Below are 144179 nucleotides of genomic sequence, written 5' to 3'. Positions count from 1 at the left end.
TGTTTTCTGATTTACCTTTTGAGTCTCAAGGGAATTCTAAGCACTGACTAGCCTGCAGATACAGGCTATTATTATAGTTGCCTGGGCTCCATGGTTTGAATAGATCCCCCAGAGACTCCCTCCACCCCCACACCCCTCTGATTATTCAAGGGATCACAGAGCAAGGACCTCAGAAGTGTTTGAGAGAACCCTAAGGCCATTAGAGTCTGTCTATAAAGCCTGAGAATTTTGGCCTTATAAATCCAGTAGAGGAATGCCTCCAGGGGTTTTCTAGAGCAGAAGGAAAGCCTCACAATTACAGTGGGCCCTTCTTTTCACATAAGTTTCATCTAAGGAGCTGCCAGAGGTTAGTTTTTCTGCTGCATGTTGCCACATCTCTTGTAAATCAGACTTGAACAAGGACGGCCGGCTCTGCCTGGGGTGGGTTCACACACAGGACCAGTCTCCACAGACTTGTACCCAAGGGCCGCCAATGGCCTGGTGGAGCTCCCTGATCATTTTCCCAGAGCACCATTGCCCAGTCTCGGTCCCCTGTGGGAATCAAGGCTTGGCCCTGCTATCAAAACACCCATTCCTCTTTGAGAAGTAACACGACCAGAGCACTTCCTCTTTTCAAATTGCACAGCCCCTGGATTTCCCAGAGCCCTTGCTGATTCCTGGAAAGATGGCAACAGGAAGCTGTCAAGCTGAGCAAGAGAGCGCTGGGAGGCCGGCAGTGTCCCAGGGCCAGCTGGCTGCCCCAGCTCAGTTACCGACACTACTCAGCAGACAGCGTCAACATGAGGATGACTTTTTTCACTTGAGTGACTTCCAGAAGTTGTTAGGGGGCAGCAAGTAGAGACTAGATGCAGCCTGCTATAAAAAGAATGTGTAGTGATTACGAAAAAATCCATATTCCTTCATGAATGTGGATCACTCAAGGCCATTTTTGATCCGGGTATGAAGCCACAGTGCCCGAATTGGGAAGAGCGTAAGCTTTAGAGCCATATAGACTTAAGTTCACGAACTCCATCACTTCTTAGTATGTAGCCTTGGGCAAACCATTTACTCTCTCCAGCCTCAGAGAGCCTGCTTTCTTGTCTGTGAAATAGGGACGGCAAATACCCACTTTCAGGGAAGATTACTGTAACCAGACTGAAAGAAAGGTGGAAAACTCAGCTAGCACAATGTCTGGCACACTGTAAGCCAATAAATGAAAGTTACAGCTGCTTTGCCATTTTTATTTGTTTAAAAAAAATTTTAATGTTTATTTATTTTTGAGAGTGAGAGACAGAAAGACAGAGAGGAAGAAAGGTAGGGCAGAGAAAGAAAGGGAGACACAGAATCCAAAACAGACTCTGAGCCACCCAGGGCCCCTGCTATTGCCATTTTTAATACAAGCAATTACATTAAAGGTAATTTTAAAAACTGAATGATTTTGGGGCACCTGGGTGGCTCAGCCGGGTAAGCGTCTGGCTTTAGCTCAGGTCATGATCTCACAGTTTGTGGGTTCAAGCCCCGTGTTGGGCTTTGTGCTGACAGCTAGCTCAGAACCTGGAGCCTGTCTTCCAATTCTGTGTCTCCCTTTCTCTCTGACCCTCCCCTGCTCACACTGTCTCTCTCTGTCTCTCAAAAATAAATTTTAAAAAATGTAAAAAAGTTTTTAAAAAACTGAATGATTTTGAGAGTTGTATTAGAAGACTCCTTCCCTGGGAGCCCGGCTGGCTTACTCAGTAGAGCACGTGAATCTTGACCTTGGGTTGTGAGTTCAAGCCACATGTTAGGTGTAGCATTTATTTAAATTACAAACAACAACCACAACAAAAAAACCCACTCTTTCCCTAATGCCAGAGAAGTTAATGGAATGGGAATATGAATATACAAAATATGGCAGCTGGCATGGCTGGCCATTCCTAACCCTCTTTCTTCCTTGTTCCTTTACTGTGGAGGCCAGGAAACCTCCCTGGCAACAAAAGATTTCCATAAGACACAGTCCTGGCCAATAAGATGTAAGCAATGACGTTTTGTTTTGTTTTGTTTTCCCCTATAAAGATATGGTTAGCACCACTCTTCCTTTCCTTTCTCCTGCCCTGAATGTGAATGTGATGCTTGGAGCAGAGGCAGCCATATTGTAGCCATGAAGCAACAAGCCACATGGTAATGATGTCTGAAGAGAATAAGAAAAACATTTTTGGTTCTCACTGACAGTATTTAACTGCTGCACCAGTCTTGGGTTACCGACTTACAGACTTCTTTTGTAAGAAAAACACCCTATTTGTTTAAGTGACTCAGATGGGTTTTCTGTTGTTTACTGCTGAAAATATTCTTATCTGATAAAGAGTTTGTGATAAGCTTCTGAAATACCTTGCTGATGTAGCAGAAAGATCCACGATCACTTTGACTTCCTAATCAACTTTTCAGAAGCATAAGCTTTATATTCATTAAAAAATTCTAAATATTTTAATGAAAATGAACATATTTCTATGAATGTATGCCACATTTATTTATATAGTAGCTAATGAAATCTGAGAGGTTTGCTTTAGATGCAGTTCTTGACTTTGAGAGTACACATGTACATCATAATCATGGTGGATCTCTTTAAACATGCCCATGCCTGGAGACAGGCCCTCAGATGAGGTCAGAACATCACAAAGTTTTAAGGCTGCACAGATATCTGTGAGGGAGAGGACTAAGTGAGAACTGTGCCAGAACCTTCTTTAGCAGAGACTGAGCAAATCCTGTCTCCTAGTTTCTAACACCCCCAAGAGTCATCCTGCAAAGATAAAGTAGCCTTTTGAGCAGCATGGCACAGCTCTAGTATTTAATTCAATAGAATTATTATACATACATTAAAAAAAAAGTCAGACTCCATTAAACACAGGATTTATATGCGATCCCCAACTGTAAGTTACACAGCTTCCTCTTTAGTTTTGTATAATGTTTGGTCTGGATAAGCCAGCATTCAACCAGCACAGGCACCAGAAATACCAGAGCTGCGGCATTATGACCTTATTTAAATAACTTGGATGACCATGATAGAAACTCGATAAAACAGGATGGAGTTCACCAGCAAAGTCCCACGTGTGCACATGTGGACAGACAAGAGCTCCTCTGATAAGAGCACAGCCAGCCAGTTCCACATCTTTGGAAATGTTGCTATGATTATATAATTATAATGATACTGATAGCAAGTGCCCACAGGGTATGAGCAGAGTCACTCACATTGCTGACCCAACATGCTTACTTTGAATTTGTAATTTTTTCGAATTATATGTAGCTTTTGTCAGTATTACATATTTGCTTAGATTTCCTGTATAGATTTTTAAATGACATATTTATATGCATAAATAAATATTCATAAGGTCTTGAGTTTTTTTGTTTTTGTTTTAGCCAGCAGCAAAATGTTTATCAGCCAAATCTGTTAGCTTATCAAGTAAGCTTCTAGTCTAGTATTTGCTGGTAGTTATTGTTAAATAATCTTAGGTTCATATATAGAGTACTGCGTTAATTCCTTAATCAACCACCTTTGAGAACTAATGACTGGAGTTCACATTATGTACCTGCTGATACAGTTTTACAGCAGCTGATCCTCACACTGCATTTTTAGTTCTCACTAGTTATAATCATGGTATAACTTCAATGAGCCCTAACAGTACATGTGCTGTATTCTTTATGGAAATAATTTTATTTAATCCTTGCTGCAACCCAATGAGCGAGAGTAACATTATCATGACCATTCTAGAGATGAGTAAAGTGAGTAAACTCAAACTACTTTGAAGTCACAAAGCCTGAGGCTGGTAGAGCCAAGCTTTGAACTTTGTAATTTTTTAAAGCCTGTTATGGGGTGCCTGGGTGAGTCAGTTGTTTGAGTGTCCAACTCTTGATTTCGGCTCAGGTCATGATCTCGAAGTTGTGAGATCCAGCCCTGCATTGGGCTCTGTACTGAACGTGAAGCCTTCTTGGGATTCTCTCTGTTTCTCTCTCTGTTTCTCTCTCTCTCTCTTCAAAAATTTTTGTTATAAACCTAGGTAATTTTTTATACCAAAGTCCACCCTCTTACTCATCATGCTGTGTTAGGAACTTTTATCATTCACACTTATCAACCTTATTTTTCTTTGGGGGATATTGTAAGAATTTTTAACAATTCTTCTTTTATAAATCACCTTCAACAAACCCTTAAGCCATATCCTGCTGCAGCCTCAACTTTAAAAATCTTTTCCAAGTAGGTAAGGCATGGGTCTGTTGTCATATTTCATTCCATGATCACACTAGCTGTGAAGTCACTTCTGCAGATGCTGGTGTGAGGCAGGGAACATAAGTTTTAGAGTCAGATGCTTTGCTTCTGCGACCCAGGCTGGACATTTAATCTCTTTAAGCTACACCAGGCACATCTCTAAAGGGGAGGTGTTCACACTGCCTTCTTGTCCCCCAGAGTTACGCTGATGGCTACTCAAGTCAGTGCAGGTAGGAAGCACTGTGAGAACTACAGGGATACATTGTATTTTGCAGCTTTCTTTCAACACAAGTTTCACTCTAATTCATGGTCACAAGTCTCCAGGGCCCTTCAGCACCCCCTGGGAGCTCTGCCACACTCTCCGAGGGTTTGCTCTCCCATTTTTCTAAGTGACTGTTGCACATCTTCTCTCTTTACACCGTCCCCACCCCAGGGTTATCTGGTGACCTAGACTCACGCTTCCTTAAGAAAACCGAAGTGACCAGAAAGCCCTCCCTCATCATGTGACCACACAAACTCCTGCCCTAAATCCTCAATGGCTTCCTTCCAATCACCAAGGATCAGGTGTCCCACTCTCTTCAAACCAACTGCCTCGGCTCCCATCCTCCCTCACCCATCTCAGGGACTTTGTTCCTCCAATTTTTCCTTCCCTCCAGCCTCACCCATTTTGCTTTCTCTATCAGAGTACGATTTTGTACTTCCCATGTTAAAAATATAGTTAGAAAAAAATCCTCTCTTGGCCCCATTTTCCCGCACAGCCACAACCCCATTTCTCCACTCTCCTTAACAGCAATACTTCCTGAGGTAGTTTCTTAAGGTCACTGCCTCCACTTCATTATCCCACACTTCCTCCTCAGCCTACTTCTGCTGGCTTCCTGCTCAACTGTCTTCATGTTGTAGAAGCCAGTGTGCATCCCCTGCTTCATTACACTCAGCCTCTCAGCAGAAGTCAACAGGGTTCACCACTCCCTCCTTTTAGAATACTTCCTTCTGACTCTCTCCAGGTTCTGCTTCCTACTTGTCAGTTGCCTCTTGTTCAGCTCTTTCACTAAATTTGCTTCATTTTTCTGACCTGTAAGTGTCAGAGCGGCCTAGGGTTGGTGCAAGGACCCAGTCTCTTCCAGGTCTGCACTCACTTTCTAAATGGTCTCATCCAGTATTAAGGCTTTAAATGTCATCCATACATCTGCCACATGAAAGCTAAAGCAAATCTCTCAAACTTATGGCCAATGACAGTTCTTTATTTTCCCTTCCAATTCTCCACCAGTCTTTTCTCTCTTAGTAAATGGTACTATAATGGTATCACCAATTGATATCATTAAAAGGTACCACTTGCTGATGAAAAAAATCTGGAAATTACCCTTGATGGCTTCCTTTGCATCATCCCCACATCCAAACGATCAGCAGAACTTCTTAAGTCCACCTGTAAAACATAGCCTAAATCTATCCATTTCTCCCAATCCCTCTGCTGACGTTTTGTAACCAAGCCGTCCTTACCTCTCTTGTGGAATACATCAATAGCCTCGTAACTGTTCTCCTTGCTTTGCTCAAATCCTTTCCGTGGTTTAGAGAGCGCTACATGATCTGGCCTCCTGCCTGCCTCTCAGATCTCACATCCTATTACTTTTTCTCACTCACCCTGCTCAAACCCAGGCCAGGGTCTTTCTGTCCCTGACACATACCAAGCTCATGGTCAGCTTATAGTCTGGAGGCTGGTTCTCTACCTGGAATGCTCTTCCCTTCAACTTGGCATACGTGGCTTTTCCTTGACATTCCGTCATTGGCTTCAAGGTCACCTCCTCAAGGAAGCTTTCCCTCACCACCCCATTCTCTTCCTCTATCCTACCCAGTAGTAATTATTTTTTTTAAGTTCATTTATTTGTTTTTAGAGAGTGAGAGAGAGCACACAAGTGGGGCAGAAGCAGAGAGAGAGGGAGAGAGCGAATCCAAGTAGGCTTCACACTGTCAGCACAGAGCCCAACATGGGACTCAAATCCATGAGAGATCAAGACCAGAAGTGAAATCAAGGGCCAGATGCTTAGCCAACTGAGCCACCCAGACACCCCTCACCCAGTAGTAATTCTATGCAGACCACTTACCTCTCCATGCTTTTCTTATTTATCTTATGCCCCCACTGAACTGTTAGCCTGAGAACAGGTATTTTGTCATAGTCACAGCTGTAACCTTTATGCTTAGAAAGTACTGGCTCAATAAATAGTTGCTGAACAAAGCAGAGTGTTTGTTATATATTTTGAAAATTATGTATACTACTTCCATATTGAAATAAGTCTCCTAGCAATAGAGACTCTTCCTCTGACCAATTGTGAGTACTCTTTCCTATATAACTCCAGAGTTTTCTGTCTTAGGGATCATTCTGGTTATATTCTGAACAATAGATATTTTGTTTCAGTTCCTTCTTTCTAGTGAGCCAAAGCTCATTAAGCCCCTTCCCCATTAGGACCCTTGGGGACTGAGGCAATTACTAAGAGGACAATGGGTATTATGTGCTCCTACACTTCCCAGAAACGATGCCTGCATCTCATAAATGGCAGGGCCTCAGTATGCAGTGATTATTTTTATCCTCATTGTTTTGACACCACTGATGAAATATCTTCCTATGCCTATTCCTAAAAGCCACGCAATAGCAATAGTTGTCATAAGTTAGGGACCAGAAGAGAAGTTTGATCCTGCTGTCTCCTGCCAACTCTGAGTGGGGTCTCTGATTTGCCATTTGAGTTCTCTGTGGCAGCTGCTCCTCTTTGAATTTAGAGTGGCTCTTTCAACTTTGTGAATGAAGCACAGGGCCTGCAGAATCAGAAACTGGGGCCTCTGTCCCGCTGGTAACCAATCTTCACAATTTCCTGCATTAGTCACATTCATGAGCTGCGGTGAAACTCTAAGGACAATGTGTTGTAAAAGAGACATGATCTGATCCACAAAATTCATACCTGTCGTCATCTTTCATCCACTCCAGTAGGCCTGTCAATAGGACTGCCCTTCAAAATTGTCCCCAAATGCTTAGGAATATTGTATCTCCCTGTTAAGCCACATAAAGGGAGCTGGTTCCACCAGGGAGGATGGGAGAGATGTGTGCTGACACAAAAACCAAGTGTCTCCCAGTGTCTGTGATCCCCGAAAGGTCGCACCGCTTGCTGCAGATTGGCGGGAGCAGATGTGTGCGGTGAGGGTTGCTGCTCGGAGGCACCGCTGGGCAGATGGATTCATTACACCCCCTAATGAAAAGCAGTGATTCGCTGTGGCCTGAGGGAAGGCAGGTTAGAGTCATAAAGATGATATAGGGACTTGGACATGTGTGCACGCAGAGATGTGCAGATGGGAAAATGACAAGGATGGTCCAGGTAACTAGATGCTCTGCTTCTCTCAGAACTGCCAAGAGAACTCCACCTGCATCAGGTTCACGTCCACACTCGCTGCTGCATGGAAGCCAGTGTGACTAGCAGCCTTGAGGTGCCATGACCATCAGTAATCACTAGCAATTAAACAAACCCAAATTGAAACAATGGGTGGAAATAGGCACTAGATTTAGAAGGCTACAGTGTGGTGGTATCTTGTTTCCTATTAATTACCAGCTGGTGACCTTGGGCATTCTTTTTTTTTAACATATATTTATTATTGAGAAACAGAGAGAGACAGAGCATGAGCAGGGGAGGGGCGGAGAGAAGGGGAGACAGAATCTGAAGCAGTCTCCAGGCTCTGAGCTGTTAGCACAGAACCTGACGCGGGGCTCAAACACACAAACTGCGAGATCATGACCTGAGCTGAAGGCGGACACTTAACTGACTGAGCCAGATGCCCTTTGGGCATTCTAACTAATCTCTTGATCCTCAACTTACTCATCTATAAAATGAAGGTAATAATAGTACCTTCTCATAGTATCTCATATGGTTTACATGAGAGTTAAATGTTAACATATACAAAACCCCTTAACACCATGCCTGGTACGGGGTAAGCCTTCAGTAAATGGTCGGTATCATCGATATTTTTATTTAATCATTAGGCACCTAAATAATCTCCGTTGTATCACTGCTGATTTAATTACATTGAAATCCTTTCTGAAGCTTACAATAGCCTTTTGTGAAACGGCCCCTGTTTGTCTCAGATCTCGCCCCACATCACTGTTTCTTGACTACCCTCTTTGAACCACATTAGAAGTCTTTTTGTCCCTGAAGCACACCAAACTCACTCTCACCTTAACATCTTTCTATAGATTAGAAAAATAGGCCTATATGCCATGTTTATTTGCTCAGCAAGGAATGTGATACAAAGACTGAATTCCAAGTACAGGGTCCAAGAGAATATGTTGACGGAAGGAAGTAAACATTCTTAATATAGCGCGCCTTGGATTTCAGTGCCTACAAACAGGAAATCAGTTCTGTAAAGTTGAGATAACCGGTTGGTTAGCCCTATTGTGCCAATGAGAAAATTGAGTTTTAGAGAGGGTAACCTTGCCAGAAACAACTTGGACTTGGTGGAGCTGGATCTGGAACCCACACCTGACTTCAGGAGTTCTTCTCTTTAACTAACATCTTCTATTGGCATAGAGATTTTCAACATAGGTTCTCTCATTATTTTGGGGGGACATCAGGTCCTATTCCACCTATGGAAAGAGCTTTCTAACCAGGAGGGGACATTTAGAAAATTAACATTGATTCACTATACTTATCCTGAAACACTGGTCTAATACAACTTGCCTCCCCAGAAAAAGGGCTTAAAGAACCAACTTGACCTACCTCTGCCCTACAGGTCCCTGGGCTCTCCTGGCACTGGATCTGCCTCCTGAAAACCGAGTTCCCCTGACCCTTAGCAGCCTCAAGGCCTACGATCCAACTTTCCATTCAGAGTCTCTTCTTGTCTTTCCTCTCCTCACCTCTTGGCACACACTCTTTATTCCTTTACCAAAGATCTCCTAGTAGCCATTATATCCCTTGCTACTTAAAGTAGAATTTGTGGCATCCCCCAGAGGATTGTTAGAAATGCAGAATCTCAAGTCCTCTACCTCGTGAATCTGAATCTGAATTTTAAAAAGATCTTCAGATGATCCAGAGCCCATTATAGCTTGACAAACACTGATCTTGCCTATTTCTGGATGAAGCCTCCACCAATTCCAAAGGTAATAAATTAACCGCATTGGATCTGTCACTCTGATTTCCCAGCCCCTGTATAATCTGAACATCTGTCCCCAAAAGCCCAAATCACCATTTTACAGTTTCACCTGGCTTCTCTGCTGCTTCTTCCATAAGTTCAATGTTTCAACCCAGAGGCAGTTAATTGGATTTTCTGAACAAGAGCGAAAGAGAGATGAGAGACCATTCCTAATAGTACTTAGGGGTGTTACTCAAATGTCAATTGATAGGAGCCTCAGTCATTATTGTTGAGTAATATGTCAGAGATTGATATGAATTCAGTACCCTGTCCTGTGCCAGGGGAGTATAGTGATTTCCATTTAGGAAATAGACACAATAAGCAGGAAGGTGGATCATAAGCTTTTCCTGCCTAGTTCTGATGTTTTCTTGCTAATAATGCATAATTTTGTCCAGCCTTTTAAGTTCAACAGCTCGTACAGTAATCTATTTTATTTTATTATTATTTTTAATGTTTATTTATTTTGAGAGAGACAAAGAGAGCAAGAGCAAGCACAAGTGGGGGAAGGGCACAGAGAGAGGAAGAGAGAATCCCAATCATGCTCTGTGCAGTCAGTACAGAGCCCCGACGCAGGACTTGATCTCATGAACTGTGATATCAGGGTTGGATGCTTAACTGACTGAGCCACCCAGATGCTCCAAAACAATCTATTTTAAAACTAAATTAAAAGTATTTGTATTTGCTATATTTGTTGCATAAAGATATTTCCAGGAAGGTCAAATGTATTATTTCAGACTGCAATTAGAGTTCATAAGTTTATTTTTTTTCTTAAGTAGGCTTTACACCCACTGTGGAGGCTAATGTGGGGCTTTACCTCATGACCATGAGATCAAGAGCCAGATGCTTGGGGGCGCCTGGGTGGCTCAGGCGGTTAAGTCTCCAACTTCGGCTCAGGTCATGATCTCGTGGTTCGTGGGTTCGAGCCCCACATCAGGCTCTGTGCTGACAGCTCAGAGCCTGGAGCCTGTTTCAGATTCTCCGTCTCCCTCCCTCCCTGCCCCTCCCCCACTCCTGCTCTGTCTCTCTGCATCTCAAAAATAAATACCCTGTTAAAAATTTTTTTAAAAAGAGGTGCTTAACTGACTGAGCCACCCAGGCACCCCAGAGTTCATAAGTTTCTTAATCTTGAACATGTACATGGTCTAGAAGTAATAGCAGTTTATAATAACAATAGCGATTACATTGATCAAGGTCACCATTTATTCACAAATACTATTGCCAGATATTAAGAGTTAGGTATTATTCATATTTTCACCTTCCAGAAAACCAAGGCCTGCAAAGAGATGGCAGTCATGATTGAACCTCAGTAATAGTTCAACAACCAGTCAAACCATGTTCTGCTTATTCCCCAGTACATACACAGGCAGTAATAGTAAATGTGGGTTCACTGCTAGATGGGCTAAAAATAAAATAACTTCGGTTAAATGCAACCACATCAGAGATTTCACACCGAAAAAGTCACTTTTAGAAAAGGAATGTGCTGAAAGGTCAGATGGAAGTTTCCTCTTTCCCACACCCAAGAGCTCAAAGAGTGAATAAATATGTCCCTCTGCTATGGGGGCTAGGCACTTCAAGAAGGTGGCTGTGGGCAGGAGTGATCACTCCTCTGATCTACAGAAACTGTTTTAAGAAGAAACGTGAAAGTAAGTGCAAGGATTTGGGGAGGTGGGAGTTAGGTGATTTTCCACCAGCTGAGGTCAAGTGCAGAGGACCTCCTTTATTTCCTATATAAATCTCAGGTCAATTTTCTAAAATAGAAAAAAAGGCGGTGAGCGGGTTGCTTGAACTGTTCAGGCCTGCTGGATTTTTCTGTTCTCTTTGTTTGCATTATCTGTCCAAGTTAACTTCTCATCACCCAGCACAGGGATGAGAAAAATTAGACAACATTTCTAACACAGCCACCAATTATCAGAAAGTCTGCATTTTTCTAAAGTTCATTCACTTTTCCTCAGAAACTCTGACTTTGTTAATAAATATTAGACAATAAAATTATACTTTGAGGTAAATATTAAACTAGATCAACCCACTGGTGGGCAGCCATTTCTTTCCAGGAAATGAAATGAGTAATTAGAAAAATGTAGAAACATTTTCCACAGTCCTTGCTTCCTGCTCTACCTTTTTTTTCTTGTTTAATTTCCTCATACAAAGTAGTTCTTATGATGCTAGTTCTTAATGAGGAGCCTTATCTCTTGCTCTGAAATAATTGACCAGGTGAAAGGCATTCTCTGTTTTAATTCTGCTTCTTGAAACATTGCTTTTGTCTTTTTCCCTTTTTCTATTCTCTCTTTTAAAGGAGTTGACTGAACATCTCAAATTTGTTATGCTAATGTAGAGTAATAAAAATATGTGTTCAAATTGTTTCATTCTGCCATCTTGAATGTTTCCAAATGGCCATTTATCTATAATTTAATATTAAAAGCTTTAAATATAAGATTAACTTACATGAGTTCTATGGGGAGTTCAGCTAACTTACTGAGAGGAGTCTATTCTATTTTTTATTCCAGCTGAACATTCACTGCCTTCCCCTCTTTTTTGTCTCAATATTTCCTCTCCACAGGATGAATATTAACAGTTTGAGGAAACAGACTTAGGTATTTTATTTTTGTAGCTTTACATTAACCGAACAATGCAATTTATAGCATTTACAAGGAGACTTCCATGTTCTAATCAATTGTAGCTCTTCTGCTCTGAGTTCCAGCACATGACATATTTCCCATGAGCCTTTGATTAACACAACACCAATGCTCCAAACAGAAACTGAAAAAGCAGCAAAGTCATAAAGCTTACTTTTTCTAGCACTGACATCATGCTGGTCTAGCAGTAAGGAACAGAAAGAAATTGCACAGAGAAGTTAGCTATCAACACATGGCTGGTTCTTTGAGACGGATCTGAGTTTTCCACTTGAGGGCTTTTAAGCACTCAGAATGGAATGCCATATCTCAAAACATTCCACTCAATGGACTGTGCCCTGAAAGAAGACTGGCCTGGAAGAGCTTTACCTTTCAAATTAAGCTGGAGTTGGAAGTCTGTGAGGGTCCATCTCTGTGCTCTGAAAGAAACTTGTCCAAGGTATGTCAAGAAAGAAACTTGAAATGGTCTGCAAATATCAAGATTCACTCTTGGTGGGGGCTTCTAGGTAGCTCAGTCAGTTAAACGTCCAACTTTAGCCCAGGTCATGATCTCAAGGTTTGTGGGCTTGACAGCTGACAGCTCAGATCCTGGAGCAGCTTCTGATTCTGTATCTCCCTCTCTCTCACTGGCCCTGCCTCACTTGTGCTTGCTCTCTCTCCCTCTCTCTCTCAAACAATAAAAATAAACATTAAAAATAAAAATAAACATTAAAATTTTTTTGAAAAGATTCAATCTTGTTGTTTCATAATGAAAAATGTTAAAAACTTCAACATCACACAATTGGGAGGCTAGAAAAGTTATGACTGTAGAAACCAACACATTTACAAGATAATCTGACCATTCAAAAGAAACTTTTCGTGAATTTAGACTTGGGCACTGCTTTTTCCATAATTCAACTCAAAATTATTTTTTCACTTGATTCCACTTTCAAAGAAGAGTAGGGGACTTTAAAATTTTTATCTTCAAGCTCTGCATTAAAACAAAGTTATATATTTTACTAAACAACATATAATCAAGATTATATACAAAGCTCAAGTGTCATACCCAGGTTATTTGCTTATCTACACGTTTCTGATCCAAGCATTTAGTGCCTATTACCAAAACAGGTGGAGAATAGGTATGCTCTCCTTTGTGCTGGGAGGGTAGGGTCCTTGGACATAAGGGCGGGGATCGAGACCAGTGAAACATAAGACATGAAAAAAATGGAAACTGGGAAAGACAGATGTCCAATTTTAAAGCATATGGCCATCCTCAATGTACAGAGCTTATTTTTAGGATAGGGCTTTGAAAGAATAATGAAACTGGTATTACTGCAAGTCAATAGCCACAATCCTTCCATCCATACGAAACCAGATCAATTATCTTCATGAACTCATCACCATTGATTGTTGGTTTTCTCTATTACATGCTCTCCCACCTCTCTCCAGTCTTCCTACTTCTTCCTTTGCTTCATCCTTTTTTCCTATTCTAAGGCCAGTACTTATAACCACACTAACCCTGTACCATTGTACTATTGCCCTAGTTTGTCTGCCTGTTTCTATCCTTTTATCTTATCCAATCAATCCTACATCCCATCATTGAGCTATTTTCCTAAAACTCCATTTTTTCATCATGTTAGCTCCATGGATAACAACCAGCAATGGCTTCCTATTGTCCACTGGGGAGCTAACTCCCCTCCATCTCGCTCTGTCTTGAATTCCCTACCACTCCCTCTGAGGGAACAGTCATCCCCCGATTGTCCATAAAGAAAATTTTCTATTGTAAGCCTGTCATGTTAAGGATCTGAGTGATCACTTCTGATAGGCAAGAGGGGAAGAAGACAATGAGTCAAAGGGTCAAGCTGGTACCTAGAGCTGGGAAAAAGCAGCCATTCCTTGAACTTAGACCCATCAGACATTAGGGTGCTGGGTGGCTCAGTCAGTTAAGCATCTGACTCTTAATTTTGGCTCAGGTCATGATCTCACAGTGGTGAGTTGGAGCCCCAACTCATGCTCCATGCTGAGTATGGAGTCTGCTTGGGATTCTCTCCTTCCCTCTCTCTCTCTCTGCCCCTCCCCTACTCACTTACATTTTCTCTCACTCTCGCTCTCTCCTTCAAAATAAGTAAACATTTTTTTAAAGATCCATCAGATGTCTTTGCTCTGCAAAGATTGAGAGTAGGAGATCCCTACCTCCCAGACTGGAAACAGGAATTCAGCGGGGTGTTCTGTTTGGGGGGAGATTAAAAGCTAAGCCTTCTGTTGGCTAGGGCATGGATAGGCTTAGGGCACACCCTCCACAACCCACAGGCTCCAGGAAAGTGAAGTATGATCTTAGCTCAGCTGCCAACCCAGAATCACAGGGACAGAAGCTGGGCATCACCTTAGGCCATAATTGAATATCCATCAGGTAAACTTCAGATGGACCTCAGATGCCAAGACCTTTGGGAACCATCCTCTGACCTTATGTCCCATCCGTAAGACCTCCACCAAGCTCCCTCAGCATCCCCCATGATCTAAATCTTCCCTCACAGAAGACGATTATCTGTTTCCCTCCCTGTTTCCTCCATGAGAGAGCTCCGTGAGAGCTCACCGCACAATGCCTGGTACATGAAGCAGTTCAGTGAATGAAACCAAGCAGTTCTGAAAGGAGAAGCCAGGGGAAGAGTGGGTGGATTGGAAGCTTTTCATGTGAGGAAGACTTTGTCTTACACATCTTCCCTCTGCAGAGCCCAGCTCTGGACGGCACACAAGAGCAGCACTTGCTCAGTGAGTCAGTGACTGAAAGGCTAATGCTGTTTTTCATATTCCAGTGTTCTTTTCATTTCTTTCTCAGATGACACGTGAATGTCCAACACTATTACTACTAGAACTCTAAGAGCTGTATTTTCAAAATTAATCATTACAAATTTTCACATGTGCAGCCTTAGTGCACCTATCATATTGTACAAGCATATTTTAACATCCTGTATCATAGTACATGTGATTTTGGAGTCTTTGCCAAGTTGTCTGTGACTTGATTTCTGGATGAGGCTACAGCAGCACCGCACAGCTCCCCTAATTGCATGCACTGCTGGCGAGAGAGAGGGGGTTGCCTTTTTGTATACACAGTTTATCTCTGATGCACACATACTCCAATTCAGAGCACGGCTTCGGCTGCTGGTTGGGGAAATCTGGCCCACAGGTCTGACTTCAAAAACTGAAAAAAAAGACCTCCCAATTCGGGTTTCCACTTTGGCCTTAACTAGCTCCTATTGTGCTCCATATGGCAGGACATATGTTTCTCACCGCACAAATTTAAAACATCTGAAAATAATATTTTCCCGGTTGTACAGCCATTAGGGATGAGGTAGCATTTTCTGAGCAAAAGCTCGAGTCAGTGGTGAACCTAAGAGGTGGTGTCAAAGGGACAATAGCCACCACTCAGTATGGCTTTCCTCAAATCCGAGAACAACATCCAAGTCCATGGGATGGGGAGGGTCGCGGAGCAAGGTCAGCTCCACCCCCAGTCTCCCCACAGGCCAGCAAACACATTTTCCTGCCCTATCAGCTTCAAAACAAAAATGAAAAAACCACATATATTTTTTTAAATTAAAAAAAAAACACCCACCAGTGTTGCTATATACATATTTCACTAGACTAATCTTTGTGATCTTCTCTTTATATTTCATAAAGGATTTTTTTGGCCCTGGAGAGTTTCACATACAGTCTAGAGGAACAGGCAGAATATCCTTCCTATAAATTATCCTGGATTGGGCTTTTAAAAACAAGACAACAGGCCCCAAATGGAGTTGCTTATGCTCAGCTCCATGTCACCAAACAGATTTAACTTAATTACAGCTTCATCTGTGCCAGAATCTTAAACCGGCCAATCAGGAACTGCCCAATCAGCACCAGTTAGGTAATCTGCGGGGTATGCCCCTGCCATCCCCTCAAAGAAAGTAACCTTGCAATAATCAGTCTGCCTTTTTGCCAGTATAACTTCCTTGTTTCTGCCCGCTTCTGCCTATAAAAGTCTTTCATTTTGTACAGCAATTAGAGTCCTTTTCTCTCCACTAGATTGGATACTGCTCTGTTCAAATTGTTTTTTGCTCAAATAAATTAAAAAAAAAAAACTTTAATATGCTTCAGTTTATCTTTTAAGAGGCTGCCCCAGGCCTGGCTGCAGCCAGGGGAAACAGCTCAGATGAGAAGGTTGTACAGTTTTGTGATGGTGCGATCGCGTAATTCCTTGCGATTCAGGAAATGGAGACGGTTGGCAAGGAGACTGAAGGCCTCAGGTGGGAGACATTTGAAGACTTGGGGTTATGAAGGGGTAAGATGCAGAGAGAACACTGCTGAATCCCAAGAGCGCCCAGTTAATAATGGATGCTGAGCTGGCAGCTGAATAAAGCATCCTATAACAGGCCTGGGATGAAGGGTACCTTCTCTCGGAATTCCCAGTCTAGGGAGCTCTGCAGAGTCAGCACACAGCCACCCCTGAAAGACAGCTTCAGGTAAGCCAAGAGAGCTGCCCAGAATCCAAATTGGAAGACAGAAAGGGAATGAAAGAGAGAAGGGAGGAGAGAAGGAAGGAAAGAGAAAGGGGGGAAAGGAAAGTGGAAGGAAAGGAGGAAGGGAGAGAGGGAGGGGGGAGATATGGTGAAGGCCTAAAAGGTCAAATTCCAAACCTCCTTCAAGTACACAACAAGTGCACTGTGTCCTTTCTCACCTAAAGGACCACCCGACACTTCAGATCCCTCTCTTCTACTTCAGTTTTCTGAAAATACCACATATTTCTCTATGTCCCTTGTTTTCTTCCTCCTCGACTAAAACATTAACTCCGTGAAGGTAGAGAATAGTATGCATTTCGATCACTGTGCTGTATTATCTAAGGTGTCAGAAAAGTTGCTCTCATTCCAGGCTGACTCTCCTGCCCTTGAGCTGATGATGAAGGTACAGTCAGGTGTAGGAGAGGTGGCAAAAGAGGGGAAAAGGAGACTTCTGGAAGCCTGGACTTGTGAGGAGGCTCCTCCCCCCAAAGAAGGCAGTGGCACAGGGCTCCCACAGCGGCCCTGAGCCTTGGGGCTCCCGGCCAACCTCAGACTAAACACTGCTCCACATGCTGCCATTCAGTTCTCACAGCAGCTTTACGAAGCAAGCCTATTTTCAACTTTATATTTCATGTACAATAACTGAGGAGCAGAGAGCTGAAGAATTAGGTTAAGCCATATGAAATTGTCATTTTAGTACATATAAATTATCAAATATCATCATTATCATATGGTTTAACCTAACTGTGTGCCCAAGATAATAAATTTCTTAAGCAGCAGAAATGCAGATTGCAAGTGCACGGCTGTCTGACTCAGGAGTCCAAGTTCAAGGGCAAAGCCATTCCAGGTGGAAGGACACCATGGGGGAAGCCATGTCATTAGATCTCATTAGAATATTCATACAATGAGGCCTAGGAGAGAGAAGAGGATTGGAAATCGCCTGTGAGAGCTATAGCCATATGGTCTTCCCAAAATACCACCATTTTAAAATGAAAGCTCCTTATTCAGTCTTAAAAAGAAATGAAATTCTGACACATGCTACAACAGGGATGAACCTTGAAGACATTATGCTAAGGAAAACAAGCTAGACATACAAGGGCAGACAATGTATGATTCCACTTATATGAGGTACCCAGACCAGTCAACTTCATATAGACAGAAAGTGGAATGGTGGTTGCCAGGAGCTGGGGGGAGAAGGGGAAGATAGGGAATTAGTGTTTAATGGGGACAGAGTTTCAGTTCGCGAAGATAAAAATGTTCTGGAGATGGACTGTGGTGGTGGTTGCCCAACAGTGTGAATGTAGTTAATGACAATGAATTGTTCACTTAAAAATGGTTCCAGTGGGGGTGTCTGGCTGGCTCAGTCAGTGGAGCTTACAACTCTTGATCTTGGGGCTGTTGCATTCGAGCCCCACGTTGGGTGTAGAGACTACTTAAAAATAAAATCTTTTAAAAAATAGTTAAAATGTACTTTTTATATTGTATATATTTCACCACAATGGGGAAAAAAAAAAAGAAGGCGAAGGCTCTTGCTTCAGTTTGGACCTGCCCAATCATAAATATTCTTGGATACGTGGATGCTGAAAGACAAAGACTATGTTTGCAAGTCGATGATTTTACAACAGAACGTGCAAACGTGTATATAAATCTATCTGCCCGTACTGTATGTAAATACTACTACTAATAATAATAATAAAATCAGCTAGTATTTACTGAGCACTTACCTCATGCCAGACTCTGGTTAGATGTTGTACGTGTATTAATGCAATCGAAATCCACCAGAGCCCCACAAGGCAGGTGTTTGATGATCTCCGTTTTGTTTCCAAAGCTCTCTGCTATGGCACATATACATGTTAGAGAGCAGTCACCTCTTTTCCAACTATGTGGGGATTTCCTGGAGAGCTCCAAGAACAAAAGACTATAGTGAAAACCGATTCAAAGCAGACGCTTGGAACATCCCCTGATTCAGGTCCTCAATAAATTTTGTCAAGTGAACAACCACAGGGACTCCAGAAGAGTTCCCCAGGTTTTCTGGTTATATTCCTTAATGTTTGTGTCACCAGAGCTTTAAATATGGGAAAGTAAAAGGAAAAAAAAAAACATATCACGATGACAATTTCTGCCAAATTGCATTCTGATATTTTTTACAAGGTAAGAACATGACTAAGTATAGCCTACAAAAGCTGGCTATATTTAGAAATGCCCTTTTTTGTTTGTTTGTTTCACCAAAGTGCAGTATCATAAAAAAGGTCGCAGGCTCTCAGATGAAGGAAATTTCATGTGATGGTTTTGTGTCATTGGGCTGTTGTTTCTGTGGGTGACATGACCGCCCCCTGGCTACCCTCAGCCCAAGCTCGTTAGAAGCAGGACTCACTATAGTTTGACCACAGGGTATTTTTAGTTCCTTCTGACAGGATTGGAACCGGGTATGGGAGAGTCAGCTCACAGTTCTCTCTAATTGTCGCACCTACTGCACGGAAACGGGGGAGAAAAATGATTGAAGCTCCAGTCACAATCCTCCTGGAAAAGGTGGGATGTCTGTCAGCTCTTCAAGAGTGAAGCAGCCTATCTTGCACTTTCAAAGCCCGTTGTTTTGCAAGAAGTCTTAGGTGAAAACAATGAGACAAAAGCATGCTTTGTGAAAGACAATGACATCCATTCAAATGCCTCTCATTATACTCTCCTATTTTGCAGAGCCTTGTATCCAGAATTATCCTGTTCTATTAACTAGTCTGGTATAGTCTCAAAGAAAAAAAGCTTTTTTTTTTTTTCTTAAATGTGGAGTTGGGGGTGGCAAAAAATTAAAGCAAAAAGGCATCTCGTTCAGTTCATTCAGTCGCAGTCACTAGTTGGAAAGGTTCTCGTCAGAGTCTCCTCCAGCTCTTGTTGGGAGGAGCTCGAATCTTCCCAGAAACAGATTACCAAGTGCACGCTTCAGGTTACAATTACATCTCTACAAACGAAGTAGCCCCATAATAGGACACAAAGGGAAACGTTCTTCTCTGTCTTTTTCTTTTTTTGTACTTGTGCATAATTACATGATTTGTTGCAAAAATCATGCAACCTGGGGAAGAACATAGCTCCTTAGGTCTCTGTTCCGCTGTTTTCTGACTCCTTCAGTATGTTCCTCAGCAATTAATTCCATCAGATCTCAAATATGGTGAAGGAAGTCATGCTGGCCACTTCCCAAGTTGCTGAGCCTACAATTTAAAAGATTTTGTTGGTCAGGAGATTTAGACTCTTCATCTGTGGTTCAAGCTTATTGCAGTTCAAGTTCACAGGGCTCAGGGTGTCAGGGAAATGGATGGCAGGAAGGTGATCTCTCAGGGCAAAGCTAATGCGAGAGGAAACAATGGTGGAGGAACTGGCAAATCTCTGAGCAGGGGTCCTGGGCTTGGTAGAGAGGAGTGATGTTCCAAGGCATCCTGGGTCAGGGGGCAACCATTGAGATGCACCTGCAAGTACATGTCCCATCAGACTGAGGAGCTCAGAATGCAAGGCCTTTTAAAACTTCATTGGCAGGGGCACCTGTCTGGCTCACTTGGTAGAGCATGCAACTCTTTATTTATTTATTTATTTATTTTGAGAGAGACAGAGAGAAAGCAGGGGAGGGGCAGAGAGAAAGAGAGACAGAGGCACTGAAGTGGTCTCTGGGCTGACAGCCCAGAGCCAGATGCAGGGCTAGAACTTACAAAATGCAAGATTATGACTTGAGCCAAAGTCAGACACTTAACCAACTGAGTCACCCAGGCACCCTGGGCATGCAGCTCTTGATTCGGCGTTGTGAGTTCAAGCCCACATCAGGCATAGAGATTACTTTTTTAAAAATTGCATTGGCAGGACTAAACATAACTACTCAACTACAAGAAAACTACTATCCACCATGAAAAAAGGTCCAAGTTGATGAGGATACCTTGGTCCTGTCCATCATGGGCAATAATTTTCTTTCACAGTTGCATCTTTTCACTTAAACAGTAAAAGGCTTATATTTATCAATGTAATCACTGTGCCCCTGGCTCCACCAGCCCACAAAAACAAAAGAGGTCATATTTATAATTAGGCCTAAATAATAAGGGCTTCAATCTCCTGTTTTTTTCTAGGAATAATTACAGTCTTTTCCAGAGAAGCTGTCTCTATTTCAGAACTTCTCCAGAGCTCCTTACATGTATCTATGAACTAATCTTCATTATTACCCCCTTGTAGCTACAGTAATGTAGACAAAGCCTCCGTGCCTGCTGCCATAATCACTGGCCTGCTCTGGCAGCCTGCCAGCATTCCGTGGACATGAATCGAGAAGCCCAACATTGCTGAGCTCCAAGCTGAAAATCCTAGTAGTCCAAATATAAGGCTTGACCAAGCCATATGTCCACTGACCCTCATGCCTGGATATCATCACCAACACATACACAGAACCATCCACCTTCACCCACCCCGGGGCAGACCCTTTGACAATTAGCCCAGTGTGGTTCTTGGTGGCGAGAGGGTAGGCAGATGCTCCGTCCTGTTATTCTCTCCAAAGATGACCCACAGCAAGGTTGCCTGGGCCCCAGATACCACAGCATTCTGATTAATAGCACAGCTCTTTCATTTGCCATGTTTGCAGCCATTTTCTTCAAAGCTCTCCCACACCAGAGTTGTTAGAATCTTTCTCCAGATCAGCACTTTCCAGTGAAAATGTAGACCCTGAATCTGAGTTCCACTCACCTCTTCCTTATGAGTTTCTTACCAGAGGTCTATTGTCCTCTTCCTCAAACTTTGATCGGGGACACTTCAGACTCCTAGTCATGGTTTTATGTCTTCATTTCTCCTTTTGGAGCCAAGGAGTAGGCCCCTCAATTCCCAAGTAAATTTATGGAAGAACAGGGCTACATAAAGCCTCAAATACAAATAGCTATGTTGAGGAAGAGGTAATGCTTTTAGCATCTGAACCCCAGACACTAAGTTAGGCCATATTATCCTGGAATGAAAACAGACTGAATCAGGTACTCTTTGTGTCCACTCAGACTATGGTTATTAAATGTCTATGTCATTCATTAATCCACTTATTTATCCAACATTTATCAAACACCTACTATGTGCCTGGCATGGTACTAGGCTTTGGAAACACAAAGATAAATAAAACAAGGTGCAGTCTATGGAAATAGACAGATACATAAGTTATTGACAATCTAATGTTGTGATATTGTATGTAATAGGGCTATTCCATTATATTAATAGCAGAAAAGGAAAAGATTCCTTTGGTAGAATCAGAAATTTCAGAGTCAGCTCCTCAGAGTAGAAGATATTTAGGCTGGGTGTTGAAGGATGACTAGGAGTACATTAGGAAGGGAAGTGTAAGGGATTCCAGAGAGAATTGATAATAAGCATTGGCCCAGAGGCATGGAATTTCATTGCTTACTTGAGAAAGCATTAAAATTAGGTATGTTGGGGCACGTGAGCAAAAGAAAGACTGGAATAGCAGGAAATGTAGCTAGTCAGATACATTAGAGTCACTTATGGAGAGCTTAGTATGCCCTTTTAAGAACCTGTAATTTTGTTCAATTCAGAAATATTCCTTAAGCACCTACTAGATATTTGAGCACTGGGAGTAGAAAGATGACCCCTACCCTTTAGGAGGTTAAATCACTTGGGGAGACGAACTTACAGAGACCACTGTGATATAACGTGATGACAGGGACAAACATAGGGTGCTCTGGGGTGCACAGACTGGAGGGAGAACAGTCTGGGGCATGTCTGAGATAGGCTTCCTAGAAGCATTACTGCTGAACTGATCTTTTAAAAAAGTAGTCTCTATGCCCAACATGAGATTCAAACCTCCCACCCTCAGATCAAGAGTCACATGCTTCACTGACTGAGCCAGCCAGGTACCCCCACTGCTGAATTAATCTTGAAGGATGAGTGAATATAATATAAGCTAGAAAAGAAAAGGGAAGAAAAGCATTCCAGGCAGATGGAGCAAACACAGTGAGCAAAGGCAAAGGGACACCAAATAGCATCATTTATTGGTTTTATTTATTTTGGAGGAAGAGATGGTAGGAAGCAGCTCAGTACAACTGAAATATGAAGGAAGAGACTAGGACTTGGAGGAAGTAAAGATGGGAAGATAGAGAAGAGCTAGGAGACTATGAACCTGATATACCAGTTAGGGCCTTTAAACTTTCTCTTGTAAGTAATAGGGAACTATGGAAAAGTCTAGTGCAGGAGAGTGATAATGGTCAATTTTGCATTTTAGGTCATTTCAGTGCTGGTGTGAGTCAGGACACATCTGGAGGCAAGGAGACAAGGCTACTGAAATAGCCAGGCAAGAGATGCTAACTTTCTGAAGGAAGAGGACAAAGGGAGAGATGACTTGAATGTTTGCACAGATATCTTCTATTGAGCTAAGTGACATTATTATGCTAAGTGTGACATTTTAGGTTCATATCTGTTGTTAGACCCTATCCCCTGGACAGAAAGAAAATTATGGCTTTTGGGTGGCTCAGTCGGTTAAGCGTTAGACTTTGGGTCAGGTCATGATCAAATGGTTGGTGGATTCTAGCCCTGCATTGGGCTCTATAGGTCAGCTCAGAGCCTGGAGCTTGCTTTGAATTCTGTATCTTGGGGCGCCTGGGTGGCTCAGTCGGTTAAGTGTCCTACTTAGCTCAGGTCATGATCTCACAGTTCATGGGTTCGAGCCCCATGTCAGGCTCTGTGCTGACAGCTAGCTTGAAGCCTGGAGCCCATCTTCAGATTCTGTGTCTTCCTCTCTCTCTGACCCTCCCCTGCTCACGCTGCCTCTCTCGCTCTCAAAAAAATAATAATAAATTTTTAAAAAATTTTAAAAAAAGAATCAGTCTAGAACCATGTTCATAACAGCATTATTCACAATAGCCACCAAAGATAAGAATGACCTAAGTGACCACCAACAGATGCATAGATAAACATAAAGTGGTTTATACACACACTGAAATATTATTCAGCCATAACAAGGAAGGAAATTTGGACACATGCTACAACAGGAATGAACCTTGAAGACATTATGCTAATTGAGAAAACCAGACATAAAAGGTGTATGATTCCACTTATTTGAAGTATATAGAGCAGTCAACTTCATAAAGACAGAAAATAAAATGGTGGTTGCCAGGGGCTGGGAGAGAGGGGAGAATGGGAAGGTAAGTTTCTAGCAGGGATAGACTTTCAGAAGAGGAAGATGACAATTTTCTGGAGTGGATGGTGGTAATGGCTGCACAAGATGTGTGAGCATTCTTAATGCCACTGCACCTTACACTTAAAAATGGTTAAAATAATAAGTTCTTCATTATGTATATTTTACCACAATTTCAAAAAATAACACTGAAAGAAGATAAGGCTATGTAAGATTTATGGTAGGTATTGATGTTAAATAGTACATCTGTAATAAATAGATTCATAGAAATGAAGAAAGGTAAGTAGTAGAATCATATATAATTGAGTAGTCCAAATCCATGGCAAAACTTTTTTGAAACCAAGATTGATCTCTGTAATACACCTTGAATTGTGAGATTTACTGACCGTAAAATGTAAATCTCACACCAATTCTTTAAAAAAAAATAAGGTGTAAAACAGCCAGCCACCTGTTGTGGTAAATAAAGTTTTATTGACACCCCTCCACACCCACTTGTGTTATGTTTTGCCTGTGGCTTCTTCTGCTCCACCACAGCACAACTGAGTACTTGCCACAGAGACTGACCTGTAAAAACAAAAATATTTACTACCTGGCCCTTTATAGAAAAAGTTCGCTGAGCCCTGTTCTAAACTTTTGAACATGGAGTGTATATTAGCTAACAGCATGTATCATGTTCAATTTGTGGTTATTGGTGAGAATGTTCCTGTTCTTAGGACAGGAGTGCTGAAGATTTATGGGGGAATGTTCAAACAGTGGGCAATAGATAAACAGATCAACAGATCGAATATGGCTAAAAGGTAACACTTAGTGAATCTCGCTGAAGGGTAGAAAGGTGTTCAGTGTATTATTCTTGCAACTCTTCTAAAGTTTGACGTTTCTCAAAAAAAAATAAAAGGAAAGAAAGAACAAATGTACCCTTAGGGCTCAGCTTCTTGGATACTGGTGATTTTCTGACTTTATATGATTGCAGGTTAGAATAAAGTGTCCAATTCAAGGATAAGACCATGCCCTCCCTGGTTTGCAAAGGGAGCATGCCAACCAGTTACAACCCATTAGTGCCTAGATTCTCCTTGGTGTTAATTTTTCCCCCTTTGGATAATTGTATTTTGGACTCTCCACATGCTGTGCAAGCAATGCCAGCAAATCCTCTTGTGGATGAAGCTGTAAAAATAGCAAATAAGCAGCCAATTTCTCTACTCATATGTCTATAGTCACACAGAAATGGAATAATTCTTCCTGTGTTCTACTTGCCACTTTGAGTCTCTACTTATCCAGTGTTGAACCTGATTTCTCTATTTTTTTGTTTCAAGATCTAAGAGTTGAGCCATAGCTCACAAGTTAATTAGGGATATACAACATGTACCTTGAAAGAGATACATGAGAACAATTATCCAGGAAAATACAGTTTCATATTCTGACTCAACAATTCCACACCTTGAAATATATTCTAAAGAAATCCTCAACACACATTTTAAACTGATATGCGCAGGGATACATTTCTTTGCAGTTGGTGGTGGTGGGGAACAGAAGGTAACCTGAAAATCAATGGGGGAGTGAATATGTAAAATGTGATAAATGCCCACCAAGGAGTGCTTTCCACCCTTAAGAAGCACACAGTAGATACATGCACAGCAAAGAACTATGCTTGGTAAAACAAATGTGGGAAACAGAGTAATAGTAATATAATCACATATATGGAACTTAGAAGTACATGCTCACAAGACATTAACACACATTTTATAAAAACACTTAAAGCTTCACATTAAATACTTTAGAATGGTTGCTGGTGGAAAAGGTGGAAAAGGGGACTGGGATGGAAGGAAATATATGAGTAAATTAAACATTTATATATTCTTAAAAAGAGAGAAGGATATTGCAGTACTGATGTTGATGTTCAAGAAAAAGAAAAAATAACTTAGAAGAACAAAGTAGCAATACACAATATATACATAAAGAGTTCATGAAACCAAGAAGTAATCAGAGGGGGTGGTTTATCAGGACATTCCTGGAAAAGGTGACTTTTAGGTACAATGCTTCATCCCTACCCAATACCACCTTCCAGTGAGATTTCTAGTAATCCCGCCAAATAGCTAGCACCATCATATAAACTAATACTTAATGATAACATTCACTATATTTTGTTTTGTTTTGTTTTGTTTTTTATAAATAGACTTCACGCCCAGCGTGGAGTCCAAGGTCGAGCTTGAACACACGACCCTAATTTCATGACCTAAGCTGAAATAAAAAATTAGACTCAACTGACTGAGACTACCCATGAGCCCCTATTTCTATTTTGGATATTCAAAATACAACAGTGCCAAAATCCAACTCTAAATAATTCAGAGGAATTATTTAATTTAACCTCCACAGGACTCTTCTGAGGTAAAAAATGGAAGATATTATCATTCTATTTCACAGATGGAGAAACTGAAACTTAGAGAGATTAATTAGTTTGTCCAAGGTTACATAGCTATGATGTGGCAAAACAAGATTGATACCCATTTTTTATGCCTCTCTGTTTGACTCCAAAGGCTGTGTTCTTAGCATCTTTTCAGGTGATGACACACAGCAGACACACAAAAAATGCCATGATACATGGCAAACACACACCAAAAATTGTTTGCTTAATGACAAGCCAAGGAACTCTTTTAGAGTTTCTTTCCAAATTTGAAGCCATGCAAGCAGCAAAAAAAATTCCTGTTAATTGACATGCTTGTTACAATAGTTAGTCATCCCAGCCCTGGATCTGTTTTGGGTCACTTATTCATTCAACAAATTTCCATTTGACGGAGAATCCACAATGTGCTAGGCACTGTCCTAAGTGCTGAGGATACAGCAATGAACAGTTCAGACATTTCTGCTTTTTTTGCTGTTACATTGTACTGGAGAGATACTGAAAATTGGCATGAAAATGAACAAGAAAAGTTTCTGAAAACTGCTCAGAAATGAACAATTAGTCATAAAGTCCTATGAGGAGAATAAAGCAGGGTAATGTGTTGGAACATGTCCAGGGGTTGCTTAAATTGGGTGGTCAGGGAAAAACTCTCTGAGTAGGTGACGTTCAAGCTGAGATTTGAATGACAATAATCAATGAGACAATGAGGACAAAAGTATATGAGGTAAGGTAGGAGACGATGCCAAGTCCTAAGGCAGGAAGCAGCTTGGTGTGGTGAAGGGTGGAAAGGGGAAGGGGAATGGCAAAATAAGACTGGAGAAAAAGGCAGAGTGTAGATCATGGTGGACTTGTAAGCTAGAGTAAGGAGCTGTGATTTCATTCCAATTGTGATGAGAAGCTATTGAAAAGTGTTGGCAAGGGAGTGTTATGATCTGACTTTAATTTTCATAAGACCACTTGGTTCTGGGTGGAGAACAGATTGTCAGGGCAAGAGTGGGAACAGAATAGCAGTTTGAGGGCTTGTTAAGAAGCCCGAGCAGGCTTCTGTTCCGGCTATGAAAACGTAGCTAGTATTACACTTCTCTTCCTACCAGAAACAGCTATAAACCCAAAGCAAATATACAGAACAACTCTTTACAGGCATTGGACAGCAACTGATGCAGAGACACACACAAGATGCACCTGACATTCTCCACGGTTTTCTCCCTAAGGGCGTTTTCCAAACTGGCACACAGAGATAGAGCCCAAGTAACAGAGTGGTGATCTCACTGAAAAAAAGAAAACAAAGATGGAAATTTGAGGTTTCTAAATTGGCCAGCATTTGAGAAGTAGGGTACTCTCACACACAAAAAAAGAGCCTTCAAAATTTGGGTAACAATATTTCATATTCTTGGTTACCTCTTGTGATGGTTAATTTTATGTGTCAACTTGGCTGAGCCATGGTACCCAGATATTTGGTCAAACACCAGTGTAGATACAGATTTGAAGATTTGGGGTGGGGGAGGATTAGATCTACTGGGATTCAGACTTTGAGTAAAGCACATTACTCTCCATAATGTGGGTGGGCATCAGCCAATCAGTTGAAGGACTTAAAAGGAAACAGACTCTGATCCCCTAAGGAAGAGGGAGTTCTGCCTTCAGACTACCTTCAGAGTTGAATTTCAACATCATCTCCTCCCTGGGTCTCCAGCTGGCTGGCTGGCCTGCTCTATAGAGTTTGGACTTGCCAGCCCTCAAAATTGCATGAGCAAATTCTTCAAAATCTCTCCCTCAGGGTGCCTGAGTGGCTCAGTCAGTTAAGCGTCTGACTCTTGATTTCAGCTCAGGTCATGATCTTACAGTTTGTGGGTTTGAGCTCCACACCCAATCAAGTTCCATGCTGGCAGTGTGGAGCCTGCTTGGGATTCTCTTTCTCTCCCACTCTCTGCCCCTCCCCTGCTCATTCTCTCTCTTTTGGTCTCTCTCAAAAATAAATAAATAAACTTAAAAAATAAATAAAAATGTAAAATCTATCCTTCTCCCTTTCCCTCTCCCTCTTTCTCTCCCTCTCTTCCTCTCTCTCCCCTCTCTTTCCTCCGTCTCTCAGACACACACACACACACTCACACCCTATTCGTTCTGTTTCTCTGGAAAGCACTGATTAATACACCCCTCAAGCTGTCTACGCACAGGGTGACAGGTACATAATAAGTCTAGAGAGCAACTAGTTCAGTTGGAACAGAGAGATGGAAGGAAGTATTAAAGATTTTTCAGGTAAAGAATGGAAATAAAAGATTATTCAAATGGTTTAACCATATGGAATCTGTAGGGAGTTTTAGGGAAACTAATCCATAAAGTGCAAAGAAAATGAAGCAAATGAAAAATTGAAGAATTATTAAATCTAAATAAAAGAATGAAACTTTCTGATCAACAGTTGCATAGTCACAAAATGGAAACACTAAATATGGATTTAACTAACAATTGCAATTCAAACATGTAGGGGGATAGGAGAGGTTAAATGGGCTCCATGAAAACTAAAATTCATCTACATAGTAAATCAAAAGATAATTAAAACTATCAAGAGATAGCAATATATATATATATAAAGGGAAATATATAGGGAAAAATCAAAAGAAATAGCTGAAGTATTTAATAAAGTTGCCTCTGTAGAGTGCAGGTGGCAGTATTTTGTTATAATTTCTTAGTATTGACTTTAAAAAAATGTTTATTTATTTTGAGAGAAAAAAGAGACAGAGAGAGAGTGTGTGTATGCAACGTGGGGAGGGGCATAAAGAGAAGGAAGAGAGGGGAGCTTGGGTGGCTCAGTTGGTTAAGCGTCCAGCTTCAGCTCAGGTCATGATCTAGCAGTTTGTGGGTTTGAGCCCCGAATCAGGCTCTGTGCTGACAGCTAGCTCAGAGCCTGGAGGCTGTCTTCGGATTCTGTGTTTCCTTCTCTCTTTGACCCTCCCCTGCTCACTCTCTCTCTCTCTCTCAAAAATAAAACATATAAAAAATTTTATTAATAAAAAATTTTTAAAACATAGAAAGAGGGAAGAGAGAGAATCCTAAGCAGGCTCTACACTATCAACACAGAGCTGGATGCAGGGCTCAGTCTCATGAACTGTGAGATCATGACCTGAGCCAAAATCAAGAGTCTGATGCTTAACCAACTGAGCCACTCAGATGCCCCAGTATCATTTGACTTTTTAAACTATACACATGTATTACTTTGTTAAAACAAAACAAAACACACACCAAAGCTAGTATTCACCCAGCCACAAAGGATCTTGAAAGGTAGAGGAAGATACAATAAATGAGTCATGCTTTTAAAAACTTATTCACAGTCTTGAAGGCATCATAGAAACTCCTTCTTCCTCCTAATTGTATGTCCCCAAATTTCAGAGGATTTATTGTTCATTCGGTGGAAAATAAAAGGGCTTGAGGCCAAAAGTCCTAATTTTAAGAAAAGTTGGGGAAATGTGTAGAACATGTTTGCTTGCTATTTGGATATTTACCAAAAAGAAAGTAGTGTAATCACAAGAACCCACGCTTAGAGAATTCTTAATTAGTTCAAGCCACTACCAACAGCGTTAAATTTAGTGTTGACAGATGAAGCTTAGAGAACGTAGGTAGGAAGAAATGATACCCACATAAAATACAGAAATGACAGTATATTAAGAATGACAGGTGAAAATCTTGGATTACTTTATAAATGAAAAGCAGATTGACGAAACTAAAAGGTCAGCTTCACCTTTTTAAAAGAAGCATATACAAAGAATATAACATGATGGAGGAAATGGCCCATGGTTTATACAAGAATTATGTGAAGCCCACTAGGCCTGGTCCATGTCATACATGCATCGCCTGCCTTGAACTGTGTCTTAGCCAAAACCAGGGGAAGAACTACAAACTTCCCTATTTTTATTGACAATATTTACTACTATTCTCCTAATTCTTATGTCCCTAACACCACTGCTATTATTTTCACCAGTAATACTTAATTACATGCCTTGATTTAAGGAGATTCTAGAAAATCTGAAGAAAGACGACAAGATTCTAACAGTTTGGTAAATAATTTATAAGAGGAAAATGAAAAGAGTTTGATCTATTAAGTCAGAACTAAGATAAGAGAACATTTTTTTTTCTTCCATGTATACCTGGACCAGCCAAAGAACACAGATGCATGATCAGTGGACATAAAACTAGAGGTCATTCATTTTTAATGAATTAACTTTTGCTGCTTTGTCCCTGTACTAATTTCCCAGGCTAGGTTCCCAATGACTTCCTAATAAATTAGTCCTAATGAAATCAAACAAATTCTGAAAGGAACCAGTGTTTCCTCTCTTAGGATTATCCCTAGGTCTCTAAAGACAGTTGACAGAACAAAATAATAAGGTTACTTTCAAGATTTAATCTGTACCAACCAACTCAAATATTATTAGTTTTCAAGTATTACATTTTTCTGAATAAATAATGTGTACTTTCTCATCAGTGACCTGCAACTAAAACCCATCTTCAAACTGAGCTACACAGGCATGATTTAAAGCTAGATAGGCAATGTTCATATTTCCCTCATCTTCACTTTTATAAAATCCCTCAATTTTCTTCAATAATACTTAAAAAGTCCAGACTCAGTCTCTAAGAAATGAAAGAGTATTGTAGTTTTGTGGAAATTTAAATTTAACGTTTTCTGTAATATACGCACCATTAATAAAAACTATATATGAACTATAGAACTTAAATTAGACATAAGCCTTTATCAAAGAAGTTGGAAGAGAGAAAGGAATACGCAGAAGAAACAAACAGGCTAGGGCACGATGACTTGGATTAGGATCTTAGCAGTAGAAATGAAAACTGAAAGCATTCAGTTTATGTCTTGGAACCAAATGAGTAATAATGGGTAGGGTAGGAGATAATACCAATTGAGGCAGGATGGTTCTTACATTCTTAGCTCAATGACTGTAGAGATGAGATGCCATTTACTGCGATGTGCGGACCAGGGTCAAGGTTGAGGATGGGACCATTCTAAATTTGTGGGCATTTAAATTTTGAGCTGCCTTGTGGAATTCCTAAAGAAGATGTCAGGTAGGATGTTAGATACATGGCTTTGACATTTCTGGGCAAGGTCATGGTCCAGATGCAGATTGGGAATCATGAGCACATAGATAGTATTTAAAGTCAAAAGCCCCAGTCAAAATCCCTAGAGACAGAGAGTAAATGTGGGAGAACTGGGCCCATGAAACTAACCCTCAAACATGTCACAGTTTAGGGGCTTTACAAAGAAGAGGCAGCAAATGAAACTAAAAAGGTGTGATAGAGAGGAGGAACACCAAGACTAAAAGGATGTCACAGAAACTGAAAAACGAAACTAACACAAGATGCAAAAAGATGGGGTAAATGAGAAAAGAAAATGATCTCCTGGTTGGCGATGTGAAGGTCAGGAGGTCGTGGGTGACCTTGACTAGAACCTTGACATAAGTCCATGGATTACTGGGAATCAGACGCCTGAATGGACAGTGAGGAAGTGAAAAGTGAGTCCCAAGTCAAATCTTTCAGGAAGTTTTGCTGGGAGAAGAAGCCCAGTAGTCTGGTGGTGAAAGGTTAGCTCAAGAGGCTGCTTTGTTGATGCTGTTATTTTTACTATTCACTATGGAAACTTTCATACTTAACATATGCAAAACCAGAGGATAATATTCTGTACCTTTATGAAGTCACCACTCAACTTTTAAAAGTATCCTTGTTTTTTGCTTGCTTTTTATTGCTTATTTCTTTTATTGCCCCCTTTCTCATTCTTTAAGGTTAAGATGTAACTGATATTTAGTATAATTCACCCTTTTGGGTATGTAGTTCTATGAGTTTGTATAAATGCATACCTCCATACAACCACTCCCAAAATCAAGATATAGAATTGTTCTACCACCTACAAATTGTCCCATGTCTATTCCTTCTACCCACCGCCCCTGGCAACCTAATCTGTTTCCTGTCACTATAGTCTGCCTTTCCAGAGCATCATTTAAATGAAACCCTAGAGGATGCAGCTCGTATGGCTTCGTTCACCAGGCACAATGCACATAAGTTTTATGTATGTTGTCGCGTATATTAGTAAATTCTTATATTTTAGTGCTGACTAGTATTCCACTGTATGAATGTACCACAGTTTGTTTACCATTCAACAGTTGAAGGACATTTAGTTTATTGCTAGTTTTAGGCTATGATTAATAAAGCCTCCATAAACACTCATGTACAGGTTTTGATGTGAACATAAATTTTCATTTCTCTTGATCAATATGTAGGAGGAGGATTTCTGGCTTATGGTAAGTATATTCTTATATTTATAAGAACACGCCAAACTATTTCCCAAAATGTTTACAATTTTGTAATCCTAACCGTAATGAATGAGAATTTAGGTGCTCATCAGTCTCTCCAGCTGTAAGTGATGTCATTAAACAAACAAACAATAGTGCCCAACTTAATACCTATGCATGCAGTGGTATCACACTGTAGTCTAATTTGCATTTCCTTAATACTTAATGATGTTGATCATCTTTTCAAGAGCTTTTGGGGCTTTTTTTTTTGGGGGGTTATCTATATGTGTTTTTTGGTGAGGTATCAGTTTAAATCTTTTACCCATCACTCATTTGGTTTGTTGCTTTCTTATTATCAAGTTCTGTGATTTTTAAAAACTATACTCTGGATACAAGTTCTTTGACTGATATATGTCATGCAAATAATTTCTCCTGATATGTGGTTTATATTTTCATTATCTTCACAGTGTCTTTCATAGAGAAGAAGTTTTCAATTTTAGCAAAATCCAGTTTACCAAATTATCTTTTACAAATCATGCTTTTGATGTCATATCAAAAAATATTTGCCAGGATACCTGGGTGGCTCAGTCAGTTGAGTGTCTGACTCTTGATTTCAGCTCGGGTCATGTTATCAGGGTCGGGGGCTTCACTCTGAATGTGGAGTCTGCGTAAGATTCTCCCTCTATCTTTCTCTGCCCCTCTCCCCAACTTGCGCTCTCTTTCAAAAAAAAAAACTTGATAAACTCAAGTCACAAAGATTTCTTTCTATGTTTTCTAAGTATTACATTTATATCTACAACCCATTTTCAGTAAATTTTTGCATAAGGTGTGTGGTGTGGGTCAAGGATTTTGTTTTTGTTTTTTTCTAGATGAGGTTCAGTTGTTCCAGCAGCATTTGTTGAGAAGACTGTACTTCCTCCATTAAATTTCCTTTGCATGTTTGCAAAAACAATCCATTGACCATAGATGCGTATGTCTATTTCCGTTCTCCCCATACCACTCCCTTGATCATCTATCTAGCCTTCCACCAGTTTGATACTCTCTTAATTACTGCAGCTTTCTACCAAGTTTTGAAATAAGGAAGTATGGATACTCTGTTCTTTTTTTAAAAAGTATTTTAGCAACTCTAGTTCTTTGGGCCTTCCATATGGATTTTAGAATCAGCTTGTCAATTAAAAACAGAAAAAGCCTACAGATTTTGATGGCGATTGAACCAAATCTCTAGCAGCCCTATGACCTACACTTGAGAACTGTTCCTGAGTCCTAAGGATGGTGACCCAATGAGCCAGAGCTTTTCTGTGATGCTTTGGAGACAGTGTTGTGTCCTGTATGCTGCCAGGGTGCTAGAAGGCATGAAGGACATAAGTGTTTTGGTAGCTGAGTTCACATACAGAAGGTAATGATCCTGGAAAATTATACTGTGGGGGCTTTCTTTATACTGTCTGGTGTTGCCCTGGACCACAATTTTGAAAAAGGAACAATGGAAATCACTCCTTCATGGGAAGGCAATGCTTTCTGAATGGGAACAAAGTAGGTAAATTGCCCAAAAAGAAGAGGAATGGATGAAGACATGGGGAAAGTAAGAATTTAGGACTGAAGGAAATAGAAATACATAGGGGAACTTAAATAGGAAATAAAATGAAAGAAAAAAGGTCAAACCATTGAAACAAACTAAATAGGTTTGATAAAAGGAAAGTGCAGTAAAGGTAGTGGGAAAAGAAAAATAGTACAGATAATGTGTTGTATGTTTTTTTTATTGCTCTGCTTTATATGGAGACTTCCTACCAAAATATTAAATCATGAACCCAGATTCACAGAGAATCATGAGTTGTATGCTGTATATAAAAATAAATAAAATATACACAGCCTTCAAATAAATGGTCACTGTATTTTATTTATAACCAATTTTGTTCCATGATTGAGGCATATGGAATATGGTACTTAAACACTTTTTGAATGCAAGAGACAACAAATGTTCTTTGGCATACGTAGAAGAGATACTAGTGTATTACTCATATAAGTATATGACTTTAACTCTCCACTTTATTTTAATTCTGAGACATTAGTACTGTCCTTAATGTACTCGTACATGACAGTGGGGAAATACAAGCTGTTGGAGAATTAATGATAAGAAATTGGAGGGAGTGGGTTATATGGAGTGGTGCCGATTTTTAGCTTCTCAACCCTGAAACTACACATCTGATATTTAAAAATAAATATCAAATACAATTCTCTTGGATGCTTGCCTCAGCTGCTGTCTCACATGTGATCATTTTGGCCACAGCTCTGCTCCCAGCATGTCTTCACATGACAGTTTTTTTCTTCTTGTTTTCAAGCATCACCTACTTCCCCAGGCTCTCTAGACCCCTCTAGGCATATTGGGGTCCAGCCCTTACCTCACAGCCCTATAATTATGTTGTGTACAAAAAGCAGGATAGAAAGGTTGCAACTGTAAACACATCTGCCAGCAGATGAGTGAAAATGTGCCTTCACTTGCCTTATGCACTGGGAATATCACTGATGGAAAATAATAAATGAATAAATGAATGAATAAATAAACAAATTAATTAATTAATACACACCACGACCTTGTCCCATTGTGATCTGTTACATAGGTGTCAGCGCCCCCACTTTCTAGTGCCTGAAGACAGGTTTAACTTCAGCACTCAAATGCAACTAGACGTCATCTCTCTGAAATCTAAATGAAATGCATCTATTTTTCCTTCTATCTCCATTTATCAAGCCTATCTGGAAATTTCCAACTGTTTCTATTTATATATCTTTGTCCTGTACTTTGTCATTTTGAAGTTTCCCGTAATCACCAGGCAACAGCTCAACATAATGTTGCTGCAGCTTGAACAGTCCCTGCTAGCAAGATGATGTTGTCACATCAATGATCCTATGACCTTTAGGACTAAGGAATATACAAACACCAACTGTTTCCCTTAGAAACAGTGTTTCCTTCCACCATAAAGAAAAATCTAACATTCACATATTGAGTGGAAAGTAATGGAAACTCCATTCTAATCTTAGAGAGAAAAACTACCCTGCATTTGTGTTGATAATGTCTGAAGTTCTCCCTTGAATTTGTCCATAAAACCCTGTCTGACTGCAGCTGATGCACCAGCATGCTTTCTGAAAATAAATTGGTATAATTTCCAGTAAATATAGTATATTTTGCTGACAAGTTCAGGCCACCTTCCTGATAAAAACACCTAAAAGTGCTGGATGAAATATAGCAAAAATGATTTAGTTAAAGTACAGTTGAGTTCAAACTAAAGAAAGGACGATTTCCAGGGACTGAGAAAGACGCAGGCACCAAACCTACAGTGGCAAGAACCGGAGTGTAGAGGACCACGTAGCCAGCAGACCCAGGTGTGGGCCTTCAAGACTCGAGGCTAATGTTTTAATATCTTTACAGGAACACAGGAATCAAGCCACAGACCAACAGCAGGCAAAGTGGGAGAACAGAGCACCACTTTTCTACAAGTCACGTGTGCAGTAGGACCCTATTCTGTTCCACCTGCAAATCTGAAGAAGCACTTCTAGGTGCTAGGTGAAGAGAATCACCTGTGAGTAGTCAGAAGCCTAAGCTGTGGTATCTGAATTTGCAATACCAGCATGGTATAGGAGTTGCAAAAACTGGTCCAGGACAGACAAGAATCCCAAGATCTCTGGAAGATCCCAGGATCTTGTCTCCCAGGAAGACAAGAAGACAGCCCAGCACAGATGAGAATTCCACAGAAAAGAACGTGATAGCAGCTTGTTCATAGTAAAATATTACACTCATGGAAGGAAACAAAGTGTCATAAAGAAGAGCCAGGCATTGCAGAACCAGGAACCTAAGGTAATACAACAATGGGGAAAGACCTATAAATAAATATGCAGGCACCTGGGTAGCTCAATCAGTTAAGTGTCTGACTCTTGATTTAGGCTCAAGTCATGATCTCATAGTTTCGTGAGTTCAAGTCATGCACTGGGCTCTGTTAGTGCAGAGCCTGCTTAGGATTTTCTCTCTGCCTCTCCCCTGCTGATGCTTGCTTGCTCTTTCTCTCTCTCTCAAAATAAATAAACATTTAAAATAAATAAATATGATTGAAATATTTAAATCAGTCTGTGGGTGATATAGAAAGAAAGCAGCAATCACCTGTGATGAACTAAGAAGGGATGGATATGGATGGAAGGGGATGCACCAGCTGGAGCAGTGTCCCAGACATTTGAGAAATATGAAGGATGTAATTATATGGGCTGTTGCTAAGTACCACTGATTCACTGAAAAGTGAAAATGACAGGCTGAGATTTATTAATCAACAGCTTAAGGCAAAATGTGAGGGTTAGGGGTCTCCTTAATAGCCTTTAAAAATACTCTTATCCCCTGCATCAAGAGAGCAAATGAAACCCCCAAAAAAGGGCACAGGGCTTAAGAGTGGCAGGACTTCAGAGAAGGCTGAACTCTCTGCCTAGCCCAATCTCCTATGCCAACATCAGGGTCCAATGGGGAATGAGAAGGATCCTGACAGTTGGGACGAGATATCCGTGCAGCTTCCGTTGGAAACCTTGAACCTCTAAGTTCTCCTAAACCCTCTGGAATCATAGAAAAATATAGATGCCCCCCCTTCTGCTTTCCTAAAAACTATTCAGAAGTCCTCAAATAAAACAGGAGATTTACAAGACAAAGCTTGCCCTCAGGGATCCTCTCCCACCTCTTTTCTTGGTTACTGGGTCTCTAGATAGGGTTAAATCTCGGGGTAACTGAACTGGGAACAAGGGCTTGCTGAGGGAGAAGAGAGGATGAGCCAAAGCCGCTGCAGGGCTGGTTCACGAGAATGGCAGGAACTGGGGGCAGATGCCAGGAGAGGGTCCTCAGGGTGGAGGATCAAGATAGATGAAACATAAATATGGGAGAGTTTATTAACATGGGGACATTCTGCCATGACACATATATAACTTAATACCCTGCGTAGGGCCCCGAGTGACATTTCTAGCACTTAGATGCCTCTGAGATCTTAGAAAGAGTGATGACACACATTAAATGAACTGGAGATGCCAGTAGTATAGTGGCAAACTGTGGAGAAAGGGGCCGAAGTGTCAGAGATGCAGGCATCTAGAATGGGTCTGACTTCATCAGCTGACCACTGTGTGGTCAGTCTGACCTGGAGGGCATTCCATTTGCCAAGGTGAAAAAGAGTACACTGGTGGGGGGATGCCAGCATCATTGAGAAACTCAAGATGAGACTTCCCTTTGTGGGCAGCATGGACATAGAAAATGCCATTGCACATCTTGGCCCCCTGACAGCAATGGAAATGATAGGACCCCAGAATAGCAGAGGCCAAATGGCAACTTCTCTCAAAAGCAAGATGGGCATAATTTCCCTAACAGATAGCAAGAATGGAACTATGGCCAGGGAGCCTCATCTATGGGGATCTATGAAGATGGCTCAAAGAATATGGTATTCCCAGGGGCAACAGAGATGGGCGACCAACAGGGGCATATTCAAAAGAGATCAAGAATAGATAAGCAGGGGGCACCTGGGAGGCTCAGTAGGTTGAGCATCCAACCTTTGGTTTTGGCTCAGCTCATCTCACAGCTCATGAATTCAAGCCCCACATCTGGCTCTACACTGTCAGTGTGAGATCCATTCTCTCTGCCCCTCCCCCACGTGTGTGTGTGTGTGTGTGTGTGTGTGTGTGTGCATGCACTCACTCGTGCTCTCTTTCTCTCTCTCAAAAATAATAAATAAAGTTAAAAAACAAAGAATAGATAAACAGAAAACTAGGGTCAGCCAGCCCAGTAGAGAAACACAATCTCCTTCCCAGTGCCAGACCAGAACCAGTTCTATAACCCAGCACCCACTGAATAAAGAGCCAGGTTTTCATAAGGGAGGGCCTGACACCACCATGGAAAGTACATACTTTAGTGATTCCTCTGTCTTCTCCCATAATATCTATGTTCACTTGAGAAGGTGAACATATATTAGAGAAAGGGGAATACTCAAAGGGTCATATTGGCCCTCCTGTTAGGTAGAAGCAAATTGGGGTCAGGCAATAAATGAGGTCCTTGCCCAGCTTTCACAGTGGATTCAGTAGGTACACAGAGACATCTAATGGTCTTTTCCTTGGTTCTCAAATATTTATCAGAATGGACTTCCTTAGAAAATGGCAGAAATCTCACATTTGTACTTTGATGCTGAAATTAAGCACTATTAAGGCACAAAAACCCAAGTAGAAACCCTGAAACTGTCCATTGGCCAAGATAGTAAACCCAAACAGTATCAGCACTGGAAGGGATAAGAGATATTGCTGTCACCCTCAAAAGTGAGGAGGAATCAGGGGTATTGACCCTTGTTATATGACTGCATCTAATTCACCAGTCTGTCCCTGCAAAAACTGATTGGACAAAGGCACCTGACAGTGAACTACTACAACTTAAAAAGGCAATTCCCCGATTGCAGCTTCTGTACCAAATGCAGTATTGTTGCTATAGCAGACTAACACAGCCTTAGGTGCATGGAATGAAGTCATTGGGTTGGTATAAAGCGGGGGCAGAAAGAGTTTGCACTTGCATGGGATAGACAAGAGTATATATTTATGGCCTTATCCCAGGACTGAGTTAACTATTCTGATCTCTGTCATAATATAGTCTAAAGGTGCTATGTTAGGTGATGTGGAAGCCGCCAGCTTTGAAAGCAAGAAAGGGCTCAGCAGCAGGTCCAAGCTTCAGGACAATCATGCATGCACCTGGGCCACATGACCTAAACCATCATTCATTGTTTAGAGGTATCTGTGGTAGAGAAAGACAATGTGTGGACCTCTGGGAAGTGCTAACAGGAGACACCCAGGGTTCTGTTGCAAGGCCATGCAGTCCACAGCAGAGAATCAAGCACTATTTGAAAAGGAGCTCCTGACATGCTATCAACATAGCATAGCAACTGGTGCCTAACCATGCAGCTGGAAGCTGGGTAATATCAGGCATAATAAGGATTAAGCAATCAATTGCAACATAGAAATGGTATATCTGGGATAATTTTCAAGAGGATCCAGGGGTACTGAGTGGCTCAGTTAGCTGATCATCCAACTGTTGATTTTGGCTCAGGTCATAATCCCAGGGTCATGGGATTGAACCCCATGTTGGGCTCTGTGCTGAGCGTGGGGCTTGCTTAAGATCCTCTCTCTCTCTCCCGTACTTCTCTCCCACTTGCACATGTTCTCTCTCTCCCTCAAGAAAAGAAAATTAAAAAGAGGATCCAGAGGTCACAAGTATGCTGCATGGGCAGGTGACCCAGGTCCCTATGACGCTTCCCTCTATCACATTTCTACCTCATGGTATCCTTTGGGGAAGGGGTCACCTATGCACAGTTTATAGAGAAAGAACATCCTGAGCTTGAGTCATGGTGGATTGGTTTGGTATGTTGATACAAGCTGAAGATGGAATGCTTCTGCACTGCAGCTCAGCTCAGGGTGTCTCAGAAGAACAGTGATGAGGGGAATCCTTCTGGTGAATAGATTCAAATAATGCATTTCAGCATCCACTTTGTAGGGAAAAAGAAGTGACCTAAGATAAAAGTATTTATGGACTCATTGGCAGTGGCAGATGGCTGAGTAGATTAGTCAGGGTCCTGAAAGGAATAATATGAAAATAATGGTCTGAAAAGGACTGAGGGGGAGATATGTAGATAGTCACAGAGAATGAGATCATCTCCTTCTGTTCAAAGAAGAACACCAAAAACAAGAGATAACCAACAAACTGGAGGAAATATTTGCAAATCAGTAACCCTCAAACCCTTGGAAAATCCTGCTTTGCATCCCAAGGCCGTCAGATATTTTCCATCTTATAATTCTTCCTTCTTCTGGAAGGAGATAAAACACTGGAACTATCATTTCTAGAAGCACTGTATACAAAGCCCTCACTATTTCATTCCAGGATGAATGTAATTCATACAAGATGCAAACAGAGGAAGACCAAGGGCTGTCATTCTCACATCTTGCTCTTTATTCAGAAATATAGTATACACTTGCTTCTTTATAATGCTTTTTTTTAGAAGAGGGAGGGACAGAAGGAGAAGGGAAGAGCATCTTAAGCAGGCTCCACACCCAGCATGGAGCCTGATGGGGCTCGATCTCACAACCATGAGATCATGACCTGAGCCAAAATCAAAAGTCGGACACTTAACCAACTGAGCCATCCAGGTGCCCCAATAATGCTTCTATTAAGAAAAGCCCACTTCTCAGTGCCACTAATAACAATAAAACAATTACAGTTGGATTTCGTCTTTGTCGGTCATTCCATACACCCTCATAAAGAGTGTATCTGGACACCTTTTCTTAACTATGAAATAGTTGCAAGTTCACGTCTACAGAATGACATCTTTTCTTTTACTTGATCTCTTTTAAGATGGATCAAAAGGGGTGGCTTGTAACCATGCAGACTTTTGAAATACAAAAGGAAACTTAATCAGCAGAAGCTGAGAAAAGAGGGTGGTTAATAGCCATTATAATCTAATATTATCTTGGTTAGAAAATGGAAATGATTTGTTTGAAAATCTTTGGGTTGATTTTTGTCCCTTGTTTTAATTTATATCTCAGTTCTTTACCAAAGAATCAAGTAACTAATTTGTATCTGACACAGAGAAGGGCATCATCCCAGTTCTTCCCAAGTAATCCTAAAATGTCCATATAACCAACAAAGTATCACTGTCCAGAGTACTTGAAGATCTCCTACAAATAACAGCATGGAGAAAACTCAAAAGAGAAAATTTTTTAAAAAATTTCACAGAAGAAGAAAACCTAATGATCAAAACACACAGAAAGAGGTTTTCAACCTTAAATAGTAATCAGAAAAATGCAAATTAAGACAGAGGCAATTGTTAATCACACATTACTGTGTATTGGCAAAGTTGTGAGGGGATAAGAACTCTCATGCAGTTCTGGTAGGTGTGTGTGTAACCACTTTGGAGATCAACTTGATAATAGCCAGAAAGTTGAAGCTTTATATACCATATATAGACTAGAAACACTATCATTCAAGTGCACAAGAAGACATACACAGTAACATTTCTAGTCACATTGTTGTCATAGAAGAAAAAATTGGAAGCAACCTAAATGTCCACCAACTGGGGAATAGAAACAATTATGATACTCTCCTATATAGAACACTATATAGTGATTTTAAAAATGAACAAACTAGTTCTACAGCATCAAAATAGGTCAATTTTAAAAGCACAATGTTGAGTGAAAACAGCAAAATACTATTTATGAAAACATTTTAAATACCCCAAACAGCGCTATATGGTGTGCTGTTTGTGAATCCATACATATGCCATAGATATGAAAGAATGGACAAGAAACAAGAACCAACTTTTAGAGAACGGTTAGCTCTGGGGAGGAAGAAAGAGAAGATTCAATTTTATCTGTAACTTTTTATATTAAAAATATGTATCTGAAGCAAATATAGCAAAATACTAACAGTTGGGAGATAGAGACTTTTATTGTTGAAAATGTTTTGTCATTTAAAAAGTAAAAATTGAATCAATTATAAACATCAAACATCTAATTTAAAAAGCATTTCTCTCTCTCTTTCTCTCTCTCTCTCTCTCTCTCTCTCTCTCTCTCACACACACACACACACACACACACACACACACACACGCATGCGCAGGCACCCGCACTTCCAGATTTGCCAACCTAAATCAGCAGGCTAAAGGGTTTCTCAGAGACTCCCCTCAGCATTAAGGATGCTAATTGCTACTCTAGCAGTTACTGGAAGATCAAAGGCCCGCCCACAGAGCAGAGCTGCGTTTCATCTTCCGCAGACCAAACACTAATACTGCCCATCCCCCACCATCCATCGCCTCCTCTCAAGCTGCCACGTTGGACCAATTCCCTTTCCTTTCCCCGCATGCTTTCCCCCACCCCTAAAATAGCTCTGTGCCGAAAATAAACACTCAGAAAAATGCTTGTGGAATGAATGGAGAAAGGTAACTTCACTATCATGATGTTTCTCTTCTAATTACCATGGTTTGTCTAAGGATGCACTTGTTTGTTTCTGTGGTAGCGATTCAGAAACCCATCATGGGCACGTTCCCCAGTCTGTCTCCCAGGAGCTGGGGAGGGAATATTATGGCCATGCCATCCCTCTGTCACCCAAGGCCCTGGACACAAATCACGTGTCGCCACTTTATTACCCTGCCCCCAATCCTTGTGTGCTGCTTAGAGTCAAGGAGCTTTCACTCTGAAGAGCTTTACATGCTTTACATAGCCCTGGAAAGCGTTGGCAAGACCAGGGAGATTCAATCACCCTCATGGTATAATATGTCTGACCTCAAGGGGATGAATGATGGAGTCCTCACACTCTAGAGGGTTCTGGCAAAGTTGTCCCAAGTTCCGTAAAGAGGAAAAATCAGATGAGACTAAGTGGCAGGCCAAGGAGCCCCTCCCAGTGGAATGAATAGAGGGGCAGTCTCAGAAGAAAGGCTCCCTGGGAGCCTTGTCAAGGTGACTACGAATGAGGCATCCCTGGTGCATCAGGACCCTTCCCCCCAAAGATGGACACCCCATGCGCTGCAAGAGGCAGCTTGAGTCTTCAGGAAGACACTAGGTGGCGCCAAACTAAGTCCCATTCTCATGCAGAGGTAGCTTCCTCTTTGGCCCAAGGACAAAAGCCTCTTTCTATTCCAATCCAGGCAGTCAGCCACAGCTCTTCTAGCCCCAGATACTGGGAGTAGGTGCCTGGCCCCACATTCACACCTGATCCCTGCCCCAGGCTCCTGGTGTCAGTTGAATTCTGTTCTCAGACCAGCCCTGCCTGCCTGCCTGAGTCCTGGGGGACATGTTCACAGGCCTTCCTTACCGTACTGTTTCCTTACCATGCTGTTTCCTCACTCTGTTCCTGCCCAATAGAGATTTCAATGTCTTCCTTCCTTCCTCCTTCTTTCCTTCATTCCTTCCTTTCTCTTTCTTTTCTTTCCTTATTTCTTTCTCCCATCTTCCCTTCCTCCATTCTCCTTCCTTCCTTCTTTCTCTTTCTTTCTTCTTCCTTCCTTCTTCCCTCCCTTTGATTTCCTTCCTTCCTTCCTTCCTTCCTTCCTTCCTTCCTTCCTTCCTTCCTTTCTTTCTTTTTCTTCCTTTCTTTTTCTTTTTCTCTTTTCTTTCATAGTAAAGACCAAGGCTCAAAGCAGAAAGAGAGGAAAGAAACTGCTGTTGAGTTCACATGTGACACCCCCTTAAAGGGAAAGCAAGAGTTTAGGAAGGCACTCTCCAGGAGGGAGCTGAGTCAGTCCCACTACAGTGACAGCTGTCCCTCATTTATATATTCAGGCTGGCCACCTGAGAGAATATTGCTCAGAGCTGAATAACTTGCAGATTGAACAAAGAAACTTACTTTTCATTAGTTAGCATTCATTTTTGGCCCCTCAGACCAAATATGAATTGTTCAACTCTTTGGTAAATATACCATCATGTTTTGGCTCATGCTATATTTAGCTAGGGTGCTGTTCCTTCCTCTATTTCTATGGCCTTAGTTTTTAAAATACCACCCATCCCTTAGGACCCAACATGCTACCTCTAACATGAAGCCTTCCTTGATTGCCTCAATTCTAGGTGATTTTTCTCTCCTGAGTTCACAAGGCCATTTCTACTTGCATTATGATTCCTACCACATCACACTGTGGATGTAGCCATTTTTGTGAGTCTCGGGTCACAGTGACTTCCATGGCTAAATCCCATGGACATTTTTAGTTATCATCTTACTTGATCTCTTAATAGTACTTAATACTCTTGAATATACTCTCCTTTTTGGAATATTTACCCCTTTGGTATCTGTATAGACTTCTGGGAGTTGCCTGCCTGGCTTCTGCTCTGACTTCTTCAGGTAACTGATGATTTTTATTTTGAGGGGCTTTCCATACCTGAGGTAGAGGTAGAACTGATGCCAACCTCAGCTCCGAAGTTGAGCATATAACCTTAAGACATGACAATAATGATACCCAGTCTTCCTACTAGAACCAATAGAAGAGACATGTTTTCTTTAGCTTAGATAGGGTGTAAACCTGAAGCTTCTGGTAGTGACCTAATCAGGTCACTACATGGAATAACCTACTTGGAAAAAATGCTTATTAATAAGAAGGCAAAAATGAGATGGAGAGAGAGGCAGGTTCTCACGGACCTGTTTGAGCACATGAATCTGAGCATGCCTGACTTGTTCTGAGTTCAGGTTGTAAGAGCCAACAAATTCTCCTTCTTTTTTTTTTTTTAACATTTTTTAAATGTTTATTTATTTTTGAGAGGGGACAGAGTGCAAGCAAGGGAGGGGCATAAAGAGAGGAAGACACAGAATCTGAAGCAGGTTCCAGGCTCTGAGCTGTCAGCATAGAGCCCAATACGGGGCTTGAGCCCATGAACCTTGAGATCATAGCCAGAGGTGAATTCAGATGCTTAACCAGCTGAGCCACTCAGGCACCACACCCAACTGAGCTTTTTAACACAAATAAGATCATGACTCTTCTGCCCAAATGCTTCCAAGACCTTCCCATGGGATATGTCCAAAATCAGATCATGGATCCCAAGGCCCTGCCTAGTGTGCTTCCTGCCCATTTCATCTCTCAGAGCTCTCCTTCTTCTCCCTGAGCTCCCTCACTTGCCTCTTATCACTTCCTTGAAAGGGGCATGCTGGTTCCCTCTGGGCCTTGGCCTTATTCCTCACTTCAACTCCTTTGCTTCACCTAGTTCCCTCCAAATCATCCTCAGATCTCAGATAGAAGGCCCAGGAAGCCCTGCCTTACTCCTCCAGACTGCATCGGGCCACCATGTCATACTCTCACAGCACCTGGTAACTGCCCTTCATCATACTTGATGACATTGGTTTGATTCTTTAATTAATATCTATGTCCCCCATGAAACTAAGCTTTGGAGGGAGGGCAAAGACCATGTTCATTATTCTCATTCATGTTTCCTTAGCATTTAGGCCTGCTGTATAATGGGCAGTGGGCATTAATGAATATTTGTAGAATAAAGTGAGGAATACTTGATGTTTCCTAAGTGGCTAAGCTCTTGTAGACATGTGAAATTAGGCGGGCAAGCAACATCTGGGCAATGGGACTACCAGGGAAGAGGAAAGGATGAAAAGGGGAACTTCCAAGGGAAATAGCATCCCAATGCGTAGACAGAAGCCTGGAGAGCAGCAGGGCGAGACCATGCCTAATCACACTGATAAGGGGAAGTAAGATGAGACACTACCATGGGACCGCGTGTTTGTAGACAGCTATTGGCTGGGCTGGGCTGTTTAGCTGAGAATGGAGTGGAAAGTCCCCGGTGATATTTTCTAACACAGATGAATTTCGAGGATAAGCATTTATAATTCAATCACAGAGCTTCTACCATGTGTGATATGTGTCACATATTAAATTAAGATGCGGTGTGGGCTTGTTGTGGATCATTCTGTTACGTAATCTCAAGACGAGTGATGTTCATGCCGTCGTTGTGTGTTAAACCTGTAGAAGGAAATGTGACCTAGCACTGTTAGAAAATTAATAAGGCAGGAGCAGAGAAGCATCATTCCCTGCAAACTATCCGTTTCAGGAGACTCTCAGTGTTACCAAACAGTACATGCCACCTGGGCAGAAATGTTAAGAACAAAAAATAAAAGGTTCATTCAAAACAAACCTAATACATATTTATTGGGCACTTAATGTATGCCACTTCTGCTACTTCCCAAGTCTATGATCTCATTTAACTTCTTTGTGTCTCAGTAAAATTGGGATAATAGCCTTGCTAGGAAGCTTAAATAGATAATAATACATTGAAGTTCTTAAAAGCAGTGCCTGGTCCAATATAAGCAATCAGAAAAGTTAGCTGTTATTCATCTGTTATGTTTTATTGTCACTACATCCTGGGCCCTTTCTAGGAACTAAAGCTCCAGTTGTGAAGAAGACAGACAAGAAAGGACTCTCATGAAGCTTCTATTCCAGTTAAGGTGAAGATAAATTAGTAAGTCAACTAACAGACAAGATCATTTCAAAGAATGATAGATGCAAAGAAGGGTGATGGAGGGAGAGCTCCTGAGGTTAGAGGCCCCTTTTAAAAGGGCAGTCAGAGAGGCCTCTTTGAGGAGGTAAAGCTGAGCTTGAGACCTGGATAATGAGAAACATGCAATGAATCCTAACAAGGGCATTCCAGGCCAGATACACAGCAAGTGCAAAGGCTCTGAGGAAGAACTCAGTGTTAGTTGAAGTATTAGAGGCAAGAAAATGCGGTGTGGCTGGAGCATGATGAGAGGGGAAGAAAATGGTGTAAGATGAGATCAGAGGCAAGGAGATGGGTAAAATCATTAGCATTAGGCTGGACTGACCAAAATGCAAATGGCCAGAATCTCGATGGGACACTCCTGCTAGCACAAGACTACAACTCAGCTGAGTGTGACCCAGAGAAAAGACACCAGGAGTCAGGGCTCTAAGAGTAGAAGAAAGACCAGCTGGTGCTGAGGCAGAGCCTTACCATACAATCTGGCTTCAGAGCAACCGTGACCTCAAAAAGGCAGGACCTCTGTTGGCCGTCAATCTCTCTTCCTATTCACTACGGCAAATACAGCTAGTAGCCTAACCAGTGTCCATTCTCTTTCTTCCTTGTCAGCAGAAGCTTAATTTTGTTCATGGCAGCAATAGGCCATCTCCAAGTGAAACAGGCTTAGTCTAACCAATTGAAATGAGCCTGCAAATTGCAGCTTTTGGTAAAAGAGGCACCAAGGACCCTAGCCTTGGAGAAGCTTCTCTCTTAGGTGTGAGAACCAAAACCATGTACCCCATTCCCAGCCTGGACTCTGAGAACTGAAACTACCCCTTACTGTCTATGTTCACATGACTTTGCTCTCTCACTGTCTTTGTTAGTATGACTGTACTTTTCCAAAGCTATCTCACCTGACTTCACAAAAGAGTCAGAGTCTTCAGTAGAAAGCATCAGCACTTTTCACCCTAAGGTTCTGTGATCCTTCTCTCAGAATCCTTACTTCGCTGTTTCCACTGATCTTACCTTGAACCAATTTACAATTCTCAATAAATTCTCATGTCACCTTCCCTGCTCTGAGACACTTCCCAAGCTCTGATGTAGTGTGTTCTCCCTTACCAAGGTGAGTAATACATTCTGCTTTGTCTTATCAAGAGGTTTTGTTGCTAATGCGTAGGGAGCCAGCCTTTGACAGGTCAATCTGTAGACGGAAACTTTGCCCAATGTTGTGTGTAAGTAATACACACAAGTTACAGGTCTATTTCAAAAGCTAAATATTTCCAAGAAGACCAAAGAGACCTGATTTAAAAAGTGCGGGTGAATATGCATCAACTTTTGGATATTCCTCTGAAATTTGTCCAAATGCCTTTTACCAGAAAATTCAATTATAAATATAGTGCAATTTCCAGTTCTCAATTAGAGACCAGATGCCATAAGTCCTTTTTAAAAATATTTTTCCTAAAATCATCAGTCATGCAGGCTTTTATCTTTCCTAAATCAGGACAAATAACTACTACTAACAAATAAAAGATATTACAAAATTAACTGATCTTTATTCTTTCCTGTTCTATTTTCTATTGCATTAGGATCAGTAAGCATGATAACATCCTAACATTTTTTTAATCATTTCTATATTTGGAGCTCTGAACAATGGTTTATGATTATTATTTATATATAATTATTCTTTAGTTAATAACATCATTAAATTGGTTGATTTTATCAATTGACTGGGTTCTGTGGTCAATGGACTTGGCCAGTTTTACATTTATTGGCAAAATGAAACAAAATGCCACGTGAAAACAAAAAATTCAAGAGAGAAGTCTTGACAACTGTTTTGCAATATACAACAAACTCACATCTTTGAGTGTTTTATCCCACGAGGCTGACTCATGAGTGAAGGTGCTTGGGGTGCAGGAGAAAGAATAGGAGCCTGGGGGCCAAGTACAGCCCTGAGTCTATTACTAACCAATGGACGGAACCCAGGCATGGGGATAAGCATTTCCTGTAGATTACATTACCATCAGCACCTCGATAAACCAGGTACTACTTAATGTGCATTTCACTAAAGAAAAGAACATAAGCACGGAGAGGTTAAATAATACAGTGAAGATCATACAGCCTAGTAAGTGCTAGAATCAGAATTTAAGCCAAGCCTATGTGACACAGCCTCTACAAAGCAACACCTGTTAGTGACAGTGACCTAGCAGTGGCAGAGAAGAATAAAAGAAAGTTAAATGAGCAAGGTCTAGGTGGCCTCTAGGGAGGCTGGAGCATAGGCTGGGAGGCTCATGTTACACATTGCATCAAACTGCAAGCCAAATACGAGGAGCAGAGATAAGGTCCTTCCTTGTTTCTAGTTGTAAGACTTGAGCCAGACCCAGCAGCTGCCACTTTCTCCCGGAGCGGACTCATATTGGACATTCAGTGTCAAGGTGGTCTTGTTAATAATGCAGGCGCGTAACACAAGCAGGATGTCAGCTTTGAAGAGACACCTGCCATCGCTCAGCTCCCCTGGCTGAACGCAGGCAGAGGAGGGATGTCAGAAGATACCCAAGATGCTAGGTGAGTTGAAGGCAGCAGGCTGCCAAGAGAGTGGGTTGCATATTCCATCAGGATGTAGTGAAGAATGAAATCCACGGAGAATACAAAGCTGAGGACATGAGGATGTGGCAGAAGCCAAGAGACTGTGCAGAAATGTCAGACAGAAATGGGCTGACTCCTGAAATGAACCAAAAAAGAAAGGCAGAAAGGTAAAGAGAAGTAAGTAAATACCAGGGAAGGATCATGAAGCAAACAGTGTGAAAACAGACAAGCAGGGATCACAAGAGATGATTCGCTTCTTGGGAGGGGGTGGGCAGAGGGGAAACCTGGAGACAAGAGTGATTAGATCTGAAAAGAATCTCCAAGTGGGGGTCTGCTAATGTGTGACATGATTCTGACATGACACATTCACAAGATTACGGGAGAACACTCCTGAGCCCATTTTGGAAATATGATCAAGGGCCTTTGTTCCCAGTATCACTGGGCTGAAGACCATGATGATTTTACTTACCACTGTATCTCTAGGACGCAGCACAATGCCTGGGATGTGCTATGTGCTCAATTAATATTTCTCAAATAAAGTATTTCTTGAATAAAAAGAGATAGGAAGGAAAGAAGGAGGGAAAGGGAAGGTGAAATCCAGGGGCAGAAGGGTCTGCCTGGCTACTCAAACTGACCAGCTTTAGGAAGGATACATAGCTAATGGACTCCTGCCTCTTCTTGCCTCTCCACCTCCTCTCCCTACACACACACGCAGCAGTCCCATGCCACCTGCTCACACACACAGAAGGCCTAACAGCCCAAGGCACTAAGTAAGTGTTGGGGAGCCTGCACCCAATGCCCAAACACCCTGGGCCATCCGTGGTACACTAGTCTCTATGGTTCTCCACGGCAGCCCTGGACCTTCCCTCTGTCTTTAAAACACAAGCCAACCAGTGAGCTCGTTTAACACACACTCATAAGTCCTTCACTGCTCAGTGAACCCAACAGTACACCAGGAACTCGATGGGGCCTCCCTGTCTTCAGATAAATATTGCCCCAGCTCCCCACATTGGAACATGTGGGTATTATGGTAAAGGGGAAGAGGTTGGTGGGGAGAGGTCTGTACCTTATGTTTCATTCAAGATAGGCTTGTTTATGCTATGATTACAACCCCAAAAGCTCAGTGACTAAAAAGTAAGGTGTATTTTTCACTCACACTATGTATCCATCACCAACTGGCTGAAGGCTTAACTCTCCATTGTCCTTTCTCTGGGATCCAGGCTAACAGAGCAAGCACCATGTATCTGTGGTAGAGGAAAAGAAAACTGCAGGCTGCCATTTAGAAACTTCAGTCTGGAAGTCACGCACATCACTTCCTTGCAGTCATTTGCTGGAATCGTCACTTGATCCCACACAGACGCAAGGGATCTGGGAATACAATACTACCACGAGTCAGGAAGACAGAGAGCTGGAAATAGTGACCCTAGTCTGGAGCTGAGCCTCGGAGGTGTGGCCCAATCAATCCTCAACCCCTTCTACCCAGCAAAGTGCTAAGGAATGGGTACCCTCCATGAGGAAATGTCTGGTGGCAGAGCCTAGAAGAAGGAGGTGCTTCCCAGTCAAGCCTGCTGCTTAGGGGATCCCTCTTCCAGATCCAGGACTCTCACCTGTCCCACAGTCTCAACTCTCCTGACACAGGGACAGCTGTAATGAGCATAGTGTCGAGGCAGTTCTGAGGTCCTCCTGTAAGCCCAGCCAGGGGGAGGATGCTCTTCTCCACAGTGGATCCCAATTCAAGGTCCCATGAGGGTGGCAAAGTGGCTGCTTTGAGGATGCATTTTCTTTTTTGAAAAAATAATATAAACGTTTTCTCCTGCCTCATTTTAGGAATGAAGCAACTTGGTTCATAAGTAAAATGTCAAAACTGCCATTTGTATTACTTGCTACCATGGGTGTAGGGGCAGGAGGCCGGGTGGATGGGGGAGGGGTGGCAGAAAGCAAAGGGAGGTTCTTGAGGAGAGAAACACAACTGGGCAGAGGGGGAAGGTTGTGGAGAGCTGGGGATTTGGAAAGAGTGTGAGTGGAGAGACAATATGAGGGGAGAATATCAGAGATGAGCTGCTGTTACCACATCTTCCTCAATGGCACCTCAGCTCTTTGAAAAGCTAATTTGCTATTCTACAACTGTTCTCTTCCTTCGAAAGTACACCAGAGGGTCTGTGACTGCCTGGGTGGCAGACACCTGAATCAAGAGGAGGACAAACATGACTTCTGGGCTGAGGACCCACTCCTGGGAGAAGCCCATCATGAGAGGAAGCAATAGATAACTCAAGACTTCAAAGAGGAAGAAGGCACTAGCTGGCAGACCTTTGGAATCAGAGGTCACGCGGGGAGCCGGCCATTTGCACTGACTTCCAATCCCAGGTGAAAGAGAGAGACAGCTGAGGAAAACATAGAGGTAGAGGGTCTTAGAAATATCAAATTAATCTTCATGTAACTTTTGGTCTATGCTACAAAAGAACTAAACCAGGTGACTTCTGCCAGGTTATTGTTATTGCTTTTGTTTTGATTCTGTGCTTGTTCTATGAAAAGCTATGAGTCGCTAGCTACCTGTCTGGGTACTAGAAACTCTGGAACCTGCATAGCCAATATGGGCTGCTGAAATGAGTGGAGAGAAAGTAGAAATCTCAAAATATTTTTAAAAATAAAAAGATACCACCTCCTTCCCTTCTCTTCCCTGCCCACACAAAAACAGGTCCTCCACCTCCACCGCTCCTGAGGGCCACCCTGCTGCACTGGCACTAACGAAGCCATATCTTCCTGACTTACCCTGGGCTCTAGGCCGAGTGACAGCAGTCAGAAAGAATCAGGCTCGATCAAGCCCATGCTGCCCTGGAGAACTGGTGATATTTCTGCCGGTGGCCTCCCTAGTGTCTTTCCCTCTCTGAGCAGGGGGGACGTGGGGCAGCCCTTGAAACACTGAGGCACAGGAAAGATGCTGGGCTGTCTGAAGGAGACAGGCAGCATGTGGTTAGCCCAGAAGAGACACTGCAGCACAGGGCAGCCCGCAGGGGTGAGGCAGCTGCTGAGGAATCCTCCGTGGCTGTGGAAATCTTGATAAGGTGACAAATGCAGCCTGCAGCAGCCAGCATCCTGAGGGCGGCCTCCGGCCCAGGGGCCCACGCACCGTGGAAGGCAGGCGAGTGGCACGCTGTCATCACCCCAGTCAGCAGGCGTCAGGTGCACTTAATTACCAGGGCTGCCGAAGCAGATCACACTTCCTCTGCCAGCCTCTGATTTCACGTGTGTTGTCACTTTTATTATTTTTTTTTCCATAACTTGCCTGAACGGATCTGAAGATGTTCAGAACTGGGTTTTCACCAGCAGGTCTCCGAAATGGATTCCAAGATGAGAAATTTCATTCGTTTGTCTTTTTATTTACTGACATATTTATTGAGTATCTGCTGTATACCAGACACTGTACCAGGTGGTCGGGGGATTCTCATATTTGTTTTCCAAGTTGTATTAATTGGGATTTGGACAATTTTTGCCATGCTTTCCATGTTTATCTAGGAGGAGGAGAAGCTGTGATATGTGGACATCACAGTGGGGCAAACAGGAGATGGTCTCTGCCCAGAGGAGGCTGCCTGGACCCTGAGAGCTGAAGGGATTGGTATGCCAGTCCACAGGAGGGATACTCTGCCTTAGAGCTGAGCTTTTGTGTTATTTTTTTTAATGAGGTGCAAGTTTCTGCCTCTAACCTGGGCCTGGCAATCTACTCAAATGCCCTCAAGGAAAATCTTCCCTACTTTGGCCATTCTCTTCCTCCTTTCTTTAGTTTTTCAGGCTTGTCAGAAGAGAGTTGGTACAGAGAAATGCTGGCCATCAGGTTAGCCACAGCATGAAGATAAATTATTTAGGACAATTCTCTCTGCAATTGGGAATCCCAAGTCTGTAGGAGTCCTTTAGAGGATAGGTATTCAGACACAAGGTAATGTTTTTCACAGTAATTAATATAGGATTATTTATAAAACTGGCTAGGATGAATATTCCCAAACTCTCAGTCCTCTTGGCCAGAAGAAGTTCCCTGTTTTCTGACTGGTAAGACCAGAAAAGTGGCTCTTTCAGTAAGATTGCACATCATAAATTCTCAGGGATAGAAGGTTTTTCCAATTGGACCCTAGGGGTTCCTGAGATATGCCTCCGGGGGCTGCAGGAATGGGCACCTCTGACTCCTCTCCTGCTTCACTCAACTGGAGAAGACCTTTGGTAATATTCTTTATATATATTAGTTTTTCTTTCTTAAGACATCTCATTTGAAGACAAAGTTCTTATATTAAGAGGGAGAGGGAGAGTCCAAACCAGTTTTCACCAGAGGAGGAGACCAAGGCCCAGGAAGGCCACAAGCCTTACCAGAATCACACAGCTTCACAGACTAGCACCGGTGTGCAAGTGAACTTCCCAGTGCACATCCAAAGTTAGTTTCTCTGTTTGACCAGAGATACCAAGGTCTTTAGTGTTGCTCACACATTTTTAGGGGGCATGTAATACACTGATCTTTTACTTATCCTTTGTTTAGCTTCTACTGAATTGCTAGTCAATCTCTACTGCTTTTGCTTTATTTAATAGAAAGATGCTTGAGGGAGAAAGCCCTGGCTAAATACTTTTATCTGGCTGGAGATAAAGACACTCTTGTTACATCAAAGCTTGGGTGGTGAGCCCTATCTGTCTCGTCCCGTGGTGTCCTTGTTGGGCTGGGGGATGTAGAAGGCAGCATGGGAGAGGGGCTGTAGCTTGCAATGGCACAACCCCCACCCTCCTCCGCAGTCTATTAGAAGAAGATAACCTTTGTGGGTGGCAAGAGGAGGCAGACGCTTGGGCCAGACCAACACACATAATGACAGTGCCTCACAGAAACAAATTATTTCCTTTTCAGCATTACTTCAGAAGTCAGTGTTTCCAGTATTGCCCAGCTTTATCTTCCTGTCAGCATAAAAAATACCATCATGAGGGAAAATGTGCATGATAGCCACAGAAATGCATACCGTCAGGAGGTTTCACTGCCATAAACTTGCCTTCACATTCTCCCCATTTCCTCCTGCTCAGTGCTTACCTTCTGGTGCTTGGCAACCCTACGCATGAACACACAGGGGTAGGCAAGAGGTGACAGCCCAGGGGAATCCCCGGCCGAAGGGCGGGTCTGCCAAGGACTGCTATCAGATGAGGCGGAGGGGTGTGAGGTGACTCAGACACTGTGAAAAGCATTGTTCACTTATAGCCATACTTCCCTTTATCAGAAAGCATACCCTTGAAATGCTGTGTCTAAACAAAATTCTGCAACTCAAGTCCTGTCTTAAATGGGTCAGAGAAGCTTGCAATTCAAATGATTCCTATAAAGTATCCTTTATCTATCAAAGACTCTATTCATTCATTTATTTGTTCATTCATTCATTCAACAAATATATATTTATTCAGAACTTTGAACAGGACACTGGGTCAGGCATTGGGAATATGGTGTGTGGGTGAGAGCTAAGACATTTTCTTATATGTATGGGTTGCAGATCATTACACCACCACTACAAGAGAAATATAAGGGTGCTAATTGACCCTGCACAAAAATTGGATCTTCAAAGATAATTGCTCAAAGCAGACTAGTGACTAAATAGAATCAGTTTTTGGGGACAGCTGTCCTTCCCTGACTCACACACCTGCCGTCCATGCCAGCTTGTTCTTCGAGGGCAGGATCTTTTACCTCTTCCCACCAAAATTGTAGTTTTTGTTTCACTTTGATCCAACTCTTTTCTTGTAGTCTATTTGATGTACAATATGATCTGTTCAGCTCATATCCCCAGCACATTGTGGAAAACTATCTTTTGAAGACAGCAGGAGATGAGAGCACCTAGTCGGTGAACCAAGATCATTAGAGACATCTTGCTAATGCAAAGTCTCTGCCTGTTTACAGTCAGGTACCTACCAATGAAAAGGGAGCAATCAGCAGAGGGCTAAAAGATCAAACACCAAGGTTGATCTAGCTACTGCTGCTGAGGAGTGTCTGATCTGAGCAGCAGAAAGCAACACCAGGGGGCCTAATATGATACTGTCCCTTGAGAGGATCTACCAGCCACCTGGTGGCAAGTTGATCATATTAGATCCCTTCCATTCTGGTGTGTGGGTGGAATAGTAATTTTTCCTTACTGAGACTGATATGTGTCTCGGTACGGGTGTGCCTTCACTGTCCACAATGCTTTGGCCAGCCCCATGGTCTGAGAACTCCCAGAGTGGCTGATTTGTTGACATGAAATCACATATGATATCACCTCAGACCTAGGGACCCGCTTTATAGCAAGGAGCTGCCTTGCTGGCCTATGACCTCAGGATCCATTACACTTTTCGTATACTGCACAGACTGGCAGTTGCCAGCTTGGTAGTATCAGAAAGGTCTCTAAAAGGTCAAACTGAGGTGCCAGGTTAGGGATAAAGTCATCATTTAAGATGCATGGCATTCTTGGGATACTTTGAAAACATGATAGAAGTGGCCACTCTTATCACTTATCTAACTGACCTGATTAGGGAATTTGTTCTTCCTATTCCTTAAAGACACTAACCAGATGCAATCAGAGCTTGACAAAAATGTAACCAGAGGCTCAGATCCTCAAAGGGGAATTTCAGGGTGACCCCACTGAACAAGCAGCCTAGACCGGCAAAACTGCCATCCAAGGAGGTGCATCTCACTTGTGGCCTCAGGGCAGAATCAGGGACTGAAGCTTGTCCCACTTGCCCTCCTGTTGTAAATCTTTTTTTTTTTTTTTTAATTTTAGAGGAAAGCCAGATGAGTGTGAGGCAAGCAATTGCCTTGAAGAATCAGTGACAAGCTGGAGTGAATTTAATATGGAACATGAGTGGATTTGAGCAATGTAAGAGGTAGACCATAGCAGAAACTGTCAGGCCCTCGCACCCGCTGCCCCTGTGCACATCCACTGCCTCTTTCTGTGAGCACGTGCTGCTGGGAGCTTGGACTGGACTTAGGAGTGTGCTTAGCCCACGCATAGGGCAGTCCAGAGGTGCTACAGAATCAATGCACCTGAAACAGATCTCCGTGAAATAGAGCAAGTGGTTGGTTGGGAATGGAGCTTGGAGTACATATAACAGAGAAACCAAAACTTGCCTAGTGCCCAGCAAAGACCCTTCTGAGCACCGAAGGATGCAGAGGAGTCAGCTGGACAAAAGAGGCAAAAGAAGGGTATTGATAGGCACACAGGTATGAATGGAAGCCATATTACATACAAGGAAATGACAGAAGTATGGAATGGGAGCGGCAAGAGATAGGGGCAGGGGTCATACCATCAAGGGTCTTGGGATCCATGTTTTGGAATCTCAATTATTTCAGAAACGCATTGAAACTTTTTTCACAGATGACATGATCCAACTTACATGTTGGGAGATCACCAGGATATCCATCTGGCATTTGGAAATATAAGTCTGGCTGAGGGATATGATGTGATCAATGATAAAGTAATCAAAGCCCACTATAGAGGGCTGTTCAAGGGGACTGTAAGAAATGAGAGGAGCAGAAGTCCCAGGCCTGAGCCCCTGAGCCTACAAAGAAGACAAAGGAAGGTAGATTGAAAGCTACAATAGGAAGGCCCCTAGGGAGTGCTGGGGAAGACAGTATCAAATGCCAGTCAGAGGATATGTAAGAGAGGCCTGATCCATGATTCCTGGCAGAGTAAAATCATAGTCTTTTAGGAAAATAATTGGCCATGTACATCAAGAACCATAACCCAACTCCTGGGAATTTATTCAAGTGGAGAAAAAACTTACTTATGCAACTATGGTGATACTTTTTATAATGGTAAAAAAATAGTAAGGAATTTTTAATGCCTCTGATAGAAAACTGACTCGGTAAATTATAAGACACAAACTTAATGAAATACTTTGCAACCTTTAAATATTATAACTGTGATGACTGCCATGAAGCAATATTAAAACATACAGGGGTGTGTGGGTGGCTCAATCAGTTGAGCGTCAGACTCTTGATTTCGACTGAAGTCATGATCTCGTGGTTGGTGAGATCTAGCCTCGCGTAGGGCTCTCTGCTGACAATGAGTAGCCTGTTTGGAATTCTCTCTCTCCCTCTCTCCCTCTCTCTCTCTGTCCCTCCCCCTGTGAGTCCCCTCTCTCAAGATAAATAAATAAATGTTTAAAAAATATATAAAACAACATTAAATGAAAAGGCAAAATGCAAGAGTTTGTATAACAAGTAAATATGCATAAGGATAAAGATCAGAAGAACATGGAAAGTGTAAATACTTCAAATGTTAGAGAGGAGGGATTGTGAATTTTTTAAACTATTCCCAGTATTTCTGTTATACTGTTTATAACCAAAGGATTGTAATCTGGAAAAGAAACATACTATGTAGCAACTTTATAATAAGTAGAAAAACCCACTACAATGCCAAACAATGTGCTGTCTAAGCATGAGAGAACCAACCACCGATAAATTTTGCCATTTACAACAGGGTTTTGTGGAAGAATATATTACTTTTTTGACCCAAGAGGGACAGACACCTTACTATATACTCACTGCTCATCCTAAGAGAATAAATGTCCAAATAGCCCTTAGCATGAAAAGGAAACTTATTTCTTGGAGGCTCTGAAAATAAATGGAAATTCAGTTAAATGCAGCATAATATTCATAATAGATTCCACACACTGTCCCACTTACAGGGAAGGGAGCAAAGGAATTGACATATTTTGAGTGCCAACATGTACCAAGGATGCTGCTAGTCCTTCATACCAACCCAGCGAGAGTGAGGACCCCTGCATCATCAATTACATTCTCCAGTCAACAAGCATCAAATTCCACGGGCTGTTCCTGCTTTGTTCTCCGCTCTCAAATCCCTGTTGGGGAATTAAGCGAATTTCAGTGACCATCTGCACAACCCATACAAGGCTGCCTAATGTAGGGGAGACATGTCTTTGTTTCCCCAATTCACCTAATTTTTCAAAGTCAGGGTTATATTGCCACCTCTTCCCTTTGTACGGAAACTCCTTTCTCTCATCTTTGAGCTGTCATTATAGTTCTGAAATTCACTCACGCATGAGCCTACAGCTGAATCTCTGTTGTGTAATGTTCCTTTATTCTCATATTTAATCCTCTTTTCATCTCACCCATGTAGAGCATTTGAGCTCCATGCCTACTCCGATGTGGTAGAGCATTGGGCACTCCCTTCTAGTTACTCTGAGGAGGATTTCATTTCATCTCCCTGACAAGTTACATCCTCGGTTTATTCACTTTTCTCATACCTTTATTAGAATGTTTATAGGATGACGTGCTTTTAATTGTTTTCCTCACCCTGAAGATACAGAGAGTAAGTTTCTCTAATGGGCTTTGTAACTTCCATCCTTTATTTTTATTGCTAATGGACTCTCCAGTAATATAAAATGACTGATGAGTGCAGTCAGAGAAAAGCAGAAAAATCAATACCTGTCCAGACTCCATATTAGTTAAAAGCAGGTGAGGAACTGAGGCTGGCAGACAATAGAATTTCCCCTGGCTCCCAAGTATCTGGAAGGAGGAAAAACTACCTAGTATGGGCTGTGAAGTTTTCTACTAAGGAGAGTTTTTTGTTTTTTTTTTTTATAAACACAAGGTGCTGGAAGGAGAGGAGACTGAGATGGATTGGGTAGTTGCTATAAATCTGTGAGAACTACGCCCAGCAGAGGGCAGTGGTACACATACACACTGACCCCAGGCATGACTATTCTACTGCTGGCTTCTCCAGGCTTCTCTCTCCACCTTCCAATAGACCATGCTGCCCTGACCCAGGCAAAATCAAAAGCACATCCTTGATCAGACATGGTCGTTGTTAGCAGAGCCCCAATAGCTACAGGTTCACATTTGATAAACTAGGTTCTACATAGCAAATATAGTAAGCATTGTACCTGCCTAGACCATCTCGTTTGGTCTTCTCAATGCCCTATAATATGGGTAATGCTATCGTCATCATCATCTCCATTTATAGATGAGGAAAGTGAAGTTAAATTGCCCAAAGGCACTCAGCCAGTGGCTAGAGCTGACATTGAAACTGGTTCTAATCTACAACCCAAGAGCTTAGCCATCATACTATGCCAGTGGCAGGCCTTACTATCTGTACATTCACATGTATTGTTTGTTTTAGTCTAGGCAATTTCTTGACAGCATGGGACATAAGTTACCCATCCTTCTGACATTCGCAGCTAGCAGAGGGCCTTGCCTGTGGTAGGTGATCAGTAAGTAAGTCTGACTGATTTATCATTCAAAAATGCTTTAGCGTGACTTTGTATGGTATTGTGACGTGTGGAGTATGTTGAGCATCTTCCCCAGTTTATCTTCATTTACAACCTAAGACAAGCAAGCAGCAGTGACACAGATGACCCTGTTAAAATCACAGACAAGGGAGAAATAAACTTGAACTAAAACCTTACTGGATGCAGTATTTACGTTATAAATATAAGTCAAGGGCAAAAGTCTAAGATGATTTTCTATGCCTGCTTCTTCAACCTTCCCACTTTGCAACTCCCAGGTTTCTTGAAATCTTCCATTATGGTCCAAATTAGCAACAACTTTGGATTATTGTCTCCAGAATTTTCTGTGAATTACCACCTTTAGGGCAGAATGAGTTTGGATGAGTTTCTGCACCCAGCCTTTCATTTCAAGATTTCAGTTAACTGTGCCTCTCCTAGTATCTCTAAGGGTTTAATGCCACTCACCCCAGAACACTCACCTCATCCCATTCCTTTCAAAGGCAATGAGACTAAATCACTATCTGTGATTTCTCATCCTTGTAAGACTATATAGATACATACATTTTCATGTGCCTACATGTCATCCCTTTTATCATCTCTATTACTAGCAGGGCTTTTATGCCAATTAACTAACACAGTACTATAGCCCTATAGTACCTTATGGTTAACTAAGGAAATCATGGATAGAATTAGGACATATTTTTACATGTTAAAAAATTAAAGAGGAGTGCCTGGTTAAGCGCCTCAGTTAAGCATCAGACTCTTGGTTTCAGCTCAGTTCATGAGATCAAGCCCTGCGTCAGGCTCTGTTCTGTGCTGATAGCACAAATCCTGCTTAGAATTCTCTCTCTCTCTCACTCTCTCTCCCCCTCCCCCATTCATCTTTCTCTCTCTTTCAAAATAAGTAAATTTAAAAAAATTAAAGAACACTATGGTAATAATGTCTAGAAACAGTAAAGAGTTTAAGATTGGAGAACTAAATTATGGTTTTTCAAACTGGGGCTCACAAGTAATTTCTCAGATCCTAGAGCTCTATAGGAGGCACTTTAATGTGTGTTGTTACTATATCTCATAAAAAATTAATATAAGCATAATTTGGATTATGGTTTCCACTAAGAGATTATAGAGTAGAGTGCTTAAAAACCTAGTATTGAAATAGAATACCTAGGTTTACATCCTGGCTTTGCCCCTCACTAGCTATGTGAGCTTGGAAATTCTCAGCACCTTGGTTTCCTCATCTGTACAATAAGGCTACTTTATAAAATAGTAGTAAGGGCTACATGAATTAAAACATATAAAGTACTTGGAACAGTGCTTGATTTGTACAGAGTAAGCACTTTATAAATGTCTGTCATTATTTTAATTATTACCAAGAAATGTCATATGATTTTAAAGTCTATGTTTGCCTGTGTATAATCACATAGTCACCAAATAATATTATTTGAATTTCAGAGCTGAGAGAGACAAGAAGGAGCCTGGACACATATTTTGTAGTGATGTCTCTGGTACCTTATATTCCTTGCTACATTTCCTTCATAGAGTCCCTCTTCGGATTTCTTGTAGGGCTGGTTTGGTGGTGATGAATTTTCTCAACTTTTGTTTATTTGGGAAAACCTTTATCTCTCCTATTTTGAAAGACAGGCTTGCTGGATAAAGAATTCTTGGCTGCATTTTTTTCCTGTTTATCATATTGAAGATTTCCTGCCATTCCTTTCTGGCCTGCCAAGTTTCAGTAGATAGGTCTGTAACCACTCTGATAGGTTTCTCTTTGTATGTTAAGGCCCTTTTATCCCTAGCTGCTTTCAGAATTCTCTCTTTATCTTTATATTTTGCCAGTTTCACTATGATATGCTGAAGGTCGGTTTACGTTACGTCTTAGGGGAGTTTGGTATGTCTCTTGAATTTCAATGTTTTTCTCTTTCCCTAGATAGGGGAAATTTTTGTGTATAATTTGGTCCAGCACCCCTTCAGGACCTTTTTCTCTTTCTTCCTCTTCAAGAACTCCTATGATACAGATATTGTTCCCTTTGATTGTATGAGTCAGGTCTCTGATTCTACTTTCATGCTCCTGGACCAATTTCTCTCTCTTTTTCTTGGCTTCTTCTTTTGCTATAACTGTGTCTTCTAATTCACCTATTCTCCTCTCTGCTTCTTCAATCCATGCATTGGCAGCCTCCATCTTATTATTCACCTCATTTATAGCCTTTTTTAACTCGTCACAGCTATTTTGAAGGTTCCTAGTCTTTGTATAAATATCTTCTCTGACAGCTTCTATGCTTTTTTCAAGCCCAGCGATTAATTGTATGCAAATCATTCTAAATTCTTGTTCAGTTATGTTGTTTAGATCTGTTTTGAGCAGTTCTGTGGTTGTGACTTCTTCCTGGAGTTTCTTCAGGGGAGAGTTCTTTTGTTTTTTCATTTTGTCTAGTTTTCTGTCTGTCAGTTTTAAAAAGCTCATTGTGCACTGTGCACCTGTTAAAGGAGGCTTATTGACTGTCCAGGACCTGTTGCTTCAGGAAATGTTCTTTTAATGGTGTCTCTCAGTTTCTTTTGTTGTGCCTTTGATTCTTTTATTTCCCTACTCAGCAATATTTGGGATTCTTCATCATGTGTACTTTGGCTTGTTTCTTGGGGTAGCCCTGAAAAGGAAAACAGATAGACAAACACACAGGGAACAAAAGCATGCAAATGCACAGACAAATCAAACAAACAAACAAATTAAACTGGGGAAAGGAAGAAAAGAAAAGGGAGAAGAAAGAGAAGAAAAGAAGAGAAGAAAAAAATAAAGGGGGGACAGAGACAACAAAGGACAATGGACAGTCTAAAAATGTATAAACAGTCGAAGGGCGAGATAAGGATGAAATAAGGGAGAATATATCTGGATGGCAAGAGAAAAAAAAGGAGGAGAAAGGAAAAAGGAAAATAAGGAGTAAAAAATTTTTTAAAAAATTTAAAAAGTAAAAAAGGTAATAATAATAAAAAATAAGTACAAAAAAAAAAGCAGCAGCTCCCCCTTGTGGATAGGCGTGGTTTGATGTACATAGGTCTGGGGGGATGGCTCTCGGAGGCCCCACCTTGGTGTTTGCCTCGAGATGAATGGCAGCACCCCAACCTCTGCTGGAACTAAGTGCTGCAGGCCACTCTTATGAGTCCAATCTCCTTGTGCTGCGGGCGAGCCAAGCTATATTTTCCAGGCCCGCCTCGCTTCAAAATCCTAGTCCATGCACTTTTATGCTGCCACAGATGAGATGTACTCGCTTTGGCAACTGGCTTCTTAGTAGGGGGAGGGAGCAGTTTCTCTTGGTGCAGGCAGGGATTTGCGCTGCCACTGCTGGAGGCGAAGTGCACACCCCCAGAGCTGCGGCTGCCAACGCGTAGGGGGGGGGAGCAGATTCTCTTGGCGCCTGCCTATATTTGCATTGACGCTGCCTGAGGCGCAGGGTGCTGCTGGAAATTAGGTGTGCGCTCCTGCAGCCGCAGCCTAAGTGTGAGCCCCTGCCGCCACAGCAGCCACCACCAACTCCCTGCCAGGATCGTGCAGGGGTGGGGGCTATTTTTTCCCTCTGTTGGCATCTAGATTTGGGATTCATGAGGCCAATCCTGGAGGTGAGATGTGCTGTGGAAATAAGGTGTGTGCTCCTGGTCCCACAGCCGAGGCCGAAGTGCTTGCCCCCGAGGCCACCACCACCTAGGCCCCTGACTCCCTGCCAGGATTGTGCAGGGGTGGGAGCTGTTTTTTCCTTTGTGCCACACAGGTTCAGGATTCGCACTGCCCAGCAGTCATATATGGAGTTAGAGTTTTTCTCTCCGTGCCAGGTTAAACATTCTTTATCTCCTCTCTAGAGACAGTACTATGAGTGTGTTCAGTTTCTCTTTCTCTTCCCTTTGTCTCTCAGGAACTCCACGTGCTTTCCCTGTGTTGGGCTGGGACTCCCACCTCCCCTGCCCTTCTCGGGCTGGCCCCTTTTCCAATCTCCCCAGTTTGCACTCACTCACTCAGGCATCCTTGAGGTTGCCTTCTTTCTGGAGTCTGTATTTTCTCCTTCCACTCTTACAGATGAGAGTAATGTCCTTCTCAGTTAGATAGATGGGGTGGACAAAGTTTACAGAGCTCCCTTCCTCTCTGTCATCTTGGCTCCTCAAGCCTGGGCACATAAATGATACATTCATATCAAGTGAAGTCCAAACGCTATCACAATATGCTGTATATTAATGGATTTTTAGGAATTTAGATGGAGAAAAGAGTGGAAGAATTGAGTTACTCCCCAAAATTCACACTGGTACAGAAATACTGAATTAAAAAAGAACGTAAATCATAGCAGACAACACCATATTCCTGTAGCAAGAGGCATTTTACTGTCAGTAAAACCTCATCTGTCAATATTAAATTAATGTGAATTTACATTTTCTTTGTTTAGTTTTATTTATACATATTTATAAATCACTTTTTAGAACTATATGGGAGCTTTAAGCATGACTTTATATCTCCTTTTTGTTTTACATATTTAAGTAACATTATTTTAGATTAATACTGGGACTCCGGAGATTTTTCTTTCTTTGAAAATTTTTCTTTGAAAGGATCCTATGTTACTCAAGTTTAAAAGCCTTGTACTAATTGCTATAGTCTTTCCCTTTGGTCTGGTTGGTAGACCATCAATGAACCAAGCTCATTTAGGTTCAAGTTTTGCTCTGTCCCTAACATTGCCTTCTCTTCATGTGAAATTTAAAGTATATATATCCCTTATTGATATTACTTACTTATTTAACTTTAAAGTCTTTTAACTTTTAATATTTGAAAATGTTCCCAATCCTTAGAATAGCTTGTCTCACACACTATATATTCATTCAAATGCACACTTATACAAACAAAATAGCGAACAGCAGCACTGTAGAGCATGGTCCTAAATAAAAAAAAAAATAGTATACACACCCAGCAGCCTATGCTTTTCAGGAGAATTCAGCTAGAAAGGCCACTGTACAAACTTGACCTCAAGCTCTAAGTAGTGTGAGTGTTCAGCCAGAGTTGAGCTGTAGTAACAGGTTCAAGGTCATGGCTGCTCTGGCTCTCTCTTCATGCCTCACAATTTTGCTCCACTTAGAAGGCCCCCAACAATATAAAGCAATGGGGCCACCTCTCTTTTTTAATGTCTTTGTGCTTTTACTAATGCTCCTACCATGTGTGCATACCAAGTGTTCTGGTGCTGCAGAGGAAGGATTGTATTTACAGAGGCCTTGAAGTTTTAATTAACTGGTCTAAATTGTTGAATAAATGCCTGTGTCCCTAGGGATCAAATCCCCATTGAATAAGAGGAAAGAAGCTAAGTGCATCGACTGAGACAAATTCCTAGGAGTAATGTCTAATTAGTGGCTCTTTCTTTACCCAAGTAGCAAAGGACTATTGATGTCACTGTAAAATTTAAGAGTTTTCATGAAATCATGAGGAAGGTAGCTGTGTGCTCAGTCATTTTCAACATGAAGAATACAAGCCAGGAGTGACATTCAAATTAGTTCACAGCCGGGAAGAAAAAGGGGTCAGACAATCAGAGCAGCTTCCCTGAAGGCCCCAGCTGCACCAGGTGTTACCCTTCTAGCTGTTACATCATAGGGGTGGTCCAGGTGGTCCCACAGAAGAGGGGAAGCGAGGGGTACCCGAGGGACTCAGAGCACAGCTATTTATCAGACAATGGAAAACTATTACACTATTTTACAATAACCATAACTCTACTAAAGTGTGCTGGCAAAACAGTGGCCTAAGCTTACCACCCCTTGTGCTCCCAGCTGTAACAGAGTGACTCGGTGGAGCAAAGAGGCTCATGAGAGGCCTTCGCTTCTAGGTTAGGAGTTAAGTCACCTGTTCATTTTCCATCCAGACCTAAGGACAGGAGCATCTTTCAACACAAGACAGTTTTGCCTAACTGATTAAAGGGGAAGAAGGTGACCTCAACACAGGAGTGTGTGTCAGAATCTACCCTATTTTGAGGACAAGACCTTTCATTTCTGCTGAAGTGCCATTCTCCTAGACAGACGGTAGGTTTTAAACTACGTTTGAAATGGAGAGTTAGGCTTTCTGGGAAGGTTTCTTCTTATATATAAATCAAATTCCAAAGCATTTGCTCTGTGGATTTTTTATGCATGCTCTCTAGCTAATATTAAGCCAGTCACAAAAATGAATGCACATTGATCACTGGAGAATGAAAACCAGGGTTTTTCTGGGCTAATTTAAATTTGCTGCAGGCCTAGAAGCATTCTGCCTGTTCACCTCTCTTGCCAACAGCAACCATTTTAGGTCTGGGTGTAAAGGGAGAAGTAAGTGTGCTTACTTACACCAAGGTAAGTTCCCGAATGAAAGAGAAGTCAGTGCTTTTATGAATGGGAGTCTGGACGTTCCAGAGATAATTGCTTTTTGATCCGAATGATTGAAGGAAATGATTTTCCTAAACCAACCTTGCAAATAATTAAGTCAATCAGGGCACACTTCGTTTCCTGTGCCACGGTTCACCCCTGAATTCCACCTGGTTCCTACCCTTCCCAGGTGGACTTGGCATCATGCACAAAACAGCCCATGCCCACTTTCCTACCAATATCAAATAACAAAGGAGAACAAACAAGCTCTCACCGGTGCTGAAGGTGCAAACCAAAGTCATCATTACTCCAAATCCCTTGTCACCTATAGAGTTTTCAACCTGGGCAAAGTTATGCTTTTTAACAAAGTTCTTCAAGTCATGTTATTTAAAGCAATCATCCAAGCTTGTCATTTAATGGAAACTGTGTGTAGGAAATTGCTAAGATAGAGACTTCTCATGAAGCAGCCCTTTAACTGAAGGAAGGGAAGTGAAGGAGATTCTCCCTGTCTCCATCTTTCTAGTTCTCTGGGGGAGGTTTATTAAGAATACCACCCTACCCTCCCTACACCCACTCCCTGAGAGGGAAGGAGGAGAACACAGCTCAAAACTGGTGCCTATGGGTGCCTGGATGGCTCAGTCAGTTAAGCGTCCCACTCGATTTCAGCTGAGGTTGTGATCTCTGAATTTCATGAGTTCAAGCCCCTCATGGGGCTCTGCACTGGCAGCACAGAGCCTGCTTGGGATTCTCTCTCTCTCCATCTCTCTCTGCTGCCCTTCCCTCACTTGGTCTCTGTCTCTCTCAAATTAGATAAATAAACAAACAAAACCAAACAAACAAAAAAAACTGGTGCCTAAACCTATGTCTAAGAATAGTCTGGACCAGACCTTTCCAGTGACGGTAAGTGTTGATGTTTATGATCCCAGAAACAGGTTTAATTGTCTTCTGGAAAATGGGTGGTCTTATGTTTCAACACAAGACAGAATTACAGATGTCTCATGTCCTTATCTGGGCGTGGCTTTGCCAAACGTTGAGTGCATGCTAATTAGTAGGTCCTCACCCCCGCTCTGTGAAAGTGAGTGAGGGCGCCCACTCAATGGCCCTGGGAGGTGGAAATGAGAAGCTGGCACTACTGCCACCACCCCTCCCTTCTGTGACACCTAAGGTGTCAGCTGCCAGGACTCCCTTGAGCACTAAGCACGAGCAGAGACTTTGTGTGTTTTGACATCCTTTGCTAATGACATCTGTAGGTTTTTCCTCTGATGGCACTTTTGAAAGGAGAGAAAGAGATATAAATGTAGAGTGAATGCCTCTTCTATACTGGGCAGTGGCTTATTTAATCTTCCCCAAAGCTATTATACTATTTTCCATATGAGGAAACAGAGACTGAAAGAGATAAGGTCTATTAGGAAAAACAGATTAGGATACAGAGGAGGAGGATAACCACACCGCCCCCCAACACCCCTCACAAAGCAACAACAAAATTCAATTCTTAAGGTCCAGGCAATTTATTACCAGACCAAAAGTATTGTTTTCCATATGGCACCAACCAAATGTGTAAGCTGGCAAATAGAAGGTTATGGCAGCATCCCAAGACCTCCGCTGCCCTTGTCTTTATTTATCCTGTAGATTTGACTCCTAAAGGGAACCTATGACTGTCAGAGTCCACTCAGAGTCCCCGTGGTTTGGCTGTCACCAGTCTTGCACCCTCCTGACACCTCACCAGGAGACCTCGGTCTTGTCTCTTTTTGCTCCCTAATCACAGAGTCCTTCACCCCATGAAACCCAAGCCCCAACTGATTACTTGCCTGCATACAACTTTAAGTACTCTCCACTACAGTCTATAAAGCCAGGATGATAACCTGAATGCTTACACCTAAGATTTTGCATGGCAACTTGTTAATGGGCTGGCAAACATTAACCCCTCCATAAAGGCTGAGATAAATGCCTGTCTTCTCTCTGTTCTTTTTAATTTTTTTAACTCAAGCAAAAATCTTCTTGCCTACTAGAAAGCTGATATTTTCTTTACAGTCACTATAAAATTTAGCAACTTGGATGCACTGGGGAAAAAAGTAAACTGCATATGTCCCTGCTTCTCTTTTTATCTAACCAACAGTGTAATGTTATTGGGACACAGACGCCTGCTCTGTATAAATGATTGTCAGATAGAGCTTGGCATTGCTCATCTATCACACTGCCCTCTCTGCATTTACAGGGCTTGGAATAATGAAATTTGGGGGGTTGTATACGTTCCTGTTGTCCAAGTTCATTTTGCAGCACATTGATTAAAATGGATTTTTAATGTATCGCACAGGTTAATGTCAGTGAGCAAGTGTGAGGGCCTAATGAAGGTGTTTCAGTAGATGGGAGACTGGCAAAGTGGTGCCATGTTCCCATGGGGCTCTCCCTGAGCAATCTACCCCAACCTTATAAACACACACTCTTCCATCGAAACCTCACTTGAGTCAAGGCTGTCAGTCTTTCCCTACCCAGCAGAGGTTTTTACAAAATGCACAAAGGGTAATTACAGAAAGACACCCCCCCCCCGCTCCCCCGGCTGCCATGGGTTTCACATATTAATCTTACCCTAGGACTTGAACCCAGGCTCCTACTTCAACTGTTTCCTACCTAACTTAAAACTAGCAAACACATAGAACATAACTGCTAGGAGGGAGAGAAGGAAGCAGGGGGTGAAGGTGGCAAAAAGGAAGTTCAGACAGGCAAAACCCTGATCTTGAAGATTATTATAAATCCTTGAGTACTGTTGAAACAATTAGATCACTTGATTGGCCTTAACATTCCAAATCCCATAAATTAGCCTGGTGGGTGCCTCATGCTATTAAGCAATGCCTTGTATTGTTTTAACACCAACATATGGCTAAAGGCGAACAGACCAATTTTAGTGTTAGCTGCAAGAAATTATACCTATTCCAGTCCTTGTGACAACCTCTATAATAGATATGTGGAAATGTGTCTTTTTGTCACTGACGCTATTTTTAAAAATTACTTTTGCTTTAGACATAACATAAACAAAATTGTTAAGTTGTGTTTGGTTTCAAAAGTTGTTTTCTTCCTCAAAATTTGGAAGTGGATATTTTCAAATGGTAAATTTCATTCAAAATAGTTTTTTTTTCAAACACTTTCTTTTACAAATTGCAAATGTTAATACTTCTGAAATGCAAATATTCACACAGCATGAAGTACCATGCAAGCTTCCACTATAACACTAAAGCAAATAGAGCATATGGTCCTGATTCTTTATAATTCTCCTGAATTATACAACCAAATAGACAAATAAGCACATATGTCAATCATTGAACCATTAAATGAAAAAGATTTATGTCAAGTTCATTATTACTTCTCACCTGTATCTCAAGAGAGATAGATGAGATAGATACAGAAGAAAGAGGGGGAGAGGGAAGAAGAGAAGGCAGAAAAAAGAGAGAAGAAAGTGAAAAATCAACCACTGAGGTACCAGAGTGGGGGGCTATGCTGAAGAATGGCTCACACTGAGGAGAGGGGCACCTGTCTCCTTTATGACCCCCTGTGGGTCAAGGCAATGGGATCTCACAAGATGAGACCAAAGATGGTTGATGATGTAAGAATAATCAACCTTAAAATAATGCTAATTATGTGAGGTACTCTAAATGTATTTACTACTTTAATCCTCACAACAATCTTATGAGATTTGAACTCATTTTCAAATGAGGAAATTAAGATACAAGGAGGAAAAGAAACTTGCACAAGGTCATGCTACCAGAAAATGGCAGAGCCAGATTTAGGATGCAGGACACAGGCTCCAAGGGTCCACGTGCTTAGCAGTATGCCGTACTCTTTTGCAAGTACACTAGAACTTGCTATGTTAGTGCCACCCCAGCACACAAGTCACAGGAGAGGCTCTGCCTTTATCCTAAAGACACTGTCACTGGTCAGCCCTTGGGTCATTCTGTACCTATGATACTCTTTTGATGCTTCAGTGGTGGTCAATCGTTAACTTTTTGAGAGTGGATTTGATTTCTTGGAACAGCCAAAAATCAGAACTATGCATGGTTAATGACAGGAGCTCGGGATAATACTTTTTTAGATGCAAAACAATGAATGTAACTAGTTTCCTTGTGCAGCCTGAGAATAGCTTTGACAGAACCGAAAGAGGAGTTCCATGTATGTTATAGACAATGGTACATTGCCAAAATTTGCATCCAAGGATCATTTAGATCTTTCTGAGAAGTTTTCCCATTTCAATCATTTCAGCCAATTTCAGACTCTGCCACTTCTCACCAGATCTAAGGAGGCTTTTCACTTAATTAAAATATTTATCTTTGGTATAGGCTTTTGTAACTTCAGCTTTCCCACAAAGGCATCTAGTGCATTCTTGTCTCTCCTAATAAGCAGAAAAAAGTAGTCTGCATTATGACTCTGTGGGATTGAAACAGGGATCCTGATCTTTCAAACTCTGGTATCTATTTTACTAGATGATTTCAGTGGCCAGACTTTACAGGCTACAGTACTCTGGGAATTCCCAAAATCCAGGGAGTCAGTATTGCTGACTCTAGGACTTGGACTGATTAGTTCATGTAGAGATAATTCATGAGGATGAGGGAAACTGACTTACACTAACTATACACATTAGAGATTGATGTATAATCCAGAGTAGACATTTATTTATTTGCCATGAGGAAATTTTCCTTCCATAACTATATAATCTATTGTAACCAAACACAATGTATTTCTCCAGTGTCTTAAAACTCATTTCTTTCTTTCTGGAGTTCAAGAAGGCCCTTGATTATTTCTAATTATACAGTCACCTCAGACAGTAGATATTACAGTGGATAAAGTTACTAATCCTATATTAGGTTATTTGCACATTATCTTCTATGTTTGGTCAACAATGGACTGGCTATCTCCCAGCCCATCTAAAACTCACTTCTTGATTTAGGCAACCAAATAGAATTTCTCATATGTCCTTGCTTGGTGTGTTAGAAATCAGTTATATAGTATGAGGTTTACATAAAAGCAAAATGCTTAACTTCCTCCTCCTCGCTAATCACAATAACGATAATAGTTGACGTGTGTTGAGCTCCTGCTACTGAGGTTCTGCTATAAGCAACATGCAGGTATTAACTCACCGAACCCTCACGACTACCCTAAGAGGTAGCTCCCATTATTATCCACATCTCACAGACGAGGACACTGACCTGAGAAATAACTTTCTCAGAGTCAAAAGGTTAGTGAATGGCAGAGCCGAGATGTAAATGCAGTTTGATGCCCACACTCTTAACCACAACACTAAATTACCCTCTGAACCTCTGTGCTACTTTGGTGTTATGACTGTCAAAAATAAAGAAAAAAAAGGAAGCAGCTGTTTTTCTCGCTTGCTCTAACTCTAGCTAACTGACTTTTTTGCATTTTATCCATGCAGAACAAAGCTATATTTGTAATTATACTCCAGATAAATAAGTATCTTTTTAGCAGGGCTAAAAATTTGAGAAGGTTTAGTTGAAGTAAAGTATTTAAATTCAATGACGTCCTGAATGGATGTAATGATCCTTTCCTGTGTTATCAAAGCCTAAGGTTATCCATAGATAGTTACATTCTGCATTTCCCGAGTTGTTTTCTTACAGGCCCCCCACCCCCCACTTTCTGGGGCCAACAACACCTGGGCATGAGAACAGGGAGCATGATGGCTGTGGGCAGGACAAGCGGCTAGATGAGAAAAACAGACCATGGAAATGTCGCACGGTTGTGATTATCATTCACTTCTGACTAAGAAACCTTAAGGAGCTTACTTAATTGTTCTGCCTTCATTTTCCTTGGAAGTGGCATCAACAATGCTCATGTCTGCCCACCTTATGAGGGGAGTTTTGAGACTACGGAGGCAATGTTTAGAAAAGTGGATGGCTCAATCGGTTCAGTGTCCACCTTCAGCTCAGGTCATGGTCTCACAGTTCCTGGGTTCGAGCCCTGCGTCGGTCTCTGTGCTCAGAGCTCAGAGCCTGGAGCCTGCTTCAGATTCTGTGTGTGTGTCTGTCTCTGCCCCTTCCCCGCTCATGCTCTGTCTCTCTCTGTCTGTCTCTCAAAAAATAAATAAACATTAAAAAAAAATTTTTTAAGTGTTTTGCTCTCTTTAGAATGTATAATCCAAATAGAATCCAATTTGTTATTTTCTGCGGCTGCTTACCTGCATGAGACAATTTCTTAAGCTAATTTCTTTTTAAAAATTGTTTAATGTTAATTTTTGTGAGAGAGAGAGAGATCGAGAGAGAGAGAGAGAGAGAGAATGAGTGGGGGAGGGGCAGAGGGACAGGGAGGCACAGAATCCAAAACAGGCTCCAGGCTCTGAGCTGTCAGCACACAGCCCAACACTGGACTTAAACCCACAAACCATGAGTTCATGACCTGAGTTGAAGTTGGACACTTCACTGACTGAACCATCCAGGCACCCCTAAGCTAGTTTCTTTTAATTTACTTATAGAAGCAGGTAGATTTGGAATGTCTGACCTTTGCACAGCCTTAAAAAACATGACAAAACAAAGCAAATGGTCTGAGTTGGTGATAGCTGAGGAGTGGAGAGAACTCGGGGGTCAAGTCAGAATGTTTGGGTTCAGGTCCTGAGTTCAGCCCCTGCCATCCAAGTTGGGTGCCATTGAGGAAGTCATTTATCCTTCCAGGGGCTCAGTTTCTTCATCTGTAAAATAGGAGTTCCAGTTGGGAGCTGTGGTGATTACACAGGGGAATGAATATGAAAGGGGTGTCATGGTTACACAAATCTAACTCCCAGTCTACTTGTTCTTAACGTAGAATTGTAAGTATATCCTACATCATCTGGTCTGATTCTTCCATATTACAGGTCAGAAAATTAATGCTGAGGGAAGTCAGATGACTTCTCTAGGAGCTTGACTCCTAACTCCTGTTCTCACCCCTCTCTAATTGCCCTGGGTTCTGGGTGGCTTCTTACAACACAGGGTGCAGGTCACCTCTGTGGACAAGCAGTTCCTAAAAGGATGGGGGAGAGTGGGCACCATATCAGGATACTAGTCAGCCTGCACCTTAAGTGTGTTCTCTGTGTTAAAAATGCTCAGACGTCAGCTAGAGCTTGGAAGGAAGCTTCATCCATTAAAGTAATCCGTGCACACCTCAGTGAGTAAATACAGTCATCCATACAAGAACCAGGTAGGAACAAAACAACAGGTGCTTTGAAAGGATTACAAAATGTATTTGTACCAGGGCCATGCAAAAGCCATTTATAAGCCAACAGGAAGGGCACTTATTATTTTCATTTAACATTTATTAAATAACAGAGTGTTGCAGAGCAGGCTCTCATAATCTGAGCCCCTTTGGCTGTGTGCATAAGCTTTTCAGATACCTGCAATTTCTTCCTCTTACTTACAAAGATGCTTATTGAACTACAAGAGGTAAGTAAACATCAGGAGAGGTCTCACAGGAAACCTGATGAATTGTTCAAGTCTCTCCCTGGTAGAAGGGATCACACACCTGACCTTCAGTGCATCTCAAAATATTGCAGCAGAAGGAATTAAGCCCTTAAATGTGCGTGCTACTGGTACTTAGAGAGCAGCAGAAAAGCTTCAGGGTTGGAAGAAACATTATGATGTTGTCTAGATGTCTGGGAATCTCATTAAAATGCAGATTCTAGTTCAGTCAGTCTGTGGGTGGATGCTGAGATTTTGCATTTCTAACAAGCTCCCAGGTGATGTCGGCTGGAGGGGAAGAGATTCCTCTAATAGCGTCATTTCAGGCCTGCCAGGCACGTTGGTGGGAGACCCATCTGGGGGGTTCAGCCTTTTCTAGCATCCCATCATCACTTTTATATATTCTGACCTTCAGAATATGTCTTTTGAGTCCTATAACTGAAATGGCCAAAAACAAATATTTGCATGTAATTGTATAGACATTGCAGCCAATTTTCAAGAGCAGAGTTTTAACTGAGTAGGACTGAAATCATCATAGTTTAAGCGACTTTGCATTTCCCATGGTACTTAGCACAATGCCTTGCTCAAAGTAAACCCTTGGATAAACACATTCTGACTGAAGGATAGGATAAGTGGATACATATTCATATCTCTGAAGGATATGATGATTAGAAAAAACACTATTTCTTATTGGTTCTTATAGGAAACTTACTAAATAAATTTGATGATCCATTATTTTGCCTCAAACCATCAATTGATTTCTTGTAATGAAATTCAGCCTTAAACTTTACTGGGTAGGTCTTTAGATTTAGCTTTTGTTCTACATGGAAAATTTCTACTGTAGGGAGTTCGCACTGTAACCAGTATGTCACCTATGACCATAAAAATTCTAAAACTCTAAATAAGATCTTCACAAGGCAGTTGATCCATGGAGCACCTGAGTGGCTCAGTCAGTTGAGCATCAGACTTTGGCTTGGGTCATGATCTTGCAGTTGGTGGGTTCAAGCCCCATGTCGGGCTCTGTGCTGACACCTCAGAGCCCAGAGCCTGCTTCTAATTCTGTTTCCCTCTATCTATCTGCCCCTCCCCTACTCTTGCTCTGTCTCTCTCTCTCTCTCTCTCTCAAAAATAAACATTAAACAAATTTAAAAAAACCAAACAAGATAGTTGATGCAGTATGACAGTATACCACCAATACCAGCAGATATAAAGATGCACTGATGGTCAGAGGGCTGTACAATCACTAAATACATGATACCGTTATTTTGATTATAAACACATTTATTTCAATTTTCCTTCTTTCACTGAATATTTTGTTATATATTCAACTTAAAACATCCTTTTTTACAATTGAAGAAATAACTTCAACTTAAGATAAAAAACATGTTAAAGCACAAGCCTTTTTATTAAACACTGAATTAAATCAGTTAGGTGGAACTCAACAGAAGCTAACCTCAGAGTTTTAAAAATGGAATTGTCTCACATACAGCTCAGTCAAAAAGATCTCTACACATTTTTCTAATCTGCTTTATTGAGGTGTGATTTAAAGTGTACAGCTTGATAAGTGTGATAAACATATATGAATTGTGACAAACTGCCACTACAACCAAGATATAGAACATTTGTTTCACTTCCCAAAGTTCCTTCATTCCCTCGGATAGTCTATACCTTCCCCAGTCCCAAACCTGCCCTCCTGACAATTACTCTGCTTTATGTCACTATGGTTTTGCCTTTTCTAGAATTTTATGTAAATGGAATCACATAATATGTAAACTCTTTTTGTCTAGCTTCTTTCACTTAGCATGTTGCTTTTTAGATCCATCCATGCTGCTGTATCTATCAGTAGTCTGTTTCTTTTTATTTCTGAATAATATTCTTTTGTTTGGAAATATCACAATGTGGTTATCTATTTAGCAAATGGACATTTGCATTGTTTCTAGTTTGAGACCATGATGAATGACACTTCTATGAACAGGTCTTTGTGGTGGACATAGCTTTCATATCCCATGGGTCAATACCTAGAAGTGGGCTTGGCGAATCATATGTAAGTGGATATTTAACTTTATAAGAAATTGCCAGGCTGCTTTTCTGAAAGTGGCTGCATCATTTTGCATTTCCACCAGCTATTAATGAGGGTTCTAGTTGCTTTACATTTTCACCAATGCTTGATGTTGTCAGTTCTTTTCATTTTTGCCACGTTAGTGTATATGTTGTGGTATCTCATTTTAATTTGCATTTTCCTAATGACTAATGATGTTAAATATCTTTTTTATGCCTATGACCTTTGCATATCTTCTTTAATTCATAATTGTATACACTGTTTTTAGAGTAAAGATGGCACCATATAAAGACTAATGAACTAAGGCCAAGAAAAGAAAATGTAAGCTCCTATGTTTATGCCACAGAGCATAAGAAGGGACAATGACATCCTCAAGAAAAAAAGGAGAAGTTTTATTAAACAGAATTAGGAAAACTTGTTCATGTGAATTTCCATAAGTCTTTATATTTCATAGTCTAGCTGGATAAATAGATTTTTAACAAAATAGAACAATTTTCAAATGAGAAAGGAAAATTAAATCCTCAATTGAATGAGGAAAAAGATAATTGCTTAAAATGTTTAAATCATAATAAAAAAAATCCCAGCTTTGGGTCAGTCTTTCTATACAAAGCAAATATAATGTGGTGGTTTAGAGTGTTGGCTCAAAAGTCAGATAGTCTGGATTCAGATCCTGGCTCTATCACAGATGTGCTGGAAAGCGAAGGTATTGAGCTCTCTGAGTCTAATGTCTTTATGTATAGAATAAAATAACAATAGCCTCCACAGAGGTTTGTTGAGATAACACATGTGAAATGTTTAAAAAGGTGTCTGGCTTATATTAAATGCTCACTCAGTAACTATTAGGCATCGTTATTATTACATGGACACTTAAAAGCATGATATTGCAATAGGTACACATAAAAGCGTCTGAGCTAAAAAAAAAGATATACAATTTCCTCTGTAAATAGACATTTTAGAAGACTAACACTTTAGAACAACCCAGGTCCCCACCAGTTGGAATGAGGTCTATTTTCCACCTCAAAAGATGTTTAATGAGGACCCATTTCTACAAGATTATCCCAGGAAAAATGTTAGGTGAATTTTCTTCCTTTCCAAAAGGAAGGTTTCACCTCTTCCAGCACCAAGAAAGAAGGGCTGAGGGTATAGATACCTGAAAACAAACCCATAATTTAATCCTTTTCCACCCAAAGAGTTGGCCAGTGGCTCCTAAGGAGTTAGTTTATTTGTAAGACATTCTGGATAAAAGGCTAATCACTTGCTCAAACAACAGCTTCTAACCTATAACTAGATTAAGATAAAAACAAATATATAAAAATAATAATTTTTAAAGTCCTAATAACTTAATATTGTATTTAAATTGATATTTTACTAATAATTTTATCATCTACCTATTTGTAAAAATAGTACATATATATAGGACAGCTGTTTATTAAATCAACTAAAAAGGCTTGGTGAGGACCCTTGCAAATTACTTCAAGGGCCCCCAGTGTCTGCAGCTCGCCAATGGGCGACCTCCATGGCAGATCATACATGCAGATTTTCTCAATATTAGCTCTCCTGAGAAGATTCTCCCATGATGGGTTCAATGATATCCTCTTGCACTAAGATCAGAACAATTTCTCTGAGTGTTTTGTAACTAACATGTAGAACATATGTACAATTGAGACATCACTGTAAATGCCTTCAAGCCCAGGAGAGACTGTCCAATTCCTTCAAATGCATAAATGGCATTTGTGGTTTTGATTGTGGTTTCTGGAATCTTCCTTATGATTCTATCAGGATCTCTTCTGTAATTGGTTCCTGCTTTCCATTTGGAGGCAAATTGAAGAGACAGTTCCTACTTAACTCAGTAGGTACTCCAAGTGCACTCCAAGTCCTGGGATTCCCCCCTCCCCCGCATAGAGGAGACTTCTTTTCCCTAGAGATCACAGGTGCATCTGGACAGGTTTGCATCCCTTCTGAATGCCTAAGTGCATCTATGGGTGACGTTCCACCCATTCTTCTCCTCTTCACAAAATGATGGAAAGCCAGTAACATTAACAAGTGGTGAATTATATTTAAGCAGCAAAGACCAACTGGTGGCTCACCTTTTTAGTGAATTCCAAAAATCTGGAGTCATTTGAGTCCAAAGGGGAAACTTGTGAGAGAGGGCGGTGGGGGAGTAGTGAGAAAATAGAAGCAACAAAAATATGCCTTCAGTGTTCTCACTGCTCATTAGACTAGCACTGAACCAGTACTCGTATGGCCTGAATAACTGATACTTTTTATAAGTAACTGAAGAGCTATAAAAAGCTTAACATTTAAGAAAACAACAAACAGCTGTGGCAAATGAGCAAGAAAAATCTAAAGAAAGAGCCTGTCTGGGTGGCAGGAGGTCACACTGCTTCATGAGGAAGTGCTAAAACATCACTAACATTTTGCTACATCAGTGTGTTTTCTTGGCTTGTCAAACTATTCTTTCTTTCACCTCAGCCACACTCCTCCATCAAACAGAAGGACAAATGCATATCATCAGAATGCTCAGCAATATTTCCTCAGAACAGTATTTCGTTTCTATGCATCTATATGTTTGGCAGTGGTAAACATGAGGGGTTCCTGATCAACAGAGTGAAAAAACACCCAATGCATTCAGGCTGAGCCTCACTGCCCTGGGACCCCTGGGCTTAGTTCACATGTGCCTGGAGGTGCCGCATAGCTGCCCTTGCCTTTAACAGAAAATGCCATTGCAGATACAACAGCTAGCAAATGGTAGTAGTAGTAATCCCGCCCTAGTTCCTCTGGTAATTGTCCATAAACTCAATAATGAGGCAATTACCAGTGGGAAGCAGTATGGTAAAGTGATCGAATTTATGGGCTTGAGGCTCTGAATTCCAATTCCAACACTTACCTACTGGATGATCTCGAGCAAATTGATTAAACTCTCTGCACCTTAGTTTTCTTAATAGCAGATAGCAAGTCAAACAAAATTATCTTCTCCTGGCCTTAGGCAGTCTTTTTAGATAATCTTTTAGGATGACAGCCATCTTTCCTAATTATCAAGCTTTAGGTAACTTTTCTTAGCAGTGCATCATAAGTATTATTTGGGACAAATATATTAAATGGGAAAATGTGGACCCAGATCTAACCATATCAAAAATTATATTAAATATAAGTGTATTAAACATTTTTAATTAAAAGGAAGAGATGGCCAGAATGGATAAAAAGTAAAATCCAACTATACACTAGGCAATATAAGAGATACACTTTAAATATAAAGATTCAGATTGGTTGAAATGAACTGGGTGGGGAAAGATATGTCATGCAAGCAGTAAGCATAAGGAGGCTGGAGTGGCTATAATAATATTAGATAAAGTAGACTTCATTACAAAGAGTTTGCCAGAGGAAAAGAGGGGCTTTTCATAATTCAAAAAAAAAAAAAGACATAACAATCACAAATGTATATGCACGTAACCACAGAGCTTAAAATACATGTAGTAAAATAGACCAAGTGAAAAATAGACAATTCTATATAATTATAGCTGGAGATTTTAACACCCACCCCTCAGCAATTGATAGAATAACTAAATAAAAACTCCATTAAAATGTAGAAGATTTAAATAATATTATTAATAAATATCAGCCATAATTTTCTCTTCCTTTTATTTAGAATTATAGACACTTACAAAGCTGCAAGTTCTGGCTCCCCACCTCAGCAAGGAAGCCACTCAGGCCATTGTCCCTCCTAGCAAAAGAAGTTTCTGAATGCTACAAGGTGGCTATATCTTTTTTTCTTCCTTAGCCTGTTTTATATGAACTAACTCTAAAATCACCAGTCTGTTCCTACAGCCATTCTGCCATCTGCTAGGCTTGATAGCCATTGCTGAAGCTATCAGAATCTTCCCTAAAATATCTGCAGTGTTGCCACAGGGGATGTCTAACCATCATGTTTCATACATGTTGCCTAAGACAAGACCTCCACATGAGGAGAATACTGGAGGTCATGTGGGATATTAAAATCCTTTGATAGTGTCCATAGCAAAAGAATTTATGCTTTGACTCTGCCCCTTTTGTGAATATAGTCTTCTTTATCTTTATATCTATTAGCAACTGCTCTGATACAACTGAAGATTGTGTTTGAAGGAAAAAAATAAGTGACAAAAAAATTGTCCTTTTGAAGAATGTGAAAGACTAGGTTGCTCCTAAGAAATATGTTCCCCTGCTTCCTTTCTGCCCAAGGCTATAGTCCATTCCATTGCAGTGATCCATTCCATGGAGTGTCTATGGAATGAGATGTATGTGACCCAAATGCCTTATTATCCCAGGTGACTTGGGCAAAGCCTTCCCCAAATAAGCAATTTCGTTTTCTTTCACTTGAAGACATGGACCTCGGGTCTATAAAGTTTCAGTTAAAAAGTCTGCATGCAGGGGTGCCTGGATGGCTTGGTTGTTGAGTGTCTGCCTCTTGATATTGGCTCAGGTCATGATATTGCTGTTGTAGGACTGAGCCCAGAGTCAGGCTCCATGTTGAGAATGGAGCCTGCTTGGGATTCACTCTTGCCTCTCCCTCTTCCTCAACCTTGCTTATACTCTCTTTCACAATAAATAAATAAACATTTTTTAAAATTCTGCATGCAGAGACATAGACACTCCCTAGGTAAGGTTTGTAGATTCCATATGTTGGCATCTCCAACACCATAAATCTCTTTCTCAACTTTCCATCCATCCAACAGCCCTTGCCATGCTGAGGCCATGATGGAAGGTAGAAAATCTAGGCAGTATGGATATGGGACAGGATAGGACCTTTGCAAAGGTTCTCTTTAAAACTCAGGATTCAGATAGTCCACTCAGGCACAGGCATGGGCAACAAAGGATCATGACACTAATGGAGGCCTTTCCTGAATAGTTAGGGCTCCTCACCTCAGGATGCCCTCCCAACACAGCAGCAGCTCCCAGAGGAAATAAGTGACTGCTTTTCAGACCCATTCACCACTAATCTCATTCACAACCTGATGTTCTCTCCTTAAAGAACACTCCTAGCACTTCTTCTCCCAAATAACAGTACCCAAAGCCCAGCCAGCTACAGAATACCAGGCCATTGTTAATAAGATTATTTTCCCCTTTCAGGATCCTGTTCACCTGGACTCTTCCCCCATGATATGCCCTGTTAAGAAGGAACAAAATTATAACATTCTCCCCTCCTTCAACACAGTATTTTGTTTTTTGTTGACCAGAAAGAGAATCTGTTTCATTCCATGATTAATCTTTTCAATGGTCTGGAAGGGCAAATAGGTGACAGACACAAGGAGAAAGCACTTCCATGACCACAGTTTTTTTTTTTTTTACTGGAACTTGTCCTCTTGCAAAGCTCTTCTGCCAGATTCCATTAGGAAATTGCAATCAGATTCATATATCCAAGTGCTCCTATCTCTCCTACTCATAAATATATAGACATCACATGGCAGGGAGGGGGAAGAGGCTGACTCTCTCCCATGGCATACTCTTGCACAGCAGACGTGTAGGCAAATGCAAATACTGAACACGGTAGTTCGTGCATATGTGCATACGAATATATATCATGTTATTACTCCTCAGCAATGAGATTCTAAGCTATCAGAGAGGGGAGGGAAAAGTCATAATCAATACAGCTGCACTTCGGAATGTCAATTGAAGGCAGACAATGATAAAATGGGAAGGCTGTCCCTAGCAACATGAAAATAAAAGCCAGGACCACCTAAGGATTGATTAGGGACTGGGCCAAATTCCAGCCCTAAACTCATCACAAATTATGCTAAAAGCTCCCTAGGGAAGGCTCCAATTGGCATTTTTGAGCCACACATCCCTTTCTTTTGATACAGACATCAGGACTGCTTAGGAGATGACTGGAGAATAAAAAGCCCAAGTGGAAAATGAATTCGGGAAGGGCTGCTCTCCCATCCAAATGCTCTCAACTTTCCTAAGAAAGCCTTCAGCTTCTTTAAAACGAGCCAGTATTATTATTCCACTTGCCATTCAGGTCCCTAATGAAGGGCAAAGCCAGTGTGCAAAAGGTAAAGAGAATAGTAAATGAAAATGTCAGCAGACAGGTATGAATAAGACTGCAGCATGGCAGAGCCTTACAGCTGGAATTGGGAAGGAAAGAACAACAACAAAAAAATCTATTTTTAAGGGACCACTCTAAGATATTTTCCTTATTCTCCCAGGAACACTTAGGTCTTGTTTTTTTCATAGACAGAGACATATACTTAATCACAAGCATATTGTATGAAAGAAAAATGTATAGACCTTCTAGACCTCAAAATATATAACAACGGTTCCAATTTTCATTACCAGAAATAACTAGAGGAAATGAGAAGCAGGTGTGGGAAGGCTTCCCTGAGCAATGCCAGCGCTTCGTTTTAATTCAGTCATGTACAGTCTGCGCTACCTCCCGGCCTTGCTGCATGCACACTCAGAGGTCAGGCTATTAAAATCAACCAAATATGTTCGAATTAATTTCTCTTAGACCCGAGCCCTATATTGCTTGCCCACGGAACACTTCACTGACTGATGGCACAAGGCACACTAAATCTCTACAGTAGGAAATATAGTTTCTTCTTAGATGATACAATGTGTTTCAGGAATAAGCTTTGGGGGTCTCAGAATTAATTAAAGAGAATTGCTCATATACAAAGCATGCAACTACTTTGGGGTGGGTGGTAGAAATCTAAAATGTGTTCCATATTTCTTTTGTTGGTAAACTAAACCTTAATGGAGTATGGAGTAGGTGGTCTGTTGATATTAGTAACTGTTCATATCATGTAAATATCTGATCATGTTTTTTTTTGTTTAAGGACTACCACCTGGAGAAACGGAAGGTTGTGATAGATTCAAGGATCTACCTTTCTTTTTCCTTATCATTAATAATCCACATTTGTGTCTTTTATGTCTTTAGGCAGCTCTTTTAATTCTTTGAAAACAAGTTAAAGAAATCATTAGCATTTGTTTTGAACATATATACCAGAGACCAATGCCCACAGAGAAAGAATAACAAACAGCTACTTCTTTGGACAGGATTCTACTTCAAGTGCTGTTGTAGGATAATTCTCTGTTAGTTTATAACCTGGCTCTGAGATTATCATATACGGCAGTTTCAGTAGAGAAAGAAGGGTCGGGAAATGGGTTGAAGCCCTGGAATTGCAGCTTCCTGGTTGCTGACCTTTGACAAGTGCCTTAATCTCTACAGAACTTAATTTCTTTATCTGTAAAATGAGGGGTTGAACTAGATGAATTCCAAGGTCACCTTCTGCTATGAAATTTTATGATTCTGAATCTCTAGCCCTTTTGGAAAAAGCATATCTGGCTGTTCTTGTATGAATATGCTATACTTAGCACTATAATGAGCTAAAAAGACTTTAAAGTGACAAACTATGACAACTGACAATAAAGGGTTATCGAGGATCCTAATGAATGAATTTGCTCACAATTCATCACTATGTAAGGAATAGAGACACAATAGTGTCTTTAGCTATGGTAAATTATTTGGGACCAGGCCTCGGCAAGAGAAGCTTCCACAATGAAAGGTCAGAGCCTCAACTTTAGTGCTTGAACTCACCTCCCCAGTGATATCACCCACCGAATGCCTCAAGTATGCCGAATCTCCCTCCTTTAATCCAACCAGGAGACAGGCTGTTACTTCACATATGGATGTGTAGAGCCCAGAGAGGGACAGAAATGAATCCCTACTGAAGGGAAGGGTCGTTACATTGGCTGGTCAGGTACTTTCAAGGACAATATGCTTCTTTTATGCAGAAATAAAAGGCCTCCCTGTGGATGTCTGACACCTTCCTAGGAACTAGAACTCACCCAAAACTCCATTTATTCTTGGATCTATGTTTCTGCTCATCTTGCTTATTAGCTATGTTGACCCAAGTGTCCTTCTCTCCCTTGACTGTCTATGTTCACCCTCATTTACATGATGGACTTCTAGGTGTTGGAAACAGTACTGACATAAATATGCACACTGCTCTCACAAGGATGTGGGCGGACATGGATGTGCTCACACAGGTGCATGTTCTTCTCTTTTCAAGGATTATTGTAAAAAACATAAGCTTCTTGGCAACCTCAAAACTAAAGTCTTAAAGTTTTTTATTTTATTTTATTTTTTAATGTTTTTTAAACTTTATTTTTGAGAGACAAAGACAGACAGTGCGAGCAGGGGAGGGTCAGAGAGACAGAGGGAGATACAGAATCTGAAGCAGGCTCTAGGCTCTGAGCTAGCTGTCAGCACAGAGCCCAACGCGGAGCTCGAACCCACAAACCGTGAGATCATGACCTGAGCCAAAGCTGGACGCTTAACCAACTGAGCCACCTAGGCGCCCCACTAAAGTTTTAGGTGCTAACTTTATCTTCTATTACAGAAATTTTGTTAAATTAATATTTCATGTTTTGCACTGCTGTTAGAGGGGGGATATTTGTGTGGTATTTGCATTCATAAATGCAAATGTACTTACATGGCGTTGTACCCAAATGATTCAAAAATATTTACTTAGCTGAAATACTCTTTAGGGTTAAAGAATTCCTCTCATTTTAAATAATTTCTCATTATATATGTGAAATGTATTCAAATTTTTATACATTTTTTAACAGTTATTTATTTTTGAGAAACAGAGCATGAGTGGGGAAGGAAACGAGAGAGAGGGAGACAAAGAATATGAACCAGGCTCCAGGGTCTGAGCTGTCAGCACAGGGCCCAGCATGTGGCTTGAACCCATGAACCGTGAAGGCATGACCTGAGCCAAAGTCAGATGCTTAACCAACTGAGCCACCAAGGCACTCCTATTCAAACTTTTTCAAGATGCTCAAATTTTCTTCTGGGTTTAATAAACAGACTAAGATCTATTACCAAAGAATTTTAAATGAGTCCATTATTTTTTAAATAAATTATCTCTATCTCTGGCTGATAGATAGGCAACTGTTATGGGTTGGAATTCCTATGTTGGAGTCCTAATCCTCAGTACCTCAGAATGTGATCTTACTTGGGACAGGAACACTGCAGATGTAATTAGTTGAGATGAAGTCATACTGGAGCAGGGCAGGGCCCTAATCTAACATGACTGGGGTCCTTATCAAAAGGGGAAATTTGGAGATAGATACACACAGGGAGGATACCATGGGAAGGTGATGCTTCTACAAGCCAAGAAACACCACAATTTGCCTGCAGACATCAGAAGATAGGAGAGAAGGGTAGAGCAGATTCCCTCTCAGCCCTTAGAAATAACCAACCCTGCCAACAACTTGACCTTGGACTTCTAGCCTTCAGAGCTGTGAAACAATAAATTGTCTATTGTTTAAACCACTTCATTTGTAGTACTTTGTTGTATCAGCCCTAGAAAACGAAAACAACAATGAAATTTGGCAAGTTTCTCTTCTAGGCTTTTCTTTAAATTACCAAGACCAAATGCCTCTAACAATTTGTGTAAGCCTGATTCATTCTTTCTGCTAACTACACACACACACACACACACACACACACACACACACACACAATTACATGACCATGCCCAAACAGAGAGACATGTGTCTGGACTTGGCCCCACTGAGAGTGGTTTTTGGGAATGCCCCGGAGAGACCGTGCTGTAACAGTAGACGTCAAGAGGGATGGTGTTTTCTTACTCTCAGAATTGAATAAGTAAAAGACGAAGAAAAAAAGCACACTTGCGTATTCACTGGTTTAGGCCCAGTCATGATTTCTTTAAAGACGCTGCCAATAGATTTTAGTCATTCTCTGGCAAAGGTTTCTCTTCAACCGCAAACACTACATAGTTGCTGAATGAGTCACCACCTTGAGTAATCTAATTCCTTGACCAGTACATGCCTGCTGCCTACAGCACACACAGCGTCTCTGGTTGTGCATTTTGTTTTGGTCCATTCTCCAGAACTTCTTTGATGCTTTCTTAAGGGTGGGGTTGAGAAAAGAATGAATCTTGCTTACTCAGTGGTGTGAACTGGCTGGTTATCAAGAACCAAAAAGTTGACTTTGATGCTTTCTCAGACGTTGAGCTAAGCTACATGTGGCATTATTCCTGACCAAAAAGCAATAAATAAGGAATTTAAAACCAGTTCCCCCCAAACCAGAATCTTTAAAAAGAAGAAGAAGAAGAAGAAGAAGAAGAAGAAGAAGAAGAAGAAGAAGAAGAAGAAGAAAAAGAAGAAGAAGAAGAAGAAGAAGAAGAAGAAGAAGAAGAAGAAGAAGAAGAAGAAGAAGAAGAAGAAGAAGAAGAATTGAGAGGAAAAACAAAAGGAAAGAGGCAGACTGATGTTCCAGGAAGGAGGACAGTGGAGCAGAGCCCCCCTCCCACCCACAACCCACCCACCCTTACCCTCTCCCACCCCCCACCCCCCTGTCATCTGCTGGGCTCACACAGAGACTAAGCCTGCATCACTGGAAATGCTGAATGTATCGAATTTACTGAACATTCTGAAAGAATGTAAAAAAACTACCACCAAAGACTATTTTACTATTTCTAGAAGTAAAGTTTAAGGCAAATAAACCTCTGAGCTTTATTTTTGCATTTTTAAAAAATCATGCCTTAAAGATAGTTTTCCTATCAATTTATTTTAACCACAAGATGTGTCATCATTTAACAAGGAATTGTTTTTTTCTCCAGTGCTGGTGGATTGAAACATTTTGAATATTTGTAACATTTTCTTCTAAGAACTTTTTTTACTAGTATCTGGCCAGTTCTTCTTGAGTTCCTTTCTCTTTCTTCTGTTTTCAATCACTTATCTAATTTTTATTCTTCATGTGTTGGTACCAAATACCGTGGAGATAGAAATTAGAGAAGTGGAACCATCAACAAAATGAAAAGGCAGCCTACTGAATGGAGGAAATATTTGCAAATCATATATCTGATAAGGGGTTATATCCGAAATACATTAAAAAAATCATATAGCTTGGTAGCAAAAAAAGCCCAAAGAATCCAATTAAAAATTGGGCAGAGGATCTGAATATTCATTTTTCCAAATAAGACCTACAAATTGGCAACAGGTACGTGAAAAGATATTCGATTACATTAATCACCAGGGAAATGTGAATCAAATCCACGATGAGATATCACCTCACACCTGGCAGAATGGCTATTATCAAAAAGACAAGAAATAACAAACATTGAGGAGGATGTGGAAAAAAGGGAACACTTGTGCACTATTAATGGGAATGTAAATTGGTATAGCCACTATACAAAACAGCATGGAGATTCCTCAACAAATTAAAAATAGAAATACCATATGATCTAGCAATTACACTTCTGAGTATTTATCCAAAGAAAATGAAAACACTAACTTGAAAAGATATATACATCCTCCTGTTGTTTATTGTGGTATTATTTACAATAGCCAAGATATGGAAACAATCTAGGTGCCCAATGATTGATGAATGGATAAAGAAAATGTGGTATATAAACAATATTATTCAGCCATAAAAAGAGAATGAAATCTTGCTATTGTGACAACATGGATGGGCCTCGAAGCATTATGCCAACTGAAACAAGTCAGACAGAAGAAGACAAATACCAAAGAATCTCACTTAATATGTGGAATCTTAAAAAAAAAAAAAAAAGGAAAAGAAACCTCATAGGTTTGGAGAAAAGATTACTGATTGCTAGAAGCAGGGGTGGAGGGTAGGTGAAACTGGTGAATATACAAACTTCCAGTTATATGATAAATAAGTCATGGGGATATAATGTACAGCATGGCAACTATAGTTACTGGTACTGTATTGCATGTTTGAAAGTTGCTAAGAGAATAGATCTCAAAAGTCCTCGTCTCACACACACACACAAACTCTGTGTCATGATGGATGGTAACTAGACTTATTAAGGTGATCATTTCACAATATATACAAATACCGAATTATTGTGTTCTACACCTGAAACTAATATGAAAATGTATGTCAGTTATACCTCAATAATAATAAAAAGAAATAATAATAAAGAAATGGAAGAAATATTCTTTACATTCATTTCAACCATGCTGCCCTAATCCATAACCTTACCAAATGCATGAGAGAGACACATCTTAAGTTTCTGTGCTGGCTGGGGATGCTTTTTCAGAACAAGCTGAAGAGTGACTGTTTAATAGTATTATTCATAACTTACATTTGCATGCAATAACATAACTCTAAAAAAAAAACCCACTTCATCCTCAAAACAGCCTGGAGAACCAGACATGTTACCATTGAGGAAACAGAAGCCCCAGGCTCTGTGGAAGGTGGTGGAGCCAGAGGCTCTTGGCTCAGTTCTCTTGGTTCTCCATCCTGTGAAGGCTGGAGACAGGACGGGAGCTCAGCCATCTGCCACCAAGAATTCTCCAGTTAACTTACCATTAGACTTCTCTTTGCTGAGGACAGAGAAGTGAGCCACAAAACTTCTCTGAGCTTCTGTTTTCTCATGTGCAAAATAAGGACAATGAGCCCCAGCCCCATAGGATAAGGTAAGAGTAAAATCACAGTGTCAGTGAAAGAGGGTTAAATCATAATGTGTTATACAAATCCCTCCTTCAGGAGCTATGCCACTGAGTGAATAAGAACACGTGTGTGCTGTTTGACTTTAGGCAAGTTTCTTAATGTTTCTAAGGCTCACCTTCCTTATCCATGAAACAAGGCTGCTACCAGAGCCTTACCCATGAGATGAGCGTTGAACACTAAAGGGGATAATCCATGCCAAGCACTTGGCACACTGGTCGGTGCATGGACACATAAATGTCATTAGTAAGGCCATTCACATTTGATCCCAGCCCTTTTATAGCACAAGTATAAGCAGACAAGCAAAATCCAGAGGAGTTCAAGGATTCCATATTATAATCCCATCTGCCCAGGCTCTTTGCTCTCATGGCAGTTTCAACTCTATACTCTCAACAGATTTTTTTGGGAGAGATCCACTTACCCTGAGGTTTGCAAAGTTAACATTTTTGGTCCACAAGCAAACATTGAGCATGTTTTATTCCTACTGCACTAGAGTGTAGGATTTGGTTAGAGAATATTTACTTTATACCCTTTCTGATATGTAGGGAACAAAACTGACCTACTCCACACCTCAGTGTTTCTCCCAAAAGAGGGGCAGTGCCAAAGTGCCACTTCAAAGGATATTTGGCCATTATGGAAACAAGTGTTATGAACACACACAAGAACAAATCACCTTAGGGATGCCTGGGTGGCTCAATTGGTTGAGCATCCAACTTCGACTCAGGTCATGATCTCATGGTTCATGGGTTCAAGCCCCACATTGTGCTCTGTGCTAACAGCTCAGAGCCTGGAGCCTGCTTCAGATTCTGTGTCTCCCTCCCTCTCTCTCTGCTCCTCCCCCACTCACATTCCATCTCTCTGTCTGTCTCTCTCTCAAAAATAAATTAACATTAAAAAAAAAAAGAACAAATCACTTTATGTACTAACTAGGAAAAGTCAGCTCTAGTTGTCAGTAAGTAAAGGAATGTGAAAAGCAGTAAAATGCCTGACATTTAATTGGCACTTAAGCTGGGATAGAAGAGAAAAGTAACAAGGTGTCTTTCAAATTGTACTGGTGTCTGATCATAGCTTTGAAGAATGTTTTAACAGGAAAAGAAGAATAAACATCAGCACAAAACTAATCTTAAAATCTCATCAGTCTCTGATTATGAACACTACTTCTTAATTTAATCAGCTAACTGCATTTTTCTGTAACTAGATCATCTGAGTTTATATATCTTTGTGTATTGCTTGAGGGTCATATAAATCACACATATCAACACTCATATGAATGGTAACTGTTTACCTATGTTTGGGATGGTTGTGGCATCTGGGGCAGTTCCTCAGACTTGCTTTTAGGGAATGTTAAAGCCCTGAGAAGTCCCAGCAACTTTCAAAGGGGAGAAACACCTCAGCTTGGGGAAGATGAATGCAAATAGAGGGATCCTAAAGTGCTTGACAATGTCTGGTTCCTTAACATCTCGGAAATAAATCTGTTCATCATTCTTAAACATTTTATTTTTTTCCTCCGGGAGGTCTTATGGGTCTGTGATTCAGACCTTAGACTTCCTACCCATCAGCTTTTATTTTTTTCAGAACTTCAACCTTCAAACAAGTTACTTGTTATTGTATGGGAAATGTATTCAATCAATTAACATTAAGAGGCTGCTCTCCAAAGGGCGTTATATTAGGCAGTGAAGCTGATACTGTGAAACCCCTAGTCTTCTGCAAAGTATATTGAGAGTCAACTGTATGCCAAGCACTGAAGGTGTATGTTTGAATAAAGCCAGGCTCTTATGCCCTAATGTACAGACAAGTGAAGGATACAGGCATACAGATAATTACAACATAACGTGGATACAACCCAAGAGCCAGACACCCTCAGCCTCCCATACATGCACAGAGCCCTTTTTTCCCCTTCCTTGTGAGAACCATTGAATGTTCCCGTGGCTCTGGAAAACAAACTAATAAAAAAAAACCTAAGCCTTTCATTGGGGCCTCTCACCCTTCTCTCAATTTTCTCTCTAGTCTAGTTTTTTTTTCTTTCCCCATCCCCGGTCCACGTCCTTTGGTGTCTTTGACTTCCTTCCTCTTCCATTGTTCCATTGCCCTCGTCCCTTTATCATGCTGCCCCCACCACGTGATACCTTGTAAACAGCCACCTCCTCGAAATACACAGCGGTGTGTATTTCTTTTGCAATGTAGATCATTCTGCTGTATAACATTTAAAGAGTTTGACACTATTGTAGTTATAGTTTGTATTTTTAACTTAATTCTAGAAGTAAAATATATATCCTTTTTTTAAAAGTTTTTTTAAATGTTTATTTATCTTAGAGAAACAGAGTGTGAGCAGGGGAGGGGCAGAGAAAGGGAAACACAGAATCTGAAGCAGGCTCCAGGCTCTGAGCTGTCAGCACAGACCCTAATGCAGGGCTCGAACCGACAAATTGTGAGATCACGACCTGAGCTGAAGTCGAACGCTTAACCAACTGAGCCACCCGGGCGCCCCAAAATATATTTCCTTTTAAGAATAAGAGACAGTAATTTGAAGAAAACCCATAAGGACCCTTTACCTTTGTATATGTATATATGTATATCTGAAAATAGGAGGAAAAGAAAAGGATGTAATTATCAGAATGTCCTCCCTGTTTTAGGATATATACATTTCTGGAAAAATCAAGAAACATAGTGTTCAGGAGGCGATGAGCTACGCCCAGGGTGTGCCTATCTTCTGTGGCATCCCCCTCAGGTGCTGTGGCTTTGGGTGCTTTGTCTCTAACTGGGAGAGACAAGGACACCATTGTTGTTGCTTTCACCACAGTTCTGGGAATGAAGAATAGCCATGTTCTTTATTTTTACATCCCAGTATAATCTCTTTATTCCAGGCCTGCATTTCAGAAGGCCTCAATTTGAAATGTGGTTCTTGGAAAACCCGGTCTAGTAATCAAGAAGCAAGCCCAGGGCACATGGGAGATTCAACCGTGCTCGTGTCACTGTGCGGTGCCCTGACCCATGGCACCCAGCCAGTCGGGGTCCTCCTCTGCTGGAGGCCTGCTTGGAGGCAGTGCTACAGCTCTAGGGTGCTGGGAACAGGCAGACTCTAGAACATGATGGACAGCAGGCGAGCCCCAGCTCCATCACTTACTAAAGTGACTCTGCGCCAGGTACTTAACTTCCCTGTGCCTCAGTTTACTCCCTACGAAAAAGGGGAAACAATAGAAACTGCTTCATGGGACCCTTGTGGGGAGTAAGTGAGTTAGTATTTACAGGGTTCTGAGCTGTTAGGCATGTGGTAAGCACTGTGTTTACTATCCCATAACCAAGACTCCAGGGGAAATCCAATAAATGGCAGAATGGTCTCCTTGATCAGACATAAACCATGAAATACCGGCATTCAATATACTTAAATCTCAGAGTCACATAATCCCAGATCTGGAAGACAGGTTCTTACAAAGGCACAACTACTTGGGGCACCTGGGTGGCTCAGTCCATTAAGCATCCGGCTCTTGATTTTGGCTCAGGTCATGATCTCAAGGTTTGTGAGTTTGAGCCCCATGTCGGGTTCCATGCTGACAGTTCAGAGCCTGCTTGGGATTCTGTCTCTCCCTCTCTCTCTTTTCCTCTTCTGCTTATTCTCTCTTTCTCAAAATAAATAAACTTTTTAAAAAAGGCACAATTCCCAGTGACTCCGTAACTGACTAACGAAACAGAGATAACGACACAGGATATAGGACTCCACTGAGACATGTCAAGGCCAATGAGGAACTGACCCAACAGGAATGGGGTTGTGCCACTGCCTTCTTGAACCTACCTTTCAGGATGTGAGTGTGTATGTGCTTCAGAAAATGGCCCCATTGAGACGGACAGACTTTCTTCCCAGATTCCTAGGTTCGGAGAAACCCACGGTTCACCAAGGCAGTTTGCTCAACTCTAATTAGGAATCTGATTGCTGGTTGGCCTTGCACAAAGGACTTTTAATTAGGGCTGAGAACGCTTAGAAAAATCCACTTGGCAAGTCGACTCCCTCCCTCTATCTCTTTTTTAACATCTTGCCAAGATCATAAGGAAAGGGAAAGCTTAATTACAGTTGGTGTATATATCTTTAAGAAAAAAAATACATTAAGTGCTTTAAAATAGGCTCTCTTGGCTCTGTGATCACAAGGATTTTACTCACTTCTTATCCCTGATTGGTCTCATTCTCAGTTACAGATGAATCAGACACATTTTGAGCAGCTTTAAGATTTGCTTTTCATCCAAAGCCAAGTAGGCAAATGGCAGTGAATTCACAAGCTTTTCCAAATGATCTCATAGGTTCCTCTGGCTCCACTGTGGGGGCCGTTTGCACTCTGCAATGCTGTTATCTTAAGCACCCCCAGCCTGCCTGGGTCCAAGGAGAGGCCGCAGCATAGGACTCAGCAAGGCATTCCATTTTCTCGAAGCAAGCTTCAGTCCCTTAGTATGTCCACGTGGCAGCCACGAAGTGTAAAATGAGAATAAAATAAGCACACGAAAGACCCTGAGCTCAAAAGGTGGGCCTGGGTAAGGGTGGGGTGGGCATGAAAACTTGGAGATGGATCCTGTCCTTAAATCTTTCACTAGACCATGGTCCTGTGTCAGTGGATCACTAGAGCCACCCTCCCATTGCATCTCCCAGCCTGACTACAGGTGACCCACACTCCCATCAGCCCACGTGACCCCAGCCTTGGCAGCCAGTCACTTCTAAATTATTTATATGAAATACCGGAGAGTACATGGAGTGGCTGAGCCCAGTGCAGCATGTGCTCAAGGCAACTCTGTGAAGCTCAGATCAACCACTCAGATGCACACGATTTTCTGACTGAAGTTTGCCTTTTATTGCTCCTTTAGTCTCTGCCTTTTTTCTCAAGTCTTTGTGCCTCCATGCTAAGGATACCTTTCATCTAATCTCAGGAACCTGAAGCTCTGCCATTGAATTGCATTTCTTCCCTTACTATTTATGTTTGAGGCAAAAATGAGAAGCCAGGTAGAAGCCGAGGATGCTGTCACTTATGTCTGAAAGGGATATGCCGATCATCCTTGAGCCCCATCCAGCTCGTTCACACTTTTCAAATGTGATGCTTCTGCGCAGACTCTTAAGTTTGGCTCTGTGGTGTTATGCTAAAATGCAGGCATATCACTCTGTTGAACTTGTGCAGCTTGTGGGTCAACAGGGATTTTAAAGTCATTGGCCTTTTGACTTAGACAATTGGTAAGGAGTGTGGCAAAGCCAAGTTGCTTTGAAATTGTTCCCATCACCTAGAAATACATGACGGCTACCCGGGTGCTTTCCAGCACAAACAGCTTCCTGAGGTCACTCTGATTCTGCAGTAGCGGCTGCAACAAATACATTTCATGATTTTTGGTGACATTGTCATTGGACTAAACACTCATTAATATCAAAGAAAAAAAAAGAGCAGCTTTCTAATTCAAGCCCGGTAAATTTCCAAGATATTTGGCTGATTTATCACACTATATGTATGTCTCCCCTTTGCATTTTTTTCTCTCTGCCTTAAGAGAGATCAGACATCTATTAATCACCATTATGTTCCTCATGCTATTAAAAATAATCAGGTTTATGTGTTACCTTCTTTCCCAACTGCCAAGATGCTCTCCAGAACTTAGCATTAGCTCTTCTGATGAGCTGGAGAGGGAAATATCATTATCCTGGTTTTACAGATGGAGAACTCTGAAGTGCAGGGAGACTGTTTTGCCTAAGGTGAGAGTTTTGTTTTAATCCTAGACTTTTATTTTTATCTCTTCAAATTTCTTCCTGAGGGTTGTAATGAGCTCAGAGGATTCATCAGAACTAAACCTTGTCTGAAGACTTGTTTATAAAATTATTTCAATAAAATTCGCAATCAGATTGGCTGGGGTGGGCCTTCAAGCCGAGTGGCTTCCCTAATGAGCACACTCATCAGGGCGGCACAGTCTTATTACCGGCCAGCTTCTCCCACACTTGTCAAGGCGGGGTGGGGGTGGGGAGGCTGGTGTACGTTTATTAGTAATAAAGACCAAAGCCCTAGAGGTTTTATATGAGAATCTGGTTTCTTTTCCATTTGTTTAATTATTTTAAAAGTTAGTTTGGAAAATGTTTGTGGAGCAGCTAATAATGTGACTTCAGAGAGGGAAGGCTTGGCACATCCCACCCATTAGCTCTGGAGCTGCTTCGCATTGGACTTCCTTCAGTTAGGTACTGTCTCTTTATTTCTCTTCCTGTGCTTTGTGCCATTTGCCCCTCTGATTCCAATCTGCCTCCCCTACTCAAATCACACCTAAGCTACTTATATGAAAGACTGAATGTTCAAAGTGAAAAAGGAATCCAGAAGAAAGATTTTTGTTGCAGAGCCCAAAGCTTCTGGACACTCATGGGCCTAGGAGCCACCATGGATGATTAGTGATTGGTGGAGTATGTCTTCCATATATGCGATGTTTTGAAACATAGGTCCTCTGGCTCTTTATGACAGGACAGCGCACTGAAGACAGGAAGACAAACTTTGGACCATTACAGGGGTAGGTTGTCAAAAAGCCCCTCACTCAAAGGTGGGAAAATGTTTCTCAGTCCTAAAAATGTACCACTGCCCAAAATATACCTCCCATACATACACAGCAAGTTGATTCAGTTGCTCTTATGCCTCCATTAAAAATGGGAAGAGAGCAATGTGAGGGAGGACTCACTATTAACTCCTTTGCCTAATGGAAGCTCAACTAGTTAGAGTTATTATAGAGACTTCCTACTTCCTATTTGAAAGCTGCATTTGGTGTAGATGGAGAGAAATGTAATTAGATCCCATTTACTTTTGTTATTTGTATAACATTTACAGTTTTCCAATAAAATTTCTGATTTGCAAATGATAAAGCAATGTGTTTGTTTTCAAGATTTTAGATAAAACAAGACAAACCATATTCATCCATAATTATGTCACCCAGATAATAAGTGTGAACCTTTGGCCTAGGCTCTACCAATCATAAATAGACACTTCAATTTTCATTTAGGATTAGTATAAGCATAGAGTTTATGCCCTAATTTTCTTTTCCATTTGACATTAGTTCTTGAACATTCTTCTGTGTCCTCAAGTAGTCTTTAAAAATATGATTTTTATGAACCATATCACTTGTATTGTTTGGTGTATTATGATTCACATACCCATTTCCCTAATGTTGTACATTAAGGTTGTTCAAACTTGTAGTTATAAAGAATTCTGTAATGCTCATCCCTTTGTAGCACACTTCTTTATTTTTGGACAGTTAGACTCCTCAAATGAAACTAATAACTCAAAGCCTATTAATATTTTGAAAATTCTTAGTGTCTGTTTTCAATTTATTTTTTTATTTAAAACTTTCTTAAAAAGTTGTTGTTTTAATTCCAGTTAGTTAACATACAGTGTTATATTAGTTTCAGGTGTACAATATAGTGATTCAGCAGTTCCATGCATCACCCTGTGCTCCTCACTCCTTAATGCCTATCACCTATTTAACCCCACTTCCCGTCTGGTAAGCATCAGTTTGTTCTCTATAGTTAAGAGTCTGTTTCTTGATTTGTCCCTCTCTCTCTTATTTTTTTCCCTTTGCTTATTTCTTTTGTTTCTTAAATTCCACATATGAGTGAAATCATATGATATTTGTCTCTCTCTGACTTATTTTGCTTAGCATTATAGTTTCCAGGTCATCCATCCATGTTGTTGCAAATGGAAAGATTTCATTCTTTTTTTATGGCTGAATAATACTCCATTGTACATATAAACCACATCTTCTTTATCCATTCATCAGTCAATAGACACTTGGACTATTTCCATAACTTAGCTTTTGTAGATACTGCTGCTATAAACATCAGAGTGTATGTATCCCTTTGAATTAGTGTTCTTGTTTTCTTTGGATAAATACCCAGTGGTATGGTTGCTGGATCATAGAATAGTTCTATTTTTTGCTTTTTGAGGAATTTCCATACTGTTTTCTACAGTGGCTGCACCAGTTTGCATTCCCACCAACAGTGTAAGTGTTCCTTTTTCTCCACATCCTCACCAACACTTGTTTTTGGGTTGTTGATTTTAGCCATTCTGACAGGTGTGAGGTGATAATGCATTGTAATTTTGCACTTCTCTGATGATAAGTAATGGATGAGCATCTTTTCATGTGTCTGTTGGCCATCTGTGTGTCCTCTTCGGAGAAAGATCTGTTCATGTCTTCTGCCCATTTTTAATTAAATTATTTGTTTTTTGGGTATTGAGTTTTATAAGTTCTATATATATTTTGGATACCAAGCCTTGATTGGAAATGTCATTTGCAAATATCTTCTCCTAGTCTGTAGGTTGCCTTCAATTTGTTTTCTAAAAGCACTGAATCAATTATATCTGGATTGTTTGTATAACAGTATCCTTTGAACTGAATCTTTGCTACAGTATTTTTTTAATCTTACCAGTTGGATAGATATTTACATCTGTTAATGGCATCTTATTGATATTAATTTGTATTTGTTTGATAACTAGCTATTTTTAATAGCTCTATTGAAGTATAGTTTACATACCATAAAATTCCATTATAAGTGCACAATTCAGAGTCTTGGTAAATTTATAGTGTTGTGTAACTATGACCAATTTTAAAACAATTTTAGGACATTTTCCAGTTTTAGAACAATCCCCATAATGCCCTCCAATTCCCTGGAGCTCTTTGTAGTCAATCCCTGCTCCCACTCCTGTCCTCAGGCAACCACTTATATGCTCTGTCTCTATCGATTTATCTTTCCCGGATGCTTCATAGAAATGGAATTATATATAGTGTTTTGTGTCCCATTCTTCACTTACCATACTGTTTTTGAGTTTTATCCACATTTTAGCATATTATAATAGCATATATTTAATTCATTTTTAAAATATTTAATTCATTTTTATTGATGAATTTATTTTTTAATGTTTTATTTATTTTTGAGAGAGAGAGAGAGAGAGAGACAGCGTGAGCAGGGGAGGGTCAGAGAGAGAGGGAGACACAGAATCTGAAGCAGGCTCCAGGCTCTGAGCTAGCTGTGAGCACAGAGCCTGATGCGGGGCTCGAACCCACGAACCGTGAGATCATGACCTGAGCCGAAGTAGGACGCTTAACCGACTGAGCCACCCAGGCTCCCCAATGAATTCTTTAGATGTGTCACATTTGTCTGTCTCTCAACAGTTGATGGGCACTTGGGGCTATTTTGAATAATGCTACTATGAACATTTGCATGCAGGTCTGTGTGATATATGTTTCATTTGTCTTGGAAGATTCTAGGAGTAAAATTTCTGGGTCTTCTAGTTTTTTAAATGTCCATCAACTGATGAATAAATTTTCAAAAACTCTAGTAGATCACAAATTTTACTTATGTTCCTGAATGGTTTATATAACATAGAAATCATGTTTTCTGAAACTTCTAAAGAATTCTTCGGTAATCTAGCTGGACCTGGAAAGTTCTTAAAAGGACTTTCTTGATAATCTTGTCAATTCCTTCTCAAGATTATTGGGCTTTTCATATGTACAATTTATTTAGTCAATTTTATCAATTTCCCCCAGAAAATCATCCATTTATCACTATTCTCACATGTATCAACATACAGTATTCTTATTCCATTTAAATCTTCTCTGTAATATGTCCATACCGCTTCTCCATTTCTAATATTATTTGTTTGTATTTCTTCTTTTTCTGGATTTGAATACCAAAAAGTAAAAATATTTGACACTTGTATTAATCAATTATACTTTATCTTCTAATTTATAAATTGTTGTGTTTACCTTTCCTATCTATTTCTGCTTGTTTGGAATTCTTTTTTGTTTTTGAGAGACAGAGAGGTAATCTTGGGAGGGGCACAGGGAGAGGAAGAGAGATAATCCCAAGCATAGAGCTTGATCCCACAACAAGATCATGACCTGCGCCAAAATCAAAAGTCCAATGCTCAATCAACTGAGCCACCCAAATGCCCCTCTGTTTGTTTGGACTTTATTCATCAAGTTGGATTTTCCTCATTGTTTAGTCATATGCTTAGTTTATTTATTTTTATTATTTCTGGTTTACTAACAACAATGGTTAAGGCCCCCAACATATCCCTTTGTACTGATCTGACCACACTTCATTAGTGCTTATATATAATATTCTGATTTTCATTACTTTCTAATAGTTTGTCACTATGGTTTTGATTTTCTCTTTTTTATGACATTCTAATAAAGAGTTTTAATTTTTTTTCTAAGTAGGGGCACCTGGATAGCTCAGTCAGTTAAGCGTCCAACTTTTGATTTCAGCTATGGTCATGATCTCATAGTTCGTGAGTTCAAGCCCCACATCAGGCTCTGTGCTGGGATTCTCTCTCTCTCCTCCTCTCTCTTATGTTCTCTCTGCCACATGCTCATTCTCTCTTTTTTCTCAAGATAAATAAATAAACTTTAAAAAATGAACTACTTAAAAATTATTTTTGAATTGAGAGTTTAAATTTGTTTATTCCTAGTTAAATTTGTGTATTTTTTTCTAGTTTTGTTGTATTCTAGATAAAATTTTCTTTGTGGCCTTATATATTATTTGGTTTGCTCAGGGTTTCAAATAATAGTTTTTAAGAAGGTTTATTCTTTGTTGTTCGGAAAAAAATCATTATTTGCCTATGTATTGACCTTAATAATTATAGTATTTCTAATTTCAATGTCCTTTTTTGCTCTTTTTTGATGGTCAAAATCTAGGTCTCCTAAAGACAACGGTTTTCTGTTGAATTTCTCCCTCTGTCAATTTTCTTTTTTTTTTCTATGTTAATGCTGTGCTTTTATCACTCAGAAATTTTCATTCTGCCTTGTACCTTACATGAACATAAAAATGCCAAATGAACCCTTAATCCCAAAGACTTCTTTATGATAAATTCTATTCTGTTACTTTATTACTGCCATTCATGTTTTCATTTCATTTGCATCTGCTTAATGAAGATTTGACTATGATTTTATTATTTTAACTACTTAGAGTTCATTTAAACATTTATTGATAGTTTTCCTAACTTCCAAGTGAATTCATGTTCATGACAAATTCTGGCACATACAGAAAAACACACACATAAAATCAACCCCTAACCAGTATCCAGTGTTTTCTCTCTTTTCTGCCTTTCCTTTTTAAAGTTCTTTCATATGTTCAAAGGCAGCCAGTAGTGTCTACACTGGAGCCTACAGGTCACAGGCCAATTAAACCAGAAATGGAATCACTTCACAGTCCAGAGCATGGAGAGATAAAGTTATCAGGAAACTAGCTCTCATTTCTGTTTCATTTCTTGAAATTCAAAATTAGCAAATCACACTCCTCCCTTGTCTACTGTGGGATGAAGAAATTCAATAATTAGATTGCCAGGGATTCAAAGGAAGAACTGCATGAATCTGCTGTGGGCAGGGGAGGAGGGAGCCCAGGCAGCTCTCTTGAGTCAGGACCTCAGAGAGCATGATTGCAGTGACCACCACTGAGAAGCAAAACCTCACAGGCCTGGGGTGGGGGGTGTCAGGCTCTGTGTCTGTGTGCTGTGGGGGCGTGGGCAGGTGTTGTTTCTGTGTGTATGCTGTTGGGGGTACGTGATGTTGTGTGTTTGTATGTGTGTGCTGTTGTTTGTGTATGTTGTTGTTGTGTACATGCGTATGTAGGGGAGCACAGCAGCAGAGAGGTTTGGCAGCAGCCCAGAAGTCCCACTGAGGGAAAGCAGAGAGTCAACACCGCTGAGTCCACTTTCTTTTGGAGGTCAGGGAAACTGTGGTCTGAGAGCTGCCTCAAGTTATATTCTAGCTTAAAAGTAAGGTCCAGAGCTTAAGCCAAAATGTGTCCCATGTCAAAGAGGTAGAAAATGGGCTCCCGAGGGAAAGGTTAAAAGGACTGAACCATTTAACACAAGAGAAGAAAAGATTAAGTGGCTGCTTAATTACTTCCATCAAACAATGAAGATTTTTAAAAAGAGAATGTGCAGTGGTTTTCCACTTTCTATAGAAGACAGAAAGGGTGAAATGCAATCTAGTTAAACCAATGGAAAAAAGATCAAGGAGTTTCTTAACCTTCAGATTTATACAACATGGACTGGTCTACAGGTATAGATTATAGAATTTCCATCCTCAGTGATCTTTGTAGAGAAATAAATCACCACTCAGAATGCAGGGGCCAGGGACCACTGGAAAAGAGCACAGGCATCTGGGTCAGGCAGACCTGGGCTGGAATCTACACAGCACCTGAAAGATCACTTAACCTTTTTACTCTTAGTTCCCTTACCTGTAAAATGGGCATAATGATACTTATAGCACAGATTTTTGTTGAATCAAATCAAATGACAACCTATCTCCTAGGCCAGTACCTAGTACATAGTAGATGCTCAACAAATGTTAGCTTCCTTGCTGTTTTCAACCACTATTTGATAAGCAGTTGATCTTGCACATTCTTAGACCACTGAAGAGAATACTAATTTAATCCCACCCACTAAAGATTTATTGAGCACTTCCTTTACATAAGGCACTAGGGAGAATATTTGGTGTTTCTTAGCTTCCCAACATCCATTCTCCCCTGCTTCTGGTATGTCTCCCATTATTTATGTGTGGGTCTTATCCACCTACCTGCCCTCTTGGTGTGGTTTTGCTGGAGTTTACTACGTGACACGTGACCTAGGCACTGCCAATCAAAGCATCTTGTCTGTTCTGTCAAAAGTGATAGCTTAGGAAAGGGACCATGACTCAATCAGAGCCAGTGAAACTCAAGGTATTGTGCTTGAGCTTGCTGGAGAGCCAGCCCTCCCTACTCCCAAGAGCCTGGGAGGCTGGAGCTAGTGCAGGTATCTAACCTCCTCAAGAGCCTGAGAATTAAAATATGTAGAGTAGAGCTGAGTTTAGAGACAGGGAGAAGCCAGCTCAATCCCTGGGCTTTTCAGTTATGTGACCCAATAAATTCCACTTTTTGTGTAAGCCAGTTGAGTTTGGTTTTATGTTGCCAAAAGGATCCAAAGTGATATAGGCTGTGTAGGACATACCAAAAAAAAAAAAAAAGACCAAAAAGTTTATTAATTACAAATAAGATGTTTACATAAACAATAATAATATAGGACAAAGTATTTATTACATACTGTTTATCCAGGGCTCACTACATGCTGGACACTGCAAAAATTCTTTGCACATATTGTTTTGTTAATCCTCAGAACAGTTATTTTTATGGAACTAGCAGCATTTGACTTTGAACTTGAGAGATGGGTAGAAATTGGGCAGGCATAAGAGGAGGGTAAAGAAGATAAGTGGAAAGAGGAACAAATGGAGACAAAAATATGCAGAGACAGTGAGCAAATTGTTGGCAGTTCCATTCATTGGGACCTGGAGGGCACAAAGGATAGTAGTGGGAAAAATGGCTGGAAAGGCCCATTGAGATCAACTCACTGAATTATGAATACCAAGGCAAGGAATTTGTGTTCTTAACAATAAAGTTTTTTAAGCAAAGAAGAGCCCAGCCCCCAAATTTACTTTCACATAGCTTAGATTTTATCTAGGGAAAATATTTTTGCAATGCAGGAAAGTGAGTCATTTCCGAGGTGAATATAGAAGAGGGGAAATAATTAATGTATAAAGTAGTCACAATTTTTGCCCGTCTCTTTTTAAAATTTTTTTAAAATTTTATTTTGAGAGACAGTGCAAGTGAATGGGGGAGGGGCAGAGAGAGAGAGAGAGAGGAAGAAAGGAAATCCCAAGCAGCACCCCCACCCCCGGAGTAGAGCCCAATGTGAGGCTTGATCTCACGACTGTGAGATCATGACCTGAGCCAAAATCAAGAGATGGACGCTTAACCAACTGACCTATTCAGGCATCTCGTCCAACCTTAATGTTTATAAAGTGACCCTTACTTCTGGGTCAGCAGCCAGGTGCTCTCAATTGTGCAGAGTCCAGGTCATGGGGAAAACACAACAAAACTTTTAAAATGTGAGAGGCTAAATTCATCTCTAGAAATAAGGATTTGGGTTCTGGGAAAGGGAGAGAGACAGTAAACCTGAGTGTTGAAGCTTGATGGTTGGAATTTGAAGAGAAAGGGAGAGATTCTTAGAAAGCCATTGCAATCCATGTGAAAGTGGCTGGGAAAGAGGACATTTCAAATGGGGTGTTGTGTGCTTTCTTGAAAGAAAAAGCAAAGATGTAAGGCACATTCTTGTAACTACTTTTTTCACCTTCAGGTTGCAGAAGCTGGAATGTATTATCATTAGGAGGAAGAGCTTGAGTTGATGAAGAGTGGCTGGTGGTGAGAAAAAAGAGAAGCATTTTGTGTTCAGTTTGAAGGAAGACACAGGATGGATCTGCCCAGGGAATATGCTGGCAATCAGCCTACGTTCAGAAAAGCTGTCACAAAAGAAAAAGAAAAGCAAGAATAAAAGGTGTGGGTTTGCCAATGTGATAGCATTCCTCCAAAAGTTTTAAGAATTGTCATGATATCTAACAATTCTGTACTTCAAAGTACAGACACCAAAGATTAGAAGCAGGGACTCAAAACACATACTTGCACACTGGTGTTTATAGTAGCATCATTCACTATACGCAAAAAGTAGAATCGCACAAATGATCATCAACAGATGAATGGATAAACCATTCTATATATCTACATCTACATACAACACATAGTTTATATATATAAATAAATATATATAACACATAGTTTATATGTAAATAAATATAAAAATATACCAAACGTGTGTGGGTGGGTGGGTGTACAATGGGATATTATTCAGCCTTAACAAGAAAGGAACTTCTGATACATGCTACAACATGAATAAACCTTAAAAACATTATGCTAAGTGAAATAAGCCAGATGTACAAGGACAAATAGTGCATAAGTCCACTTATAATGATGCACCTAATATAGACAAATTCATAGAGACAGAAAGAATAATAGAAGTTACCAGGGCCTGAGGGAGAGGGGCTGAGGGGATTTCATGGGCAGAGTTTCTGTTTGGGGTGATGAAAAAGGTCTGGGAAAGGATATGGTGAAGGTTGCATAGCATTATGAATGTACTTAATGATACTGAATTGTACATGTAAAAATTGTTAAAATGGCAAATTTTGTGTTATGTATGTTTCACCTCAACTTTTAAAATACATGTTTATTTATTTATTTTGAGGGACCGGCTGAGGGAGAGTGAGAGAGAATCCCAAGAGACACCATGCTGTCAGTGCAGATCCTGACTCGGGGTTCGATCTCACAAACTGCAAGATCATGATCTGATCCAAAATGAAGAGTCAAACACTTAACCAACTGAGCCAGCTAGGGTGTCCCTCACCTCAACTTTTAACAAGCCACTTGTGATATAGCATTATGACACTAGACTAGGGAGTGGACTTTTGCATGCTATCCCCAGACAGAAGTCTTGATCAGAAGGGAAGACTATCAAATTTTGATCTAAGAAAACAAATTGATAGCCATGAGGTAGAGAAACCAATGCCAAGCCCTGGCCTAGGGTGTCAGCTTTCAAACCTGTGAGAAGGAGGTAACTCTATAAGCCAAAGGAAGAATCAGGGGAATTTTGTGATTATTGGATGTGGAGAGAGGCACTGGGAAAGCCAGGCAGTTTTCATGATTTCAGCTCTTTCTGCCTTATAAAATATTTGCTACAGTGGTTGATTTCTAGTTTTTAACAAGCCAAGAATTTTCTTCCTAATATTACCTAACTTTACTTTCCTCAATTGCTTCCATAAATAGAGCTCATCAACCACAAAGTCTTTAGAAAATTGTCAACCTCAGCCAATAAATAGTACTCGACCATATGGAAAAAAGTGGGCAATCATGACTCAGGCAGAGTGACTCTGTTTTTCTGAATGGAAAAAGAACATTCCACACATTGATCTTGACCACGAATGTTACTGAATGAAACTCAGACCTGTAAATATTTTTTTCATTACTGTAATGTTTCCTATTGCGTAACTATATGTTTTGATAAAAAGACATGTCAGACTCTCAACTGATCAATACAAATCCACTTTACAACCTGTTTTCCAGGATCTCCTTTCACTTTTTATGTTTTCATAACCCTGCCATTCCAATAATATTTTTATTTAAATTTATTTTAATTCTTTATACAAAATCCAAAATAGACACTCATGTAAAAGCTTGAATTCCATGGTTTGTTGTTCCCTTAGATATAGCTTAGATGTGTTTTATTATCCAAGGGACCCTGGGACCTTTTCACCATAACTGAATATAAGCAATTGACCTGTTAACCCCACTTGCCCAACCACCATCACACAGTAGCAGAGCAGAGTCTTCAGGTACTGGGAAAAGAGGGACGCGTGTTTGATAATATGGAAAACGTCTGACACAACCAGGTGGGTGCTGAAGACGTCAGTCTGTTGGATGCTGCAGTGAGGGGCTCTGAGCAGCTCCCAGAAGTAGAAAGACAGAGAAGAGAGGAGGGGTGTATTGGAACTGGTACGAGGGCTGAGGCATGCTAAAACACCACCTTGGCCTTCGTCAGCCCATGTGTTATGTGTACAGGAAATCGTAGCTGTGCTTAATCAAATTAGATCAATCTGACAGTTGGAGATGGGTGATTTTCCTCTCTAAAACATCTCTTTACATCCACCAATCTACATGGAACTTAGGGGGCCTTTTAAGAAAAATATTTGAACCTTGTCCACTTCAGGTATATACAGATATATTCATTCCACAAATATTTACCAAGTGTTTCCTACTGTGCCAGACATTATGCAAAGTCCTGGGGGCAGAGCTGTGAAGATAAGAGCCCTGCACCCCAGGTTCTTACAGTCTAAATGGAGGAGACTGCAACAGACAGACTAATAAGTAAACAAGATAACTAATGACTGTGATGACGAAATGAAGGGAAAGAAGAAGAGTGAGGAAGTAAATAGAAACTGCAAAAGGCCACTTCACACAGGGTGTTCAAAGATGACCTTCCAAGTGGGTAACATATGAGCCTAATCATCAAGGAGAAGACAGAGCCGGCCAGTCTCCCCTAGAGGGTAAGGTTGGAGGGAGCATTTCAGAGGAACACACATGCCTGGGAGCACATGTTCAAGACAGAGAACAAAATGTGGAGTGACGAGGTGGTGGCCGTGACCTAAGATGCGCTTGCTGAGCCGGCAGGAGCTAGGTCTTGCAGAGCTTGTAGGCCGCATAGGGGTGGTCGGAAGCCACAGGAGAGTTTTAAACAGGAGAATAACATGATTTATTTATATTTTTAAAGTTCACTCGTGCTGCTGTGAGGAGAACAGAAGTAAAAATGGAATTGGATTAGTTAGGAAGTCACAATGATAGCACAGATAAGTGATGACGGCTACTTAGATGAGGGACATGGTTCTCAAAGTGGGGTCCCTGGACCTGCAGCAGCAGCAGCAGTATCACCTGGCAAACCTGTTAGAAATGCAAATTTTGATGCTCGACCCCAGCGCCACTGAATCAGGAGCTCTGGGGGTGGGACCCTTCAATATATGCATCAACACCTCTTCCAGGTGATTCTAAAAGCACACTGACGGGGCGCCCAGGTGGCTTAGTCAGTTAAGCATCTGACTTTGGCTCAGGTCATCTCACGGTTTGTGGGCTCAAGCCCCACGTCGGGCTCTGTGTGTCAGGCTCTGTGCTGACAGCTCGGAGCCTGGAGCCTGCTTCAGATTCTGTATCACCTTCTCTCTCTGCTTCTTCCCTGCTCATGCTGTCTCGCTCTTGCTCTCAAAAAAAAAAAAAAAAAAAAAAACCACATTAAAAAAATAAAGCACACTGAAGTTTGAGAACCTCTAGATTAGGGGTATAGAAATAGAGGAGGCGTTATGGACAAAGTGTTCATGTCTCCCTGAAATTCCTATTGAAGCCTTAACCTCCAGTATGGCTGTATTTGGAGACGGGGCCTCTAAGGAAGTAATTAAGGTTAAGTGAGATTTTAAGGGCACAGCCCTAATCTGATAGGATTAGTGGTATAAGAAGAGACCTCTCTTTCTCTCTCCTCCTCCCTTTCTCTCCACACATGTAAAAAGAAGAGGCCATGAACGCTGAGAGAGATGGCAGGCACCTACACCTACACTTCACACGGTGTGTACCCTTCACAAGGAAGCCTATCTTACTAACACCTTGATCTTGGGCTTTCTAGCATCCAGACTGTGAGAAGATTAATTTCTGTTGTTTAAACCAACCCACTCTGTTAACATTTTGTGATGGCAGCCAGAGCAGACTAATACAGATGGCATAAAACTCTAATGTGAAATGAAAGAAGCAAATTGAGGTGGGAATTATTTTGAAGGCAGAACCCAGTAATGCATGGGTGAGCTCACAGGGTCACTATAAAAGCCATAGTCATGGACTCCTTCTCAACCAGTTACAAGAGGAAAGAGATAACTCAGAGTAACAGTGGGCATATCTCCATCTTGGGACTCTTGGAAATATGAGGAAAAAGCATAATTTGGCAGCCCAGTGTCTGAACCCCCTGCCTAAGTCAGAATATCACCTAGTATATGTGTCTTAGTGGGAGACACAGCCCTGTATCCTACAGAAGTTAAAATGGAACTGGTTTCCCTCTTATAACCCAATCCAGGGATTGGGAACATGACCTACACACAAACAATCAAATACCTTCCAGGGACTTGCCTTGAGAAGAATTTAGTCATGGCGGTGGCAGTGGAGTCAGGGTTGATTTGGAAGAGTGATAAGGATGCAGGGGTAGCATCCCAACCCATGATGTGACCTTGGCTGAATTATTTTCTTAGCTGTTTTTCTCACCCTTTCAATTCATTTATGAACAATAAAATATGTTTCCAATAAACTCATTTTCTGCCTAAGTTAACTAGAATTTTCTGCCAAACTCCCTGACTAGTTAAGAGAGGGACTCTATAAAGACTGGTCTTCCTATGTATACGCAGAGGCTCAGAACTCTTAATATCTGGGTACTAATTCCAATGTGGTAGCATTTGCATTTACTAGCTGAAGCCAGAGACAGGTAGGTTATAGGTAACTAAACGCATAATAGGTTCAGTCAGTTTCTTCCCTGAATTTGTGTCTCTTCCTATAAGGGCACAATCAGCAGGCCAACTGAGACTTTAAATAGGAGAAGTTCCATTTTCTTTCTAATATTTTTGAGTTTACCCCTTCATCTTCAAGCCCACTTCCCCATCTCACTAGCAACTTTTAAGGGCCTCTTGATATCTCTGGCCTCTGGGTTCCTCCACTTCATCGGGTCATCCTTGAGCACTGCCCTGACCATACCAGGCCCTGCTCAAATATCAGTAATAAAATATTCAGAACAAATCCAAACTATTTAATCTGCTATTCAGGTTATACACAATTTTATCCTTCCCCATTCTTCCTAACTTACCTTCCAGTACTTTCCAACACACACATTATGCTCAGAAGAGGTTGGCCTATTCATTGTGCCCCAGACATGCATCACACATCTCACTTGCCCGTCCTCTGCCGCAATCTAGAATTCCCTCCTCTTCCCTTTCTCTCCAAATACTTCCCATCCCTCAAGACCCACTTCTGTTTCTACCTCTCTTTAAAAAAAATCCTCCTTTAACGTCCCAACGCACAATGATTTCTCTCTCTTCTAAATCTGTAAAACCCCTAATGTCTATGCTAGTCATCTGATGCTCATCAGGCACTCTCTGGTCTGACTTGTTTCCTTTTCTTGGGCTTGTGCCTTATCACATCAACCAGATTATAAACCCATTTAGAGCAGACACCACTCTCTACGCAGTGATTCACTGCTGTGATTATTCAACCTTTTGTATATTCTAGACTAGATCATGGAACATGATACAGAACATGATGGAAACACAGATAAGTGAGGATATAATAGGTCCCATCGTCCTCTTCACTCATTCTGTATCTCTCTATGGATGCAGAGAGATGGACCTCCCCAGGGACCTCTCCCATGGACCTCCACCAATCCAAAATGGCTACTCCATTGTGTGAAAACCATGATATGACCTGATAAGTCTTTCCCATATGAGAATTTGCCTGAATAGATACAGAGACTGCTGTCAGTTAGTGATGGTTACTGGAGCTTGGAGCTCATAATGTAGAGTTGGACCAGTAACTAAGTTGGATGAAGTAAACAAGAAGAATATACAGAGGATGCTGGTTTATATGAGAGGTCAAAAGAGATTTTCAGATACAGATCGTGCAGCTCCAGGAAATGGAATGAGAGGCTTAGCTCCCAATGGTCTTCTAGTTCTCAGGTCCAGTCTTTTGCTAAGCAGGGTCTGGTTGTGTTTCTTATCCATGAGACCCTCCTTTAATATTTCAGTAAATTGGGGATAGCTTGAGAGGCTTTCTGTTTTTTTGCCTTCAAAGGAACTTTGACTAGAGAAGAGGCAGCATAGACTGATAATAATTCTTACACTCTATTCTTCATATTAATCCCAGGCTTCTACAGGGTCCTGCCCCTTCCCTTCTCCTAGGGCTGTCACAGCAAAGTGTGACTACTAAATTCCTAGCATGGAAAACCAAGAATCAATTGCTCTAATGCTGTCAAAAAGTGACATTCAAGTTTGAGTGACAATGATGTCTTTGGTCCTGTCCTTATCCACTTTTCTATTTTTAGTGCTGTTCTTGCTCTCTGCAATTACAATGCTTAGTGCTTAAGCAGTTGCCAGGAGTTATTTAACAAGTACTTCGCCCTTCTTTGAAGATGATGCTTTGATCCTGAGCTTACATCCTTCTCTCAGTGACAGAGACTTCAGAATGTGCCACTTCACAAAATACCACATCTCTTCTGGTATTTTCTTTGAATGACGGGCTTGAGCCCATTGATTGATCGTAGAAATTGGAGCTTGTCAGAAAGAAACTTCCCCAAACCCCAGTGTTTTCAGCAAGTTACTCTCTATCCATAAAATGGGGCTAACATGACCAAATTTTCTCAAGGATGCCAAGAAATAAATCAATATAATGGATGGAAAGTTCTTGGTACATAAATCCCAAATAGTATTATTATTCTAATTGCCAATGCCCATTTTTCTCATATATCCTAATTGAGGTATAAATTTCATGTACAAAGGACAAATATCCAACACTCAGAGCTGTGCAGGGATGCAGAAGATTACTCTGGACCTTCTAAATGATGGCTATCTGGTGGTCATGCTATAGTGGAAACTCGTGCATGTATGTATATTTCTCTGATATTTGATTTTTTTACATTAAACACAAATTATGTCTCCCATTAGAAAACCCTATGTGCAAATTAGGGATCAGTCAAGGGTATGGATTGAGATGGAAATATGGAAAGGGTAGGGATTAGGGGAAAAGTTTAAGCAAATAAGAAAAATGTCACCCTTATCAAACAATTTATGAAAATTTGTATGACTCTCCAAAGTGTGCCTTCATCTTCAGCATCCAGAATATATTGCTGGGGTTTACAGATCAGGTCTCCCAGAAACAGATAGGGGGCAGGAAGTTGACTGGGGAGCACTTTAGGAACCGAATCCGTGCGAGAGTGAACAAAGCTCGATTGGGCAGAAGGAGACCTTAGACTGCATTTAGTCACAGCAAAAGCCTCAACTGATCCCACAAGGACACTCTTAAGCTAGGATGAGCCTGCAGAGTTGTCCCAAGGAAAGCCTAGAGGCAGGGCCTTTGTATCCCCACCTGTCAGTCATCAGGTACAGGTTGCCCCCAGGAAGTGGTTAAATAGCCCTCTCACGTAAAGGTGATTGCTGAGATGGTCACTACTCAGCTGCAAGCTGTCCACCATTACTCCCAGCAGCTGGGGAAATGAGTGCCTCAGTCCTGAACCAGAGTCTACATGTGAAGCGTCCATCACACCACATCAGAGCTGCCATTATGTTTTTGTGGGTGTGTCAGTGAAAGAAATGACTAATAAGGAATTCCATGGAGAAAAGCTGCTTTTTACAATAGTATTACAATGGCATACTGTAGAGGCAGGAACATAACCAAAACAAACTGGTATCTCACTAATAGGACAAACAGGAGAAACTGTGGTCAAATGCAAGAAAGCCCCAGACACTACCCTGCCCCACCACCTAAGCCCAATAACACACTACATCACAGATTGCCTAACTATAGACTTTAATCCTTAGTCAGTTATTTAATTCCAAGAGTGAGGTCTCGGCCGTAGCACAGTGGAAAGGATTATTTTATTTTTTTCAAGTTTCCCATTCCCTTTAACTCATACACCTGAGAGCTGACAGTATTGTTATTTCAAAAAGGCTTATGGCTATTAAACTGAAATTAAAAGGTATCAGAAACAACTTGGAGAATTAAAAGATCAAAAATGACATCTATAATACTTGCAATTTCCTCCCCCTTAAGTGATAGGATGTGCTAAAACTTCTCTACATACAATTTTGTAAAAGGCGAAAGATTTATTTGATCTGAAGAGAAACCAGAGTATACCTCACACAATTTTTCAGGATGAAATCCTTCCAGGATTTCCTGTAGCTTTCATAGATATTTATTCCTTGGAACACTTTTATAAAAGTTAGTGAAATACATTGGAAAACATCTTGTTCTTTATCAAACCACGTTTTTTTCTCACATGTTCAAGGGAAGGGCATTCTCTCTCACCTATGAAATGTGAAAGTGGAACTTCTAATGGTCCCTTTGTCCCATCTTGCTGATTACCTCAGCTCAGAAATTTATCAGTTCAAGAAGATGTATTCACTTCCTGGTCAATTCAAAGATCATATTCTATGATTTTAGTCCACTCACAATGGACAATGTGTCCAGGCTATTATCTTCTAGGAGGATCACCATTTAAGCTCCTCCTGGATGTTCAATTCTTCTTTGTCCATTTGCTAGGATTTTTATGTTCAACCAGGAAAAAGATGTATACTGTCTCACATTAATAACTTGGCAAATTATAAACAATCATCGTTCCTTTCTCTTTTTGATGTTCTTTTTTAAAATGACTTTAACAAGTACTTTGGGAGTCCCTGATCCTTTCCAATTTATCACCATCACACTGTTCACGTGCCAAATTGATACACGACTAAACATTTATTTTATTCATGGGCACGACATCAGTCTCTATCAGCACTTGGTATGGATAGATTCTCACCAGCATGGGAGGCTATATAAATTACTGACTAATAGCATGGGTTCTTGAGCTAGATTGCCTGGCTTCAGGTCACATCTCTGTCACTTGGCTTTGGACAAATCACAACTTCTCTGTGTCTCAACTCCCCCATTTTTAAAATGAGACTATCTACTCATAAATTTACTGTTAGAATTAATTCAATTAAAAGCAGAGCCTAACACATAAGCGATATATACATACACATGATAGTACTATTATCGTTATACTATTTTTACCAAAAATCCAACAATACAAATTTGAAACTGCTACCATGTATATAGCTAAATTATGTCATTTTTAAAAATAACAGCACAAAATTTATTCTGGCTTAATCATCCTCTTCTGTTTTAATGAGATCATGCTCTATATATTATACTCGTAGGCACCAAAAAGATGACACCCATCCTAATTAAAATATCCATTCATTTATTCCATGTACATCTCTGACCAAGGCAGTGAACTGGTTGCTGGTGCTCCAGGTATGGTTAGGTCACGGGTCCCGCCTTCAGGCACCATTCCTGTCAAGAGTCTACAAAAACTGACCCTTCATGGAGGTGAGTAGAGCCTTCCAGTACATTTTCTTACCTCATATTTATTTTCAAGCAATTATTGTCAGCAAATGCCCTTATACCCTGGGCATAAAGCTTCCTTTCAGGTAATTGAAAGCTTAGAAAGTATACATATTGCATATTAGAGAGCAAAAGGAGATTACAAAGAAAGGACTTAGCAGATGCAGTAGTATTTTTCTGCAAAATCATTGTGATCTTCCTACCAATATCGATTTCTAGGCTAGTGCTATATTAATATACCACTTTTCACACATCTGCCACTAAAGAGAACTAACAGAGTTGGTCTTCCCCTTTCGCTGCCATTCCTTGGATAACATGGTTTGCTTCAAAAATTACCTGTTTAGTCTTTTGGCTCACTAGTGTCATCAATAATGTGTATTGGGTATATCCCCAATTAAGTCACATCCATTAGTTGCATAGGAACTTTTAAAGTATCAAAAAAGGTATTAGTATTAACCAAATTTTAAAACTTAAAAAAATACAAAAGTCATCAGAGCATGTCTGAATTAATCAGGGAAAACTTTAGAAAGGTGAATTTTAAGTTAGAAAAGTTACACACATGTATTGGTGATAGCAGACAAAGGGCTCTGGTATTCAACAACACACAGAGGAAGGAATTAGAAAATCTGTATGGTGATCTTCCTGCGATAACCACACACAAACCCCACACACCTCTACCTTTCCAACGGTCATGTTTGTATGAGGGTGGAGACAAACTGGTCAATGAACTTGATAGATGTTTGTAGAGCATCTGCCACATGGCTGAACGGGATCCCCCGCAATCTGTGATCCCCAATGAGAATGACCTTCTCAAGTTTCTCTAGGTGACTGAAGCTGGAGATCAGGAATTCCTGTAAACCCCAGTGTAGCTCTACCCATCAGAGGAGAGTTTGGGGTCCTGGAAATCATCTGTCATTGGCCACTGAGAAGTAAATGGTAATTCCCTAAACTCTTGTTGCCTGGGGAATGTTTCCTAACACAATACAGAAAGCATTTCAAGGCTGGCCAATCCAGAAGTCTGATCCAAGTAGCTCCTGAGGGGCATTAAAACTGCCCTCCTGTGGCCACAGTATGGAAAAGAATACAAATGCCAGAGAAACCACACACTAAGAGGGCCCAGGTTAGGAATTTAGGGAGCCAAAGCATCCTGCTTCAGGGCTCACAATTAAAGAAGCAAAGACCAAGAGCTCTCTGGTAGCAATGAGGAGAGTCAAGAAGCAAATGTCCACAAAAACAGGCAGACAAGCCAGGGACAAGAACAACATGGCATATCTGAGTACTGGACAGGACCAGTGAGGCTGCCAGCAATTCCTGTGTGAGGAGAGACTGATACCTGACATCAAAATCTGTACCTTTGTTGGGCCTGGGTGGCTCAGTTGGTTAAGCATTCAACTTCAGCTCAGGTCATGATCTTGTGGTTGATGAGTTTGAGCTCTGTGTTGACAGCTCAGAGTCTGGAGCCTGCTTCAGATTCTGTGTCTCCCTCTCTCTCTGCCCCTCCCTCACTTGCATTCTGTCTCTGTCTCTCAAAAATAAACACTTAAAAAAATTAAAAAGAAATCTGCACCTTTGTGTAATCTTAGGACAGAGAGCAAGGTCGAGCTTTTTAAACAAATTCTATGGCTCTCGTAAAATTTCTACTTTAAACATCCTTTTAAGGTATCATTATTTATATATAGCTGCACCCAGTGGTCACTACCTTTAGAGTTAGGTTTCCAGGGCCTGGAGCAAAGTAAAGTATATGGGGAACCCCGTCCCTTTCACCACCCTGAGGAATTGTCCTAAGAGAATTATTTACATTTCAGCATTCCACACCACACAAGGGCACATGCCTGCAGATGAATCACCTTCCTATATCAACCTGGTCTGGGCCAGACATTCAAGGACATTCTATGGAGCTAAACCTTCTCTAATCCTGAACTATGAATCCAGGTCTGTGCCACAAATCTTGTGTGAGAAGGAGAAATCCACTTATCTTGAGTTGATATTTCTCTAGCTTTCCTAACTTGAACTTGATTCTTCATTCATTCATTCATTCATTCAACAGGCTCCCATATATCACTCACTAAGGACCCACGACTGCTCTAAGCACTTATGGATTAACCCATTTAATCCACACAACACTGCCAACTGTACAGCTTCAGCACCCCTCCCCCTCCATACACAAAACATCCCTTGCTCTGCATGTGTGTCTACTTCTTTACTTGTTTGTGCCTTTAATGTGATTCTATGTTACACTCCTATTTATGTGTTTGTGTCATCCCAAGCAGGATTATTGGCTCTAATAGGCAAGAGCTCTATGCTGACATTTGTCCAAATGCTATGACTTGTAGGGACTTTGATGCTTGTCCCCTCCCTGGCAAACTGTTGAAGAGGGTGCCACTTGCTGATGTTGTAGCTTCCTCTTAGGAGCTTACCCTTCAGGCTTCCTGAGGAAAAAACAGCTTGCTCCCCCTTCCTCTTTTCTGGGGTATCTCTCTATGCCACCCCCACTGCTGCATATGTACTGCTATTTCCATGCCCCTGGTCCAAGTCAGGTGTCTCAGCGTTGCCGGGTATACCTGGGAGGATGTCATTTTTTTCCGTCAAATTTCAAGACTCCATGTCCAAGAGGCAGAGCCATAGCAATTTTCTCCTACACCCAGGCCTGGCTCTGTCACACTTGGCCCTACCATGGCGGCAGAACTCTGCGGCGTGCTTAGTGCAGCACTCTGGCAACTAGGGGCTTGACAAATGCTTTTCCATGAAGCTGAGGCTGAGGATCAGAGGAGCAAAATATGCCCTGGAGCAAAGGGGCACATTGTGAGTAAATTTACCTTTCATTATCGGCTGTTTGGCCACCAGACCCCTGTGTGCCCAGCACGTAGGGAAACAACAGCATGAACGTGAACCCAGGACAGGGCACGCAGAGACTGGGGCCATGGTGCCAAGCCCTTTAACACCAAAACGTAGAAACAATAAGATCCAAAGTTAAGAACCAACTGACACAAAGAATTTGGAACTCACAAGCTGGAATGAAAGAAATCCCCATAGATTCCAAGCTCAATAGCAAGTATATATCCAAAAACACTAATTAGCAGGCAAAATGCAGGTTCATGAAACAAAGCTCTAAAGAAAGTGAAGAAGGATGGGGTGGGGGGGTACAGGGAGTAAGACAATTTCCCCAGCGAGAATGACGAGAGAATTGCTGCTCAAGGGCAAATTTTATGGAAAATCATGATCCAGTGCTAACAGAGGGAGAAACCTTTCCAAAGAGTTAATGGAGCAGTTAGAGAAATTCAGGTTCAGTAAATCATGAGGACTGAGAGTATTGATCTGAACATTCTGGTGGGTGAAAATATGGAGCTGAGCTGCTGACCAAACTATATAATAGAACAGTTCTTCAAAAGTGGGTTGGGATTTTAGTTGCTGAGTTGATGCTGGAGTCTTGCCCACTGAGCTCTCCCTCCCAAGCTGGTTCTCTTAAGAAATTTGCCCACTCTATCCTGGAGGGTAGTCACCTCTGCCACTCATATAACCGTACCCCCTGTCTCTGATGATCCTACATCCACAGCCTCCAGCCCAACCTCTCACCTGATCTTGGCGGGTATTTCCAAATCTCTGCAGGACCTTTCTATGCTGGTGACTCGCTATCACAGCTACTTAGACACTCATCATCCCAATCCCTTACCACCATAACCAATGAGAAAACAAAAAACAGCAAGCACCACAAAACCCTCCAAATTGTGTTCCCTGTCCTCCAGCCTCGAATACATGGAGACACCTGTGATCCCTCCCACGTCTTCAGCTCCTATACCTAATTTGCCAGTAACAGTAGCACGTCACCTGGCCAGTTATTCAACTTTCTCTAATTCTGTTTCCTCATCTGGAGAATGCAAATAATAAAGACTGACACGAGGACTGAACAGGTGATGTGTGCAAAGTGCTCAGAATGACACCTGACACATAGTTACACACATGCTATCATTTTACTGGTGCTGGCATTACATTAAAATATGTCTTCACTTCTTTCCACTGTAGGTGCCAGCAGCCTCACATCAAGGCCCTCACTGCCTCAGACCACATTAGAAGCCCAGATGTGGAGAGCTAGGAGACTCCTAAGGGAAATGAAGTACTCAATCTGGAGTGCTCTCACTTCTCTGCACTGGCTCCTCTTAGCCTTGCAGACGCCATTGTCCTCTCCCTGCCCTTCTTCAGCACCAGTGTCTCCTCTTCTAAATACTCAGTCTACAGCAGCCCCTGTTCAAGAACCTACAGTGGTTCCCGAGGGTATGGTTATCCCTGGGGAGTGTGAGCCTAGGCAAACGTATTTTGCAAGTCCATATGTGAATCAACAATTTTAAACAATTGTATTGGAAAAGGAACCCACGTTACTGATGAAGATTTAAAATAATGGTATTTATTGCCTGATGTGAACATTCTTATCTTCTTCATCCCCTGTGAACTAGAGTCACTCCAAATCAGGATGTCAGCACCATTCTAGAGGTCTAACATCATGCAATATTACAAAAGAAATAACTTGCTGGCCAGGGTCAGTGGGAACAAATGCTGACCAAGCTGCTCTCCTGAATTAGGTCCCACTTTGGCTCTAAGACAATACATAAGCATGAGTTCTGGAGCTCCTGTAGATATATGGTCAACCTCATAGATTCTCCCTAAAGGGGAGAAATGAGATCTGACTTGGACACTGAAACCCAAATAGCATTGCAGTGGGGGGCTTCAAGGAACACCATCCAAATCATGAGGACTTCTGTGGTGTGGCGATCCAAGGCAGGGATCTTGCCCATGGTTAAGAACAGTACTGTCTCAGCAAATGGCTAATAGATTGAGATGCTATGGAAGAGTACCTAAGAGCCACTTATCATAGCTTTATGAAGACATCTGGCCAATTGCATTATATGTTAAATAACTAGGAACTTGGATGCATTAAAAATTAACAGAAAATTGTATGAATAATGAATCTGTGGCAGTGTATAAAATGATCATACATTACCTCCAGTTAGACAATGAATCCTTGAAATGGTATGAGCTATGTTACCCTATAGTCTTTTCACTGGTGGCCTAAGGTGAACAGGAACAAAGGAGAGAGTAAATAAAATCTGGGTGAAGGGCATTCCACTGTCCAGGTAACTTATGCTTATAAAGCAATGTGCCTAAGTGTCTATCCCTACCCCTTCTTTCTCTGAAACCTGCTGCACAGCCCTGAGCCCCTGAGCCTAAACTGCAGGTAATGAGGCTGATCCCAGCTTCCTAGGATTGACAGACCCCTTAGGATGCAAGCAAAGCATGTTAGGTCAGCCTTCTTGGAGCCATGTCAGCTAGGACTGTGGTAGTGGGAATTTCATTGATCTGGTCTGGGCCACAGAGGATCAGGTTAGAGAGAGAACCAAAAATAAGGCAGTGCAGTATCTACCAACCTCCCACCTCTATCCCTTTTTCCTCCCCACACCCCCCAAGCCTGCTTTGGGACTTCCAAAGAGAAATATTGTAATCCATGTCCATCTTCAGCCTCATGAGGTCATTTTCCAAAGGTTTCCAAAGGTTTCATAGTTTCTCATGGCTCCTTCTCATTCTGCCAGTATCCAATTACTAGGTTCTCTCTCTCTCCCTCTCTCTCTCTCTCTCTCTCTCTCTCTCTCTCTCACACACACACACACACATGCACACACACACACACACACACAGAGTGTTGGCACATTTTGGTTTGCAGGGTTTTAGATAATACATTGGCTCAACAAGATGTAAAAAAATAAATAAATAAAAGATTTTCCTGCCAAATTAAAGACAGGCAGAGCCTGGTAACACAGGTGATGGGGCAAACACTTACAAAGTCTGCCTCCTCACGCTGCTTCTTTGATGCAATTCTTTTTTTGCCCTCAAGGAATTTCATGGTAATGAAATCTGTACTCAAAAATCAAGGCTTCCTAACTAGAGATACCTTGGGACTGTTTGTTCTCCGCAGTGTAGTGGTGTGTGGCATGACCCTGTTTCTGAGTGTGCATGTGAGGCAGGATCTGTGTTGGGGGAGGGGGGTTGTTGCTATCAATGTATGATCCGAGCCTGCTTTGAAAGCTGATCCCAAGGGGTAAAATAAGATACGGAACTAATCTGATGAGACATTAAAATCTTCTGACCTGTCTTATCTAACAGAATTCTGGTGCTTGTTTTTCATTATAAAGATCTGGGGTAATAACTTTATTTAGTGCTTGCATTTCCCCCCCTAGATTTCTACAGGAAAGTCAAAGACACTGATTTACAAACAGAGGTTTCTTAAGTACTATTTTTAGAACAATGCTGTACCAGATTTATAAGGGGGTTGGGGGGGTGGGGAGAAACTACAGTCACTTTTGAGCAAAGTAGCATTTCACTGCATAATAATGAAGTACTAATTGCTCTTTGTCATCACTTTTTATGCAAATTGCCCTGGAGCATTTGCCCAACATGCATTTTACATTTTAACAAAGAAAGTGGAGTCTTGATAAACAAGAATCGTATACCCAAGCAAAAATAAAAATATCAGCTATAAAATAAAACTGCTTAAGGTGCAGTCTCTAAGGATATAAATTTTTCTATTATATCATCCCCATTATTAGATCTCTTTGACCAAGAAGATTCCTTTGAATCTGAAGTAATAGTTTATGTTTCAGGCAAAATAATAATAATAATAATTATTATTATTATTATTATTATTAGGTTTGTATGCAAAATCTGCATATTTTACTCATCCTACAATTTACAATGGAAGTTTGATGTGAAAATTATGTTCCCAGCAGAATTTAAATAGACCAGGTCAAAATCTAGATTGTCAAAGGAATCAAATTGTGTCGAAGCATTTTCCACAGGCACAAATCTCAGTATTTTAGAGGTTTCAGTTATTCTAATGGATTCCCATTTTCGTAGAGACAGTCATCAGTGTTATCAAAAAAGAAACACGATTTGCCTATCATAAATAGGTACAGAGTTTGAAACATACCTTAAGGATGTGTGTGTTCAAATTCTGGTCTGGAGACTGTTACTGGTTGCTATCATACTGACACCAGGCAATAGGGGAGGAAAAAAAGAGAAATGTGATTTATAAGTTTTCTGAGACCTTCAGAGAAATCTAAAATTCAAACCTGGCCTTCCAGGTCATTATGAAGATATATTTGTGGAGGAAAGAGGATAGAACATATTTTATTTAACAGTCTGTTAGCTTGATCTATACCATTTAAATATTTAAACATATGGTATGTGGGCCTCCATTTGTACTCTTGCCCCAGGCCCCACAAATGTTAGGGGAAGGTCTGCTTCTCAGAACCACTCCCCCACCTCCAACTCACAAGCTTCAATCAAATCTGTACATGTTCATTCTAAAAATGGAATGCAGTTGGCTTTAAAGGAAGCTGATGTTGAGGGCCATCACCTATGCTATTCAGTAAATCCACACTTTGCAAATAGAAAAATACAGTGTGTGACAAGGTGCTATTTATGAAGCAGTAGATGATTTCTTCCCAAATGCAGAGAAATGAACTGCTGCCTTTTTAAATGACCATTGTAGAGTGTTATTTCCAAAGTAGGATAATTCCTGGAATAATAATAATTATACCATGAAGCCTATTTAATTCCAGACTTCAAAGCTGTTTACAGCCTTAAAGTTATTAGTCCACAGTCTCTTCCTCTGAGTTGGATCCATAAGGTGTTGTCCATTCACTTTTATAAGCACCCCGGCCCAGACCCAGAAGAGTATCGCCTAAGGTCACTGAAGGAGTCAGGGCGTGAATGAGTGCGGAATCCCCATTCATAGTCGCAGACCCCCTCCATTAGACAACCTGATTATGAGATGAAATACTGGTAAACATGAGCTTCTGTGCCCAGGAAATGCACTGTGAAGGGCATAATGAATTACTTATGCTGTGTAGTGTATGTATAAATCATATTAAAGCATGCTGAATAGTACATTATCATGCTTCTATTTTGCATTACAAAAGTAACTAATGTAAGCTGCAAAGTGTACTTTTAATCCATTATTCATTTCTAAAAGTAGTCAGACCACTATTCAAGTACCATAAAAGGCTACCAGGATAAGCAAACCTGCTTTTCAACTTATGAAGATGAAACAGCAAGATTTTAAAATCAATTTTAAATTAGTCAAGCTGTATTTATCAAAACACATCAAATCTATGCATTTCTAGTTCAGATGGAGAAATTATTACAAACCCTAATCGTTCCTCCCAAAAAAAGATTATATGTCTTAAGTCTGGAATCAATATAATTAGTTTTATTATGTGTGGTTCTCTGATATTATTTGTTTTATCTTACTTTTTAAATGTTTACAGTGGATTAAAACCTATTTTTCGTGTTCTTTCTCATTTGGGTTGAATTATCTACATTCTGATTTTCCACAGCTGCTACCTTGTCCCTAAATGTTTCCCCAGCACACAAGCAAATAATTGGGGTGGCTTTATCATCCCTGAGCACCCCATCTGAAAGACCCCTCAAAAGTCTTCCTAGTCAGGGTTCAAAATCCAGAAACCATAAAAGAAAAGATTGATGCAAATTGATACAAAAGCAACATTCGCACAAAATACAAATGACAAACTAAGAAAATGTTTGCAACCTGAATCATAGTGGGTCAAGCCCTTTAATGTTTAGCGAGTCTTAACAATCTGAGAGAAATCCAAAAGCCCAACAGAAACTGAACAAAGGACGTGAACATAAAATTCACTGAGAAAGCAATACAAATGGTTCTTAAACATACCAAAAACCATGCAATCTCACTTACACACAGAGCAATTCAAATCAAAGCTACATGATGCTACCACTTCAAATTGGCAAATATTTCTCAAAGTTTGGTCATATCATTGTTACCAGGGCTGTGGGGAAACGATCACTTACATATGCTAATGGGACTGCAAATTAGAATAAATCTCATGGATGGCAACATGGCCATCCCTATCAAAGTTACTTCCTTGGACCCAGTGAGCCCACTTCTGAGACTTTATCCTACAGGTAGATATACCCGCACACTAGGAAACAATATATATACAAGGTCACTTACTGCAGTATTATTACGTAATAGCAAAAATTTGGAAATAACCCAAGAGCGTGGAATAGTCAATTTTATGTGTCAGCTTGACTGGGTCGCAAAATGCCCAGATAATTGGTCAAACATTATTCTGGGTGTTTCTGTGATGGTGTTTTGGGGTGAAATTAATATTTAAATTGGTAAACTAAGAGGTGCCTGGGTGGCTCTGGTGATTAAGCATCCAACTCTTGATCTCAGCTCAGGTCATGATCTCAGGGTCATGAGTTCAGGCCCTGCACTGGGCTCCACACTGGGTGTGAAGGCTATATTTAAAAAAAAAAATGGTAGACTGAGTAGAGCAGATTGCCCTCCCTATTGTGCATGGGCCTCATCCAGTTTGTTGAGGGCCTGAAAAGAACAAAAAGGCTGACCCTCCCTAGCTCTCTCCACCATGCAATCAATAAGAGACAATCAGCTTTTTCCTGTCTTTGAACTGACATACTGAAATATCTGTTCTGGCTCTCAGGCTGCCGGCCTTCAGATTGGAACCATCAGCTCTCCTGGGTCTGCCGCTTGCCAACTTACTCTGCAGATCTTGGGACTTTGTCAGCCTCCAAAATCACATCAGCCAGTTCCTACACACACACACACACACACACACACACACACACACACACACATTCTATCAGTTTTGTTTCTCTGGAGAACTCTAATACAATAAAGAACTGATTAAATAAACTACCATACCCATATTAGGGATTAGTACTCAGATACAGAAAAACAAATGGAGATGATCTCTGCAATCTCCAGGACATATCGAGTGAGTTAACAGTAAGGTGGAACACAAGATACATCATATGCTAACCATTGCATGAAAGGAGGGATAAGGATATATATTTATAATTGCTTATATTGAAAACAAACACAAAAGTAGTAAATAAATTTATTCTATTAGGGATCAAAATGAACCAGGACATAAACTTGCAAGTGAATACGTTTTTGATTCTTTTGGGTTTTGATTCATATGAATATACTAATTATCAAACAAATTTTAATTTAAAAATCAATAATAGCACTTCTTTATCATATCACCCTAATTTCTTTCTTTTATTGCACTATTACTGTCTGAGGTTTTCTTGCTTAATTGTTGGTTTCCTTGTTTCCTACTCTCTAGAACAGGGGTCAGCAAATTACAGCACATGGGCCAGATCCAACCCACCTCTTATTTTGTAAATAAAGTTTTATTGATTAACAGTCCTGTCCAATCCTTTATATATTTCTAAGTCTGCTTTTATGGTACAGTGGCAGAACTGAGTGGCTGTGACCGAGGCCATATGACCCACAAAGCCTAAAATATTTACATCTGTCCCTTTACAGAAAAAGTTTACTGACTCTTGCTATAGAATGTGAACTTCTTCCAAATAAAATATAAAGGGAGAAAGCTTATTTGGTCGTCACTGTATCCCTCAGAATACTCTCTAGTGCACAGTAGGTGCTCATCAATTCTGTCACAGGTTGGGTTTCCTGGGAAATGGACTCTGAGATGGAGATTAGCAGGTGGGAGGTTTCTTAGGGAATGTTCTTGGGATCATCTGAGAAGAGAAGGAGCAGCGTGGGGCAGAGGGAGAAGTCAAGCCTCGGCGTGGTCTCAGTGGAATGCCTCACCTGAACTGACAAGGAGTTCTGAAAATGAGGTGACCCTTTGGCGCACTCTCCAAATGAACTGAGAGAGTCAGACCTTTAAACTCCCACTTGGATCTGTCATTGGATGTGGGGGGGGGGGGGTCAACCCAGGAAGGAAGTGTGACCTTGAGGGAAGCAGCTTCTTTAGCCAAAACTAATCCTATATAGTGGTACCACTAGTGAGGGCTGTCTGCCAACAGTACTCCCAAAAGCTGGGGTAATAAGTCTTTAAGGGGGGGTGAGTGGGGGTCCACAACATAGCATCCATCACAAGGACTAATTAAATAAATGTGTTTGCATGCATCTCCTCCAGTGATAATTCCACTTCATAATACCACTCAGTATATTTTATTCTCAGAATCTTTCTTTGGGCTTTTCAGTATGTTTTAGCTTGTATAATCTCAGACGCAGACTCTGAGACAACCACGGGAGTGGTTTTTTTGTGTGTGAGATGTAGGGCACACTAGTAGAGGAACGGAGAAGTCACACAGGGAAGGTAAGGCAGTTAAGTCACAGCCCACAGCATTATAGACAAGTGCTGCTAAGAGAGGGGTTCAGATGGGAAGAGTGCCCATCCAGGAACTGCTGGTTGCTGACTTTACACCTTCAGGTGTTCTCAATTCCATCTCATTCTCATCCTTGGTTTCTGAGCAGAATTAGGTAGAACTTTTCCCACTCATTCAAAATCATTATCATTAATTTAAAGTTAAGAGCCAATACCTGGATGGAAAAGTCACTATACTGGTCCTAAATGCTTTAGAGCAACTTGATATAAAAAATCCCTTCCCTTTGTTCCCTTCTTTAATAAGGGCACCTAAATACCAAGTTAGATATTATCAAGTGCAAGGTGCTCACTTGCTTTTTCGAACAACTTCTCTGCTCTATGAGGGGCTGACTATCAGTTAGTTTCATTTCCCTTAACCTCCTACCATGATCACCTTGCACCACCACTAACACAAGGAAAGCTGAGACCCCACCTAGAACTTTCAGGAGATTGTAACCACATGACCATGTTTTTCAATCAGAGGATAGTAATTTTCACATTTTTCCAGGAAGGGTAAAATATTTCTCATCCCAACTTACGTTTTATATCCTTTGAATCTAGAGATTCTGTATTTTGTTCCTATGGGAACAAAGTATCAATTTCTTTCAGCAACCACTGTAGCTTTTATAACATTGATAAACTTGGTTTCAACATGAAACTACTTTCACTAGGAGTTTGTCACCATAAAACCAAGTTTACCATAGCATGATTTAAAAAACCCATATTTTAAGCACGATATAAAATTACATATAAATAGTGATAAGAATGTACAAATAATAGATTACAAAACACAAAAAGACTTCAAAGAAACAAACTAAAATATTACATTTTCTTCATCTCCATACTTTCTCAATTTTTGTTTTGTGCACAAAATAAATCCAATGCAAAAAAAAGTAACTTTAAACACAATATAATTTGATTTCAAGTTAAAGATAGAGAATGGAAGTATCATATAAACTCTAAGCTGAGCGTCAGACTGCTGTCTTCGCACTCTGGCTTCATGACTACATTACTGGATGTCGGAGCCCAAATCACTTAATGCCTTAACCCCCAGCCTCCTTGCTCTTCCCATGAAAAATGATGTCTAAGAGTCTTTGGAACCCTAAAATTTAATGATTTTATAATTTTACTTTCCTACCATAATTTTACATTAGGGGATGGCCCAATACTGGAGCAGTCTATAGACTCTGAAGAGCATGAAGACCACCAGTGAATAAAAAATAATAAGCATGGGTGAGGATGTTGAGAAAAGGGAACCCTCTGTACTGTTGATGGGAATGCAAGTTGGTGTAACCACAATGCAAAACACTATGAAGTTTCCTCAAACAATTAAAAATAGAATTATCATATAATCCAGTAATTCTACTTGTGGGTATGTATCTGAAGGAAATAAAATCATTACCTGGAAGAGACAGCTGCACCTCCCATGTTCCTTGCAGCCTTATTTACTATAGCCAAGATTTGGAAACAACCTGCATGTCCATTGGCAGATGAATGGATAAAGGTTTGAGCTGCAAGTAACTTATACCTGGATTTCTTTAAAGTGCAGTGTTGTAAGTGTATTTTCTTTTCCCTATGATTTTCTTAATAACATTTTCTTTTCTTTAGCTTACTTTATTGTAAAAGTACAGTATACAATACACATAACTTTCAAAATATGTGTTCATCAACTCTTTATGGCATCAGTAAGGCTTCTGGTCAACCATAGGCTATTCATAGTTAAGTTTTGGGAAGTAACAGTTATATATGGATTTTTTTATTGCACAGGGGTTTGGCCTCTAACTCCAGTATTATTCAAGGGTTTTATATATATATAAAGATACATATGCACATATATAATTTACATGGATATTATATCACATATATGTATACATAATATTACATCACATATATCTATACCATCATATATGTGTATACCATATATATTACATGGTATACAGCTTTTACTGGAAACTTATTTCTCCCAATATGAAACAAGGATCCACTGGAAAGCAGAAGAGAAAAATCCTCAGAGGAGTTGCTTCTTGAAGATAAGCAAATTTTAAAAATTCAAAACAGACATGTCTTCACTAGATGTTTATTGTAAAAAGACCACATTTAATTTAATAACCAGACAAAAGCAGTTCAAGAATTATATGGTGCTGAGTTTTGATCCAGGGTTAGGATGGGAGAGGTGTTCATATCTAGGTGCTTATATTGTTCAACAAATACATCATGGGTTTAAGAAAACATAAGGTATGAAAATCAAAATGCATAAAACCTAAAGTGGGACATAATGGAACACATTTCAAATGCATTCTTACCTTTACAAAAAGTTTATTTACATAAATTTTGAAATAGGAACACCTCCTTCAGCATTTGAAATACCATGAGTTTGGTAATATATTTCTTGATATGGGTGCTGGTTATATGGGTATGTTCACATTGTAAAAATCCGTTGAGGTGTGAATTTACGGTTTGTGCCCTTTACAAGTATGTTACAATTTAGTACAAACTATACCTAAAAATTCATTCATTATAAATAATCCAATGTGTGTAATGGATATAAGTCTGCTATACCTCTTGTAGATAGCATGCTAGAAAACTCTTGAGTGAGGGGAAAAAAGGACAGGACAGAACAATTTGAGGTCAAATGGGGTCACAGGAAGAAAGAAGGAAGACCAAGTCAGGGTCGAGTGTAACTGAATGCCAAGAAAATGGCATGGCCATGTAAGATGGCCATTTTTAGGGTAAAACCAAATGTCAGAACTGACCATTTTATTAGTCTCCCTTTTTAAATAAGACCAATACATAAAGATACAGATTTGGGCCATGAAGGTAAAAATAAAAGCAATGTAATTTCTCTTGCCACAGACTGGAACTCCATCTCCAAGAGAACTGGTGTGAATACTGACATCTAACCCCTCTGAGTTTATTCGTCTGGAAAGAAGCAGTAATAAAACATACTACTTTGTGGAGTTGTTGTGAAGATTAACAAATAATATATATGAAGTACTGGCTTAGTGTTTACCTCAAATAACAGTAATTATTATTGTTCCCACCCCAAGATGTGAAAATTTTGAGGAAAAATTGTGTGTCCACTTAGAATTACTTGATTTTTTTAAAGGCAAAACTTAATGTTTTGGTCAAAAACCATTTTATTTTTCCATGTTAGCACTAAAATCATTTTCAGGACCAATATATGATTGCTATGTGCTGAAAGAGTGTGATTTGGCATTTTTCCCTTCTAGTTTTTGAGAATGATGTGGAACACATAGGCTTCTAAGTAGGTACTGACTGTTGGTGCTTAAGCTCTAGGCAGTTAATTTAAACCCTGGATTTACATGGCCTTCAATTTCCGTTACAACAGTTGCCTAAGTAGGATTTTTCACCCTTGTCCTGGTGCACACGGGAGGATAGGCCAGGTGAAATGAACAATCAAGCCGGTTATCCTGTCAATGTCAAAATGTCTTTGAGCAAGGACTAGCTTTAATTTCTACCCTGAAATCACAATATGATGATGTTGTGTATAGACAGGGTTGGTCCCAGATCTTAATTTTGTGTATACTTAACATAAATATCTAAGAATTTGGGGTGTTTTTTTCTTTCTTGTAAATTACTGTATGGTAACCATACGCTTTCCGGTTAGCATCAAATAGAGCTATATCTATGAAAACTTTGTTAACATAAGCAGAAATCTATGAACATAAAAACCCTTTAAAATAACACTGGAGTCCAGATTACCCACAAATGCAAGGAGTTCAAGGGTCAAGCAACACTTTCTTCTTCATTTACCCTGAGGCTGTGATAGTTGAGACTTGGTGAACCGGAACAAAATTGACAAGGGGCAAGCTTGCCATTTCAAGTCTCCCAGATTAAATTGAAGTCTTGTTTTTAATTTCATTTCCTTTTTTATTTAAAAAAAGAACTTGTTATTCACATTTTGAAATTACACTAAAATGTAAGTTAACTGTCCCCGTACTGCTTCTCTGCCTGATTGCTCACTGGATAAAATACAAGTGTATTATCAAAAATAGCCTCGATGCAGGCAACTCAACACAACCAGTATGGTGGGCCGAGAAGGGCTCGGAGGAATGAAATCTGGGAATCCCCTACTCAGTGCTATAAAAAATAAAAATCACCAAGATTTTTATACTCAAGTCCGCTGCAGGTGTTAGAAAACAATGGCAGGAGTGTAATCTATATTTTAAGAGAAGAGTATTGGGGAGATGGAATTCGTCTTTGATTTGAGCAAAGTTCAATGCTAATAGTTCTCTGGTTGCTACCCTTGACTCTATTATTGTGTCTTTGTCATTCTCAGCAAGGCTTTGTGACTCAATTTTGTCATCTATGACAGAATAATACAAGCATGCTTTATCTTCTGCAATTGCTATACCCTTGAAAACTTGTGTGAACTGAATGGTGGAAAATAAAATTACAAGCTTTGAATATATTACGAAAAACATCAATATTTTAAGAAACCTCAAGACGGGTCCTTTTGTCAAGTAAAGAATTCTTTGATACCCTATTTTTTTTTAATAAATTCAATTTTTATCTTTATATTCTTTAAAACTGAAACATTTCTAAAAGGGAAAGTATGGAGATTTTTACAGGCATTATGTAATGGATTGGGCCCAGGGGTTCCCTACCCCTTGGCCTCTAAGGAGGTTTCTGAATATTCACCTTGTTCCTATTCAGATCCATACTGCAGTGCTGGGAAGGCAGATAGGGTGGTCATGGAGGGTGTGTTCTTGAAATATGACTCATTAAGCAATTTAAAAAACCACCATTGTGTTCTTGGGAGAATTAAGGGAGTGGGAAGAGACAAGCTGAGAGATGGAAGGTAAGGAGAAGAAACAGGGCTAGGATTGTGAAGGAGTTTAGAGCAGAACTGAAAGAGAACTTGACATGTTTGAGAAACTAAGAGATGAATATGACAGAAAGGAAGCCAGTTTAGGGAAGAATGATATCAAGTCGGGGAGAAGAGTGAGGGCCAGCGTATGCAAGGTGTTCTAGACCATGACAGGATGCTTGAATTGCACTCTAATCTCAGTGGGAAACCATTAATGGGTCTTGAACAGTTGAGTGACATGAAACAATTCACATTTAAGAATATATACATAAACTGGAGGTAGGCATGAGTGGAAGCAAAGAAAACTTTAAGGAGCCACTGCACTTGCAGAGCCCAGGCAGGAGTGTCCACAGCCTGGACTAAGGTGGAAAGAGTGGAAGTGTGGAGAAGCACAGATCCAATATAAATGTTGAGGACAGAATTGTCAAACATGTCTGAAAGGGTGAATACAGAGAAGTGAGGGGGAGAAAGGGATCAAGGACAACTCCAGGTTTATGGAATGAGTGACTGACTGAGTGCTATTTGCTGTCCTTTATTTCTCTACAGTCTTTTTGATATAATCTCCTTATCCCTATTATTTCAGCTGTAACTGTATTCATGATTCTCTCTCCAGCTCTAATCTCTGTCCTGAAGTGAGAGACACGTATTTCTAATCATCTGCTGTACATTGAATCCAAATCTCCTTCCTCTTCTTTCTGAATTCCAAAACTTGAGAAATTATATTGTTTTAAAACAATCCTTCTCTGTTGCTACCAAACATCAAGTCAGTTTCCAAGAACTGAGAGTTCCCCTCTCAAACTATCATTAGTTCTATCCCCTCCTCTTTTCCCATCTTTATTCAGGCCCCTGTCCTCCTGCCTAGACTACTGTTAGAGTCTCCTACCTCATTCCTGTACCTCCTGTCTGATTTGTCCTGCACACTGCTTCCTGATTGATCTCTCAAAAGTGAAAAACCCAGTCATTTCACTCCAGGTTCAGAAATTATCAACATTTCCCTACTGATAAAGAAATTAGGTGCAAACATTTATGTGTGGGACTCAAGATTCCCTGCCACATACATATCAGCACATTTTAGGAGTTCTGTCCTCAGAGGGCATGACATTGTGAACATTGGAAAAGAATAGGCTGAAGAGAATAGGTATTTGGTTGGACACAAGCAGACTGAATATGAAAGTGTGCCTGGATTGTCCACATAAACTAAGAGCTGCTCCTCTTTGAGAACTTTCAAAAAACGTAACTCATATCAGAATTACACGTATCCCAGGTCAAGAGAAGCACCTCAAGGAAACTGTGGTGGACATTGGCTATTTTTTTATTAAAACTTTTTTAAGTTTATTTATTTATTTTGAGAGGGGGTGTGGAGAGAGAGAATCTCAAGCAGGCTCCGTGCTGTCAGCCCAACCTGAGTCTCAATTCCATGAGCCATGAGAACATGACTTGATTTGAAATTAAGAGTCAGATGCTTAACCCACTGAGCCACCCAGGCACTCCAGACATTGGCTGTTTTTGTCTGCCCAACACCTCTCTTTCTTTCAAGATAAGAATGTGCCAATCATGGTTTTTATCTCCCTTTCTTAAATGATGTGTCCATCACATGGGTACATGACCCAGGAGGGCTGTTTAAATGTTTGATGTGTGGACCTTGGAAAAGAGAAATTGTTGTTGTCCCTCTCCAGAAACATTGAACAGTAAGTACTATGTGAGCCTGAAGCTGCTGGTCACCACCTTTCCCTTCATAGCAAAAGCAGCAGTGAGAGAGTCAGATACCATATCATCAGAGTCTGGGCCAGCCAGTACCCATGGACTTTCCAGTTACACAACCCAAATGGAAATTATAAGAATGGTGACAGAGAAGTGAAATGTAAACCATTCCAACCCACTGTCCTTATCATATTATGTCAATGTTTCATTTTACCTTACCTTGTCTTTGCCTTTGTGATGTTCCTTCTCCAGTGCCATTCATCTCAGCCCTGTGCGTCTCCTCAAGCCAGGATGGGTCTGTGTTTTCCCTATACCTCTGAGCCCACAGGAGGACATCTGTGTAGGCAGTGGTCCTGGCTCTTCTCTGCCCAGCCCAACCATCCCAGCACTGGAGCTTTGGGATGTTCATGCAGTTATTTTGTTGGCTCTACTCTCCCAGTCATCAAACTACCACGCACTTGGTGTTCCCCAGTGGATTATTTCAACCCTAAATAGGACTAATTAACTGTAAAACATTTTGAGTTTTGTTCAAGACAGTATATTGCACTATTACACCACAGAGTTGGATACAAAATGTAGCCTCATTTTTCTGAGATCAAAAGTAAGAGCATTCACACACACACACACACACACACACACACACACACATATGCCACTTTATGAAACTTTGTGTTAGTAAGGTTGGGATTAACTGATATTTTTTACAAAGGGATACAGAGTGTATCTGTTCAGCTAAAGAACAGCAAATGCTTTGATTGGTTCATGATTTTGAATAAACCAATAACAGAGTGGGGAGCCTGGGTGGCTCAATCAGTTAGGCATCTGACTCTTGGCTTTGGCTCAGGTCATGATCTCATGAGTTTGTGCATTGGAGCCCCATGCTGAGCTCTGTGCCGATGATGCAGAGCCTGCTTGGGATTCCCTCCCTCTCCCTCTCTCTCTCTCTCTCTCTCTCTCTCTCTCTCTCTCTCTCTCTCTCCCACCTCTGTTTCTACCCCTCCCCTGCTCATGCTGTCTCTGTCTCTCTCAAAATAAATAAACTTTAAAAAAAAACCAATAACAGATTAAAGCAATTTTATTGCATTTGATTATACATTTGGGGCCAGATTCTCCCTGTACCTTCCTCTTTGGGTAAACATAGGAGGCCTCTGGACTAACTCAGACCCTGACAGTTTTTGGAATACTAAATGTGACACTAGTGGCCTAGTGGCATTAATGACCTTACCAAATTGCCCAATTTTCTCCATGAAAGTAATTTTAGCAATGATAGGCTACAAATGAGTAATTTCTGATAAGCAATTAGCACATATCAAATCAAGACTTGTGATTCAAGGTTTTATACTCTTAATAGAGATGTAATTACTGTTATAGTTAGTAGAGATATAGCTATTAAAAAATATCTGTGGAAAACTTCTGCTATTATTATGGAAGTAGTGGACAATATTCAAATGGATGCAACTCAGCCATTTAAATAAATCTGTTTTTAATCATAAAATGTCACTGTTCTAAGACCTGTTTTTCCTATTAACATGATGGAGATAATGTTAATGAGATTTAGTTAGTGTTGAAAAGATATTTGCAAATCAATCAACATGATACATCGCATCAATAAAAGAAAGGATAAGAACCACATGATCCTTTCAACAAATGCAGAAAAAGGATTTGACAAAATACAGCATCCTTTCTTGATAAAAACCCTCAAGAAAGTAGGGCTAGAAGGAACATACCTCAACATCATAAAGGCCATATATGAAAGATCCACTGCTAATATCATCTTCAATGGGGAAAAAGGGGGAATCTTCAATGAGAGCTTTCCCTGTAAGGTCAGGAACACAACAGGGATGTCTACTCTCACCACTGTTGCTCAACACAGTACTGGAAGTCCTAGTCTCAGCAATCAGACAACAAAAGGAAATAAAAGGCATCCAAACTGGCAAGGAAGAAGTCGAACTTTCACTCTTCACAGACACCAGGATACTCTACATAGAAAACACAAAAGTCTCCGCCAAAAAACTGTTAGAACTGGTCCGTGAATTAAACAAAGTCGCAGGATGTAAAATCAATGTACAGAAATCAGTTGCATTTCTATACACCAATAATGAAGTGGCAGAAAGAGAAATCAAGGAATCAGCCATATTTATAATTGCACCAAAACCCATAAAAATACCTAGGAATTAACCTAACCAAGGAGGTAAAATATCTGTGCACTGAAAACTATAGAAAGCTTATGAAAGAAATTGAAGAAGTCACAAAGAAATGGAAAAACATTCCATGTTCATGGATTGAAAGAAAAATTTTGTTAAAATGTTGATACTACTCAAAGCAATCTACACATTCAATGCAATTTCTATCAAAATAACACCAGCATTCTTCACAGAACTTGAACAAATAATTCTAAAATTTGTACAGAACCAGGAAAGACCTTGAATAGCCAAAGTAATGTTGAAAAAGGATACCAAAACTAGAGGCATCACAATTCTGGACTTCAGGCTGTATTACCCAGAGCTGTAATCATCAAGACAGAATGGTACTGGCACAAAAACAGACACACAGATCAATGGAACAGAATAGAGAACTGAGAAACGGACCTACAAATGTATGACCAACTAATCTCTGACAAAGTAAGAAGGAATATCCAGTGGAAAAAAGAAAGTCTTTTCAGCAAATGGTGTTGGGAAAACTGTACAGCAACATGTAGAAGAATGAACCCAGAGCACTTTCTTACACCACACACAAAAATAAACTGAAAATAGATGAAAGACCTAAATGTAAGAGAGGAAACCATCAAAATCCTGGAGGAGAAAACAGGCAGCAAACTCTTTGACCTCAGCTGCACTAACCTCTTACTAGACATGTCTACAGAGGCAGGGGAAACAAAAGCAAAAATGAACTATTTGGACCTCATTAAGACAAAAAATTCTGCACAGTGAAGGAAATAATCAACAAAACTAAAAGGCAACCAACAGAATGGGAGAATATATTTGCAAGTGACATATTGGATAAAGGGTTTCTATCCAAAATAAAGAAGTTATCATACTCAACATCTCCCAAAAAAATAATCCAGTGAAGAAATGGGCAAAAGACATGAACAGACACTTTTCCAAAGAAGACATCCAGATGGCTAATAGACATATGAAAAAATGCCCAACATCACTCACCATCAGGGAAATATAAACCAAAACCACAACGAGATACCACCTCACACCTATCAGAAAGGCTAAAATCAACAACTCATGAAACAACAGATTTTGGCAAGGATTCAGAGAAAGGGAAATATTTTTGCGCTGTTCATGGGAGTGCAAACTGGTGGAGCTACTCTGGAAAACAGTATGGAGGTTCATTAAAAAATTAAAAATAGAAATACCCTATGACCCAGCAATTGCATGACTAGGTATTTATCCAAAAAATACAAAAATGCTGATTTGGAGGGATACATGAACCCCAGTGTTTACAGTAGCACTATCAACCATAGCCAAAGTATGTAAAGAGCCCGAATGTCCATCAACAGATGAATGGATAAAGAAGATATGGTAGAAGAAGGAGGAGGAGGAGGAGGAAGAGGAGGTGGAGGAGGAGATGGAGATATGGCATAGAACTGCCTGGGTGGCTCAGCTGGTTAAGCATACAACTTTGGTTCAGGTCATAATCTCACAGTTTTTGAGTTTGAGCCCCACATCAGGCTCTGTGCTGACAGCTCAGAGCCTGGAGCCTGCTTCAGATTCTGTGTCTCCCTCTCTCTCTGCCTCTTCCCTTCTCATGCTCTGTCTCTCTGTCTCTCAAAAAATAAAAGTTTAAAAAATAGATGTGGTACATATATATATATTCCATTGTGTATACACACACACACACACACACACACACACACACACACACACAGAGGAATATTACTTGGCAATCAAAAAGAATGTCAACTTGTCATTTGCAACAATGTGGATGGAACTATAATGTATTATACTAAGTGAAATAAGTCAGTCAGAGAAAGATAAATATCATATGATTTCACTCTTTTGTGGAATTTAAAAAATAAAACAGATGGACAAGGGAAAATAAGATAAAAACAGAGAGGGAGGAAAACCATAAAAGTCTCTTAAATACAGAGAACAAACTGAGGGTTGCTGGAAGGGTATCGGGTGGGGGGATGGGCCAAATGGGTGACAGGCATTAAGGAGGGCACTGGTGGAGAAGAGCACTGGGTGTTATATATAAGTGATGAATCACTAACTTCTATTCCTAAAACCATTATTACGCTATATGTTAAGTAACTTGAATTTAAATAAACGTTTAAAAAGGAGTTGAATTCCCATTAGGAAAGGCAGCATAAGAGGACTAAGAAGTATTCTTCTGAAACTGAGAATCACTATCTATCTGAGTGAAATTTTATGACACTTAAATCTATATGAGGATCATCGAAGCAACAACAACAAAATTACAGACTTAGATGACAACACAGGATGTCCCCAAACACTGTTCTCCTCTATATTACTTTTCATACCCTGAGAAAATAAAGAAAAAATGACCAGGGTTGAAAGTGTGTGTTGGGAGGGGGGTGGGTCTCAAGTTGATATTTCACAGAACAGCTCACTTCAAAAATATGAATGTATTTGAGATATTGATTGCTGTGTTTACCATAACACCCATAAAGAAAGAAGGATCTACACACATAGGTTGCTGAAGAGGAAGGCCTTGGTGACTATGATTTGTTCCTTGTGACACCTTTCCCCTCTCTCCAGCCATCACTGACCCAACTTGGTAGGCCCTTGCTGACCCAAAGAAGCATGTTGCCTGGCTATCAACCCATGTGAAAAGATAAATCAGGTCAATCAGATTTCTTCTCTCTTTGAGCTAAGAAAGACCCTGCAAAAAAAAAAAAAAATAGGCAATAGGAGCTTATACTGAAAAGATGTGTGTAAAGGGTCATGAGGAAGAGTCAGAATCTTTAAAAGGGCAACACTTACTCCTGAACTATTAGGCAATGGAAGTCAGTAGCCTTCGGAGGAATCTTGGCTGGGCTCCAAGCTGACTCAGACAGACTTGTATGTGAGGTAGCAGGGGCCTTAGAGATCCTCTGCCTATTCACAGAATGTGCAAGGGCCCTTCAATAAGGATTTGGCAACATCTCCAAGTTTTCCTGGGGCAGCACATGTTGAAGCATGTCTGACCAGCCAAGGAAGGAGAGAAGGAGAATAATGGGGGCTACATTTCAGGGAGCAATCTTAGAATCCCTGAGTGGACACACACACACAACTCATAAGCAATGGAGGAATCCAGTAGGGTGGGCTGGAAGAAGACATGAGGGCTTGTATTGGGAGAGAAGAGTGGTTTTAGGTAGTCTGAGGCTCTCCTTCATAATCTCCCTTCCCTGGAGGAAAGATATATACACCTCTGGAGAGGTATATATAATACAACTGACATAGCTGCATCATTTGCCATGGTAAACACCCATCTTCAAATTGCCCAGACCAGATGAGACTAGAATGAAAGGCATTTTCCTAGAGAGAACAGCACACACAAGTGAGTGACTAGATGGCTTGGGGTATATAGGGATCAGAGCTGGTCAGCTCCACTGTGGAGAAGCTTGGGTATGCCAGTGGAAAACTTCAGTGAGGGCTAAAGTGGCATCCAGAAGGCAGAGCCAAGAGGTTGTGATGGTTAATTTTATGTGTCAACTTAATTGGGCTGAGGGATTCCCCAGGTAACTGGTAAAACAGAATTTCTGGGTGTGTCTGTGAGGATATTTCTGGAAGAGGTTAGCATTTGAATCACTAGACTGAGTAAAGAAGACGGGCCTTCCCAATGTAGGTGGGCACTGTCCCGTCCTCTGGGGGCCTGGGCAGAACAGAAACATGGAGGAAGGAGGAATCTGCTCTCTCTCCATGGAGCTGGAACAGCCATCTTCTCTTGCCCTCACACATCAGAGGTCCTGGTTCTTGCGCTTTCGTATGCCAACTGAATCACACCACTGGCTTTCCCAGTTTTCCAACTCGCAGACAATAGATAATGGGACTTCTCAGCTTCCATAACCCTGTGAGCCAATTCCTAGAATAAATGTCCTCAAATATATCCTATTGATTTAGTTTCACTGGAGATCCCTGACGAACACAGAAACTAAATAAGCCACCTCCCCACACATACCTTGAGAAGTGACAGAGCTGAGATTTTGTCACTTTGTAAGTGATAACTATTAACACAATGAATCCAGGGACAAATTACTCAAGGAGACTCTGGCTAGTGGGGCTGAGGGCAGGCATCAGGATTTCCTGAATTAGCAAAGAAAGCTGGTCAGTAGTGAGAAGAATGGAGCAGAGACTCAGAAGAAAGCAGAGACCACACAGCCCTTGAGAGACTGACCCTAACTATTGACAGCTTTGAAATCCTAGTTTCCAATTGAGTCCATATGTTTTTTAAAATAACTTCCCCCACGCCTTTCTTGCATTGCTTTGAATAGGTCTCTATTTCTTGTAAGTGAAAAACTATAATTAAGCAACAAAATTAAAAGATTCGAGGTAGAAATAACTCTACCATTTCTTTGACCTTCAGGAAATCACTATCAAATTGGCATCTGCATGTGTGACTGGCACTTTTGTTCTTTTTTTTTTTTTTGGTCCTGTATCCCTTCCTTCCCTATCCTTTGGCCTGTCCTGATAACTGGTTCACACTCTTCTTCAGCTGGCCTGTGCCATGCTGCTCACTTTTGGTCTGAATTGAGTTTTGAATGGGTCCCGGAGCTGAGAGAAGTATATTTAATCAAGCATTTTCGATGCTCAAGACACTTTGCTGGTTGCTGTCACACTTGTCATTTCATTGAATCTTTTGTGACTACCCAAATAGAGTTGTCAGAGTAGTTTTATCAATGAAGAAACAGGTTCATTAAAGTTAAATGAGTTGTAAAGGAAGTTATAGAGCAGAGGTTAGAACACGGGACTTTAGGAGGCCATAGCAGAAGCTAATTTTACCAGGTTGCTTGTAACCTCAGGGGTGGAAGGATCTAGGTTGACCATGGACAGCTTCCACCCCCAAGCTGTGGACTGTGTGTTGCATTACCAAGGTGGTGCTCCTGAGGGTGGGAGAGAAAGGAGAAAAAGAGGTAAAAATGCTACAGAGAAGAAATGCACAGGAAGTGGAAGAAAAGCATAAGTAAAGAAGCAAAAGAAGACTAGCAGATCAGGGGGTCAATGTTCCATAGGGGTGACAGATGAAGTAGAGGATAAGAAAGCCCTTTAAAGAGAATAATAGTCTTATACTGCACCTCCCCACCTTAAAGCTACCCACCAACAATGCTGATCTGGTCCCTATTCCCCACTCTCACCAAAAGAAAAGGCACAACCACAGTTAGAATAAAGTGAGACATCAAATCTAAGAGCCAGTTGAGTCTCGAAAGCATTCTTTGGCGTGTTGTCAGCAATAGACTATGAGTTTCCACTTTTAATTTTGGGAAATTTCATATTGCACAATTTACTATTTCCCCCACAGTCCGCCAGTACTATTTGCCAACCTTTTGGTATCTGGACCAATCCCAAGTATTTACTGGCAGAGGCTGCTTTACTGGTTTTGGCAGCATTGCAAATTGGTTAGGAGAATAAGCCTTATAGTCAATCTTCATGAGTTCAAATCCTGCCTCTGGTACTTGATGGGGACACATCTTTAGGAAAGTACTCTACTCCTTGTGCCAAGTTTCCCACTTCACAGTGAGGTTGTGAAGATAAAACAGGGTGGGCACCCTACTTGGTTTGCCCAAGACTGAAGGCCTTCCCAGAATGCTTAATTTTCAGTGCTGAAAGTCCTGGGCAAACTGGGATAGGTTTGTCACCTAAGAATAAACTAAAATATTACAGGTAAAGCACCAAGAACAGTGAGTGCTCAACAAACATTAGCCATTGATGTGTAAATCCACTGAGAATGTGACTATTTTAATGGTCACTGTTTCCCCTGGGGGTCTGGGACTAGCGGTCCAGTCTTTTTTGAAGGGCAAGATCACTTCCATTTCTTCAAAGCTTTGGAATCACTGGGAACAGGGCAAAGATGAGGGTGGTGTGCCTGTGAATGCTAAGGTCTGTGCATGTAGGGAGGAGGAGCCAGATTCCAGCCTCCTCTTCAGTCATGGAAAGTCTCCCTCCCTTTCCCTAATGACCTTCTCACTCTCCTCTGGGTCCACCTGAGCAATGCTGGCCATCTGGCTGGTCTGCACTGTAGGCCCATAGATAGAACTTGATCTACTGAGTGAAGACTTCTGATCTTTGGAGTCAGAGTTCCCTTCAGGACATCCTGAGTCTCCCCAGGAGTTCCAACTGAATTTCTGAAGAATGAAAGGCTGTCCCCGCACATCTAATCTGGCATTCTGGGAGTTTCTATTTCTTGCAAAATCCTCAAAAATTTTATCCCTTAGGGACTTATGACTTTCATAACTGCCTGTTCTCAGATATAGAGGAGAACAGTAAATAGGAGGCACACTAGTACAAGGGTTAAGTAATTAGGGAGTCTAGACTGCCTATGTGTGATCATGGACAGCTTATCCTCTTTAAAACCTCAGCTCCTATGTTTGCAAAGTTGAGATAATGATCATTGCCATGTAGTAAGCACTTACTATGTGCTAAGCAAATGACATACAATATCTTAATTAATATGCACAACATACCGAAGTATGCACTTCAGAAATCCCATATTATAGGAATCTGAGGCACAGAGAAATGAAGTAATTTGTCTAAAGTCACACAGCTTGCAAGTGACAGACTCAGATTCAAAGGAAGTCTGGCTCCAGAACTCAGACTCCCAAAAAGTATGTTCTGACTCCACTGAATTGCTATGAGAAATAAAGTAACACATAAAAAGACACTTAGCATACAGAAAGCACTAAGTAAATATTAGATTTTTTTAAGGGAAGATTGAAAAGACAGTTAAAGTGAATGGTTCAGCAGCAGTATATTTTTCATTCACATATAAAAATAGTCTACTGAATCAGCCTGACACTATTAGAAAAATTTAATGAGTACATATTGGACATGTACTTAGCAACTACTGCTGTGCAAAGGGCTTTGGTACAACTGTGGGCAAAACCAGACACTGCTTCTGCATTTCTGAATCTTCTAGCCCAGAGAAAGAGATTAAAATTGAACAAACCATTCCACTCAAAAAAGAAAAAAAAATGACCAATCCTAAAAGAAAATGAAGAAAACAATTCAATTTATGGTATCATCAAAACAATAAAATACTTAGGAATAGGCTTAATCAAGGAGGCAAAGATTTATACACTTGAAAACTATAAAACATTTCTGAAATTAAAGAGTACACAAATAAATGGAAAAGCATTTGATGTTCATAGACTGAAAGACTTAATATTGTTAAGATGCCAATACTACTTAAAGTGATCTACAGATTTAATGCAATTCCTATCAAAACCCCATTGGCATGTTTTGCAGAAATAGAAAAGTCCATCCTAAACTTCATATAGAATTGCAAGGAACCCACAGAGCCAAAACAATCTTGAGAAAGAAGAGCAAAGTCGGAGGTCTCATACTTCCTGATTTCAGAAGTAACTACAAAGCTACAGTAAGTGAAATAATGTTGTATTATCATGAAGACAGACATATAGATCAGTGGTATAAAATAGAGAGTCCAGAAATGAACCCTTTTATATATGATCAAATAATTTTTGACATGGATGTCAACAACATTCAATGGGAACACGACAGTCTTTTTAACAAATAATGTTGGGAAAACTGGATATCCACATGCAAAAGAATGAAGTTGAATCCTTACCTTACACCATATATAAAATTAATTCAAAATGGGTTAAATACCTAAACGTAAGAGCTAGAACTATAAAACTGTTAGTAGAAAACATAGAAAAATGCTCTTGACATTGGACTTGGCAATGATATCCTGGATATGACACAAACAGCACAGGTAACAAAAGTTTTTAAAAAATAGATAAATTGGACAATACCAAATTTAAAACTTTTGTGCATCAAGGGACATAATCAACAGAGTGAAAAAGAAACCTGCAGAATGGAAGAAAATATTTGCAAATCATGTATATGACAAGGGGTTAATATCCAGAATATATAAAGAATTACAACTCAACAACAACAACAACAACAAAACCCCTCAAATAACCTCATCCAAAAAAATGGGCAAAGGACTTGAATAGACATTTCTCCAAAAAAAAAGACATAGAAATGCCAACAAGTACATGAAAAAGTGCTCAACATCAGTAATCATTAGGGAAATGCAAATCAAAACCACAAAGAGTTACCACCTCACACCCATTGGGATGGCTACTATCAAAACACAGAAACAAAAATAAGGGTTGGTGAGGATGTGGAAAAACTGGTACCTATAATAGTCAAATTCACAGAGATAGAAAGTAGAAGACGGGCTGCCAGGAGCTGCAAACAGGGGAGATTGGGGAGCTGCTGTTTAATGGGTCTAGAGTTTCCATTTTACAAGATGAACACAGTTCTGAAGATTGGCTGCACAACAATGGGAATGTACTTAACACTACTGAACTGTACACTTAAAAATGGTTAAGATGGTAAATTTTATGCTGTATGTATTATACGATAGTTTTTAAAATAAATTTAAAAAGGAGAAGGCAATATAAATGTTATGAACGCTGCAAAGGATTTAGGTCCAAGGTTTATTTAAAGTGGATCTGACCTGAGGAGTGGTGAGGGAAACTTCACTTAGTGGAGAGCAGGATGAGTAGGATAGGAATTTTCTGGGGAATTAAAGAGGCAAAGAAAACACTATTATATGCAAAGTCCCTGTGAATTGAGGGATCCTCATTTACTTGGGATGCTTTTTATTAATTATTGACTAAATACAAACACTTGTTTTTACCTGGTTATTTCCACCTCCTCTGCCCCTCTTTTTTTGGAAACGTAACTTACAAAGATAGCACAAATCCTTAATGAATCCTCAATAAATTTAGCACCAACACTTTGAATCAAGTAACAGTCAAGAGAGGTATTCTCAAGTTTCCTTTACCCTCTTTCATTCCCTTCCCCTGAAGTCAGTGGCAAGGCTGGGGGCTGAGGAGACATCCTCAGGGAGCTTCCCCGTGTGGAAGGAGACTGAAGAGATATGACAACTAAGTGTAAGCCATGATCCTGAACCAGATCTTGGGCCAGAAAGCAAAAAGAGATATTGTTGGGACTGTTGGTAGAATTTGAATTGGATCTCCGGATCTGACAGAAGGTGTCATGTCAATGCTAACTTCCTGATTTGCTTGTCATATTGTGATTATGTAAGACAGTGTCGTTGCCTTTTCAGAATATGTTCTGAAGCATTAAGGGTTGATGAACATCCTGTTGAAACTCTTTTAAATACTCAGAATAAGAATAAGAATAATGATGGCGGTGTGAGTAGTATACATAGAGAGAAGAAAGAGAGTACACATATGTGTTAAAATATTAACAATTGAGGTATCTGGGTGAAGGTGATACAGGACTTCTGTGTACTACCCTGGCAACTTTTTCAAAAGTTTGGAATTCAAGATAAGTTATTTTTCAAATACTTTGTCTATGATTGAAATGAACCCACAGGTGAGGCAGTAAGCAGTAGTTGTGAGATCAGGAATGAAGATACACATTTAGTCTATTACTGAATTTGAAAAAGAAAACTTTGAGAGAAAAAAATTTTAGTGTTCATTCAGCTCTCTCCAGAATGAAGTATGCTACCCTGCAAATAACCCACAAGTGGTTATAGTAAATTAATAAGTATTCTGATTCAGCACCACTTTGGGTAGCATGAATTGGTCATCAGATCTGGGAATACAGGTCCTTTTCTCTGAATCATGGCCCCCCACCAGTCCTGAGACACATTATATGCGAATCCACCTCCTGACACAACTCTTTTCAAAAGCTTCAGAAAATTGAGGACGAAGGAAACCTACCAATAGGATCTTGCTTGCAATGATGACAGAACCGGGCAGAGCTGTAAATCCAGAGGGTGCTGAAGTGAATCTGGAACAAACACCATACTCCTCAATGTTTTCATCCATCTGCAAGATCACCCAATGCCTGAATCAAATCTAAGCATGAGTCATTGGGTTTCCACACACACCTACCACCTGAAACACATTGAAATGAGCTTCTCAGTGTGTGGAGCAGTGGGAGATCTATATAGGAAACATCTTGGGAAAACGAAGAGAGGCCCTAATCTCCGCCGTTCAAACAGGCGTTGTGCCCAATGCACACACGTGGGGACAGGACAGCTGTGCTGACCGATACGCAGCTCTTACCAGTGTTCAGGTTGGATGCCCTTGTGTAATTCTATCACATAAACAGGTGGGGTTTTTTAATAGATTAAAAACTATAAGTAGGGTCATATATTTTAGGAGGAAATTGCCATAGAGTTAGTGAACTCAATTTTGTGCCCCTCAAAAATCCTTAGCTGGATTGAGAAAAACAAATCAAGTTCAACTACATTTTTGTTAGAATAAAATCGTCAAGACTGTCTGTTCACAGGAATTTGAAAATTGTCAGATTACTTCTGTCTACAGCAAGTTTCTTTAAGCAAAGCTGTGTTGAATGTCCAGCCACATTTTCTCCTCTCTGATTCTTCCTAGCCTTGACATTCAACTCAAATTCCACCTTCTCTGTGAAACCTTTCCTGTCTGCTCCAGCCCTCATAAATCTTCCCCCCTCTTAACACCTACAATACTTAAGTTCTTATTAGAATTTAATTACACATGTCTTGAATTTTATAACTTTTATTGGCTTTCTTTATTAGAGAAGTAATACATTTATATTAAGAGGAAAAAAAATTAAAAACCAGTTAGGCACAAAGAAAAACTACTCATAAGCTCTTCCTCTTGAGAGAACCACTTTACCAATGTGTATATCCTTCCAGACTTTTTTCTATTCAGACTCAGTTTTTCCACTTTTGGAATCATACTTGTTTTGCAAGTTGTTTTTAAAATGTACTAATAAAACATTAAAATGCCAATATACATATTTCTTCAAGATAATTCTTGATGAATCTGTGGTACTCCATTTACATATGAACCACAAATTATTTAGCCAATTTTCTGCTGTAAAGCATTTAAAATTTTCCATTTTGTTTTTGCTATCATTTATTTAAAAATCTTTCTGTACATTGTTCATTTTTTCATTAGTATAAATTCCAATAAATAGAATTTCTCTTAAAATAATTTTAAGTATTATTAATAAGTAACATTAAATTAAAAAATTAACTATAAGATCATTATATAGTCAATTGTTTCATTTATATTAGTTTTGACTACTTGCCTAGGTTTTTTTTTAAGTTCATTGAGGATGGGATCAAAAGTTTTCCAATTTTTCATCTCTCATCAGCACAACAGATATTCATGTTACAGAATAATTTTATTTCACTTAAATTTTTAGATAATAGTGGCCTCAACTCTTTATTGTAGAAGCAGATCTTGGGCTAGTCATTATAGATAATGATGTAAGAACATTCTTTCTCCTTAGGGATTATATCCTAAGTCCTTCTTAGGAACTGAGTTGATCCTTGGGGTAGATAAAAATGGGACAAATAAGAGGAATGGGTTGTTACAAAGAAAAATGGCTGCCACCCAAATTTCATGGTAACTAGAGTAAAATTTTTGCATGATCCTAGTTACTTTGGAGAAGTACAATGCTTTCTACTTTGGACTACACTGATTATATTTCAAAACTTGTGTGAGATTTTGTACAATGAGAAGTAACTCTTCTTGACAATGGTATGTCTATAAAGACTCTAGTGGTGGCCTCAAACCGGTTCTGGGCTGCTGTATTGCCTTGCACTAGACCACCCTTCTCCTCCCTCCTCCTCTTCCACACTTTTCCCTCTTCCACCATTAGTTGATCATCTGGCTTCTGGCTCCACTCAGAATCAAGGACAGAGCCACTCAGACAGGGATAGCCCACCACCAGAGTCCAGCCTCCCCACACACCCCTACCTGAGCTGCTTTCTCTCCTGTTGATAGGGATGAATGGGCCCTACCAGATTCAAGAACTTCCCTCCAGAAGTTAACCCCTATCTCTGTGCATTAACCATTTCCCCTCTTGCCTAAATGATTCCCTCCAATGAGCTCTCTTGTCTCTCCCATAGGCTGTACCCATTTCCCCATCTTAAACAGTCCAGCTCCTCCAAGGAGTGTGGTCCATATCCACTGGCTCTACTTCCTCTCCTTCCACTCTCTCTCCAATCCACTCCAGCCAAGGGTAGTCCCCAGCACCCCCCTCTGTCAAAGACACCAATACCCTCCAGGGTACCAAGTAAATGATAGGTTTTCATCTTATTTGACCCAATCAGCAGCATTGGCATAACTAATTACTCCCTCATTCTCAAAGCACTGTCTTTCACTTTGCTCCAGTTTTCTTTCTTCTTTTCCTCATTGGCTGCTGTTTTCTCAGTACATTGGCCTGATCTTCTTCATCCTCTTCATTCACTGATCTCTAAACATTAGAGTGCCCCAGGTCTTAATTATTAGACCTCTTCTCTTCTCCACCCACCTTCCCAGATTCTTGATACTGATAATACACAGATTTCTAACTCTAGTCCAGACCTCTCTCCTGAAGGCTAGGTTCTCATGTCTCATTGCCTACTCAACTTTTCCTTGTAGGTGTCTGATGAGCTTCTAAAATGTACTAAATCCAAACCCAAACACTTGAGCTTTTCCTCCATACCTGTTCCTCCTATAGATTTCCCTAGCTCACTAAATGGAGTCTCCATTAACCAGCTGTTCATGCCCAAATCCAGAATTTCCTTTGCGTCCTCTTCCTCTCACATCCCACAATGGAATCATCAATAAGTCCTGCCTGGTTTACTCTGAATATATATCTAGATTCTATTTATAGTTATCATTGTAGTCCAAACTCACATCACTTTTCTCTTAGCTGATCTCAATAGCTCCCTCATAGTCTCTGCTTCCACACTTGTCCTCCCCTTCCACTTTACAAACATAATGATCTTTTAGGAGTTGAGGCCAGTCATGTCCTCTCTCTGCAGAAACCCCTCAAAATGTCTTCTCATTTTTCCAAACTATAACCCTGGTGGCTATCCTTCTGGCATCATCTCCTACTATCTTCCTTCCTAGTCCTCTGTATCAGGCACTGCGGCCTCTTTGCTATCCCTGGAGCATGCCATGTCCACTCTACCTCAGGGCCCTTCCATTTGCTCTTCCCCGTATCTGAAAAGTTTTTCCCCAAGAATGCTTCAGAACTTGCCCCCTCAATTCATTCATATCTCTGCTCAAATGTCCCCTACTCAGGGATGCCTTCCTTGACCTCACCACCTTATCTAAGAATGGTCCACCCTTATCGCTCCTGAACTCCTTTACCTACTCACTCTATTTGTTCTCACAACACTCTTCACCCCAAGATATTATAACACAACTTGATATTATGTAACACTGACTATATA

General features: G+C 40.6%; 1 long non-coding RNA gene across 1 annotated transcript; it reads right to left on the bottom strand.

Moving 5' to 3' along the window:
* Nucleotides 1–57568: 57568 nt before the first annotated feature.
* Nucleotides 57569–140784, bottom strand: LOC115296643. Its single transcript, XR_003910975.1, has 3 exons — nucleotides 140683–140784; nucleotides 118003–118059; nucleotides 57569–57756 (listed from the first exon to the last, which is right to left on the bottom strand). It is a non-coding gene; the product is annotated as an uncharacterized LOC115296643 (long non-coding RNA).
* Between the last annotated feature and the right edge of the window lie 3395 nt (nucleotides 140785–144179).

Source organism: Suricata suricatta, chromosome 7, assembly GCF_006229205.1.
Source record: "Suricata suricatta isolate VVHF042 chromosome 7, meerkat_22Aug2017_6uvM2_HiC, whole genome shotgun sequence".
Taxonomy (NCBI): Eukaryota; Metazoa; Chordata; class Mammalia; order Carnivora; family Herpestidae; genus Suricata; species Suricata suricatta.
Note: the sequence above shows the minus strand (reverse complement) of the source record. Positions and strands in the feature narration are given on the sequence as shown.